The 134,742-nt window shown below is 41.1% G+C and overlaps 3 protein-coding genes across 7 annotated transcripts; 1 reads left to right on the top strand and 2 right to left on the bottom strand.

Annotated features, from left to right (window-relative positions):
- Window positions 1-1,178: 1,178 nt before the first annotated feature.
- LOC113418519 (uncharacterized) lies at window positions 1,179-9,262 on the bottom strand. 2 transcript variants are annotated; one of them, XM_026677421.2, is made up of 3 exons: window positions 8,698-9,262; window positions 3,290-6,070; window positions 1,179-2,323 (listed from the first exon to the last, which is right to left on the bottom strand). In XM_026677421.2, exons 2-3 carry the CDS (start codon window positions 6,040-6,042, stop codon window positions 2,164-2,166), a joined length of 2,913 nt encoding a protein of 970 aa, XP_026533206.1. In that variant the 5' UTR covers window positions 6,043-6,070; window positions 8,698-9,262; the 3' UTR covers window positions 1,179-2,163. The 2 variants fall into 2 exon arrangements, with proteins under 2 accessions (XP_026533206.1, XP_026533207.1); XM_026677422.2 differs by having other exon boundaries at window positions 8,789-9,253.
- A 32,582-nt stretch (window positions 9,263-41,844) lies between these two features.
- LOC113418606 (BAR/IMD domain-containing adapter protein 2-like) lies at window positions 41,845-73,662 on the top strand. 4 transcript variants are annotated; one of them, XR_015745950.1, is made up of 15 exons: window positions 41,846-41,971; window positions 46,176-46,251; window positions 46,383-46,469; window positions 52,599-52,660; window positions 52,886-52,957; window positions 54,472-54,609; window positions 58,476-58,628; window positions 61,218-61,412; window positions 61,683-61,905; window positions 62,913-63,114; window positions 64,747-64,818; window positions 65,910-66,060; window positions 66,379-66,419; window positions 68,107-68,277; window positions 72,693-73,662. XR_015745950.1 is itself a non-coding variant. In XM_026677590.2 (14 exons), exons 1-14 carry the CDS (start codon window positions 41,924-41,926, stop codon window positions 68,177-68,179), a joined length of 1,593 nt encoding a protein of 530 aa, XP_026533375.1. In that variant the 5' UTR covers window positions 41,845-41,923; the 3' UTR covers window positions 68,180-72,107. The 4 variants fall into 4 exon arrangements, 3 of the variants coding, with proteins under 3 accessions (XP_026533375.1, XP_087803300.1, XP_087803301.1); XM_026677590.2 differs by lacking the exon at window positions 72,693-73,662 and having other exon boundaries at window positions 41,845-41,971; window positions 68,107-72,107; XM_087947174.1 differs by lacking the exon at window positions 68,107-68,277.
- A 220-nt stretch (window positions 73,663-73,882) lies between these two features.
- On the bottom strand, window positions 73,883-111,122 carry LMTK3 (lemur tail kinase 3). Its single transcript, XM_087947173.1, has 15 exons — window positions 110,446-111,122; window positions 105,322-105,455; window positions 105,082-105,232; window positions 103,712-103,788; window positions 102,616-102,734; window positions 101,471-101,555; window positions 100,300-100,448; window positions 98,466-98,550; window positions 98,032-98,153; window positions 95,148-95,297; window positions 87,820-90,356; window positions 85,742-86,112; window positions 85,002-85,113; window positions 78,743-79,003; window positions 73,883-77,196 (listed from the first exon to the last, which is right to left on the bottom strand). Exons 1-15 carry the CDS (start codon window positions 110,531-110,533, stop codon window positions 77,180-77,182), a joined length of 4,458 nt encoding a protein of 1,485 aa, XP_087803299.1. The 5' UTR covers window positions 110,534-111,122; the 3' UTR covers window positions 73,883-77,179.
- Window positions 111,123-134,742: the final 23,620 nt, after the last annotated feature.

Genomic DNA, 134,742 nt, shown 5'->3' with positions numbered 1-134,742 from the left:
TAATCTTTGTTTCCACTACAAAGAAATGACTAAGCAGTATAACAGTATGAAAGAATATCTAGGAATCCAATTGCTTCTTTCTGGGACCTATGCCCAAATAAATCTCTACAGCAGAGCAGGGTAAATTAAATCATGGTAATTTGCTTTCACTGAATGTAATGTGATTCAATTGTCACTAACTTAATCTGGACTTAATCCAGATTTAACATATAAGTACCCTCTTGGGATCAATTTAATATCTAAGATTAAAAATACACCAGAAATAGGAATCATGAAGTACAATAAAAGAGTTATTCCTCTTTAAAAACTCATGCTTACCAGGCCATTCAAAGTGGAATCTTTTAATAAAATCCAACAGTAGTTCAGAATTTTGAATTTGTGACAATGATCTCATTGTATTATTATGAATATAAATTTACTTTTGAGGATATTTAATTTAGTAGCTGGTACAATAAAGCAGTGGCCCCCAACCTTTTTTGTGCCACGGCCCGGTACCGGCATCACAAAATGAACCGTGGCCCGGTACCGGCATCAGCATGCATGACAAGGCAAGGCAAGCCAAGCGACCGGCCAGCCAGCCGTCCCCCGCTTCTCCCCACCACCTTCAACTCCTCCTTTGTACCTTTTTTGTGCTTTCTTAATCTCCTCCGCCATCGGGACGGCTCTTCGTTTGAAGCCGCCCCCCCTCGATGAAACTAAGGCGTGAGGATTCCTTCAGGACCCAAACGCCGCTTTCCAACCGGAAAAGCTCACCCGGAAGCACTTTCTCGTCGAAACAAGATGGCGGCGCCCAGCAAACTGGCGGCCCAGTAGAAAATGATCCACGGACCGGTACCAGTCCGGGGCCCGGTGGTTGGGGACCCCTGCAATAAAGTGTATAATGGGCCAGAGAACATACGGTTGTAGCTGATTAGTTGAAGAGTGCTGGCTTGTGCATGAGGCAATCTACACTATGATTGGTTGCTCTGGGTGTAAAGGGGGAGTTCCCTTTTTTCCCACCTTTTTTCTTCTGTGTGTTCTGTATGCTGTTTTGATTTACCTCATGATGCTCCTGTGTTCCTGACCATCTTGTCTGCTGAAAATATAAATGTTAAATATATCTATTTATATAAAACTACAACTTCATGTCTATATCTCTGAGTTCATTTGGACACCTGCTGCTCAATTTGCTGACTAACTTTCGGTACCTAATGGCAGTCAGGCTACCTCTGGCCAGCACATGGAGGGCTGTGTGGCCCCCTAAAGAAATGCCACCCCACACCATTACTGATCCACTGCCAAACCGGTCATGCTGGAGGATGTTGCAGGCAGCAGAACGTTCTCCACGGTGTCTCCAGACCCTGTCACGTCTGTCATGTGCTCAGTGTGGACCTGCTTTCATCTGTGAAGAGCACAGGGCGCCAGTGGCGAATTTGCCAATCTTGGTGTCCTCTGGCAAATGCCAAACGTCCTGCACGGTGTTGGCTGTAAGCATAACCCCTATCTGTGGACGTCGGGCCCTCATACCACCCTCATGGAGTCTGTTTCTAACCATTTGAGCAGCCACATGCACATTTTTGGCCCGCTGGAGGTCATTTTGCAGGGCTCTGGCAGTACTCCACCTGTCCCTCCTTGCACAAAGGTGGAGGTAGCAGTCCTGATACTGGGTTGTTGCCCTCCTACGGCCTCCTCCATGTCTCCTGATGTACTGGCCTGTCTCCTGGTAGCGCCTCCATGCTCTGGACACTATGCTGACAGACACAGCAAACCTTCTTGCCACAGCTCACATTGATGTGCCATCCTGGATGAGCTGCACTACCTGAGCAACTTGTGTGGGTTGTAGACTCCATCTCATGCTAGCACTAGAGTGAAAGCACTGCCAGCATTCAAAAGTGACCAAACCATCAGCCAGAAAGCATAGGAACTGAGAAGTGGTCTGTGGTCGCCACCTGCAGAACCACTCCTTTATTGGGGATGTCTTGCTAACTGCCTATGCTTTCCACCTGTTGTCTATTCCATTTGCACAACAGCATGTGAAATTGATTGTCAATCAGTGTTGCTACCTAAGTGGACAGTTTGATTTCACAGAAGTGTGATTGACTTGGAGTTACATTGTGTTGTTTAAGTGTTCCCTTTATTTTTTTGAGCAGTGTATAATCATAGCCATGTTCTTCCTGGTTTTAGTTACTCAGTTACAGTGAACAGTGCGACATTTTCTTGTCTCTCAAAGCATAAGGCCCCACACAATTTGGTCCAAAATATATGTTCATCCTCGGGATCTTCAGGCCAAGTAAGGTAGCTCTCTTGTTTAATTAGTTTCCTTAGGCGATGATAAGGAGACAACCTAGAAAATAACCAAAGAATTGAAATTTTTTATTTCCCCCTATTTCAGACACAAGAACAGACATAAAGTAAAAGGAAAAGGAAACGACACTCTGGACCACCCCCAAGCTAACTGTGGAGGAGACTTCTAAACTTAGCAGGAAATCAACTGCTCTCTTCTATTGTTCTTCAGCAACTGATAGTGAGTGGGATGCCATCTTGAATAGATACTGTAGACCAGTATTTCTCAAACTGCAACTTTAAAACATTTGGACTTCAGCTCCCAGAATACCCCAGCCAGAATGCTGGCTAGGGTATTCTGGGAATTGAAGTCCACATTTCTTAAGTTGCAGCGTTTGAGAAACGCCACATAAACTTTTCTTCCACCGCCCCACCCCACCCCCCAAATAGACATATTTACCTCTCTTCTAAAATCATCTCCGAACTGGTTATTATCATCCTCAGATCAGGTGGCACCAAAAAAACCCTCTATAAATTAATGATCACCTGGGTACAGATTTTCGTTGTCATCCTCAATCACTTCCAATCACTGGGTGACTGCAAGTTCTAGCGTAGTCTCTCAAGTAAACACCTTTCTGTTGTACTTGGGCTGTTAACTCCCAGGATTCTTAGATACAAATCTGGAGAGTGCCAGGTGGAGAATCTGAGCTACCATGAGATAGGAGAAAATCTCTGCCTAGTTTCTCTGCAATATCCTCTTTTCATCTATAATCAGAACAATGAGGATTGACCAGAAACCATCCAGAATAATCCAACTCCCTGCCCAAGGCAGGAATCATATAGATCTCTTTTTTCATTATGGAAAAAGTTATCTCCTACTCATTCTTCCTTATTCCAACCTTCTGCATCCTGATTATATTCCTCATTTCACAAATCTTTTCTTCCCACTAAAATTTAAGTAGATGAAACTCCTGCTTTATCAATCTTTTTAAGACCGCCTTCATGAGGATCAACTGTTCCCACTCACCTGTAGTTCGGGATTTCTTCCTTAAAGACCACCACCAAAGGGTCATATCCATGATAGTAGATATTGGAACAGGCAAGTTGAATTTCTAAAGAACACCATTCATCCTCCAAGTAATTTCTGCTTACCAGACACAAGGTCTTACGGCTTCTGCTTATTCCATTCTGCACATTATCTATATAGTATTGTCCAGGGGCAAAATCTCTAGGCCCAAAACATAACCGGAAGCAAGGTTCATATTGTTTTTCCAGCTTTTCCAGGATATTATCAATCACCCATTTGTAGTCATGGCTACAGCAGGAAATGTAAGCATCATATTGGTAGTCCCGTCCTTTGGGGCATAGTTGTTTGTAGCCCCACCCTCTGAGGAGATATAAAGCATATCGGAAAGTCCAGCCGAACTTGGCATAGATCAAAGATGGAAGCAGGAACAAGAGGACGGTAACTGTGGTGGCAATAAATAAATACATTTCCCAGTTCTCAAAGCAGAAGGATAAGTCTTCATCAGCAAAAGGACGATTAGTCAATCCAGGACCAAAGCAATAATAGCTATCCAGCAAGGCCACTTGAACATTTGGCACAGATATTGACCAGTTTTGGAACCATGCATTCTCACAAGAGCATATCAGTGGATTTTCAGAAACATCCAAATACTTTAGAGAGGAAAGTCGACCAAATGTTTCTTGACTGAAGTTCTTCAAATCATTGTTGCTTAGGTCCAGCTCTTCCAAAGAGGTCAAACCAGAAAAGATTTCTTCGGGTAGATCCGGGATGGCACTATCTTCTAACCAGAGATTATGTAGGTTAGTTAATCCTTGAAAAAAATGTGAATGGAGTTCCCAATAGCCACGTTTCCCTGGCTGGATTTCAGAGAGGTCTAGGGATTTGAGATTGGTAAGATTGATAAATGAAAGGTGGGAAAGCACACTACTAGGATTTCCTTTCAAAGACAGAAACTTTAGATTCTCCAGCCCTTGAAAAAAATTATCTGAAGCGTGGATTGGTAATTTAGGTGTCTGAAAACTAATATCCAGTTTCACAAGGGAGTGGAGATCCTGAAAAGGGCTTGGAGTATCATATTTGTTGTAAGTAAAGAGATGGTTATAACTGAGATCTAATGTTATCAGCTGCTTCAGGGGTTTAAAGACTGACTTAGAAAACTTATATATGAAATTTTGATCCAAGGCAAGATATTTTAGAGAACCGAGGTTCCGAAAAGCAGAGCTCTGAACAGTCAAAATTCTGTTTCCTGAAAGCAAGAGAGTCTTCACATGCAGCAGGCGTGAAAAGGCATAATCCTTGATTCGTGTAATGCTGTTAAAACTCAAATCTAAAAACTCTATTTTATGAGCATGGGTGAAAGTATCGCGGGTTACAGCTGTGATCTGGCAGGAATGAAGAATAAGTGTCCGCAATGCTGCCATGCCAAAAAAAGATTGTGTTTGTAGATTAGTCAGGCGGTTCTTTGATAAGTCCAAATAGCTTAAATTCTTCAAAACAGCAAAAGCATATTCATCTAATTTATTAATGTCATTTCTACTAAGGATCAGGGTTTGCAATGGTAACCCCTTCCCCCAAGCATCAGAACCGAGTTTCAATATCTTGCACTTATCCATAGAAAGATATTTTAAGTTCTGAAATGTTTCAAGTGTTTTATTTTCCAGGTACCTAAACTGAGAGGTAGACAGAGTCAACCAGGTGAGGTTAGTGCAAGAACCCAACTGTCTCAACTGGTTATTTCTAAACTTGGAACGTTTGATGTCCAAAGAAATTAAGGATGGAAGACTTTGGAAGACAGAGCAAGCTACTGATACATTTGTGCTTAATGATGGATGCATACTGGATAAATGCAACATAGTCAGGTTAGGAAGGGATATGTTGATAAGCTCAGAGATCTTTAGAGAGTTCGAATCTAAAGACAGCTCTGTCAAAGCAGGTGTGGCTTGAAAGGGTCCAGCTTTCAGTTCTGACATGTTATTAATACTTAGGTCCAGTTGTTGCAAGCTAGGAAAGGAACAATTGGACAAGTCCAGACTGTGAATGACATTTCTATTCAAACTGAGATTCCTTAGGAAGGGGAAAGTGAGCAAGGAAGGACCAACACATGGGGCAGAGATGCTATTGTTACCCAGATCCAGAATGGTAAGTTGGGACAAGTTTTTTACACCTATAGCAATCTCTTGAAAACTAGAGAGTTTATTGGTGGAAAGAATAAGTTCCCGAAGAGCAAACTGGAACATGAATGAACTTGGATGCACTGCAGCAATTTTGTTATTATTCAAATGCAATACACAGAGACATTTCAAGTTGGCTAGCAAAGCAGGACCTATAACAGTCAGTTGGTTCCAACTCAAATCTAGAACTTCAAGGCCTTCCAGACTTTGAAAGGTGTTGGGTTCAATGTGTGATATGTTGTTATGATCCAGATAAAGTTTTAGTAAAGCAGGAAGATGGGAAAAAGTGGTAGAATTCAGCATTTCAACTAAGTTGTGGGAGGCATTGAGCCAATAAGTCACATTTGGCAGAGAAGCAATGGCAGAATTCAGGTTAATGATGGCATGGCCAGTACAAACAGCGAGGCCGGGTCTGTTAGGGGAAAGGACACAATTCTTGAAACCAAAACAATCCACATTCCATTGTATGCATGTGAAGAGGACTAGCAGTGTACAAAGTTTCAAGGGAATCTGGTTCAAAGCAGGCATAATGATAAAAGCATTTGGCATATGTGCTGGCTTTAGGTTTACTGTGGGCTTCATCAGTGATCATGAAACAACTTCATAGGTCCTGAAATAAGAACATAAAATACTTCTGTTAATTAAAAAGAAAGTGGAGAATAGACATGCTGGTGCATAAGCAGTGACCTGAATTCAGCCATTTTATATATAACATTTATTAGATACAGGAGTTTAACTCCTACTTACTTCCAGATGATTGTTATTCTAACTGAATAACAGAATAACAGAATTGGAAGGTAACCTTGAAGGTCTTTTATTCCACTGTTCCCTAACCTTTCTGGGTTGGTGCCGGGGGAGGGGGTGGAAGAGGGGATAATGGGGGGGGTAGGCGCAAATGCACACACACACAGAGCTTCATTTGTGTGAATGGTGGCACTTGCCACGAGTGGTAGTGGAGCTGCCAGCACTGGTGCTTGCCTCTCACACGTGGGGCTGCAGGCATGTATACACTCTAGCCCACCACTCACACAGCCTGGTTGCGAATAGCCATGGCCCAGTAGTAGGCCACGGCCTGCAGTTTGGGACCCCCAGTCTAATCCAACCCTCTATTCAGGTAGGAAACCCTATACCATTTCAGACAAATGATTGTCCAGTCTTCTTAAAAAACAGCTGGATCCATATTGAGTGGGACTTAAAACTAAGTCAAACTAATGCTAATAAAGTCAAAACTAAGTCAAAGCTAATGAAATCACAGTCAAAATCTCACTGATTTCAATGGCTGCATAGGTAGGTCTCAATCTGAGTGCAACAGTGTCCTGAAATGGCAGATATGTACCATTCATACAGACGTTATAGTCACCTGGGAAATAATGTAGAGTTTTGCTACATTTCAAAACATGTCACTTTCTGACCAAGTATTATTTGCTTAAGTGAATAGTTCCTGATGTTTGTTGTCTCGTGATTAGAGACTGTAAGGATTAGAGCTTTAACAGATGACATCCATGCCAACCTCTGAAGAAGATGACCTGATGGAAACTTGCATTGTAGAACTACCAGAATGCATACAGGAAGTGGAAAAGAGTTAGATAAAGATACAGCAAATATGATTCATTCTAGCCTAAGGGTCTAATATGAGATTTTAGAACAGATAGCTTCTTTAGAGTCTTAGCTCTTTCTATATTGTACAGGTAGAGCTCGACCTAACAAGTGTTCATTTAGTGACCGGTCAAATTACTACAGCGCTGAAAGAAGTGACCTATGACCATTTTTCATACATACTAAACAGTTTTTTACTTTGCTAAGAGATAATATAAATGGAATCAGAATTTAAGGATTAGAATTAATCAGTACCATTAATAATAATTGCACCCATAAATACATATGGCTTAAGAAGGAATAGGGATTATATAGATGCCCTTCCCCAAGCAGTATAGTTTCTGGGAAAGACAAATTTATGTAAGTTGCTTAATTTGAAAGAAAATAACTTTGTGGCTTTATTTCTTCTCTGGAGAAAGATAAATATGGAATAAAGACTTAAGGAATAAATAAATTATCATTAAAACTAGCTTAAATGGCAGTTTCATTCTCAGCCTCTGCTTAAGTGATGTATTTTTCTAATATCTCTAATAGTTACAGCCATCTGATCATCAATGCTATTATGGCTAGGTTGGTACAGGTAGTCCTCGACTTATGACCACAATTGAGCCCAAAATGTTTGTTGCTAGGCAAGGCAGATGTTAAGTGAATTGTGCTTCAGTTTATGACCTTTTTGCCATCACTGTTAAACAAATCACTGCAGTTATTAAATAAACCATGTGGTCATTAAGCGAATCCAGCTTCCCCCACTGACTTTGATTGTTGGAACTGGCTGGAAAGGTTACAAATGGTGATCATATGACCCTGGGACAGGTCATAAATACTGTCATAAATACATGCCAGTTTGCCAAGTGCCTGAATTTGAATCATACGACCATGGATATGTTACCATGGGTTGTAAGGGTAAAAACGATCATAACTTGTAACTTTGAACAGTCACTAAACAAATAGTAAGTCAAGGACAAATCAGTGAAAATCTATGTTTTAAATTTAAGATAATAATACCTACAAATAGTAGGTATTATTAGAATGACTATGGCAAAAGAAAGCAAAGATACCATCAATAATAATAGGCACCTTGGGTGAAATCCCAAATCATCTGAAGCATCACTAGCATTGTCAAAATCACTACCAACCAATTGCAAAAGGCAGCTTTACTTGGAACACTTTACATTCTGCAAATTTTAACACCCTCATATAGCATCTGCTTATCCTAGGTTCTTTGGAAAGATTTGATTGGTAGATAAAAATTCCAAATCCAGTCTAAACATCTGAATGACCATGCAACCAATCATAATAATAAAGAGCAACAACAACAAAAAATCCCCGCAACATCAACCAAAGCAAAAACCAGAAGCAGGAACCACAATGGTGAGAAGCACAATATGAAATATCATTTAGCTAAAAAAAAACCCAGAAAAAAATAAAGTTCTAAAAACATTTAAATGGGTTTCAAAATAACTGAATGCATAAACAGGGCTACTGCTTGGCTGAAAGGACCATACAATAACATAGACGGCCTGCAAGTCTCTTTGGGGACAGCAATCAATATATAACCAAATAACCATCCTTTTTAAGGGCATTAGCAACACTTCTCTGTTATACAAGGCATTGCTTTGGAGAACGTAGAACCTCCCTCACCTTAGCAGGGCAAATGTTGGTTGATGAGCATGAGTAGAACTCAACTACATTCAGGGCAATGTAGTTGAATGAATTCAGAAGAGTCACATACCAGAGACCGACATAAGTCCTGTAGTTGGTGTCTTCAGTCAACCCAGAATGGCCTGCAGATTAATAATTGGTTAATAATCCCATAGATTTCAGAAATCACAGGCTGGTAAGGATTCTCTGACAGCAATTGTCCCAGGATCCAAAAATCCTGTCTTTGTTGTGCCTTTCCAGTAGCGGCTGTACAAACTACAGTGCAGGGTTTAAAACAAAAAACAAAAAAACTTTGCTTTAGCCTCCCTTTTTCCTCCTCCTTACCAACTGAGCCTGTGTAACACCAAACTTCAGGTCTAAGCCAGGCTCTGCAAAATGATTGGCAATCTGGATCTGTCTGTCCTTAGACCCGGATCTTCTTTGGTCTTTTTACTGTAGTAGCAGTGAAACACTTTCCTCTCTCGTCTTCTGTATTCACTCTGTCATTCAGAGTGAAGTTCTCCTTTAGAAATAGTTTCAGCTGAGTGGCTTGGAAAGTGAAACTACAAACACGCACACACAAAAAAACCCCTTCTGTTGATCAGATGAGAAGGAAATGGCACATACTTTTTTTCTTATTGTTGGGAATAACCCTGAGTTGTTTTCTTTTTTCTCCTCCTTTAGTTCCTCCCAGATAATCTGAGTTACTGATTATTTGGTGATTAAAGCAAAGCTGCACATCTCACTAGAATAGCCAATAAAAAGGTTGAAGCCCTGCAAGAGAGTAAGGTGCTTATATTCAAGTGGGGAAAGGCCAATCTGTAAGCCTGGAATTTCAGATAGAAGAGAGAGAGATAGACAGGCAGACAGAGACAGGCAGAGATTGAGGCATAGAGATAAGGAGGTTTTCAACAGAACAAAGGTTGGCACTAAGAAGAAAAAAGAATAAGAAATAAATGAACAAGACAGGAAAAGATATTAAAAAGAAAGAAAAAATGTATAAAGAAGTGGCTTTTGGTCTTTCTAAGAGCAGTTATAAATGCATTTGTACTTTCTCTCTGAAATTGCATGATAATTTCCTCCTTTCCATAATCTACCCTAATAATCAAATCCATAAATCACTTGGGTTTTCCCCCCTTTGTTTAGCAAAAAGTCCAGAAGGAGTTTCCAGTCATTAATAAATTCAGAAATCAAATTTTCTCTAATTTTGCCCTCTCTCTTAGTGCTGTTATTCTCACTGACCATTTCTCTATTGTGAATATTTCAAAACCTTCCTCTTTTTGTGCATACAGTGATCTCACGGCAGAGATCATTTATAAAAAATAATCTTCCATGTCTCTTTTCTAAACTGTCTGTCCATTAATCCCAACAAGAAGAGTTCTGGTTTTATTAAAATTCTTTGTATTGTTATATGTATTTGAACCCCAAATTTCCTGGCTTTTTTTTTTTTATAAATCCTGTTAAGCATGGGGTTTCTCTCAACGTTGCCACTCAAACTCTCAAGAATATACTACATTTTTTTTTCTTTTCATGTCAAATGCTCCAATTTTTCCAACGTATGTGGCTCTTTAAGTTTTTTACAGTGTGCGCTTTAAAAAAAAAAAACCAACTGAAGCCAGGGATAATCTTATTTTTTTTTTTGAGTTCTCCATCTCCAATGGTACTTTGTTCCTATTTTTGATCTTTTAAGATTTTTTTCTCACTGTAAGCCATTCAATTTGCTGCTATTCTGTTGGGTTAAATGTGATCTTGCTAGAGTTTCTAAAAGTGAATATTCTGAGCAGATTAATGCATTAATTTTGTGTTTTTATAAATAAACTAAAAAATAGAATGGCATGGTTTATATGCAAACTATCAGACTGATCATAATGTAAGTAGCTATAAGAGAGATGAGCAGCTGTACAAATGTGATAAATGAATAAACTTTATTACATTAACGTTATGTTTGTTCGGCATCAGAGCCTACCACTTTATTTTTTTATACTGTTGGAAGATAAGAGACCAAATGATACACATACACTCAGCAAGATCATCTCTGATTCATTGACAAACTTCAAATAAAAGATACTTCTTTTAACCTCTTTCTGCTTGCCTTTGACATTCGGGCTGCAACTGATTAAATGCATCTCTCTAGGAATCAGCCAACCTCAGCAAACAAACAAACATAAAAGAGAATTCCTCTCAAGATAAGGGATCTCAAGACTGAACACTGAATTTTAAGATCCCTCTTAAAGTTCCACATCAAAGAAGAGTTTATACATCTAAGGTCACACACATCCAGGACGAGGAATGGATCTTCTTCTCCTGGACTTCACATGTCCTCAAGGGTGGTGTACACATTTAAGGTACTGCACATCAAAGTTCAATACTCCATGATCAAAGCTCTTTGTTCCTATACAGGTGAAACTCGAAAAATTAGAATATCATGCAAAAGTTCATTTATTTCAGTAATGCATCTTAAAAGGTGAAACTAATAATATATGAGATAGACTCATTACATGCAAAGCAAGATAGTTCAAGCCATGATTTGTCATAATTGTGATGATTATGGATTACAGCTCATGAAAACCCCAAATCCACAATCCCAGAAAATTAGAATATTATATGCAATCAATAAAATAAGGATTGTACATAGAACAATATTGGACCTCTGAAAAGTATAAGCATGCATATGTACTCAATACTTGGTATGGGCCCCTTTTGTAGCAATTACTGCATCGATGCAGTGTGGCATGGAAGCTATCAGCCTGTGGCACTGCTGAGGTGTTATGGAAGACCAGGATGCTTCAATAGCGGCCTTCAGCTCTTCTGCATTGTTTGGTCTCATGTCTCTCATCTTTCTCTTAGCAATGCCCCATAGATTCTCTATGGGGTTCAGGTCAGGTGAGTTTGCTGGCCAATCAAGCACAGTAATCCCACGGTCATTGAACCAGGTTTTGGTGCTTTTAGCAGTGTGGGTAGGTGCCAAGTCCTGCTGGAAAATGAAGTCAGCATCCCCATAAAGCTCATCTGTGGAAGGAAGCATGAAGTGCTCCAAAATCTCCTGGTAGATGGCTGCATTGACCCTGGATTTAATGAAGCACAGTGGACCAACACCAGCAGATGACATGGCTCCCCAAATCAACACAGACTGTGGAAACTTCACACTGGACTTCAAGGATCTTGCAATGTGTGCCTCTCCATTCTTCCTCCAGACTCTGCGTCCTTGGTTTCCAAATGAGATGCAAAAAGTTGCTCGCATCAGAAAAGAGGACTTTGGACCACTGAGCAACAGACCAGTTCTGTTTTTCTTTAGCCCAGGCAAGATGCTTCTGATATTTGTTGTTCAGGAGTGGCTAGATAAGAGGAATACGACATTTGTAGCCCATGTCCAGGCTCCGTCTGTGTGTGGTGGCTCTTGATGCACTGACTCCAGCCTCAGCCCACTCCTTGTGAAAGTCCCCAACACTTTTGAATGGCCTTTTCCTGACAATCCTCTCCAGGCTGCGGTCATCCCTGCTGCTTGTGCACCTTTTTCTTCCACACTTTTTCCTTCCACATAACTTTCTATTAATGTGCTTTGATACAGCACTTTGGGAACATCCAACTTCTTCTGCAATTACCTTTTGAGGCTTTCCCTCCTTATGGAGGGTGTCAGTGATGGTTTTCTGCACAACTGTCAGGTCAGCAGTCTTTCCCATGATTGTGATTCCTGACTGAAGCAGACTGAGAGACCATTTAAAGGCTCAGGAACCCTTTGCAGGTGTTATGGCTTAATTAGCTGATTAGAGTGGGACACTTTGAGCCTGCAATACTGAACCTTTTCTAAGATTGTGGATTTGGGATGCCCTCTGGAAGCCAGAAACAGGCCCATTTCGCAGCTTCCTGTTTTTCTGGGAGGACCGTTTTTCGCCTTCCCAAGGGTCCGGAGGCCTCCCCCAGGCCTCTGGGAGGGCGAAAACAGCTTCCCCCGGGCTCTGGAGGCCCTCCGGAAGCTAGAAAAAGGCCCATTTCTGGATGTCCGGAAGGCCCGTTTTCCCCCCTCCCACAGCCTCTGCATGGATCCTGCACTTAGCTCCATAGAAAATGGGCCACGTGGAGACTCCTGGAAGGGGTGGGCAGGGTGGGCTGGGCCAGCCTGTCAGTCGAAATACTGGTTCGGTGAACTAGATGTAACTTTAACATCCGGTTCGTCCGAACTGATCTGAACCAGTAGAATCCCACCCTTGTTAAGTTGGTAACAGAGTTTTAAGTGAATCTGGCTTCCCCATTGAGCTTGCTGGTCAGAAAGTCACAAAAGGGGGAGTTCCGGTTTGTCAGGCTTCGGCGGCGGCAGGAATTCGCAATTGTGCGCGATTCCTGCTGCGCTCGCCGCTGAAGTGCCTCCGATCCAGTTGGATTTGGAGGCTATGGTTATCCCATAGAGATAACTGAAGATAGGGGAGATCCGGGCAGGGGTCTGGGGGCATCACAACCCCCTTCCTCAGCTGGCTTAACTCCCTTTTCCTAAGGCGGTGGAGCGGCGGTCAGCAATGGCCACCACAAAGAACCTTTCAGCTGGACAAGTTTGTGCAGGAGGAAGTTGAGAAAGTGAAAGTTTTTGGCCGAACCAGGACAACAAGTAACATCTGAATACCCTGGATATTTAGCTCTCTAAATGATACATTGTTTCCCAAGAAGATCGTGAAAAGCTGCGGATGAAAGTGGAAAGGGAAAGTTTTTTTTCTTCCACTCTCCTTCCCTATGGAGATAGCAGATGGAAATCAGAAATACCCACTTTGGCAACAGAAGGTAACTAATTTTGAAAATTAAAGCCAAGGGGACATTAAAGATTTCTGAACATTGATATTTAAAAATCAAAAATCTTTTTGCTATAAGTGGGAAGGGAGAGGTAAATGATTTATACTAAGATTTTGCTGGAGGAGACTTCTTGGAGTTTATAAGATCAGAAACTAAACTGCAATAAAACTTCTAAAAAATCATTTTGGAATTGTGTAATTGAACTCTACCCCAGGAAGAGAAAGTATTAAAAGAAGAAAGTGCTAAATGAAACAGTTTGTGTTGATTTTGATTGCTGGATGACTTTGGGACTTTTGCAAACTATCTTTTGAAAGACTAAAAACATCTGGATTGTTTAAAAAAAATCTTACAATGGCATTATCTGTGGAAGAATTGAAAATGGAATTTAAAAAGCTAAAAGAAGAGGAACAAGAAGGCAAGGGCTCTTCTGGATCTGTTTTTCACTTCTTAGAAATGGCGATTTCTACTTATCAGGAAATACAGCAACAAGAAAGCTGGGATGAAGAAGAAAAAGCCATTTTTAATGGACAAATAACTTTAGTTGAGGAAGAAAAGGGAAAAAGGGGAAAGAAAATGGAGAATTCAAGATTTAAAAAAACAATCAAGAAAGGGAAAAATAACGTGAAAATTCGATATAATGTCAGAAAGCAACAGAAAAGAGGAATACAACAGAGAGGGGAGACTAAGAGGGTGGAGATTGAGAGATGGGGGGGGGGTAAAAAGGCTAGATTCGACAATAAACGAGGGGAAAAAGGGAAGAGAAGTTATAAAGGCTTAAAACAAGACGTTAAAAACAGGGTTTTTTTTAGAGACAAAGGGTAAAATACAATTTAAAAAGAGATTCTGCAAAAGTACATAAGATTATATTGTATTTGTATTTGAAATAGAGTTAGAAAATTGGAATATTTTATGTGTTAATAGAATATTGTAGGGAATGTGTAAAATGTCTAAGATTTAATAAAGAGTTTAATTAATTAATTTGTTATGGAACATTGTTTTTACTATACTATAAGCTTACTATGTTTTTTATTTTAAAATGTTACGTAGAATGTACTAAGCAGAATCAGAATGGAAATTATGTATTATTTTAAGTGTTAAATTTGGGGGAAAGATAGAAAGGCATCATACTTCAACCAGTGATTACAGGAAAAAATTTGTATTAAAGAGAAAAGATAAATAGATAATTGAAAAAGAACGGACAAAAGATACAAGTATAATGATTTAAATTGAGATGAAGTAAATAAAATAGAATTAAGAGAGTGAAAAGAGGGGAGAAGACATGTAGAAAATATAGAATGTTAAATAAGATATGAAATAGTATATAAGGTGAGCATGAATTTGATTTATGTCTGTACAAAAAGATGTAACCCGGGGATAAGCCGCTTTCTAAAAAGAAGTTTTATGTTTTCATGTTACGTGTTTTGTTTGTTTTTGTTTGTTTATTGAGAATTAAGAATGTTGGATGAGAACATATGAAATTGTAAATAAGACAGAAGAAAGTATAAGTTTAATGAATAAAATTGAACAGAAGTAAAGGGAAAAATAGTGAGAACTTGGAAAAAGAGTAATAAAATATGATGTTGAATACACAAGATGCATATCAAATTGTGTTTGTATGAATGTGATAATTTGGAACTATGCTCTATTTAAACAAGATGTTTTATTTGTTTTGTTAAAATTTAATAAGCAGTTTTTAGAAAAGATGTTTTATGTTCTTACATTTTATGCTTTGTTTGTTTGTGTATTGTCTTTGAAAATTAATAAAATTTCTTTTAAAAAAAGAGAAAGTCACAAAAGGGGATCATATGACCCCAGGACACTGCAACCATGATAAATATGAGTCAATTGTCGAGCATCTGAAATTTGATCACATGACCATGGGGATGTTACAAAAGTTGTAAGTGTGGAAAATGGTCATAAGTCATTTTTTCAGTGCCACTGTAACTTTGAACAATCACTAAATGAACTGTGGTAAGTCAAGAATTACCTGTACTACCATCCTTAGCTTCCTAATCTTGTAGTCTACCTTCCAAAACTGAATTATGTATTCATTTTTGCTGTCAAATAAATTTAACCTTATTTAAATTTAAAATAAATAAAACTTCAAGCAAGCATCCTCTGCTCATTTGCCTGGCCATGGAATAGACTGGATTTCGCCCCCCCCCTAATAATACTTTTATTTCTAGCATTGATAGGTATGCTTTGTGGAGAATTGATGGCAATCTGTTGGTTTTTTAGAATGTGCTTGGTGCATGTGTAGGAGAGATAAAAGAAAAAATGGTGTGCATAAAAATGGAGTCCAGGTCAGGGGTCTCCAACCTTGGCAACTTAAGATTTGTGGATTTCAACTCCCAGAATTCTGGGAGAGGAATTCAACAGCTGGCTGAGGAATTCTGGGAGTTGAAGTCCACAAATCTTAAAGTTGCCAAGGTTGGAGACCCCTGGTCTTGTTGCAGAAAAGGTAGTCCTTAACATACAAGCATCTGTTTAGTAACCACTTTAAGTTCGAACAGCACTGAGAAAAGTGCCCTATTGAGGGCCGCTGCCCTAACAACCATTGCAAGTATGATAGCTACCTCCCAGTTAACCAGAGATCTCAGAAGTGGTTTGGTTTTGCAAGACCATTGGATTTTTGCTCATACAAAGTCTTGCAAAATCATGACAAATTCCCTCGGTTCCTCAATTGAGAGGAAGTGTGTGCAATGGTGTCCAGATTGATTTTCCACTGGGGAAAAGCCACAGTTTGAAAATCGGCCTCAGTGTGCTAAACAAGACAATTTCTCAGTTTGAAGGAGGAATACGATCAATCTTGTTTGGCCTTTAAATTAGTACTGGAGGCAGGGAAGGGAACTGTGGGAAAGCAACAGGTAGCGCATAGAACTGGAAAGTTATTCCCTTCAGCAGATTTGATGAAACTGGTGTGTTCCATTCACACAACATGCTTAACTTGACTGAAAAGCAGTGATGGGATTAAAAAAATTTCACTACCGGTTCTGTGTTTGTGGCTTGGGGGTGTGTGGCTTGGGGGACATGGCAGGGGAAGGTTACTGCAAAATTCCCCTTCCCTCCCCACCCCACTAACTTGCTTTCCAGCTCTGTTCTCCTGTGCAGGGCAACCAAAGAAGACCCAACAACTGGGACTCATTGTGTTATATATGACCAAATATGGCCAAAGAGTGGAGTCAGCTAATAGACTTCATTCAATGGCCCAGCCGCTGGTGGGAAAAACAAAGTCCCGTCAGTGGCTGAAGCTTTGGACAGCACCGGCTATAAAAGCTGCCGCCTTTTTCGAACTGGCTTCAAATAAAGTCTGCTTCCCAGTCCTGCTGTGTCCTGCCTCTCCTTTCCCGTGCGGACCCATCTAACACTGGCGATGAAGGTGGGATCCTGAACTGAGGAGAGAACAAGGGGCACCTCGTGGGTTTCAGATGCCGCGCCACCAAGAACAATCACGACCGCCAGATGATATGGCGCAACGCACAACCAGCCTGCCCTACCGCCCGATGGCCATCCCTTATGATCCCGCAAAGGAAAAATGGTCATCCTACACAGGCCATTTCAACCTGCATCTGGAGGTCAATGGACTCCAAGCAGCCCCCAATGCACATAAAAGGGCACTCTTTCTAACATACTACGATATTGAAATCTATGAAATAGCCAATGCCCTGGTCACGGACAACCTATAGACTGTGTCCTGGGATGAACTCCAGCGTGCCCTCTGGAGTCACTACAGCCTGTCTCCGTCCTTTCTGGTCAGCCGCTATGACTTTTACACGTGGAGCCAGAGAGAGGGAGAGATGATCAACTCATTCGTGGCAGATCTACGGAGAATCGCAAAGAACTGCAGATTCCCAGACACCGAGGGGATGATCTACTCCTGGATCATCCTAGGAACTAAGGATCCCATGCTGCAAAAGAAACTCCTGGCCCATGAGGACGTCTCCTTCCAAGAAACCGTCGACGAGGCCAGAGCTGCCGAATCATCCGACAACTCAGCGGCACGGATCCGAGGGACCAGGAAAGTCCACGCAACTGGGACCAATCACCTGCCGCGGCCCAGCAAGTTTGCTTTCGAGACTGGCGATGAATGGAGATGTGCATAAGCTGAGGTCCAGTAAGCCAAGCAGGAAACCGGGAACCCGAGAGTGCGGCAACTGCGGTGGAAACCACAACTGATCAGTGTGCCATTTCAGAGACATCGTATGCTGGAGATGCGAGCGTAGAGGCCAGATCGTGGAAGTATGTTGAGCAAGCAAGGCCGACAAGCCACGTCGCCCACGAAACAACATGGCCTCCAAGGGGGGGGGGGGAAGAACCCTGGTGGGAGATTCAAAACGAGGGAAGACACCAGGAAAGAGGAAGCCCATTTCACGTTCGTGGGCTATGCACAGACCAGAGTGAGACACACCGATGCCTTCAAAGCAAACAAAATAATGGCCACGGTCGGAATCAAGGGCAAGCTTTGCTGTATGGAAGTGGACTCAGGGTCCTACATATCAATGATATTGTGGGACACCCTTAAAAAACTCCTACCCAAGCAACAGTGCGACCAGTTGGAATCACAAGCCATTATTTTGAGAGACTACCAGGGCCGCCGCATACTGGGCCTGGGAAAAAAGACTGCACGCATGGAGTGTGGCACCTTCAGCAGAAACCTACCACTCATGATAGTAGACCGGAGCCTACCCAGTCTGCTCGGCAGAGAATGGTTTCCACCACTCCAAATAAGCTTCACCGGCATCCATGCGACAGCAACCTCCCCCCCAGCCCGATGGGAGACATCGCAGAGTTGGAATGGAAGTTCAGCGACATTTTCGATGACAAACTGGGCAAGTATATATATATCATATATCATTTAATTGAGACCCCAATATTGCCCTGGTCCGTCTCAAGCCACGGCGAGTCCCGTTCGCCCTCCAACCAAAAGTCAAGGAACAACTGGACAAATTAATAGCCCAAGGGGTCCTAGAACCGGTGGACCATGCTAAATGGGAAACCCCAATTGTGATCCCAGTTAAGCCAGACGGGTCGATAAGAATCTGTGCTGACTATAAAACGACCCTGAATAAAGCTCTTCAGCAAAGCACCTACCCAGTGCCTGTAGTCCAGCACCTTCTACACTCCCTGGGCCAGAGGACTAAATTCACTAAATTGGACTTGGCCCAGGGCTATCAGCAACTGCCCGTCGACGAGGCTACTGCTGAGGCACAAACCATCGTCATGCATAGGGGGGCATTCAAGTGCAAGAGACTCCAATTCGGTGTAAGCATAGCCCCAGGCCTGTTCCAAAGTATCATGGAACAGTTGCTGCACAACATCAATGGAGTCATACCCTACTTCAACGATGTAATCGTCTCAGCCACCAGCAGGGACCAATTGATGGAGCGGCTAAGGGCAGTCCTGAGAAGATTCCAGGAGGCAGGATTGAAATTAAAGAGGAACAAATGCCACATAGCAATTCTGCAAGTAGAATTTTTGGGGTTTCTAATTGACGCCGCAGGCATCAGACCCACAAACGGGAAGCTTAAAGCCATATGGGAAGCCCCCATGCCACAAAACAAAGTGGAACTGCAAGCGTTCCTAGGGTTGCTGAACTTTTACAATGTGTTTCTGCCATAGAAAGTGACTATCGCAGAACTGCTCCACAGGCTGCTTGATAAGACGGCGAGCTGGACTTGGGAACAGTGCGAGGCTGACACATTCAAAAAACTAAAAAGCATCTTAATATCGGACAGCGTTCTCATCCAATACAGCGAGATGCTGCCACTAACACTAACATGTGATGCCTCCCCCTATGGCATCAAAGCGGTCCTCAGCCACAAACTACCCAATGGGACTGAAGCCCCCATCGCATATTTCTCAAAAACACTATCAAAAACACAAAGAAATTACAGCCAGATCGACAAGGAAGCGCTTGCCATGGTCGCAGGGGTAAAGCACTTCCACGAGTACCTGTACGGCAGGCAGTTCGACCTCATCACTGACCATAAACCCTTACTGGGCATCCTCACCGCAGACAAACCCACACCGAACATCCTGTCACCCAGGATGTTGAGATGGACAGTATTCTTGGCAGCCTACAGCTACACCTTAACCCACCAGCCAGAAATAAACATCATCCATGCCGACGCTCTCAGCCGTTGCCCCCTCCCAGACAAGCTGAAGACCCAGTGCCATCCACAACAGTTCTGCTAATAGAGAACATACAATGTGGGATGATGACGTCCTCAGAGATCGCGAAGCTCACCGCTTGTAACAAAACCATGGCGCAGATTTCAAACTGGGTGTGGAGGGGATGGCCGGAGGCAACATAGGGGGAGGAATACAAGCCATACCAAAATAGGCAAGCCGAGCTGTCAGTACTAAAGGGCTGTTTACTGTGGGGGGACCAGGTAGTTATCCCCGCCATTAAGAAATAAAATATTAGAAACACTTCACAAGAGCCACCCCGGAATGGTCCGGATGAAAGCCCTAGCCAGAAGCTATGTACGGTGGCCGGGGATGGACAAGGTGATAGAAACCTGGGTCACCACTTGCACTCCCTGCCAAGAATCTAGGCCAGCACCCCTGGCCATGAGACCCAGGAAATGGGAGACACCTACAACACCATGTGCCAGAATACATGTCGACTACCAAGGACAGACATTCCTTATAATTGTTGACGTGTACTCCAAGTGGCTGGAAGTAATTTTAATGCAATCCACCACATCGGAGGCAACAATAAAGGTACTCAAGCGCCTATTCACCACCCATGGACTACCAGACGTCCTCGTCTCAGACAACGGGCACAGTTCACCTTGAAACCGTTCGAGGCTTTCCTAGCCGGACTAGGGGTCAGACATGCTCTGTCAGCGCCTGCTCACCTGGCCATGAATGGCCAAGCAGAAATAATGGTTCAATCCACTAAGAAAATGCTCCAGCAAATGAGCCAAGGGGACTGGCAGGAGAGGATCGACAGAATGCTCCTCGCCCAGCACATTACACCCCACACGATAACACATCACAACCCAGCAGAACTGTTAATGGGTCAGAGGCTGCAGACTATACTAGACAGGGTCCATCCCAACTACAGCACAGAAACACCCCCAGACTCCATGGGGAAATGCAGACAATTCACCATAGGGGACCTGGTCTATGCACACAGTTACACTGGGGGACCAACGTGGGTGCCAATTAGGGTAATCGAAAGCACAGGGCCCCGGTCCTACAAAGTAGAGACCGAGGAAGGGAAGCTATGGGAGTGACACATCGATCAGCTACGGGGCGAGTCCCAAATGCGGACAACCAGCCAAACACCCGACACGCAATAACTGAACAACACAGATCACGAACACCAACCCCGCAGACACAAACCACCAAACAACAACAGCGGAGACACTTATCTTGCGAAGAGGGAGTCCCGCGGTATCCTTCTGAGGCCTCAGGCTTGACAGTCCCTGCCGCGCCAGCAGCAAGTTTCGAGACGGTTCCACTGGTGGGGACTGGAGCAGCGGTGGACCTGTCCACTCGGGCCACTGCCCCAGGAGCAAGTGAGGTGCACAGGTCCAGTCACACCCATCAAAGCCCCGCCTACGTATGTTATGTACAGTAGGTGAGCGCCAATTGAAGGAACACTAACTAGGAGGGGAGAGGTGTTATATATGACCAAATATGGCCAAAGAGTGGAGTCAGCTAATAGACTTCGTTCATTGGCCCAGCCGCTGGTGGGAAAAACGAAGTCCCATCAGTGGCTGAAGCTTTGGACAGCACCAGCTATAAAAGCTGGCGCCTGCTGCGGTTGAGCGACTTTTTAGAACTGGCTTCAAATAAAGTCTGCCTCCCAGTCCTGCTATGTCCTGCCTCTCCTTTCCCACGCAGACCCATCTAACACAATGGGAGGCAGAGAAGAGATGGGGGCGGGGCCAACTAGAGGTGGTATTTGCCGGTGTTCTGAACTATTCAAAATTTCCGCTACCAGTTCTCCAGAACTTGCCAAAACTGGCTGAATACCACCTCTGCTGAAAAGGATTAGGCAGTTGGGATTCAGCATACAGTGAGAACGCAGGCCAGCATGTTCATATGTACTAGTGGTTGTTTGAATGTAGCTTGTTATGGGAATATAATCATTGCAGGTTTTTTTTTAAATCTGGAAGCAGTATAAATAATGCTCAAATTACAATCATTTAGTGACCATTTGAAGTTACAACGGCACAGAAAAAAGTGACATGACTGGTCCTTTCACTTAAGACTGTCATAACATTCCCACGGACACATAATTAAAATTCAGATGCTGTCAATTGGCATGTATCCCTGGGTCATATTTGCAACCTTTCTAGTTGGCTTCCGACAAGCAAAGCCAAGGGGTGGAGATGAGGGAGCTGAATTCGCTTAACATATTCGCTTAATTGCAGTGATTAACAACCTTGTCAAAAACAATTGTAAAATCAGGCATGACTCACTTAACAACCAACACAAATTCTGCTCCCAATTTTGGTTGACTACCTGTATTGTGGGGCCACCATTTTGGCTTCTCTGTCTGTCCTTCTGACTCAGCCAGTATTTGTGGAGTCTTCTGAGCTTAGTTGTTTCTTTGCAGACATTTGATTACCTCATTAAATAACCTCATCAGTGTGAGGGAGTGTGGGATTTGTTGCTTGTTTATATAAAATAGTTTGCTCAGTTGTTTTGGTGGAGGTATGTTTTCCTTCTTGATTAGAGTACAGGTAATCCTCGAGATATGACCATAACTGAGCCCAAAATTTACATTGCTAGGTGAAACATTTGTTAAGTGAGTTTTGCTCAATTTTATGACCTTTCTTGCAGCAATTGTTAAGTGAATCATTGCAGTTCATAAGTTAGTAACACAGTTGTTAAGTGAATCTGGCTTTTCAGTGGCGTATTAACCATTAAGCAGACTAAGCACGTGCTTAGGGCACCAGGCCCAAAGGGGGCACCACAAAGTTGAGAATATGGCTTCGTTTGTACAGTATGCACAAAGGCAGGGAGGTACTTAATGCTTAGTGAGCCTTAATCCGCCACTGCTGGCTTCCCTAATGAGTTTACTTGTCAGAAGGTTTCAAAAGCTGATCACATGACCCTACGACATTGCAACCGTCATAAGTATGAACCAATTGCCAAGCCTCTGAATTTTGATCATGTGACCATGGGGATGCTGCAGTGGTCGTAAGTGTGAAAAATGATCATGTCACATTTTTAGTGCCATGGTAACTGTGAACGGTCACTAAAGGAATTGTTGTAAGTCAAGGACTACCTGTACTGTATTGCTTTCTGCCTGATTGTTTGTCTGCTGATAGCCCCTGCTTCTCTGAATATGGATTGCTGGAAGAGATGTGTCTAGTCTTTTTATTTTCTTCCTAAGTTTTTTATTACCTCTATTGAACGGTGTGTAAATGTAGTTTATCTCTTATGTGTCTATTGAGGGATGATTTATTTGAACCCCAAGCTTCCAGAAGTTCATTGGCATTTCTAATTTGGCTTTATCTAAAATGCTCGTGGTTACCTAGTTGAAATTGGGGCTAAGTCTGTCCACGTGTTGTGAAATTAAGCCATTTTTCCCATGTCTTCAGCAGGAGGTTTATTCACCCTTCCCTACAACTGCAATTGCTTGTTGCAGCCAGCAGAGGGCAGGGCAAACCTCAGCCACACACAATCGCCTCTGGCTAGATACACGCAGCTCCACTACTACAAGTTTGAAGATCAGCAGTTGAAAAGTTTGAGGCCCTGGACTGGCACGCTACAGGGGTCCTGGACTGAATCCCGTGGGAAAAAAATGAGTTGCCCAGAGCTGGCACTGCATGGCTGGGAATCACGCCAGCCCCACAAAGCAACAAAGGGAGCTACAGCCCAGCCAAACCCCCTGCTAGCAGAGCCAATGTTGTTAGTGCCCAACATCCAGTAGGGTGGCTGCTGTAGTTAAACCACGTTGGGAATCTGTCTCTGTATTAATCTCATCTGTAATTTAGCTTTGCTGACCAACAACCTCTGTTCCTTAGGTCTCTCTTTCCCAACCTCGGCAACTTTGAGATGTATGGACTTCAAGTCCCAGAATTCCCCAGACTGGCTAGAAAATTCTGGGAGTTGAAGTCCACACATCACAAAATTGCTGAGGATGGGAAACATGGCGTTGGCTCCTCCGACAATTGCATTCAAAGGCTACCTCTTCTGCAATGCCCAGGTATGTGTATATGGATGAACAAAATAAAAACTGCAGTTGTGATCACACATTGGAAGCCTTTCTACATCGATGCATTAAGAATTGGGAGCTCTGATCCTATGACCACGGCTATCAACATTTTTTGTGGGTGGTCAGTGTAACAGTTCTAGAAGTGGATTTTCACAATGGGAAACTCAGGTTTGCTATCCTCATCCCACCCGAAAAAGAAATCTGCATGTAGAACTAAGTAGGATTTATGCAGCTAGAACATTTGATTTTGGAGGAATTACTTATGTATTTGTACATTTCTCATTGTGCAAATCTAAAAGTGGTTTACAATGATGGTGAAAAGAGTGTAGCATGTAAGACTAGGAGATCCTTGTTCAAAGGCAGCTTCAACTATCAGCGCTTATCAATAACTTTGGCCAGTTGCTATCTCTTAAGTGGCCTATTTCACAAGGTTGTTAGGAGGTAAAACATTAAAGAAAAAAGTACTATATCTTCCTGGAGGAAAGGTGTACCCTCAAAGCAATAAATAATGAATAAAACGTGTTGACAAAGGACATTTTTTCACTAGGAACTGATTGCTGAGCATCTTCATAACAGCATCCTTCAGCCATCACTGAAATAATATTTACACACACACACACACACACACACACATATGTATGATTTTTTTTTAAATCCAACCTTTATAAATAACTCAAAGTGGAGTGCTCATTTCTTTTCTTGCAATATTTCCTCACAACAATGTGAGGTGAATTGAGTTGAGAGAGCAAGAGTGTAACCATTTGTTTGCTTGTTTGTTTATCTTGTCTTTATTTTTATAAGTAACTCACAGTGGTAAATGTATTTAATACTCCTTCCTATTCCTATTTTCCTCACAACAATCTAGCCTGGTGCCTGAAACATTAGATCAAATTATATACTTAGAAATACTATTTATTTATAACTATATAAAGTTGATTCTTATTACTATTCTTTTGATCCAATGATGATCGGATGGCTTTAGAAAATGGTCTTAGACATTTTCAGATTGCGAGAAGTGCTAGTTAAACTCAAACCAAGCCTCAGAATATTTGTTCAAAAGGCAAAGCGATAATAAAAGGAAAAAAAGTTGCCTAAATCTGTCATACAACCCCATCAAATTCTCAAGTTTCTGCCATCATTTCTTAAAACGTTCTTACCTTGAAAAAAAATTGTTCCAGATGTCACTGTAATTAGAAAAAGACTTGGTTAATAATTGCTAATAATTGCTAGGTGCAATGCCTGTAAATAGGCAAGCAGATTTTCTCTCTGCTGTCTTATCAGTCCTCCTTTGCTTAGAAATTGAGGTGAAGCTGGATAATTTGGGGAGCTGAAGGACACTCCCAAATGCCAGCTATTAATACCCCACCCTGATTTATGGAGCTAATTTCAAACATGTCAATATTCCTTGCAACCAACCACGTCTGGTGTTATTATCTAGGCATGGAAAATCAGAGGGGAAGTTGTGGCTTTGTAGCTTATCTACAACCACTTGAGCAAATTAGAGCTCAAGGAAAAACTAAGCTGAACTACCTTCATAGATGTTTCAGAGGGGGCGGGGTATTTTAAACCTTCCAAAAGTTTCCCACTGCAGGTAGTCCTTCACTTATAGCCACAACTGGGACTGGAAAATTTGTTCCTAAGTGATGTTGTCATTAAGTGAGCCATCACACGATCACACCCAGTTTTACAATCTTTTTTGCCAAGGTCATTGATCAGGACATCAAGGGATAATGACTTGCAACCTCCTGCATTGACTTCACTTATTGGAAGCCAGCTGAGGAGGTTTCAAATAGCGATTATGAGACCTTGGGATACTGCAATCATCATATAAATACTTGCCACTTGCCAAGCACCCAAATTGCAATCAGATGACCTCAGGGATGCTGCACTAGTCATAAGTGTGAGAAGTGGTTGTAAATCATTTTTTTCAGCATCATTGTAACTTGGAATTGTTGTTAAATAAATGGTCAAAAGTCAGAGACTATAATGCATGATATTAGGACAGGCTGCTATCAATCCACTCTAATTGATCCAGAATCCCTTTGTCTAGCCACACAGAAGTCTCCACCTTTGGAAAACCAAAACTACTTCAGCCAGTGTTAGAAAAAGAGAAAGAAAAATATTTTGGATCTTCCTGACCAACCCCAGAAATGCAGAATTTCACAAATCTTGGGCTAATCCGGAATTACAAGGTGTAACTGGGTGACCATGCTGTTTTGCACATGGGGATATGAGAAAATCCTTCTTAAGCCAAGGAAGCCAAATCTGAAAACACATGAAAAACATTTGCACGCCAAGAATTCCAATAAAATCAAGAGAATTAACCTGATCAAATTAGTTATTTATTGCTGCCTAGAAGGAAAACTTGGATTTAGGCACATCAGAGAAGATGGCTGGAGACAAATGCTTTAGAGTTTAGTTCTTCCTTCTTTGCCTTGCTGTGTTGCAGCCTTTGAGCATTTATTTTGCATGTTATAGAAAGCATATCAGAACCAAAAGATGCCCAGTGCTTTGCTCCATCAAGAAAACTAGAAAATATCTAACAGCTAAACCCACCCTCTTAACAATAATGAAATTATAAAGCAGCAATCTGTTTTTAGTCATTATCTAAATAAATTGGATTACACTGGTGGGCTCCCTTTAGGAGAACCAAGTTGAATTCTATCTATCCAGATCCTTATGGTACCATACCAAAACCAAGAGTTGGTCACAGAGTCCAAACTACACATTACATTCTACAGAGGAATTATTGAGTCTGTCATCTGCATCTCTATAACTGTCTGGTTTGGCTCTGCAACCCAACAGGACAGACACAGACTTCAGAGGATAATTAGGACTGCAGAAAAAACAATTGCTACCCACCTGCCTTCAATCGAGGACCTGTATACTGCAGGAGTCAAAAAGAGGGCTGTGAAAATATTTACAGACTCCTCACATCCCGGACATAAACTGTTTCAACTCCTTCCCTCAAAATGACTCTATAGAGCACTGCACACCAGAACAACTAGACACAAGAACAGTTTTTTCCCGAAAGCCATCACTTTGCTAAACAAATAATTCCCTCAACACTGTTCAACTATTACAAAGTCTGCGCTACTATTACTGTTAATCTCATCATTCCTTATCACCGATCCTCCCACTTGTGAATGTAGGACTGTAACTTTGTCGCTTGTATCCTTACGATTTATATTGACTGTTTCCTAGTATGATTTGATTGCTGATTGTATCCTATGACTATCATTGAGTGATGTATATTATGATTCTTGATTCTTAACGAATGTATCTTTTCTTTTATGTATACTGAGAATATTTACACCAAGACAAATTCCTTGTGTGTCCAATCACACTTGAACAATAAAGTATTCTATTCTATTCTATTCTATTCTATTCTATTCTATTCTATTCTATTCTATTCTATTCTATTCTATTCTATTCTATTCTATCCTATCCTATCCTATCCTATCCTATCCTATTACTGCAGACAATTCAGGAAAGTGGTCTCAACTGCATTTAACTAAATGTAACTTTGTGTTGGAAATTTGGGACTATAGAATTGTTTGATTGAACTGAGGTGGCAGCCAGGATCAACGCAGCGTGGGGCAAATGGAAGTCCGTCACGGGCGTCCTCTGTGACAAGAAGATGCCGATGCGCCTGAAGGCGAAAATCTATAACTCTGTGGTGCGTCCCGTGGCTACATATCGGCGCAGAGTGCTGGCCGACGACCAAAGAAGTTGAAAGCAGACTCCAGACAATGGAGATGCGAATGCTCCGATGGTCGGTAGGCCTCACCCTACTCGATCGCATCAGGAACGAAGAAGTGCGTAGACGGTTCAACGTCGTGCCCATCCCCACGGTCATGAGGCAGTCCCGGCTACGATGGTTCGGCCATGTGAGTCGCGCTAAGGAAGAATCCATCATCAAATCTGCGATGAAGGTGACTGTCGGAGGAGCGAGACCGCGTGGTAGACCTAAGCAACGCTGGATGGACACGATCAAGGCCGATCTAGAGATCGCGAAGGCAGACCCGACATACGTGGCAGACAGAGAGGCGTGGAAGCAATACTCAAGGACATTAGCGGACCTCGCCAGAGCACGAGACAAACGCTGAAGAAAAAGAAGAAGAAGAAGAAGAATTGTTTGATGGGAGAAAGAGGTTGAGAATTGGAGGTATTTGACTGCCTCACTTCCCTTGCAGGGGAAACACGTAAGTGATTATTTACAAAGATAGCACAAGTGCTTCATCCTTAGCTACACCATTCCTTGGACCAGCCCAAATTATCTTCTAACTGAGACAAAATAAAAAAATAATGACCTCTCAAAGTCATTGAGTGTAGTGCATAAGCCATTTTTTTTTCAAGAAGCTTATTAAGATTACTGTGTATACAATTTAAAATACAAATTAAAATCATTAAATTAAAATAAAAATTTTAAATAATTTAAATAATTAAATTAAAATACAAATTAAAATAACAATAATAGGAAAATGAGGAAGGGAAAGAAAGGAGAAAGAAAGGTGTTAGCGTAAAGGTGGAAAGGGTTAAAAAAGCACTGACTTCCAACATTTTTCAGCACCGCAAAATGCAATTAAAGCCTCAACCTTTTATTTTACCAATTTAACAGGTACTGGCAATTTCTGTAACAACAAACTACAGGTAGTCCTTGACTTATAGTCATTTGTTTAGTGACTGTGCAGTTACAAACAGCACTGAAAAAAATGACATATGACTGGTTTTCACACTTATGACCATTGCAAGCATCCCTACAGTCATGTGATCAAATTTCAGGCACTTGGCAACTGGCAGCTATTCACACGTCCTGGGGCCACGGGATCACCATTTGCAACCTTCCCAGCTGCTTTCCAATAAGCAAGGTCGATGTGGGAAGCCAGATTCGCTTAATATACACATGATTCGCATAACAACTACAACGATTCACTTAATAACTGTGGCAAACAAGGTTGTAAAATGGGGCAAAACTGAACTTAAAAATTGCTTTGCTTAGCAACAGAAATTTTAGGCTTCAATTTTATGTTAGCTTTAAGAATCTGTTGCATTATAACATCGACGTGAGCCCAATATTTCTTTACTAAATTCCAGGAATGATTTACCCAGTGGTGGGATTCAAATTTTTTTACTGCCAGTTCTGTGGGCGTGGCTTGGTGGCCGTGGCAGGGGAAAAAATAATGTAAAATCTCCAGTCAGAGGTGGTATTTGCGGGTTCTCCGAACTACTCAAAATTTCCGCTATCGGTTCTCCAGAACTGGTCAGAACCTGCTGAATATCCACCTCTGGATTTACCCCTTCTTAAAGGGACCCCAACTGTCTTCCACTAACCAAGAAAAATGATTAATGTTTATTACTTTGCTTTATGAAGGAGCATTTTAGACAGAGGTGGGATGTTACCAGTTCTGCCTGGCTCTATAGAACCGGTAGCTCTGAAGAGCAACAGACACCGAACCAGTTCTGTGTTTGATGCTGTTTGGCCCACCCACCCACCTGGGCTCTTACCTGTCCTTTATTTCCTGCTTTTTCAATCTCAGCTGCTTTGCGAGGCACAGCTGAGGTTGAAAAAGCAGGAAAAAAGGCATTTTTCAAGTACCGCGCACCCACGGCAGCACTTATCAGCTGTCCAGGAGGCACAGATTTTGTTGAATTACACGCGCACATGTGTGCGCAAAACATAAGTACTGAACTGGTTGAATCCCACCCCTGATTTTAGAGCAAAACTTTATAAAAATGCCTATTCTCATAATAATAATACTCCTTTCTCTTCCTATTTATCATTAGTTGTTGGTGAAAATAGGAAGACAAAGGAGTATTAGGCATGTTTGCAACCTTGAGTTATTTGTAAAAATAACAAATGTAGGATACAAAAAATAAATAAAATCTAAAATCAAAGTACATATAAAATGATCTTAAACACTCAATTCAGTATCTTCCACTAGAAAGGACCACCCACATCACTTCTACTGAGGTGTTAATGCAAGTGGGAGTTCCTTCTCCTTCATTTTTCTCTCCAATAGTCCACCCACCATGTTATATATTTGCATACTTACCTATGATAGGTTGGTCCGTGATGGCAGGAGATTTGAAGAGCTGTCATTGGCCACGAGCCGCGAGCAGCCAGCTTTAAAAAAGGCTGCCGCGGTTTCTCCGCATGCGATTACTAGAAAGAAAATAAAAAGGAAAAAAGGTCAACTGGGTCTCGATTCTCTTTTCCCACAATGCAACACTGGTGATGAAGGTGGGATAGTGAGACAAAGGAGCCCAGTTGTGCACGTGGCAACGAGGACCGAGCGAGATGAAATGGCCGGGAACAACTCGCCACCCGCATCATTCAACCCAACAACCGAAGACTGGGAATCCTACATCGACCGATTCCTCATGTTTCTAGAAGGGAGCGATCTCCAAGGAATATCCGAAAATAGGAAGAGAGCCGTCTTCCTCACCCACTGCGGTCCCACAGTATTCAAAATGGCAAAGGCATTGGCAGCACCCAACGATGTAAAGACGATGGCGTGGACGGACCTAGAGAAATTACTGCGAGCGCACTATGCACCAACCGTTTCATGCCTCATCAAAAGACACAAATTTTATCAGTGTGACCAAAAGGAAGACGAGAGCATCGGAGATTTTGTTGCAACACTAAGAGACATTGGCAGAGCACGTGAATTCCTAAATGTGGATGAGGCCACGAGGGACCACATGGTCCTCGGATTAAAGGATCTTACACTACAGGGTCGACTACTAACAAGACCTAAGATAACATTGAAGGAGGCAATAGAAGAAGCCACCACAGCAGAAGCCACACAGAAATTGACAGCCACCATGCGACAAATGAATAAATTACCAAAGGAAACCCAAAAAGACACTAGTCAAACACACAATAAGACACCAGAAGGAACAAAAAAACCCACCACCACACCACACCATGAGGATATCAAATCCCTATCAGAAGAGGAAGAGGAAGAGGTAAATCAACTCCCGTCGGAAAAATGTAGACGGGAGAGAAATGAAAGAAAGTCAGAATTCCGTTGTGCTGGGTGCCGAGGAAACCATCCACGTTCCAAATGCCGTTTCTTCGATGCTGTGAATGGCAGGGACACATAGCTAGGGCATGCCAAACTAAAAATAAATATGGCCCTAGACAAAGATGGAATACCGGCCCCCCCACCAGAGAGAGGAAAAAGCAAATAGGGAGTCGTTGGAGTCAATAAAACAGAAACAAGCGATGGAAAGAAGCAAACAGAAAAGAGGAAATACATCAAACAATAACCATTGGGCACTCAAACTCAATCAATGCAAAAAAGGTACATGTGCAAGTCACCATAGAAGGCCATGCGAGATGGAGGTGGACTCAGGCTCGTATTTATCAATGGTATCGTGGAATACCCTAAAAAGACTAATACCTGATATAAACAAAGGAGAGCTTGAAACACAAAAACTCACACTAAAGGACTACCAGGGAAACAGAATTCCTGTAGTAGGTACCGGACATTTTAAAGTTGAATTCAAAAAGCATACTAAAATCCTTCCATTAACCGTAGTCGACCGGGATCGACCCAGCCTACTGGAACTCTAATGGTTTGCACCATTAGGAATCGGAGTAATCGGAATAAACAGCATTACTGAGACAGACTGGGAAGAGAACCTGATGAAAGAATTCCAGGACATCTTCAACGGAGAACTGGGCAAGTACCAAGGGTCCCCTATCTCATTTAATTTAAATCCAAATATAGCCCCTATAAGACTAAAGGCGAGGCGAGTTTCTTTCGCGTTAAAACCAAAAATTGATGAACAATTAGATAAACTTATCACATAGGGGGTATTAGAACCAATAGACCACGCAAGGTGGGAAACCCCAATTTAATAGGGTTTCCCCTATTAAACCAGATGGGTCAGTATGTATCTGCGGGGACTACAAAGCAACCCTTAAGCACGCGCTACAGCAAAGCGCATACCCAGTTCCAGTGGTACAGCACCTATTACATTCTTTGGGGGGAGGTAAAATCTTCACGAAATTGGACCTTGCGCAAGCCTACCAACAATTACCATTTGACTCAGAAACAGCGGAAGCACAAACAATTGTGACACACAAATGCAACAGACTGCAATTCGGAGTTAGCGTGGCCCCAGGGGTATTCCAGAGTTTAATGGAATGCCTATTGCAAGGAATAAAGGACGTGGTACCATACTTTGACAATGTATTAGTATCAGCCAAGGACAAAGAACAACTGAAAGACCGCCTAAGGGAGGTCTTTAAAAAGTTTAAAGAGGCGGGACTTAAAGTAAAAAAAAGAGAAGTGCCAATTAGCCACCGACAAAGTCGAATTCCTGGGATACCTCATAGACAAAGAAGGGATCCACCCCACTGAAAACAAAATCAGAGCAATAAAGAAAGCTCCCAGACCCAAAAATAAAACAGACTTGCAAGCCTTCTTGGGACTTATTAATTTTTACAATGTATTATTGCCACAGAAAGTAACAATAGCAGAACCACTGCACAGGTTGCTTGATAAGAAAGCTACCTGGACCTGGGGGCGATGAGAAGAAACAGCATTCCAGGAAATAAAAAACTTATTTACATCAGACTGTGTGCTAATACAATACAGCGAGACCCTTCCACTAACATTAACATGCAATGCATCACCATTCGGCATAGGTGCCATACTTAGCCACGTATTACCCGATGGAAGAGAAGCACCTATCGCATTCTATTCAAAAACTCTATCTAAACTGGAGCGGAATTACAGCCAACTAGACAGAGAGGCATTGGCCGCAATAACAGGAATCAAACATTTCCACGAGTATATCTATGGCAGACCCTTTTCACTTGTCACAGACCATAAAGCTCTTCTAGGAATCCTCGCAGGAAACAAAGCTACACCTAACATACTGTCACCGCGGATGACGAGGTGGTCGGAATTCCTGGCTGCCTATAACTACAACTTGATCTACCGACCAGGAAAGAACATAACACACGCTGACACCCTGAGCCGTTCCCCCCTACCCAACTTAGAAGATGATCCTGCACCAACCACATCAACCCTTCAAATCGAGACAATGGCAAACATACCAATCACAGCAACAGACATTGCTATGGAAACCGCGAGGGACAAAAACCTGGCGCGGATTTTAAATTGGATAAGGAAAGGGTGACCAGAGACTGCAAGTGACGAGACTGTTAAACCATTTCGGAATAGACAAACGGAACTATCGATCTTAAAGGGATGTATACTATGGGGGGATAGGGTGATCATACCGGACATATTAAGGAAACGAATTATTGCATGAGGGTCACCCAGGTATTGTCAGAATGAAGTCCCTGGCTAGGAGTTATGTATGGTGGCCAGGGATGGATAAAGACATTGGGGAATGGGTAGCAATGTGCAAACAATGCCAAGAATCTAGACTTACACCCCCTTCTGCACCTATACACGAATGGGAAATACCTAGGGGACCATGGTCTAGAATACACATTGATTTTGCAGGACCAACTAAAGGACACACATTCTTTTTTTTTTTTTTTTGGGTAAATTTTATTGGTTTTTAAAGACAAACAAAAACAAACAAAACATAAAAACATCCAACTTTCTTCCATAAGTGTACAAGCAGTGTGTCGGTTGGTTTACAAATTTTTTGTGCGTCCATTTCATAGTCTAGCATCCATTTCATAATCTAGTATTTCTTAATGTTATCCATTCCTTAGCCCACATCAAGTTTGTAGCTTGATAGTACAACTCCCAATTAGGCAAACCAAATCCTCCTCTAATTCTAGCATCTTGCAAGAGTTTTAACTTTATTCTCGCTTTCTTACCTTGCCATATATATTTCAACACAATTTTATTTAAATCTTCAAAGTAGTCCTTTCCAAGCCTAATTGGTATTGTTTGAAACAAATATAAAATTCTGGGTAAAATATTCATCTTGATTGTTGAAATTCTCCCTAATTGAGAGGTCTCAAATAATAATAAAAAAAAAGCATGAAAGTGAACCAAAAGAATGGATGGAAAGACAAAAAAAATCCCAAAGAAGGAAGGAGGGGGAAAAAAAAGAAAAATTTTGAGGCTTTCCCTTTAAAATACAAAGCAAAAATGGAGATATTGCAAAAATAAGGGTTTAAGAAAAAAAAAAGAGTACAGTAAAGCTGGTAAGGAGGGGCAGCACAATTTTAAAAAATAAAATGGGCACACTGCACTTTATTTAATTATCCAAGGCTCTTATTATAACTCTCTTCTCCACAAACTTCAAAACCAAGCTTTAATTGTTGATAGAAATCCAGAAGAACACCTGCAATAACACTCTCCCATGCTCTTCCATCTATCTTATCACGTAGCAATGTCCTTGAAAGGGAGTCTCAGATCTTTTTTTCTCAGCTTTCTCAGCTTCGTCTAAAACATTTTCAAGCCTCTAGTTGGCAGTGTTACAAAGTTCTTTACACTTTACACTTCCCCCCTCCTTTCCCAGACAAAACATAATAGAAGTTTAAAAAAGAGAGAGAAAGTATATATATAAAAAAGAAAAATAACTAAAGGGAGCCTCTAACCTAAAATGTTGCAAAATCAAAAAAGAGAGGAAAAAATAGATGTAAATAGGAAAAGAACCAGTCCAGTTAGCAAATGCAAAATCGCGATAGAAGTTCAGCAATAAGAAAAACAAAAACAAAAAACAAAGCCTTACTTTGACACTTCCGATTAAAACCGCCGCTTATTCAGTTCTGTCAAAACTTTTACAGATTCTTTCTTTTCTTTAGGGTGTCCTTTTAAGTCTTAGAATAATAATAATAATAAAAAAAGTTCTCACCAAGCCGACACACTTTCTCTTTCCAGTCTCTTCTGATCAGAACTCTCCCAACTTCAGCAGCTTTAATGGCTGCCTCTCTGCCGCCGGCAAGAAGGGCTTCTCCTGGATCAACCAGGGATTTTGCGGTGTCCCTGGGATCCACAGGATGCGCCCTTCACTATCGCCGTCTCTTCGGGACGGTTTAGGTCCGTTTGGACCGTCCAGGGGCAAAGATATCGGCTGCAATCTCAGACCTCCGAGATTGCATGCCATACCGTCGCGACGCCAGCTCCGCCTCCTCCTGAAGGACACACATTCTTAATAGTGGTAGATGCTTACTCAAATTGGCTGGAGGTAAGCATCATGCACTCAACCACAACAGAAGCTGTTATTAGACAACTAAGAAAACTTTTTACAACACATGGATTGCCGGATTTAGTTGTATCTGACAACGGACCACAATTCACGGCAATAACATTTGAAAGGTTCCTAGCAGAACAAGGGATAAGGCATGCACTAACAGCGCCGGGACGTCCAGCTACAAATGGACGGGCAGAACACATGGTCCATTATACTAAGGAAACACTACACAAATTGGGACCTGGAGATATACAGGAAAAGATAAACAAACTACTAAGTATACAACACATTACACCAAACACCACAACAAATAAAAGCCCAGCAGAATTATTAATGGGAAGAAAACTAAGATCAAACCTAGATAGACTACACCCCACATATAGCCCAGAAAAGCCAGCAGACTCCTCCAGTAAGTGCCGCACATTCAAAACAGGGGACCTAGTCAATGCAAAAAACCTCACGGGGGAACCATTGTGGATACCGGCAACAATAACCCAAATAACAGGACCCCGGTCATAAAGGGTAGACACAGAGGACAGAAAGAGCTGGAGGAGATATAGACCAAATCAGATTGAGGACCACACTGAGAAACACTAACAATCAGGATGAGGAGGGGGGAGAACCTACACAAATAAAGGAATTGCCGCAAACATTAAACAAAAATAGCCAAACCAGAGAGGAGGGAGACCCCTCAAACACAAACGAAAGGGGAGGGGGAGAACCTCCACAAGTAAAAGAAGTGACAAAACAAACCCTAACAACGACACAACAACCAATACTAACATTAGTCCCAATCGGAAATTGCAAACACGTACCTGAAACTATAGAAGAAGAAAACAACTTGGGGACGCTGGAGCAGACTTCGAAGAACCATCAGGAAGCCACTCCTGGTGGGAGCGGCTGAGCCGACTCAACCAGTCAGGAAAGGCCTGGCGGGAACGGCAGAGCTGACTCTACCTTCCAGGAGACTTCACGGAAAAGAACGGGAAAAACAGCAACCCCGTTCGACCAGTCCAGAGGCGAACTCACGACTGAATTGCGCAGGTCCAGTCGGAACCATAAGAGCCCCACCTACTTACGTGACTACGTAAGATAGGTGAGGCCTGGATTGGTTAGACTATATGGGGAGGGGTGTTATATATTTGCATACTTACCTAGGATAGGTTGGTCAGTGGTGGCGGGAGATTTGAAGAGCCGTCATTGGCCACGAGCCGCAAGCAGCCGGCTATAAAAAAGGCTGCCGCAGTTTCTCCGCGATTACTAGAAAGAAAATAAAAAGGGAAAAAGGTCAACTGGGTCTCGAGTCTCTTTTCCCACAACACAACACACCACTTGGCAGGAGGGGGGGGGAGTGGCAAAACAGTAGGAGTTCATGGATTCCATTGTGGGCTTGTCTTCAAGGCCATTTGGCAGCACAGAAAATATTGTAGGTGATAAGTAACCCGCTAGGCCGAGTGTCTTTTGCCACGGCTATCCAGCTGGGCAAGGCGACTGGGTGAGGGGGTGAGGCAAGCAGGGAGGTCAATTTCCTTTGTTTGTTTTAGTCAACTAATTTAGTAATTTATACTCATTGGTGCTTTTTAATGGTGATGGCTATTTACGGCGGCCATATTTTCTGGGAAAAAGTAAAGGACAAACCTGAAAAAAGGGTTGATGAGGATAAATAAAAATGGTTAATGTTTATTACTTTACTTTATGAAGGAGCATTTTAGAACAAAACTTTATAAAAATGCCAATAATAATAATATTAATAATAATAATAATAATAATTTCTCTTCCTATTTATTGTTAGTTGTTGGTGAAAATAAGAAGACAAAGTAGTAGTAGGTATGTTTGCCACCTTAAGTGAATTGTAAAAATAATAAAGATAGGATACAAATAAATAAATAAATTTCACTACTGGAGAGAAAAATCAAACAAGTACAGGTAAAATTATTTTAAAAACACAATTCAGTGTCCATATTTTTAACATAATTGTGAAAGGCTATGCCTAACCAGGTACCATTCATATGGGAAAATTAAAGGACCAAATGAGATCCAAATAACAGATATTTGAAATAAATAATTATAATACAACACAAGTATGCATTTTATTTCTTTAACTTGGTAATCTGATATTGTTTATGGAGAACTGCAAGTCAACTCCTATGTAGTGTAGCCCAGGGGTCATCAACCTTTCGGATCTCAGGAATCTCTAAATTCATAATTTTAAATCCAATAATTTAAATCTGCCTAATCCTAAATCTGACCACTAATATGATCTGCCTAATGACTGGATGGGTGGCTAGGTGGTTATGTGACTGGGTGGGCATGGCCAACTCTGTCACTCATGTTGAGGGGTGCCTTGCCAGCCTCTACTCACCCCTCCCCTCCCAACCACTCCTTGCCTGCCTGCCTGGGCTCCTTAGGGCCCCAACAGGAAGCAGTTGTTGGAGCGAAGCAGCTACCATGAGAAAGAGTTGGCAAAACAGCTGGCTCAGTTCAAATTGGATCTGACCGAGAAGGAGGTTCAGCGGGAGCATTTCACTGAGGACTACGAGCATAGGCTTTCCAAGCAGAGGGAAAACCTGTGGAAGTGCAAGGCCAGGTACTGGCACCTGGAGGCTCAGCGGCTGAGATGGTCAGTCAGTTCCAGGCCATGATGCAGTCCCACTGGAACAAGGCCCTCCGGCTCTTCACCACCAGTGGCACTTTGGTCTAGCCTTTGCCCAAAGCCCCACCACAGGAGGCTGAAGTAGACCCCAAGTTGGAATTTCTGCTCCCCTCTGCCCTGCACAAAAAGACCCCGAAGGGGGAGACTCTCTGCGGAAACACAAGCATTCATTGCACATATCCAGCCTATGGGTCATAGTTTGAGAGCCCTTGATTTAGTGCAATATAAAAAATGCAAATAAATTTTCTGCAGACCACCAAACTTTTCTCATGGATCATCAGTGGTCCACGGACCTCCAGTTGGTGATCACTGGTCTAGCCCAGGCAGGACCCAGTCATACTAAGATGACTTCTTGTTCCTGAGGATGCTGGAGTGATTTACACACTCCTCTTTTTTAAAAAATAGTCTGTATCTGTGAAAATTCGTCTGTATAACCATTATCTTTTTGTTACCATGTAGCTAAAATATAAGATGCCATCAAAAGAGTAAAATAATTGAAATGGAAATGGGCTGATCATATAGCAAGAATGGATGACTGGTGGACTAAGGCAGTCGTAGAATAGATTCCACTTGATAAAATGCAACCACAAAAGAGACCTAAAACAAGATGGATCAATGACATCAGCAAATATTAGGGGCTCAACTGGCAAAGGAAAACTCAAGACCATATTGCTTCAAAACATGCAGAAGAGCCAGAGGTGGAATTCATCAGGTTCGGACCAGTTCTGGAGAATCGGTAGTGGAAATTTTGAGTAGTTCATAGAGCCAGCAAACACCACCCCTGACTGGAGATTTTACAGTATCCTTCCCCTGCCACAAGCCACACCCATAGAACCGGTAGTAAAAAAAAAAAAAATGAATCCCACCACTGAGAAGAGCCATTGATTCTACAGTGAATGGACAATGGCTGGTTCTGCAGTGGATAGACAATGGTTTGAATGATGGTGTTGATGAACCACATTAGCAACTTTTTGTAAGCATGGAAGTTCCCTCAGAGAAAGTGAATTTTGATCTACAGCAGCATTGCTCAACCTTGTTAGTTTGGAGGCGTCTGGACTTCAACTCCCAGAATTCCCCAGCCAGCCATATACTCCAAGTTTGCTAAGGTTGAGAACTGCTGTACTACAGACTTCCAGCATAGCCAGGAAACTTTTTATCAGATATGTATAATATGTATTGTTGTCTGTAGGATGTCTGTGTTAAGGTTCTCAGATCCGCGCTGCAAACATCTGGAGCGCCGCGAGTGGTCATCCGTATGTTTGCAGGCCAAGTCTGCAGTCCTAAACCCCTGGTCAGCGTGTCTAGCATTCACCCAAGACTAGGCACGCACGCCCCCAACTACCTCAATTCCAACTACTGCCGGCCTTAAATGCAAACTACTCAATGCAAGAAGCCTCGTGAATAAAATACCTGAATTTCTCTTCCTCCTAAATATGGCTAACTTCGACATTATATTTGTCTGTGAAACATGGCTCAATGCATCTCTCCCGACTCCATTACCACAGTAAGAGACTATCATGTTTACCGATCAGATCGTGAAAATCGTCGAAGAGGGTGGTGTTGCTATATTCTATAAAAATCTTACATCTAAAAATATCCAAGTTACCCAGGAGCTTGCCCTTCCTGAAACCATCATCTGTGAACTATCCTTAAATATCACAATTCGATTCTTACTATGTTACAGAGCACCTGATTATGACATCGAACATGTAAACAAGCTAAATACATTACTAACATGGGCTGCATCCTGCCCATACCCTTTTATCCTTCTTGGTGATTTCAATCTACCTCATATTGACTGGACCCTAAATGATTGTACAACTGAAATCATACACACAACCTTCTACAATGCTATTACAAATCTGGGACTGGAACAACTAGTAATCAACAACACTAGACTAAACAACTGCCTCGATCTCATCTTCTGCAACAGTTTGAATTTAATTTACGGAATACAAACTAAAGAACCCTTTTCCAGTAGTGACCACAATATGATTGACTTTTGTCTCAACATACGTCCACACAAAAATCACCACAATGATGTAATCCCCTATTGTAACTTCAAAAAGGCAACTATGATCTTATAGAAAACGATCTCTCATCCCTTGATTGGCAATCTCTATTCACTGGATGCAATACCGTTGAAGACCATTACAACATATTTTTACTTGAAGTCAAAAGAGTCATCAAACTATATGTTCCAACAACAACTCCCAAAACAAAACAAAAAGCAGATTACCCATATCAATAAGGAAACTTCAATCCAAAAAGAGATCACTCTGGCGGAAAAACAAATCTGGTCACGTTGCCAATTTCAAAAACCGATACAAAAATTTATGCCACCAGATAAAGACCGAATGCACCAATTATCACATTAAACAAGAGGAAAACCTTCTAAGCACCAATTCCACCCGTGCTTTTTACAATTTTGTAAACAACAAACTAAAAGACTCAAGGTCCATCCCTCCCTTGATAGGACCTGATGGTAAAGACTGCAACGACGACACCATTAAAGCCAACATCTTTAACACATTCTTCGGCTCAGTATTTGTAAACAGCAATGGATCATGCCCAGTATTTCCTAGCCATACCACAGATAACAACAATGATCTAATACATATCGATTTCACAGAAGACAATGTTGAAAAATCACTACGCAATCTAAAACCATCTCTATCTATTGGACCGGATGGAATATGTGCCTACTTCTTAAGAAAGCTATCCACTGCCATAGCCAAACCTCTAAGCATAATCTTTGAAAAATCTTCCAGGACCAGCTCCTTGCCTAACCTATGGTCACAAGCCACAGTCATCCCCATCTTCAAAAAGGGAGACCCAAGCCTAGTTGAAAATTACAGGCCAATCTCCTTATGCTGCGTCACCTGTAAAGTCATGGAATCAATTATTAACCAATCCATCATCCTCCACTTAGAGACAAACAATCTACTCTCCAATAAACAATTTGGTTTCAGAAAAAAACTATCCTGTAATCTGCAACTCTTACACTGCAAAAACATATGGACACAACTCGACCAGGGCAAAGCAATAGACGCAATCTACATAGACTTCTGTAAAGCCTTTGATTCAGTGGTACACGACAAACTACTCCTAAAAATAAAATCCTATGGTATCTCTGGACAACTGAATAACTGGATAGAAGCATTCCTGTCAAACAGACAACAAATGGTCAAAATCGGGAGCGTCCTATCAAATCCAGTACCTGTCAATAGTGGTGTCCCCCAGGGCAGTGTTCTAGGACCAACTCTCTTCATACTCTATATAAACGACCTCTGTGATCATATTAAGAGCAATTGCGTTCTCTTCGCTGATGATGTAAAGCTGTTCAATACCACAGACAATACTGCTACCCTACAAAAAGATCTTGACTATGTATCTGAATGGTCAAACAAATGGCAACTTCAAATCTCAACAAATAAATGCTCTGTCTTACATATTGGCAAAAAAAAATCAGAAAATAAAATACAAGCTGAATAGTCAAGATCTTGTTGATGACCCAAGCTCTGTAAAGGACCTTGGAATACTCACCTCTAATGATCTAAGTGCTAGAGCCCACTGCAACTACATAGCCAAAAAGGCATTAAGAGTTGTTAACCTAATCCTACGTAGCTTTTTCTCTGGTAATATCACACTACTAACCAGAGCATACAAAACATTTGCTAGACCAATACTCGAATACAGTTCATCAGTCTGGAACCCTCATTACGTATCTGATATTAGCACAATTGAGAAAGTCCAGAAATATTTCACAAGAAGAGTTCTCCACTCTCTTCTACTCGTTGTAGAATACCTTATGCCACCAGACTTGAAATTCTAGAACTAGAAAACCTTGAATTACGCCGTCTTCGGTCTGACTTAAACATGGTATATAAAATCATACATTGCAATGTCCTACCTGTCAATGAATTCTTCAACCATAACAACACAAGAGCACACAATAGATACAAACTCAAAGTAAACTGCACCAAACTTGATTGCAGGAAATACGACTTCAGTAATAGAGTGGTCAATGTCTGGAATACTCTACCCGACTCTGTAGTCTCTTCCCCAAACCCCAAAAACTTTAACCTTAGACTGTCTACTATTGACCTCACCCCTTTCCTAAGAGGCCTGTAGGGGCGTGCATAAGCGCACCAACGTGCCTACCGTCCCTGTCCTATTGTTTCTCTTATTCTTTTATTTTTCTTATATGTACCCATTTCATGTATTCACAACTATGTATACACTTATACTTATTATCTTGTAAACAATTGGCAAATCAAATAAATAAATAAATAAAATAAATAAATTGAGCACGGCGCCGCTTTTGACTTTTTGTAGGATCAGGCTGCTTCTTCCCTTCCTTTACGCCCCCCACTTTAAGACCCTCCCCTTGCTCTCCTCCCGCCCACCCACTTTTTAGCCCGCCTGCCCAGGCCCCTGTCCAGGCTCTCTCTGACCGTCCAGGCATCATGTCCCGCTCGGAGGAGGTGAACCGGCTGACCGAAAATGTCTATCGGGTAAGTCGCTTTCCATACACTTTTGCTACAGGTTCTTCTCCAAAACTTCTTTCTGTCTTCCTTTCCCTCCCGTCCCCTCTTCTTCTTCTTCTTTTTCTCCGTTTCGTTGGCTTTCCTTCCATGGTTCCCTCCGTCTTTTTCTTCTCCTGTTCATTTCACCTCCGTAAATTGGCTGGTCCATCGATCGATCCCTCCCAGCCTCACCCCCTTCACTTCTCCCCCCACACAGCCGGGAATATACCCCCTTCCTGCTCCCCAGACTCAATTCGTTATCCAAGTTTGTCTTTCCAGTTTCCACTTTCGCCTTGGTCCTGCGATGTATCATACATTTTGGCTTTCTGGTCGGACTTCGCAGCCTTTTGTTCGACTCCTAAAAATCGGAGGGTGGAGGTGGGGGGGGGTGTTTAGAAGCAACAGGAGGTGCGTGGAAAGAGGAATTGGGACATAATGTTCCAGAAGCCCCCTTCCTCCGCTGCCCCCCCATCTTTTGGATGCTGAGAAAGTGCCAGACTTTAATAGCAAGAGCTAGTAAGTTTTCCCTTTCGTTCTGTTAAAAAATCACTATCTAATTACTAAAACGGAGAAATTTGTAGTGATGGGAAGCGGGGAAAAAAAAGTTTGATGCCGCTATTAGCGGATACATTTAATGGTTTCTAGCTGTTAGGACGCCCATTGCGTCGAATGGCGATTGAAAGAAAGCCTTCTGCCTTTGCTTCGGCTTCATGTTTTGAGCCCGAACCACCGTGATTTTGCGTCTGTGGCTGGAACAATTTGGGAAAACTTCGTCAAATCGGCAGAATCTGTGGGAAAGTTTCCTTGAGGTCGCACGTGGGGAAAAAAAAGGAAGAATATAAATTCAATAAGAATAAGAAAATAAATCGATATAAGAAAGCAGGGAATTTGGCAGGTTGGGTTCTGGTGAAGATGGAAGAGTTTGGTAGTGGTATTTCCCTCCACCCAATGGAAATGATGCAATTTTCATGCCAAATTACACTCCCCCCCCCCCCACACACACACAGCTTGGCTGGGGATGAAAAAATGAAACTTAACCCATGTGTTGCTCGCCCTCCTTTGAAACATTTGGTTCCCCTTCCCTAATTATCTTGATGGAGACTTAATGGGTTATTTCCTTATCTGTAAAGGAAAGGCACTCATCAGCACAAGGTTCCTGTGCTCCCGGCTTGCTGCTGCCATAACTCAGGGAAGCCACATCTGACATGACATGGGGTGAAGCTATCCTTTTGTGGGAGGAGAAAAAGTCTTTTAAGGCCTGAAGAATTGGAATCACAAGGAAGCTGGAGCATGCTGATGCTCACCAATGTTTCCTAAATTATTGGGAATATTATATACCAGTCTCTGCTGGAAGGTCAAGACTGGATATAGGACCTACAGTAATAATACTTCTTAAATAATGGGAATATTGTATGCTAGTCTTTGGAGTAAGGCCAAGGATATGGGACTTACCACAAACATGTAGGATAGAACAGAGTGAGATGGAGACTTTATTAGACCCATTGGTTGAATGACAAATGTTTATCCTGACCTTTCTGGATTCTAACCCTGTTTCACAGTAAGTTGTGGATACATGCTTCTAAAAATAATAATTACTGTTGCAGGATCCAATCTGGGTTGCTCACTTGAGGCCAGAGGTTTAGTCTAGGAACTTTTGAATTTGTGCACATTCGGGTACAGAGAAATTCCCTGAAGATGGACTCCAGCACGAATCCAAAAACTTGAAAGACTAACCTCTGGTCCCTGATTGCATCCTGCAACATTATACTGGGACACATTATATTTTCCTCCATTTGTAATAATTACTATTTATGGTTTGGCTGTTGGTTTTGTTGACTTTGAGAAGAAGAGGGAGATGCCAAGGAAGGAAGCCAACAGTGGCATATCTTTGACCTGATGCCTCTTTTTAGTGCCAGGCAGAAACATGCCCCCTAGGTGATGACACAGGCTGGATTACACATGCAGCCACATGTGGCAGGAATGAACTGACTGACTTTTGTATTATTTCCAAGTTCAAGAGGGGATGTAGTTTCTCTGCATTAATTTTTTTAAAAGTATCTCTGCAGGGACAGATCAACATCTCTAGTCTAGAAGAACCCACAATGTCTCTGCAGGGCTGGATGTTTTTTGCATGCAGGAAATGTTCTCCCTGAAATGCATTCCAATGGTATCCAGGCATGTATGCCAGGGATTGGAACCAATGCGCTCTTATCTCATAACGATTCTTGTGACTCATCTACCAACTGTTGATGCAATTTCAAATTTATAGATGGGCAGGTCTGTTCAAGAGGAGATAAGAGTTTGGAAAAGTCAAAGTAACAGCTGGGTCCTTGTGGTGGACAGGTATAAAAAGAGGTAGGGCTGGGACTTTAGAAGGGGCTGTGCGTTCATCACATGACCCCAGTCAACATCTGGAATTTTTCACTCTCCCTGTTCACCCCACCATACATGGGAGGATTTTTGGTGGAACTACTTACTACAGAACTCCTAACAAAACTCAACCACAAGTTTTCTGTCAGATGTGCAGATAATTCATAAAGTAAACTTACAACTTTTGCAGCATCTTCACGATCACGTGATGAAAATTCAGGTGTTTGGCAACCAGTTCATATTTATAACCATTGCTGTGTCCTAACACCATGTGATCACCTTTTTGTGACCTTCTGACAAGCAAAGTCAATGGGGAAGCCAGATTCACTTAACAACTGGGTTGTTAACTTATCAGCTGCAGGGATTCACTTAACAACTGTGGCAAGGAAAGGTCGTAAAATGGGGCAAAAACAAATGTCTCACTTAACGGCATAAATGTTGGGCTCAATTGTGGTTGTAAGTAATACTGCAGCATAGTACGGTACAGAGTACTGCTATCTGTACGGTACTGTAGTATACTACCATAATACATAGCCCAATATTTTATTAGCTCTGCAATAGTTCTGCTTAGGACCCAGTTAGAAAGCTGAGACACGTTGCTGTGCCTGAATATCCCTGGAAACTCACTATACTATAAAGGGGTAATATGCCAACCTAGAACTGCTGTAGCCTCTTATTCAAATCTTTGTCTGTTTTTGAAGTTTGCTAGGTGAAATGGGCTCACACATATACATACATAGACCCACACAAAATCATATTCTTCTCACTTCTCGATCTTCTCCGTACTTCTGATCAATATACCTCTCCCCATATAACCCATATTTCCTTCTCTTTCACATATATTACAGTGGCCTTAAGCCTGTATTATAAAGGAGAATTCTTAAAACTCACCTTTGTCCTTTATTTGGATTATTTAACTTTTATCATACAAATAATGACAATTAAGTCTTTCATATTCATGTGAAAAATAGAGAAACTGAACTGCATTTATAAAATAATGCATGTATAGTTTGATTTCAGATACTAGAATATGTGCTTTTTGTAAAGCTTTCTTGATTTTGCTCTTAAATTTTCATTTGTAAAGCAAAAGTTATAAACCAGGGCTCCTCAAACTTGGCAACTTAGTCTTGTGGACTATGCTGGCTGAGGAATTCTGGGAGTTGAAGTCCACAGTCTTAAAGTTGCCAAGTTTGGAGACCTCTGTTATAAACAATTACATTTTTGTCGTTATGAACCTCTTTAAGATGTGCCACTCTTTCAGGTTTATCATTTATTGTTTCAAGGAAACTATGTTTGTTGTACATATGTTGGATCTTTTTTCCAAAATGCTTCATCCACTTTCAAGCTCAAAGGTTGCTAAAAGTGATCTTGCCAGAGATCTTTTATGTACTTTTAAATTCCTATTAGATTATACTGGGGAAAAACACATTTAGATCTATAGAGATTCTCAGTCATCCAGGTCATGGTTGTCCAAAAGATGCTTTTTCAAAAGGCAACTGGACTTCCTTTGTTTTTCCTTGAAGATGTTTTGCTCCAAGAAGCTTCTTCAGTTCTAACTGAATGGTGGAGAATGGAAGGATTTATATTTATATTCCTTGCAGTCAAGGAATGTAAACCCTTCTATTCTCCACCATTTGATCAGAACTAAAGGAGCTTCTTGGTTCAGAAGTGAAACGTCTTTAAGGAAAAACAAAGGAAGTCCGGTTGCCTTTTGAAAAAGCACCTTTTGGGACAATACACTTTCTCTAGAGATTGTGGAGGTGTTTAATTTTGTATCAGGCCAGAATAGTTTATGTTTTGTTTCCTTCTCTATTCTGACAAGGTGATTCTGGACCAGTTCAATCCAAGTTTAAGGAATTTTGTTACCATGGGGAAAAGTTATCAAAAAGCCCTCTCAGGTAAGGGAATACCCCATTCCAACTCTCTGACTTTAAATCAGGTCAGCATTGGTCCTTTGAAGGAGAAACATCAGCATTCAGATTTCATTATTTGATGTCTGTTCTATCCCACTCCCTGTCCACTTTTACAGGAGTTACGGTTGCTGCCAAAGGCTACTTTGATACCTTGGTGAAACTTGGTGAGTTGGCCAGTGACAGCCAAGGATCCAAAGAGTTGGGTAAGTTTTTTCATTGATCTGTTTTGTCTCTTCCAAAACAACAAACCATGTTTCCTCTTGTGACACACTTCTTTTGGAAAACACTTTATGGCTTCGCCAATGTTCTAATAAGAGACAGACAGGGCATGGCTTGGTGGGCGGGGCAGGGGAAGGATACTGCAAAATCTCCAGTCAGAGGTGGTATTTGCGGGTTCTCTGAACTACTCAAAATTTCTGCTACTGGTTCTCCAGAACTGGTCAGAACCTGCTGAATACCACCTCTGGTTGGGACAGAGTTGATCAGGCTACATATCTAGGCTACAAAATTGCAAGCAGACAGTAAATGGTAAGAAATACAGACAATCATCAACTTGCATCCATTGGCTTAGTGACCATTTAAACTTACAATGTCACTGAAAAGTGACTTATGGCCATCTTTCATACTTACGACCGTTGCAGCATCCCCAGGGTCACATGATCAGAATTCAGTCTCTTGACAACTGGCATGTGTTTATGGCTGTTGCACTGTCCCCGGGGTCTTCTAATCACCATTTGTAACCTTCCCAGCCATCTTCCAAAAAGCAAATCAGTGGGGGAAGCCAGATTTGTTTAGTAACCACATGATTCACTTAACAACTGCAGTGATTCACTTAACTGTGGCAAAAAAGGTTGTAAAATGAGGCACAATTCATTTAACAACTGCCTTGATTAACAGTGAAACTTTTGGGCTCCCTTGTAAGTTGACAATTATATATAGTGTTTTCTGCATAGCTGTGTGGCCATCTAACCCCTGTCTGGATTTTTGCAGCTCAGATATGGTGGCCTGACTATTGTTGGCTGGGGAATTTTGGGAGTTGAAGTCCACATGTCCTTAAAGTTGCCAAAATTGAGAAAGATTGGTTTACATTATGAACATTGGCATTGTGACTTGTTCATTTTCCCAAAAGAGAAATCAAAATTCCACACACACCCCTGCACCCATCAGTCCACCACCTGGTCCAAGCAATTCTTTATCCCAACTGAAGACATCCTCCCAGTCCCTCCTCTCCAAGAGCAGGGCATCCTGTCCTTGACACTCTGAGAAAGAATGTTGTTGTGTCTACTCTTCCATCCCACTCTGCTATTCCCCACTCCCGATTTCTGGGCACTAAATGTGGCAGCATCGAAGCTTCCAAGGAAATGGCTTCCAAGGCTGACAGCTGTTCTACATCCATAGATTTTTGCTTGTCTCTTAAGTTACTCCTAACTACTTGTATTTTTTTTAACATGGGGATATGCCTGTCTACGTTCAGGATTTACAGGTGGTCCTCGACTTAACAGTGACCATTTGAAGTTACAGTGGCACTGAAAAAAGGGAGTTATGGCAGTTTTCATACTCACTACCATAGCGGCATCCCCATAATCATATGATCAAAATTTAGACATGTGGCAACTGGTTCAGACTTATGACCGTTGCTGTGTCCCGGGGTCACGTGATCTCCTTTTGCGACCTTCTGACAAGCAAGGTGAATGGGGGAAGCCAGATTCACTTAACAACCAGGTTACTAACTTAACAACTGTCATAATTCACGTAAAAAGGTGGTGAGAAAGGTCATAAAATGGGGCAAAGCTCACTTAACAAATGTCTCATTTAGCAACAGAAATATTGGGCTCTCTTGTGGTTGCATAATGTATATTATGTGATTGGTACCTTTATAATTTGGCAACGACATTATACTGGTGGCATCATGGAAACAAACCCCAGAGAGAAGCAACTCCATGCATTTAAGGTAAACTGAAATGAAAAACTTAGTTATGTGTTCAGCAGAATCAGCTGGGAAATTTTGCTTCTGCTGTACAGTTTTGTACTGAGGAAGAATGATCAAACATGCCATTTACACCTGAGAGAAAAATAGGGATTTTTTTTTTTCATATTTTATTGTCAGAACAACCCCCCTCCCCCAAATATCAGTAAGTATGTCTATGGATATTCTCAGTCATCCAGGTCATGGTTGTCTCAAAGGTGCTTTTTCAAGAAGCAAATGGACTTTCTGTTTTTTCTTTGAAGACATTTTGTTTCTCATCCAATATTCAGTACAATGCAGTGAGACATGTGCAGTTCCATACATTGGGGAAACAAAACAACTATTTCATAAACGCAAAGCACAATATAGGAGAACAAACTCATCAGGACATGATTCAGCATTTGAAAGGACAAAGGCCATTTTTTTTTTGAAGACAGCAAAGTCCACATTTTGGACAGAGAGGACCGCTAGTTTGAAAGAGGGGTCAAAGTGGCCATCTGTGTCCAAATGGGATGGTCTTGTCTCAACAGAGGGGGAAGGATAGGACATCATCTATCTCCAATCTACCACACAGTTCCTTCAGCAGTTCCAAGAAGGCCACACCAATTTGCACCACTTAGGTGACCCTGAAGACACAGACAAACCTCCAGGTGGCCTCAAGGACTCTCTAAAATAATGCAAGGGACCAGCTGTCTGCAAGGAATATAAATATAAATCCTTCCATTCCCCACCCTCCAGTCAGAACTGAAGAATTTTCTTGGGTGAGAAGCAAAATGTCATCAAAGAAACACAAGAAAGTCCAGTTGCCTCTTGAAAAAACACCTTTGGGACATCAATAAGTATGGTACAGCCCAAGAACAGGCTTATTGCTGGTGCACTTAATTATATAACTATCCATAAGCTACTTTAAGTTATTTTGGGGGCTTTGGGATTTTTAGCATTTTATTTTCTATGAATGCCTCCAGAGTTTTCTTGAGGGCCACAGGAGTTGTTGAAATGAAGATTATGTTTGTAGCAAACGTTTTGTTACAAAGCAGGGGACATTATCATTCATGGGTTTAATTAAAACTTATTTTATAAATGAAATTAAGTGTAGGCAGGCTGAGGGACCTTGTCCAGTAAATGACAAGGACAACATTAGACCTAAGGCTCTGGCCGTGGATGATGGGGCTTGTAAATATCTAGCACGTTTAGAGGGGACTAGTTGCAAAAGGCTGTTGTCAGCGTTCCAATCAAACTCTCCATTTCCGTTCATCACTCAGAAACAAAGTTCCCCCAAGTAAGAATTTATTTAGAGAAGTCATATTGGCAGATGTGGGAAAACCTGAATCTGGGAGTTCTGGGTTTTCCCCTCCCAAAAGAGAAATCAAAATTACACACACACCCCTGCACCCATCGGTCCACCACCTGGTCCAAGCAATTCTTTATCCCAACTGAAGACATCCTCCCAGTCCCTCCTCTCCAAGAGCAGGGCATCCTGTCCTTGACACTCTGAGAAAGAATGTTGTTGTGTCTACTCTTCCATCCCACTCTGCTATTCCCCACTCCCGATTTCCGGGCACTAAATGTGGTAGCATCGAAGCTTCCAAGGAAATGGCTTCCAAGGCTGACAGCTGTTCTACATCCATAGATTTTTGCTTGTCTCTTAAGTTACTCCTAACTACTTGTATTTTTTTTAACATGGGGATATGCCTGTCTACGTTCAGGATTTACAGGTGGTCCTCGACTTAACAGTGACCATTTGAAGTTACAGTGGCACTGAAAAAAGGGAGTTATGGCAGTTTTCATACTCACTACCATAGCGGCATCCCCATATTCATAAGATCAAAATTTAGACATGTGGCAACTGGTTCAGACTTATGACCGTTGCTGTGTCCCGGGGTCATGTGATCTCCTTTTGCGACCTTCTGACAAGCAAGATGAATGGGGGAAGCCAGATTCACTTAACAACCAGGTTACTAACTTAACAACTGTCGTAATTCACGTAAAAAGGTGGTGAGAAAGGTCATAAAATGGGGCAAAAAACAAATGTCTCACTTAAGCAACAGAAATGTTGGGCTCTATTGTGGTTATAAATCGAAGGCTGCCGAAACATTTAATCCTCAATTTACGACCACAATTGGGACTGGAAAATTTGATGCGAAGTGGTATGGTTGTTAAGTGAGGTATCACATGACTGCACCTGATTTTTTTTACCTTTTCGTCACGGTTATTGAGCAAGGCAACACATGACACGATCCTGTCATTTTCCCCATTGACTTTGCTTGTCAGCAGGGAAGATCTCAAATAGCAAAATAGCAACCCTGTGACTCTGGGATTTTTCAAATATAAATGTGAGATGGTTGCCAAGGGTCCAGATTGCAATCGAGTGACCACAAGTAAGCTGCGATGATCATAAGTGTGAAGACGGGTCCTAAGTCACTTTTTTCAGCACCATCACAACTTTGAACAGTTATTAAACAAATGGTTGTAAGTTGAGGATTACCTGTATATTACCAGGTAGAGCTGTGGTGGGACAGTGCTTAGAGTGCAGTATTGCAGGCTGTTTCTGCTGCCTGCAGGCTGCCTGCAAAATGGCAGTTCAATTCTCAAGGTTGACTTGGCCTTCCCTCCTTGCGAGGTGGGTAAAATGAGGACCCAGATTGTTTGGGAGCAATAGGCTGACTCTGTAAACTGCTCAGAGAGGGCTGTAAAGCACTATAAAGCGGTATATAAGTCTAAGTGCTATTGCTATATTACGTCAGCGGTCCCCAATCTTTCCAGCTTGGCAGCCCAGCTTGGTGCAGTGTAAAGGGGTGTGTGTGAATGGCAGGCACACACTTGCACAGCTACATTTGTGCATGCACACCCTCCTCTTGAACGAATGGAGCTTTCCGTGTGAGTGGAGGGCGGTTGCATTCTTGGGCACAAGCAGCAGGCACATACACTCGTGTATGAAGCTCCAGTCACATGAGAAGAGGGCACTTGTGCTCATGTGCAAAGTTTCATTTATGCGACCGGAGGGCACTCACACAAATGAAGCTCTGCGCATTAGTGCAAATGCTCTCCACTCGCGCAACTGGAGCTTCACATGCACACGCTGGGCCATTTCTCCCGTGGCCCAGGTTTTGAACAGGCTGTGGCTCAGTACTGTGCAGCAGCCCCAGGGGTCGGGTACCCCTGTATTATATTTAATCTGTAGTGTGTACCATAATTAAAGTATGTAGATCACAGGTTGCTGACTCAAGACTAAATGTACACAGCTGTCTCCAAAGCTCTCTAGAGTAGTGGTCTGCAGCCCACTGGTGGTCTGTGAGAAAATTTTGGTGGTCTGCAGAGAAATGTCATCCCCAGAGCACCCCCCCAAAGCAATTAATCCAGGCTGTGCAGAAACACAAATCTGCCCCGCCCACATTGCCCATGGGAACTGTCCCTGCCCACTCACTCCTTACCTGGCAAACTTGCCTGCTAAGTTGCTATTTTTCCTTTTTTTCCCCGACCACCAGCTGTTCTGCTGTGCCAGGAGATTTAGATTAGCTAGAAAGCAGGAAATCGTTGGATGTGAGTTAATTTTGTGAGTTTGCTTGCTAGCAAATTTTATGAGTTTGCTTACAAGCAAATTTTACGTGACAGACTCAGGTAGCCAATGGCAGAAAGATAGATCTCTGAATCTGTGATTCTGTGAGCAACTCAAGCAGCCTGCCTGCTTTGCCTGATTTTGTGTAAAAGTTGCTCTTTTTTAATAAAAAATACATTTTTTTTATATATTTATAATATTTACATACAAGCCATGCCCGGCCAGTCACATGACCACCAAGCCACACCCATAAATTAGGCCACACCCAAGAATTAGTTAAGAAATTTGAATCCCACCCCTGCCTCTCTCTCTCTCTCTCTCTCTCTCTCTCTCTCTCTGTGTGTGTGTGTGTGTGTGAGGGTGGGGGAGAGAGGGGTTAGATCAGATCTATTTCTCTCTCTCTCTCTTTCCCACCAACGTCAGCAAGCCACCATCAGTCAAAATTCATATTAGTGGTCCCCGGGATTTAAAATTATGTGTTTGGTAGTCCCTGAGGTCCAAAAGGTTGCCGACCCCTGCTCTAGAGCAGGGTTTCTCAACCGTGGCAACTTAAAGCTATATGGACTTCAACTCCCACAATTCCCTAGCCAGCATTAAAGTTGCTGAACTTGAGAAACCCTGTTCTAGAGCATGAAATGCCTTGTTTTGCTAGTTCCAGTTGAAAGCTGTTCTTCGGATAACATCAGGGAATTGAATTAATTGCAAAGGAGATTACCCTGGGACAGAGAAATCAAGTAGGGTACAAAAAGATCTTTAAATGTGGAGGGACTACCTTGGGTGCATTAACCCTTCAGTTGTCTTGGCCTTCAGGTGATACCTTGTTCCAGATGGCTGAAGTCCACAGGCAGATGCAAGTACAGTTGGAGGAGACGGTGAGTATCTGTATGTGATATTAGCACAGCACCAGGCCTGTTCAGTTAGATTAATAGCCTGCTTATTCTGGCACCACGTTCTAGATTAGACCTGCAGCCAATACCATGTCAATGTCTCACAGCCATTTCTGGGACTCAGAAGAGAGGGAATGGAGGGAGAAGCACTGGTCTCACTTTGCCCAATTGTCACCTGCCCTTCTTTGCTTTCCCATCCCATGCTCTTAGCTGAAGTTTTTCCACTCTGATATGCTATCCCAGCTGGAACACAAACTGGAACTGGATATCAAATATCTGGTGGTAAGTGAAAAGATTCATCTATTTCTCTCTGCTCCACAATTTCAAATTTATCTCTCTGTGGCTGACCATCACCTCTTCCTCATTATTATATATTTTATCCAATCTATACTAGCTGGATTCAGATAGCATGCTTTCATTAACCATGTTGACATAATGTGGTAAGCCAAAACTAAACATGGCTTAAAGAGAGCCCAGCTTTAAGTTTGGAATTTTTTAATTAGTATAGCGAAGAGCAGACAGAGTTGGAGGGTGGAGTTAAGCATATCATCAGCTTAGAGTTGTTGCATTCCCATAAACACTCCCAAGTCCAACCTCTCTTGAATTCCATTGACCCTTATCAGGCACCAATTTTGTGTTGACCTTTAGTTGACCAGATTCTTGTCTATAGGCTTGAATAAATCTATGCTGCAACCTTATAAAGGGTCCTGATTCTTTGTGCCTGACAGGTCAGCCAGCATTCCTCAGGGAACCCAGTTTTCCAAATCGAATGACCAATACTTGTATTGGATTTCAATTCCAAGAATCTTCCTGTCAATTAAAAGTCTGATCCATCTGGAGAATACCAAGTTGTGAAATCTAGTATCTCGGTTTGACATGGATTTTGACTCTTCATCAAGTTAGAAGCAACTTTTCTTGTCAACATTCAAATAGTCCTCACTTAATGACTACAATTGGGACTGGCAAAATATCACTTAGGAGTTTACCTTCTCATTCTCTATGAACTCTTTTTGTCACAAATGAGAATCATGTGATTGCAGGATGCTGCATGTCATAAATGTGAGGATTGCTCACAAAGCTTTCCCCCCTCCACCATTGTAACTTTGAAGAGTCACTAAACAAAGCAGGGAGTAGGTGAGGACTATCTGTATGGCCCTCTGTTTTTGGTTGAAAAGGATTCAGAACTTGACAGCAATTCCAGAAATATCTGTACTTTGATATGAAAACCATATGTCAGCCTTCAAGATTTTCTTCCTTTGCTTTGCATCTTTCGGCTGTCATAAGTAACTGGGGAGGAGGGAGGACATGGTTATGGGAAGCGGGCTGGAAGTTTTACAAAACAGAACTGTATAAGTTGGGGGGAAAAGTTTCTTGTTTAGGCTTCTATCCTATGTGCAGCTGTAGCTCTTTATCAAAATATGTCAAGGTCAACGGACAGAGGCCTCATCACCACCTGGAGATGCCCACATGATGTTATACACAACTTTTTATTAGATGAACAAATTGAACTGTTGTGGGTGGGAACGTTGCCATCACTTTGTATATGTGATTTATGCACTCATTTTCTCAGATTCAGAATTCCTTTGATGCTACCATTTGATTTCCAGTAAAAGATATCTTTTCTCTAATTAATGGAGTCTAAGTATTTCTTTCTTGGATTTTGAATGGAGCACCATCTGACATTATTCTGAATCTGAGAAAATGAGCGCGTAAATCACATATGATGGCAACATTCCTATAACTTCAAAGCTGATCTGGCCATGGTCCTTTGTTTAATCCCGTTTCCCAACTTTTAGGCGACCCTGAAGAAATACCAAGCAGAATATCGTGCCAAAGCTGAATCAATTGAAAAGTCTCAGACTGAGCTGAAGAAACTGCGCAAGAAATGTCAGCATAGCAAAAACCCAATGAAGTATGGGGATCGTGAAGTGCAGGTAGGTTTTTGATGGAGAAGGGAAGGGAGAAGGACATTGCAAAAAGAAATCTTAAGAAAACAATTAGAACATTCAGAACTTCTGGAGGAGATAAAGTTCATATCCTGTCAGAAATGGATGTGTGGGATTCAGGCCACTAATAAATCAGCCAGACTTCACCAGTTCAATGGACATGTTTATATATAAGATGTACATTAAAAATTACAGGCCAATGGACATGTTTATATATAAGATGTACATAAAAAATTACAGGCCAAACTCCCTTCTGCTGAGTTCAATAAATGATCTATCCAACCAGGCAGTTTTATCAACTTTGCACAGAATTGACTCTTCAAACTAATTTAATGGGATTTTTCTCTTTACAAACGCTTCTGTATTAATATTTCCCTTTTTCTTTAACAAAGTTTGTTACTGGATTTGTTTTGTTTTGTGTTTTGTAAACAGAATTCCTTTCTGGCCTGGTTCTGAATAGCTCAGGGCCTGGTAGTGAGCTGCAGCCCAGAAACTGGGTTGGCTAGCTGGGGAGTTCTGGGAATTGAAGTCCACATGTCTTGAGTGGCTGAGGTTGAGAAACACTAATTTAGTCACAAATGGCTGCATTAATAGAAAGCACTTGACCAAACCCAACCCAAACACATTTATGGTTCAGTGAGGTTTGTGTGAATCAAGCCAACTAAAAATACTATTTTTTATTCATAATTGTTAGTGTGGCAGCCTGATTTTATTTATTCCATACCATTTTCCCTTATGCACCATGCTCACATATTTCCCTGCACAGCACAAGAGCAGCCATTAATATGGATCAGCAGTGAGGAAATGCATGACATAAAGCTACACCTTCTTCAACCTGTCAATCACAACATATATTTCTTTCAATCCTCATAACCATTATCCAATAAGGCCATGCTGCTTAACAACTACAGGATGGGTCCAGCACACTGATAGGATTCAAATTTTTTCATTACCAGTTCTGTGAGCGTGGCAGGGTAAGGATACTGTAAAATCTCCAGTCAGAGGTAGTATTTTCTGGTTCTTTGAACTACTCAAAATTTCCGCTACCAGTTCTCCAGAACTGGTCAGAACATGATGAATACCACCTCTGGTCCAACACATCTGGAGAGCACTAACACATCTGGATTGCAATATGGTAAGCAATTCTACAATGGCATATATATAGAAGGCGGTGGTTTCCAGTGGCCATTGCAGTTCTACCTATATGAATAGCTTCAGTGTACATGATTACCGCTAACTGAACTTACAAAAGGAAGTGGGTTGACCGTGAAAATAAATTGGCAGAGTTGAATAACCACAGATGCTAAATAGATGCTATTAGATGTTAAAACCCAGACAACACAAACGCACATTTCCTCCAAAAATATTAATAATATTAATAATATTTAATAATTCAGCTAATACAAAGAATGTTGGATATGCTGAATTTTTAAAATCTGACAAAATTTGAGGCCTATGTTGTTTTATGGCACTAAGTATGCAAATTAATGCAATCTGGATGCAAAAAAAGGTATAAGGTGGAAAATGCTTGAAAGATTGACTTTCTGCAGTCTTTCAAAATGGCCTCTTACTTTCAGCTGTGCATTAAGAGTTGCTGTCTTCTACAGTGCAAAAATGAAACCTGACAGCTGTTGCTCCCTCCCCTTCCCATCTGTGTCTGGGTCACTGCCTTCTCCTTGGGCTGCTGTCTAGTGCTAAGATTGGGGTCACTAAGAAGGTGAGGTCTTGAAAGGGTTTAATATTCTGTGGCCATTTGGAGCTTAGAAAGATAAGCTCTGTGGAGGGGCTACCTGTGGAGGAAAAAAATCACCCTGATGCACAGATTGTTTTACACACCTGCCCACAAATGCACACCCAGTTTTGCCACATGATGTCCATTAACAGTTCTTGTGCAAAACACCTGCAGGCCCTGTTCTCATGCAAAACATTTACAAACCCTGTCCTTATGCAGAACACTTATAGGCCCCATTGTGCAAAACATATATAGAACCTTATTTCTACATGTATTTGCCTTGCCGGAGTCCTGTATCTGTAGTGCTCCTTTTGCATCACTTTTTCTCATGCACAGTAACTCCTCAACTGTTCTCCTGAGCCTCAAAGGGGATGGATGCAGCCCTAAAAATAAAAAAGCAAGCCAGAAATCTAATTTTACAGTATTGCACCAGAAAGTAGGCCACTCACCAGTGTGGTCTTGCATCTGCCGGGTGTGCCAGGCTGGCAAGCTGACACAACTCATCCTGCATTCATACTACTTCCTCCTAGCTCCCTGACTCACTCTGGGCTAGTGCCCTGCACCCCCTATTTATCTTCCCTCCTCCCCTCCCCATCCTGGGAATCCCCACAGCAAGCTTTGGGCTCCTTTTGTCAACCTTGTTGCCACAGTAACCATTACTTCAGGATCAAGGCCTGCTGCAGCTTGGGGGGGTGCAGTAAGGAAGGGGCACAAAATAACCCTTTATTGCCCGTATCTTCTGAGATTGCCCACTGCCTGCCAACCTAAGGTGCCGATAATAGAAAATCCAGCGCTTAACACAAATCTGAGCATTTTCTTCCTTTTTGTGTATGTGCGTGTGATTACGATGATACAAGCAGGACAAAGGTATTGAAGTTCCATGAAATTTTTTAGAGTGTTTCTCCTAGGAATCCTTTAAAAAAAAAAAAAATTAAGGATGGTAAGGAGAATATTAAGGAGAATATTTGTAGCTGAGGGTTGAAATGAAGAGTCCTTGGTGCTCTCTGAGCTTGGTTGGTATTTTGCAGACATTTCATTACCCAAACCAGGTAATATTATTGTGCTCTTGATGCTCCAGAGTGCACTGATGATGTTACCTAGTTTGGGTAATAAATGTTTGCAAGAAAGAAAGCTCAGAGAGCACAGAGCACTCTTCATTTAAGGAGGGTGTCAGATACCAGAGGAGTCTTGCACCCTTCTGGGGTTTTGGGCCACAGCTACCACACATCATCTGTGCACAAAGCAGCCGTAGATTGTGGGAAAATCTAATGTATCTGGGAAACGATAGACTGCTGTTCCTTTAAACATATGCTAGCGATAATAATATGTGTAAGTCATGCAATATGCTTAGGATCTAGTAGAGGCTTAAGCAGAAAAATAGGGCGAAATTATATCTGGTAAATGTTAAAACTTGAATACAAAATAGAATGTTTCAGTTTTGTTTTTTAGGACAAATTGAAGGAGTTGAAATAACTAACCAATCAACAAAATGTTGCAGATAGGAGGGTTGGGATATGGGAAAGGCTGTAATAGGACATCAAAATTGGGTATGAAATAATAACATGATAACAGCAACAATAATAAGTACATTCTACTGCACTTATACTGGGCACATTTTAACCTGCTGCTTTTTTAAGAGCCAAGGGCTGGGGATTCTAGGAGCTGTAGTCTCCAAACTGATGGAAGGCTCCTGATTGGAGAAGGTTGATGTTTGGGGTACCTGGATCCTGTATAATGGGGGTACTTTCAAAATATGGTCAACCAATCCTGGATATTGGATTAAAATGATTAGTCCAAGGTCCAACCCACTTTAAAAATAGGGGGAGTTTTGATTGCACCATTGTGGACAGCATGTAGACCAGTGTTTCCCAACGGTAGCCATTTTAAGATGTCTGGACTTCAACTCCCAGAATATCCATGCTGGCTGGGGTATTCTGGGAATTGAAGTCCAGACATCTTAAAATGGCTACCCGTTGGGAAGCACTGATTAAGATTTTCATGACCATACCCTGAGGACGCTACTTGCCATGAAGCATTGTTCTTGATTAAACGATGGCCATTGTCCTATCTCTGGATCAATTGGGAGTTGTCTGCTTTCTCTCTCTCTCTCTTTCTCTCTTAGTATGTGGAAATCCTGAGCACCAAGCAGAGCGAGCTGGATCGGTTTGTGGCGGAAGGCTACAAAGCAGCCCTGACAGAGGAACGGCGCCGTTATTCATTCCTGGTGGATCGCCAGTGTGCTGTTTCCAAGTACTTCAACAATTATCACAGCAAGGTGAGCTGCTTCTTTTGCGCTTCCTCTCCTCCCCTGTCCTGGCATTCACTTTGAGTTCAAATTCACCCTAGATATCGTCCACAAAACTTGGAAACAAGGATTCCTGTGTGCGTTGTCATTCTATATTTGCAAGAGAGATGTCAGAAAAACTTTAGTTATGGCCATTATCCTGCATTTTTTTGATAGTGTCGCTGTGGCTACTATTTTTTTTGCAATGTGGAAGTATAGCATTCCCCATGTTTAACCACAGATGGTCCTCGACTTCCAGCCATTCGTTTAGTGACTGTTCAGTGTTACAGTGGCTTTGAAAAGAACTGACTTATGACTGGTCCTCGCACTTGTGACCATTGCAGCTTTCCCATGGTCACCATGATAAAATTTGAACTTGGCAACCTGCACATATTTATAATGGTTGCAATATCCCAGGGTCATGTCATGACCATTTGTGACCTTCCCTTGCTTCTGGCAAGCGAAGTCAATGGGAGAAGCTGGATTCACTTAATGCCTGTTTCACGTAACAACGGCAGTGATTCATTTAACAATCATAAAATAGGTTGTTAAAATAGATTCTAAAATGGGGCATAATTCACTTAATAACTGCCTTGCTTAACAACAAAATTTTTTGACTGCAATTGTGGTTATAAGCAAGGATTACTTGTAAAATCAAATAATGGGAAGGCAACATGAATCCCCAGATGGAAAATCAAAGATACATATTCCTGTTTGAACTTAGGGGGAACAATGGGAAATAAAAGGTTAGGGTAAAGTAAAGAGGAATTTGGAAGTGGTGTTAAGGATTTCTGTTTATTCAACGTGAATATCACGTTGCCAGGAGTGGCGATATTTACTGAGACTGCATCAAATTTATTTTTTCCTGCTTTTTAAAATTCTAAATAAATTCCTCCCTTGGAGCTCCTTTTGCATGAAAGATTTATTAGCTCAAAGGAAGGATTCCTTCTCCAAACATATACTAGCTTCAAAGGAGAGTATTCCTCAGGAGCCTAGCAAACCTATTTAATCAATAAATTAAAATTCCCTTTTCATACTTGTCTCAGACATACACACAAGGGTCTCTTTTAGCTGAATGTTAAATGAAGGGATATATTAACTCCTTGTTTAAGTTTCTAGTTCTTATAATTGTGTAACGAAGCTTCCTGTCCATGCTTGGAATCAAAGGCAAGCAGGGTGCCAAGACAATATTTTCCTTCCTCAAACTAGGAAGCAATTGTTTGTTAACACAGCTCAGTGGATTTTCTACTGTTGGCAAGTCCCCATCTATTCTCTGCCTTTCGAGTCCCAGCTGGTCGGCTGGCTCTTCTTTTGTTGCCCTGCAATGGAGCTGGAAAGCAGGTTAGTGGGGTGGGGAGGGATTTTGCAGTAACCTTCCCCCAGGAGTTGGGAGTGAATGGGGATTTTATAGTATCCTTCCCCTGCCACGCCCACCAAGCCACGCCCACAGAACCAGTAGGAAAAATTTTGAATCCCACCACTGCTTAACAACCTTGTTACTAACTTAAAAACTACAGCGATTCACTTAATTGTGGCACGAAAGTTCATAAAATGGGGCAAAACTCACTTAATAACTGCCTTGCTTAGCAACAGAAATTTTGGGTTCAAAGTGTGGTTGTAAGTAGGACTACTTGTACTGGCAAGTTTTAGAGAGAAAGGGTATAGATAAAGAGAATGTTTGTAATTCAGGGTTGAAATGAGGGGTCCTTGGTGCTCTCTGAGCTTGGTTGTTTTCTTGCAGACATTTCATTACCCAAGCTAGGTTACATCATCAATGCAAGTAGGAAGTGGGGTTTGTTCTCTTAATAAAAAAAGTGGCTTGCTCTGTTGGTGAAAGTGGTCTTGGTGGGTTTTTGGTTGGGTTGTTTACTATTGGCTTGTTTGGCAATTCTTTGATTGGGGTATTGTGCACTTCTTGATTGTTGTCTGATTATTATCTGCAGCAAAACAACCAGTCGCAATAGCACTTAGACTTATATACAGGTCCAAATGCTTTACATCCCTCTGTCAACTCTGAAATGGATCAAGGCCACAACAGCCATCTTCAGTTTTTCAAGCTGCCACATAGCTCAGGGAGGGTGGTGGAGGGGGAGAAGAATGGAATGCGATCCAGCCAAAACAATCTACTATCCGTGGGAACCAAGGTCACTCCCAACAGATGCCAGCCAGAGTCTGAGACTGGTAGGTTGTTTTGGCTGGATCACATTCCATTCCTCTCCCCCCTCCCCGAGCTCTGTGGTAACTTAGAAACGGAAGATGGTTGCCATGTGTTTGATCTATTTCAGAGTTGATACCCTCTCTAAGCAGTTTACAGAGTCAGCATATTGCCCCCAACTATCTGGGTCCTCATTTTACCAACTTTGGAAGGATGGAAGGCTGAGTCAACCTTGAGCCGGGGAGACTTGAAGTGCCAAGCTGCTGGCAGCCAGCAATCAGCAGAAGTAGCCTGCAGTACTGCTTTCTAACCACTGTGCCACCATGACACTAACCAAGCTTAAAGAGCACCAGAAACTCTTCAGAAAGGGTATAACTTGGCTAGCTAAAAGGGTGATCAGACAACCGTTATCTCATTTGCAACAGGTGCAGGAGCTTTTGTCAGCCAAACTGCCCATTTGGCAAACATCGTGCATCCAACCTACTCGTTTACCTGAGCGGGCATTGGCCCTGGTCAAGCTCACCGCCAACAACACCACAGCTGGCATTTCTGCCCCAGGCATGGATCCTCTCCTTGTCTCCAAGACCTTGGAAGAGCCTTTAGAATTGGGACAAAATCGCGTGAGTGTTTGTGGGTCAGGGCTGATAAACGGGATATTAGCTTTTCCCTTTGCCTTCTTCACTGTTTGGGTTTGAGTTTCCAAAAACCATCAAGGTCTCCAAATGGCACCTTCTGGTATGGCCTGGAGCAGGAATGGGGTAGGCTTTCCTGGCCTTTAGCTCATGAAAGAAGATGCATTTCTTCTACAGGAGAAAAAAAAAGGAAGAAAGGATCTGTATGAGATCTCATCAGTGCCCTGCATTTATTCATGCCTAACTTATCTCCCACAGAGGACTTCGATCCAGGAAGGAACAGTACTGCTAAATGGGGATTTGCACCGTGGGCGGGGATCCCGTGACTTCAATCACCTGTCAATCAGCGTGCCCCTCACTGCTACCACTTCAGGTCTGATCCCCACCCAGACCTCTTCACAAATCAAGGTTGCTGACAGCTATTCTTGCACTCTGCCAATACCACACAAAATGTCAAAGGAAACTCGCCTGGCCACAGTAGGTGAGTATTCTGCATCCATTCTAATTTGCATCCCATTCTGAGTCCATCTTCCTTCAGCCACTATATCTTTCGGCAATATAAGTAGTCCTCGACTTAACAACCACAACTTGAGCCCCCAAATTATGTTGCTATGTGAGACATTTGTTAAGTGAGCTTTGGCCCATTTTATGACCTTCCTTACCACAATTGTGAAGCAAATCATTGCAGTTGTTGAGTTAGTAGCACGGTTGTTAAATGAATCTGGCTTCCCCATTCGTTTTGCTTGTCCGAAGTTTGCAAAAGCTGATCACATGATCCCAGGACATAGTAAATATGTCAAATATAAATATGAACCAAAGTTGATATTGGTTCAACCAATGTTGATATTGGTTCAACCAATGTTGATATTGGTTCAACAAGTATCCGAATGTTGATCACATGACCATGTATTGGTCATAAGTGTGAAAAACGGTCATGTCACTTTTTTCAGTGCCATTGTAACTTTGAATGATCACTAAAAGAACTGTTGTAAATCGAGGACTAGCTGTAGTTCCAGGATTTTGACATTTGATCCTTCCTGTTCTCTCTAAATTCTGATCTAGAGTGTTGGAAGAATGTAAATTACCATATTCTTTGCAAGAAGATGAATAAAATCCATTTTTTCATTATTGTGCCATTTTTGGAACTGAGGACACTGGTTGAAAAGGTGCAAAAATATCAAGAGAAGTCCAGCATTTTCTGTGAGGGAAAGACAAGACCCCTTATGGAGTTACTCTTACATGGAATTGCAACCTGGTGTCCCTTCCCTAATACAGATATCTCTAACTTGTAAACGTCAACTCCTAGAATTCCTCTGCCAGCTATGCTAGCTAGGGAATTCTGGGAGTTGAAGTCCACTCATCTTCAAGTTATGAAAGCTGAGAAATATTGCTCAAGGGTTTACTTTGCCTAAGCAGAAAACAGCAGGGGAGAAACATAATCCAGGAATGCCATTAATTTCCACCTATCCTCCCTACCCTTTCTCGCAGCAGAGAACAAGACTCTGCCCCGCATTAATCCTCTTTCAATCCTGACTCCACGTTCCGATCGTCCAAGAGTCCAGGCAATCTTCTCCCATTCGGCAGGAGGGAACAGCACCCTTCTCAACTTCCAAGAGGGAGATATCATCCTTTTATTGGTTTCTGAGGCGAAGGATGGATGGCATTATGGGGAAAATGAGACAACCGGAATGTGAGTGAAAACCCCTCTATTCTTTTTGCCCTAAAAAAGCTAGATTACTACAGGTAGTCCTCAATTTATGACTGGTCACTTAGCAACTGACTAAAATTATGACAGACTCAAAAAAAAAAAAAGAAAAAAGAGGGACTTACGGCCTGGATCCTAAGTTCCAAGGGTCAGCTCCATTCCCAGGTGGTCACATGACTGCATTTTCGGTGTTCAACAGCACAACTGCTTTTATGGCCATTTGCAGTGTCCCGTCCCGTCCCACATTTTATAATCGTTTTGCTGAAATCTGGTGTGGTAGTTAGAAAACCACACCCATAGCAAACAATTGGTTTAAGTAACAATCACTGTAATTCACTTAATGACCATGGTAATTTGCTTAACAATCACTGCAAAATAAGCCAGAAAATTGTTTTCTTTTTTACAGTCATTATGATTTATGACCATAACGGGCAAGATCCATTACAGTTGTAACTGGAACACTACTTATATTCTCTTTCCCATTTGTAGGCTAGATCCCTCCTGTCAGTTTGTTTCTGTTTACAGGAATGCAGTGGACAAAACTCAAATATGAGGTTCATGACATTTAAATAAAAGGCTTCCCTATTAAAAGAAAGGGTCCCAGTCAAATTGGAGGAGAGGCATAGGGCTCTAGCTAAGGGATTCCAGATAGCTACCAGGGATAAGAAAGAGCATCAACCCACAGTGGGAAAAGCCCCTGACTAAAACAAATCAAAAGATCATATTTATTTAGAGAATGTATATGGCTCTCCACTCCCTTTCAGTGACTCTAGGGAGCTTACAAAAAATAAAAATCCAATATAAACATGTAAAAACAACACCCACCCCACCCACCCACCCTGGTGACAACAAGCAATCAAACAAGCCACTTGATGGGCTCCATGCCACTCTGAGTTCCCCAGACCCATTGGCAAAATCAGGTCTCCAGGGCCTTGAGAAAGAATGTTAAAAGTGGGGGGGGGGAGAGGCTACTCTCCATGGGGTGGTGTTTTTCAAAGGGAGGGGGCCACCATGGAAAAGGCCCTCATTCTAGATCCAGCCAGATGTACCTCCTCAGGAGAGAAGGCCCACAACATTCCCGGCCTCCCCGGTGGGCCAAATAGATGTAAGTGACCGCAAACTGACATTGCTCTAAGCCAGAATGTGCTTTGGTTTTGGCTGAGCCAGCTGAGGCTGAGCCAGCCTGTTGTAGTTTCTAAATCAGGGATTGTGACTTGACATTAACCTATCCATAAATCCAATCATCCTAAACCCATTTATTTTTGATAACTTCCTCTGAGATAGTTTGGGTTGAAAAATAGCAATTGGTCCCAAAGTGTTCTATGAAGTCTGTGGTGGAGCAGGAATTCGAATCTAGTTCTCTTTGTTCCTAATCCAAGATTCAAACTACTATACTTGATTCCCCTCCATAAAAATTCAGGCAGAGTGGGAGTGAGAGTTTACAAAGACCGCTTGAACTCTGGCTTTCCTCTTTGCATTACTTTATTCTGTCTTTTTTTTTTTAAACCCTAGCAATGGGTCCAATTTGATGCCTCCCCTCCTTCAGATGGGGAGAAAACAAAAAAGAGGTTTTGTGCTCTTCTTTCTCTCTTAACTATTTATGCCTCACACTTTCAGGAAAGGTTGGTTTCCGTTTTCCTACACTCGACCCTTTCCTTCAGCTGAAGGAGCTAACAAACCATTCAACAAGTAAGTCCTGGCACCTCAGTCTTGCAATTTAGAAAGAAAATGAATTGTTGTCCTTGACTTAGACCTGATTACTTAGCAACAGACCAAAGTTCCAACAGACCTGCCTGAGGTTACTTACCTTGTGACCATATTGGATGATCAGAAACTGGACCATGTTTATTGCCATTTGCAGTGTCCCACAGTCACATCACTGCGTTTTGGTTTCCTGTTTCTAACAAAACCTCACCCATGGTAAACCATGGGTTCACTTAAGGATCATGGATTTGTTTGACAACCGAAGTAATTCGCTTAGCAACTGCCACAGAAAAGGTCTTACAATCAGATCATTCACACGATCAACCTGTTTTAGGACCATCGTGAGTTGATGACAGTGATGGGGAGGCTGCATAATGGTTGAAACTCAAGGACTTAACTTGTAGTCTTCAGAGACAATATATCACAAGGACACAGGATACCTCCATCCCTTTTCTTCCGCAATCCACATGGCTCTCCCATCAGCTACACGATCAATCAGTATGTGCTGTATAGATTGATCCAGAAGATGCAAAAGCTCCTTTTCCTTTCCATATTAACAGAATAACAGAGTTGGAAGAGACCTTGGACGTCTTCTAGTCTAATTCCCCTGCTTAGGCGGGAAACCCTATACCATTTCAGACAAATGGTTATCCAGTCTCTTCTTAAAAACTTCCAGTGTTGGAACACCCACAATTTCAGAGGTTGGAGGCAAGAAGCTCCATTGATTAATTATTCTGCCAGGAAATTTCTCCTTAGTTCTAGGTTGCTTCTTTCCTTGATTGGTTTCCATCCATTGCTTCTTGTCCTGCCTTCAGGTGATTTGGAAAATAGGTTGACACCCCCCACCTCTTTTTTGTGGCAGCCCCCCCCTTAAGTTAAAAGAGGTACATGCCTTGACATTCAGGTTCCCCTGACAAAAAATTTTGGATTAATGGAATATATCTTGAAGGCTTGGAGCTAGTCTTTAGACTCCTTCAGGAAGCAGTGTGTTGTCTCAAATGGGCAGGCATTGGGTAGAAATCCTCACCAGAAATCTTCACCTGACTTTTGTCTGTCACTGGTGGCTTCCCTCTTAGCAAGATGAACAGTAGCAGCACAGGAAATTTGGATCGAGCTGAATCTCCTCCTGCTGGACCTGATGGGGAAGATGATTTAAAGTTTGGCCCTTCAGTCCGTATCTGTGCATCTCGACGACCTTACAGCATGTTAAATCCTGATCTGTCACAGGTGAGTTTCATGGAGGGAGGGAGGGAGGAAGGGAGGGAGGAAGGAAGGAGGGAGGGAGGGAAGGAAGGGAGGGAGGGAGGGAGGGAGGAAGGAAAGGAAGGAAGGAAAGAGTGGGAAAGGAAGATGAGAATGGAAAGAAGGAAAGGGAAATGGAAAGGAGAAATATGAGAAAAGAAAGGAGGAGGAAGAAAGGAAGGACCTGTATTTGCCCATTGCCATATGTAGGTGGTGTCCATTGTGCAAGGCCCTGGCTTTTGGCCATGAACAGAGAGGATCCCTTAACTTCTGAATGCATTTTTCTTTTATTTTTCTTTCCAGTTGACAAATGAGTTTGGAAGTCCAACTGCCTCTCCTTCAAGGTGAGAAACTCTCTTGTTTTCATACTATGGAATCTCTTATGTGTCCTGTTTTTGGCGTCATCTTGCGGATCTGTGCTTTTCGAACATAGAATTCACCTTATATGGTTGGGTTCTAGCTCTATAATTCTGATTTTATTGGTCACCACTGAAGTGTGTTTCATAGGCAAAGAAATGAATGTGAAACTTCTAGATAATAAACCAGCACTACAGATCTAAGACCAGCTTAAAACCTTTAAACCTGATCTTACACTGTAGCTGCCAGTTGTTTTTTAGTAGTTTTTATTATAATTGGTTAACTAATAAAGCACTGAGAGGTTTTATAATGAGAGAAAATTATGCTTGTGCAAAGGTACCCAGAATATACATTTTTTATAATACAGGTAGCCCTTGTCATATGATCACAAGTGGAGCCTTACTTTCCATTGTTAAGCAAGGCAGTTATTAAGTGAGTCGCTTCCAATTTTACAACCTTTTTTGCCATGGTTGTTAAGCAATTTGTTACACTGATTTCATGAATCAAGTAGTCATTCACGTAATGGTCATTAAGCGAATTTGGCTTCCCCCATTGACATTGATTGTTGGAAACGGGCCACAAGGTCACAAATGGCAGTCAAATGGCAGTCACGTGATGCTAATATGCTGCAACCATCGTGAATACATACAGGTTGCCTAGTGTCAAAATTTAGATCGTGTGACTGTAGAGATGCTGCAGTGGTCATATGTACAAGTACCGGTTGTAAGTTGCTTTTTTAAAATCTTGATGTAACTTTGAACAGTCGTTAAACAAATGATTGTAAGTTGAGGACTACCAGTATCGGTTCCACTTTGGTAGTCAGTTCAAAGTGTTCATTTTTTTTAGCCTATAAAGCAGGAACTGGGAACGTTGGCCCTTTTATGACTTGTGAACTTGTACGGCCCAGTTCTGAATAGGCCCTGGCCCGGTAGTGGGCCACAGCCCAGGGATTGAGGGCAACAAGTTTAGACATTAAACAGAGGCCTTATGATTCCTCTAAGCCAGTTGTTCTTAACTTTTTCTTCACCACGGACTCCCTTTAAATAACTTTTGTGGCCACAAAGCAGGACCCCTGAGTCTCTTAAATCAAGATTTAAACCATAACATTTCTTCAAGCTTTTGTGGGACCCCCTGTGATAACATCATGGCCCTTCCCTCAGGGGTCCGCAGATCACAGGTTGAGAACCACTGCTGTAGGCCATTTTAAACCAGTTTTACTTGTCTTTTCACCACCAAGCTATTTAATGTTTTATATTTAAAACGTTCATTTAAAAAAAAAAAATGCTGTGCAACAATTCTACTGCTGGTGAATTGAAGGGAAAGGATGTAAAGCCAAATAAATGAACAAATAAAATGTGGGTAGCTTTGCAGAAATCCATTGCATTGTCTGATGCGATACAGGCTATTCTGCCCCATTGGCTTTGTTGCTTTAATCTCCGTCTGCAGCAGCCTTTCCAAGATACATTGTCAGTTCCCAACACCTGCTGATTAAGAATGATGGTCTGTGTGTGTGTGTGTGTGTGTGTGTGTGTGTGTGTAATTTAATCAGTCCGGTAACCACTAGGTTGGGGAAGGTTGACCTTAAGGATAACAATTTTCTCTTTGCAGCTTCAGAAAGCTTCCTAAAACCTGAGCCTACACATCTCACACTGCCTTTCTCCTTTCCCCTTGCAGGATCAATCCCTTTGCTCATGTTAAGCTGAAACGTACGGTGACCAATGACCGTTCGGCCCCACTCATCCAGTGAAACGTGCAATGTTAAGTGGAGATAGACCACTGCCCTGCTTTCCCCTCTTTCCCTCACTGTGTGGCCTTTCCCAATTAATACGCCGCTTCTGGCTCACAGTAGGTTTCGGGTCCAGGGGTATCTCCCTCCCTAATGGCACAGGAAAGTTCACAAACTCGATGCACAGCAAAAAGGCTATGGAGTTTCATTGGTGGTGGCAGTTCCAGGATGGGAAGGCAAGCTAACGGCAGCATGAGAAGAGACAGAGTTTGGATGCAAGTGATTGAGGCAGAGGTTTAACAGTTGGATAAAAAAGCAGGAGAAAGGTGAAGGATGTGGGCACAGATGGAAAGAGGTCAGATGAAAGGAAAAGGAGATCAGAAGAGAGTTATGGATGGCATGTTACAGAACATTCAAATGAAGAGAAATTCAGCAAATGTAGGTCTCTCAATATGATTCATGTTTCTTACAGCTCAAAGTTTCCACTCATCAGAATCTTGTTTGTGTTTTCTTATCCACTTTGACTAAAATGCCACTCATTTGGTGGTATGTGCTCAGAAAGAAGATTACAGGTAGTCCTCGACTTACCACCAACAATTGAGCCCAAATTTTTTTGTTGCTGAGACATTTGTTAAGTCAGTTTTGCCCCATTTTACAACTTTTTGTGCTGTGGTGGTTAAGTGAATCACTGCAGTTCTTAAGCTAGTAGTAACAGGGTTGTTAAATGAATTGCAATAAGATCAGAAAAGGTGATCCCATGACCCCGGAATACTGCAACCATCTTAAATGTGAGTCAGTGGCCAAACATCCAAATTTTGATCACATGGCCATGGGGATGCTACTGTGGTCAAAAGTGGGGAAAAAATGGTCCTAAGTCATTTTTTTCAGTGCCAGTATAATTTTGAATGGTCATTAAACGAACTATAGTAAATCGAGGACTACCTGTATTTTGAAACCAAATGAAGGTGTGTTTAAAGTGGCAACCTAGGGTTTTGTTCTGTTTTTTTAATTCAGCAGGTCTTAAATGTATTTCTCTTTAGAGTCAGTTCTGCTGTTGAATAATTGAGTGATTGCAATTTCCCAGGGGTGGGATTCTACCGGTTCTGTCCACTTCTATAGAACCGGTTGCTCCAAAGAGCAGCAGACATAGAACCAGTTCTATGTCTGCTGCTGTTGTGGCCCACCCGCCTGCCCGGGCTCTTACCTAACCTTTATTTCCTGCTTTTTCCACCGCAGCTGCTTTCAACACAGCTGCGGTGGAAAAAGCAGGAAAAAAGGGCTTTTCCAACCGCTGTGCAATTGTACGTAGCACTGCTCAGCTGTCCGGGCAGCTCAGCAGAATTGTAAATTGCACTTGCGTGACACTAATAGACAGAACCGGTAGTTATACCAATCGGATCCCATCCCTGACATATCCTACATCACCTGGGTCACGTGAACTTTCCATTCCGCAATAAACTTCTACGCTTATCATTACATAAGTCATAAATAAACATATTGCAAGTGGACTTCCAATAGAAAGTCTACACTAATCTTTTCAATTGTGTAGCAGTAAGATATGTTGATTTGAGAATAGAAAGGACAGGAAAAACTGGTTTAGGAGAGTAAGAGAGATGTGTGGGAGGAAGGGTTAAATCTAGGAAAATAAAATTCAAAGCCGATTCATACTTATAAGATATATTGATATTTCATCATTGATTTATTTAGTTACAGACCCAGTTTACTTAGAAAATCACTTGGGAATGGTTGTGAATTGGTTGTATTTGAATAAGTCAGATTTGAATAAGTATGAACGGTGTTACTGTGATGTTAGTTCTGTACTGGCCTCTTGGAAATCACCCATTTGTTATCATCTGATAAACATACAAATGTGAAATAGCTCTGGGAAGGTGATTGTGTGAACAGTTCCATTGAAGAAGTAAAACAGTGTTTCTCTTAGCAACTCTTAAGATGTGGGGACTTCAATTCCCAGAATTCTCTAGCCAGGAAGGCTGGCAGGGGAATTCTGGAAGTTGAAGTCCACATGTCTTAAGAGTTGCTAAGGTTGAGAAACACTGAGGTAGAAAGTTGTAAGTTTTACCAAAAAACACTATTGATAATTGATGTGCTGTATTTACATTCATTGCACATTGTAGGCCTATCTTAAATGTCTTAACAAGGCATGGGTTGTGGATTGAAAAGGAGCCAGAATTTATGATTACTGGGTTCTCTCAATCGGGTCTGCAGTCCATGAAGTGATCCATGCTGCTAGTAGGTTTTGAGTCTGCTTCAAACAATTGTTGAGATATTTTCATGGGGAAAAAGCGTATTGGTATTATGAAAAGGTTACCATTAAACATAGACCACATGTTTTGTATATTGTTTTCTGTAGGTTTACCAGAGGTTTTTCTTACTACGATATGAGATAGTCTTAAAAAATGTAGAGGTTTTCCCCTGTTCCCCCCAGGAAACATGGGAAGAGAAATGCCAGAAATCAGGGCTTCTGTGTGTGGAAGGAGGAAGTAGATTAAAGCAAGGCAGTTGTTTATTTAATTTCAGTTGCCAGAATGTATAATAAAGACAGTTATTCAGTAGTATTCTTGTCCTGGCAGACCAAACTGCAGGCATTTTGGTCAAAGCCAAAATAGAGTAATTCAGCTATATTTCTGAAGAAAGAAACATTTTTCCCAGTGAGGAAAGGAAATGCCATTTTGCTTTTCTTTTGCTCCTCACATTCTTCTCTTACTGACAAAGAACCCAGTCATTTAAAATCCAAGTATGCCCCCTTGCAGGCTTAGGTGTGCTATTACACAATCCTGGACAGATTTTAGTAACATGCTTATTGATCCTGATTTAATCTTGAATGCAGTTGCATAAATAAGCAACAACGCAGCCCTCTTGGGATAAATTAAATAAATGCACAAGATATCCGCCTTTGATGAAACTCACAACTATATAGTGAAACTGTGGCTTTGAAACAACTGCCAAGGCTGAAAATATATCAGAATGCCTTCGTTATTGGAAAGAAAACAAGATTGATATTTTACCAATGAAAGTATATTTAAAGGTGCTTTTTAAAAGGCAACTGGATTTACTTTGTTTTGTTTTTGAGGAAAAAGAAGATGTTTTCTTGGAGAGAAAGCAAAATGTTTTCTTCTTTTTCCTCAAAGAAAAAACAGTCTAGTTGTCTTTAAAAAAAACACCTTAGAGACAACTATGACCTGGATGAGAATTTCCACAGACACAATGAAAGAATAATTTCAGGTTTTGGAGGTGCAAGGTTTATAGAGTTTTATATAGCTACCTCCCAGTTGTAGTTCACCTGTGTTTCATTATTTTTTCTAATTTGTAAAAAAATAAATAAAACCAAGACAGCAAGACAGATTAGCTAGATGACATGTTTTGAATCTGATTTTCCCATTTACTTTGCTTGTGAAAATGTGATCACATGACCTTGGGACACAGCAGTAAGTATAAACTAGTTTCTAAGCATCTAAATTTTGATCACATGATTATGGGAATGCAACAAAGGTTGTAACTCTGAAAATGGTCATAAATCACTTTTTTCATGCCATTGTAACTGAACAGTCACTAAATGGACTGTTGTGCGTCGTGGACTACCTATATTTATATATATCTGATCTTTCATATCAGAACTGTTGTTCCCCCTTTTCCAGATAGCAGTAGTTGACAGTGTTCAAACCTAATGATATTAGAATTGAGAGTCATATTAAAATAACAAGATCAGCTCAATGATTGGTGCCTTGAATCCCTACTCTGTATTTCCAAAATCCAACATTTATTATAAGTTGCAAAAGGTATGGACATTGCATATATTTGTTGACATTTCAATATAAGGTGGCCATAAAGAAAAGGATTTTACTTAATGCCTCCATTTATGTTTACAGTATAATGTCTATAACTGGAAATCACTTATTTCCTCTGCTCAAAATGTATGTGTTCAAGAGGCTTTAAAAACAGGCTTGTATTTATGGACAGGGTATATACACTGGTTCCCATTTTACATGCTGTTTCAAAAGCATGAAATACAGATCTATTTTTGCCTGTTTTTATTACCCATCACCTCAAACTATTTTCTAAAGTAGTTTTATTATTGAATTCTGGAGAGCCAAATATGAAATGTCAAGAAGGGGAAATGTTAAAAATGAAAGATCAGTTTAGAAGGAGATTTGCAGATTAAGCACAGTAGCACAGAATTCCCTGAATACAATATGGTTGCCAAATTGTGTGTGTGTGTTTTTTTCTTTATTCAGATACACACAAGCACATATCCTGGATCTCTGAAACTGGGAACCTTGTGTATTAACTGCTCATTTTATCTTACATAGGGCTAAAATGTATTCATTTATCTTTGCATTTCCTTTCCTGCTTTTTGTTAGAAATAACTGCAGTCATCTAATGATTGTTGCTTGTGTGTGTGTGTGTGTGTGTGTGTGTGAGAGAGAGAGAGAGAGAGAGAGAGAGAGAGAGAGAGAGAGAGAGATTCAGCTGAAATAATACATCTGGAAAATTTTGATTCTCTTTCACTTAAAAGCCTGAAGAATGAATTCAAGTTACAGGATGTTCATATCTAAGACCAGAGTTTACAGATCCTGCAATTGATATATGAAAATTGGAATGATGGAAAATTTTGACACTGAGACACTCTGCTTTGAGAATATAGAGGAGATGAGGAACATACCAAAACAAAATAAAAATGGCTTTCACATAAAAAGAGACAGCTTGTATGGGATTCATTCAAAACAACAAAACAACAAAAATGCAGGATAGCATTTACCATATGTGAAGTTGCCATACTATGTTTTTGACAGCGCTGTAAGCTGATTGTAAAGAAATGTTATCATCCTGCACCATATTAGAAGTTGGAAAATAATGGAATAACCATATTTAATCTTTTCAGTTGGGCCATGTAAAATAACTGGTTTATCAAGTGATTGCATGTATGCCATGGTTTCTTACCCACTGGTAAATAATTTTTTGTTTTACTAAAAAAAAGCCTGTGCAACTCTACCTTTTAGATGTTTGGTGTAGCTTGGACATAATATATAAAGAACAATGAGATTCCATTTGATATCAGTCTCTGTGTGCACATAAATGAAAGAGAGGGGATGGGGGAATGTATTATTGTATTGAGACAAACATTACCAGCTGTGCAGATATTGAAGTCTCATTAGCTATGTCCTAATTTTCAAATTAATAAAATTTAATATAAACGTGTGCCTTTCTATGTTTTCTTGGTACCTTGAAGCAAAATTATGCCAGAGCTTTAGTTTTGGAATGAAAGTGCTCTTGGAGAAATCTTTACAGACTTCACCAGTTTTCTTGCCTTCATAAAGTTTTCCCTACAAATTACAACTTTGTCTGATGTTTTCAAATTGGTTCAAAAGCTCCCTTTGCCACTCATCTACTAGATTGTATCTGCACTTGCATTCTCATTTATACAGAGAACCCTGGCTTTTATGTGTAACAAAATATGATGCTATTAAAATTCTGGTATTTAAATATTTCTCTATCCCTATTTATTCTTGGAATGAATGTTCCCACTAATGAAATGCCACTCTGCAAATCATATATACATCTATTTCTGCAACACAGATTCTCCAGAGTTCACCCTTTTGTACTTTAGTAAATCATCCATTTCTTAAATATTCAGATTATTATTTCACTTCTCAACCCACCATAATTCAGTATCAATCCCCAGTGGAATCATGGATATACAAGACAAATGGTCATAGGTGTATTTATTCTTCCATTCCTCCCACCAGTCTTTAAAGAATGCCACTTTCTTTATAAACAAAACACCCACCCACCCACCCAAAAGAAGAAGACTCTTCCATTTTAACAGAGCATTTGATAAATATGGTCATCCCTTTCTTTCTTTATTCTGTGCTACAAATGGCAACAGGAATGGGGGTTATTGATATCATACCCAAACTTCTGTTTCCCTCAGAATCTATAAAAATGGAATATATGGTACCGAGGTGGAAGCCATGATCATAGAGAGAATGTTTCTATCATGGCAAGAATGGAAGCTGGATAATCAAAATGTTCATTCACACTGCCCACGACCAAGAGGCAGAATGTGGAGGCCTGCTGCCATGCAAAACCAGCCAGTTTCCAGTCTTGATGTTCTTGAGATAATACAGATGCTGCTCAAGCATTTGACAGGCACTTAAAGAACACTTGTGGACGAAGTGTGGAAAGATCTTGCCACCTGCTGGATACACCCCTGCCACACCCTGGGGCAGGCTCAGGGTTTTAATTTTGTAATGAAGTTGTTATTAGAAAACCCGCTACTTTTGAAAAGGGCACGGCAGTGAAACACAACCAAATCCAGTAAGCCGACTCTTCCTTCCAATTTGCAAGTTAAGTGGAGCAAGCATCTGCATAACACATTGTAAGCTGCTGTGTAACCCTACAATACCCTTCCTACTTTATGCCCACAGCTTCTAAAAATTCCAAAAGCAATTGAATCTGGGTGTCTTCAGATATGCAGAAGGAGAAAAACCTTCCTTGACTTCATCCCCTAATTGGGACTACTACGAGATGTAACGGAGCTGCAGTTCCCAGAATTTCCAGGCTGTGCTGGCTAAGAGTTGTACATCTAACACATCTGGAAAGCATTAAGTCAGGCAAAACTGCCTTAAATTTCTCATAAAGGATATCATCTGATGGAGGTATAGATAGTGTCCATAAAACTTAAGAGACTAGTAAATAGAATGGGGACTTGAAAAACTTGTAGTTTACTTAGCATTGCCAGTGCTGGAAGTCGCCGTTTGGGAGCTAGATGCTATAAATAGATTGCTCCCAAACTCTTATCTATCTGTTCAGTGTTTTCCAACCATGGGAATTTCCAAAAATGTAGACTTCAACCCCCAGAATTCTCATTAATGGTCATATTGGCTCTGAAATACTGAGAGTTGAAGTCCATACTCCTGGAAATTCTCAAGGTTGGGAAAGCTTGATTTTGTTGATAGTCCTGGACTTCCTTAGTAAAATATATAGATCACAGAACACCATAAAGTATGGTGAAATGTTCTGTAGATAGCTAGCCTATTTTACATCTGATGCAAAATACCCAGAGTTCAGGGTTAAAGATTTTGGGGATTCCACTAAAAGAATTTGTTCTTGTCAACACTTCAGCTTGCCAAAGTAACCAGCTAATAGTTGTTTTCTTCTAAGTTTTTAGAACAAGAACACTATCGCAACTATTATTTCAACACAAATCAGTAAAGACGTCAGCAATTGCCAACTCCATAAATCAAGCCATGCTCAGATTGCAGATAATGTCTCTCCCACTTCTTGGTTTTTGTTGCATTTTCCCCTAGCCATTTGTCAACTCCCCTCTTTCATCACCCTTTTCCCAGCTAATCATGGCTAAAACTAAGGAGAGCAATTATGAAAACTCACACTTCCCTGTTATAAACTAAATCAAAAGTGAAACTATTGCCTGAAGGTTAATTAAGGTTTAGAGTCACTAAGGGCTCATTCAACTTGGTCCATCTTGGCTGCTTCTAACAGAGGCTGAAAACCAACCTATAATATGCCATTTTCAGGCTGAAGAATTGTCAAAACCATCTTTCCCACCAAGAACCACTCCAGATATGTTAGGATGACAACATCCCTTATTCTTGGCCAACACAGGCATTAGTTTTAAGACTGATGTCTTCCAGGTGTATTGAACACACACGTGAAAGACACCCAGTTAAATCAGCCAGTAGAATTGGGTGCTTAAGTCTAATCTTCCATTCCTCCTCTTTCTTCACCAGGGTTAAACACTCTTCATTGCTGCTTATAATCCCCCAATTGGCCACAATGGTCTGCAGATAAAGAGAGAGGTGTTTCCCCTCAAAATGCCCACATAGTAGGTATCTCCATAGAATTGCTTGAGCTTTTTCAGTCCAACCCATTTCCTCCCCACACTGTGGTTTTTGGCACAAGAGATGACTTTTCCATTCTTTGAAAGTCCTTGTCATTTTAACTGTATTTCAACAGGTCCCAAAAGACATTTATTAACCTCTAAAACAAACCAGTGGGGGACTGAGAAAGTCAGAACCTGCCACTCTCAATAAAAGTCAACCATCTCCAACACAAAGTATGAATTAGGAATGATTTTCCCAGTCCAATGCATGCACTGACCTGTCAAGACAATATGGAGGGAGTTCCCACAATGAATCAATGGCTATCCATTACTTGGCCACTACAAATGAGTGATGTGACCAATTTACTGTTTTTCTTTATCGCTTCAGGAATAATTGAAATGGTGAACAAGGGATACCCACCCATCCAACTCTCACTACCCAAGGTTCCTGTGACTTTACAGCATTTGATTACTCTGTCTTGCCATTATGATTCTGTCTGAGGTTCAACAGAATGGTCTGTTATATATATATATATATATAATGCTGGTTAAATGGAGATGGTCACCAGCCCTATTCAGTTCCATTTGGCACAAAAGGACTTTTAAATTGGTAGCCATGTTCCATATTACAAGACTGCAGGTGATGAAATGCAGAAGGGCTCATGAGCAGTTGTAGGCAACTTCCTGAATATTGGTTCCTCCCCTCCCACCCCCAACCCTCTCAATTTGGCACAGAGGGTCCTTAGAAGGGACATATCAGAGAGTGGAAGGGAGGCTGGAAGAGGAGAGGGGTTATACATTCAAAAGCCAGTGCGGAGCAGGGGCCTCAAGCTTTGAGGAGATATCTTCCTCATCATATGGAGGCCTGAGACTGTTTGTACAAAAAGTTCTGCTTCTCTACCTCCCCAGGCAGGGATGTGTCAGTGAGCAGAAGGAGAGCAGAAGTCCACATATGTTAGGTTCTAGTTAGCAATAATGGCCCCATGCTGTGCACCCAGATACACACGTGCACACATACATACACACACACATCTGTCAGTCTATCCACTGCAGAAAACGGATGTGTGGTAGCTTGGTATCAGCAGATCAACTGGATGACTGGGTGCTGCCCCTGAATGTTGAGATGACAGGTGGTGGGGTTGTCCAATTTCCATTAATTCTCAGTTCTCAATTGCATCTAGAAGGTGGAGAGAAAAAAGAAACTTCTAGTTAAGGAGGAGGAGGAGGAGGAGGAGGAGGAGGAGGAGGAGGAGGAGGAGGAGGAGGAGGAGGAGGAGGAGGAGGAGGAGAAGAAGAAGAAGAAGAAGAAGAAGAAGAAGAAGAAGAAGAAGAAGAAGAAGAAGAAGAAGAAGAAGAAGAAGAAGAAGAAGAAGAAGAAGAAGAAGAAGAAGAAGAAATAATAGTAGTATTTTGGGGCTGAGAGTCGCATGTGGCCTTTGAATGTCATTTTTGGAGGGTGCATTCTAGAATGACACAAGCACATCAGGTTATGCTTCTCTGATCTACAACAATAATTTTAAAAGACTGCTAAATGGAACAATTCTGTTTTCCAGCCAAACATACATAATTCCAATTGGGTAAGGAATTGGGGTTGGTTTTTATCCTCCTGGTCCCTAGAGGATAATGTTACTTCCTGCACTTCCTCTATTAACAAAATGACCAAGAAGCTTTGGAAATGTCTGCCTTTTATTGTGAAGATAGCTTTCTAAAACTCCACAATTCTCCAGACTTCCTCCATCTCAATTTAATACAAGAAAGGAAGACAAGTTTTTTTCAAGATCAAAGAGTGGGGGCTGATGGGACAGATTTTATTGTGCAATTGTGATGCCTTGGCCAAGGACTGATGTGGAGAATCAAGATTTTATCTTAGCTTTCTAAAGTAATCTTACTCTTTTTCTCCAGTCAATCTTTTTTGTTTTTACCTCTCCTCCCTCAATTCATTCAGGAGAAGAAGACAGAATAGCTATTTGATACTTTTTAAAAATCAGTAGTGGTAGGGAATTAAAGATAGCAATAGCACATAGACTTATATACCTTTTTATAGTGCTTTACAGTCCTCTCTAAGCAGTTTACAGAGTCAGCATATTGCCCCCAACAATTTGGGTCCCCATTTTACCCAGCTGGGAAGAATGGAAGGCTGAATCAACCTTGAGCCTGGTGAGATTCGATCTGCCAAATTGCAGGCAGCTGGCAGTCGGCAGAAATAGCTTGCAGTACTGCACTCTAACCACTGCGCCACCAAGGCTCTTAGATGCCCACATAATCTTCACCAATCGTCTATTCAATCACACAGAGATCTATCATTCATTGGGCAAGCTTTGCCAATTACAGTAATTTTATGGGCCTAGGAAGCTCAAGCTACTCTTCTATGTATGGTTACTGCGAAACTCCATTACTCTATGAAAGGCCATGGCTTCCATACAATCAAAAGGCTTCGTTAGCTTAAAGTAGTTTTCCTCCGTTTATGTTCTTCTGAAATATTGGACAACTCTCTGGCTGGAAATTATGGGAGTGAAAATTCAACATCATAGGAAGATGAAATTTGGGGAGGTTCATTCAGATATGAAGAACCATTCCTCTATCATCCACTCCTGCCTGTAACTGGGCCTGGAACCAAAATGCCACAAAGCCCCACCTGGAATTTTCCTTCCTCACTATGTCCCATACTAAACCTCCCCTAGATATGATAATGGAAAAGAATGTTATGCCTCTATGCCCCTTACCAGCTGTGGGTTCCAATTCAGAATCACAGGATGGAGGCCGATGTGGCTCTAGGGCAGGAGAAACGGTAAAGCGAGAGAATCTCAGAGTGTCCACAAGGCTGGACTCAGACCGCTTGGCTGATGGCAGCAAGGCAGGCGTCATGGGCACCGGTGAAGAAAGGGCTGGGTGTGGCTGTGCTGTGCTGGGGTCTGACACCATGGAGACGTAGGAAGGGTTCTGAGCCATGAGGGGGAAATCATCGTCCCACTCAAAACTGCCACCTGAATTGAGAAGGAAGAAGCGGGAAGATAGGACGGAGGTTAGATTTGGCCAACCCCAGAGTAAAGAAGAAGATAAAAAATATAATCAGTAGTTCTGACATGATGTCATGCTTAAATCTTAATCTGGCTAGGTTTACACAACATGCTAAAGTAGAGTAAAAGAATATGTTGCATGACCAGGCCATCATATTAGATTGGTGGTTCTCCACCTGTTGTCCAGGGATCCCTGGGAAGGAGGCATGATAAGGTGTCTATGAAGGCTGGAAGAAATGTTATGATATAAATCTTGGGACCTTGGTCAGTGGCCACAAAATATATTTAAGGGGGGAAGGGGGTCATGGTGAATAAAATGTTGAGAACCACTGTATTAGATCATTATCTGGGTGATTTGTTTGGGCATAGCATGTTGGTTTTTAGGAACAAAGCAGTTATGTTTTGTTATGAGGGAAGTAAGCAGTGGGGTGCCACAAGGTTCCGTCATAGGCCCAGTACTCTTCAATATCTTCATTAACGACTTAGATGAGGGAATAGAAGGGGAACTTACCAAATTTGCAGATGATATTAAGCTGGCAAGAATAGCTAACACCCAAGAAGATAGGCTCAAGATCCAGATGGATCTTGACAGACTAGAACACTGGGCCGTATCTAACAAAATGAAATTCAATGTGGAGAAAAGTAAAGTCCTACACTTAGGCAAGAAAAACCAAAAGTACGCATACAGACTGGGTGAAACCAGGCTCAATAGCAGTAACTGTGAGAGGATCTTGGAGTCTTAGTGGACAACCAGCTAAATATGAGCAAGCAGTGTGCAGCAGCCACCAAAAAAGCTAATGCAATCCTAAGTTGTATTAACAGAGGGATACAATCAAGATCAAGGGAGGTACTAATACTACTCTATAAAGCCTTAGTAAGACCACACCTAGAGTACTGCATCCAGTTTTGTTCACCACATTATAAAAAAGATGTTGAGACTCTAGAAAAAGTATGGTTACAGGAACTGGGCTTGGCTAGTCTAGTGAAGAGAAGGACCAGGGGAGACATGATAGCGGTTTTCCAATATCTGAGGGGCTGCCACAGGGAGGAGTGGGGTCAAGCTATTTTCTAAAGCATCTGTAGGCAGACAAGGAATAATGGATGGAAACTGAACAAGGAGAGATTTAACCTGGAAATAAGGAGAAACTTTCTGACAGTGAGAACAATCAACCAATGGAACATCTTGCTCTCAGAAGTTGTGGGAGCACCATCACTTGAGACTTTCAAGAAGAGATTGGACTACCATCTGTCAAAAATGGTGTAGGGTCTTCTGCTTGGGCGAGGGGTTGGACTAGATGATCTACAAGGTCCCTTCCATTCTGATTATCTGTTATCTGTTCTATTTACCCAGGTTTCAGTTCCATATGTCATATGAGCCCAGTCTTTGGGTCACTGTTGAGTACAAGAATTAGCTGCAGAAAAATTTATTTTATAGTGCTTAGATGCATAAATAGGAAAAATATAGCAATGAGTATAAATTTTCTCGATGTCATTATTTCCTAATTCCTCCCATTTGCTCAACTCCACCTCATGTCCCTCTGCTCTGCAGCTCCCATTTGACAAGCTAATTTCGGTATGGAAGCATAATCACTTTAAGTTCTTTCAGTCAACTTGTTTTTTCACAGACATACATGCATTTCACAAACACCTGGCTAATGATCTATGCTCACACGCATCCTGATAGAACATGTAATTTCATCATGAGAAAATTATTTCTGCAATTAAACTTTATTGACCTGCTTTGTACAACAACTGTTTTTTTTTAAAAAAGTCTTCCTATCATTCTGCGAGTTCTCACTTCTCTTTCTTCCACTATGCTAGAAGAAAATTTGAGGACCTGTAATGGAAAATCCTGACAGTTCCTTCCCTCTCAGTCCATTGATCTGCTATACAGACTCTGTCAAAATGAACAGGAGGTCCAGATCCTCGTATTTGATCTTATAGGCCAAAGGAGGTCACCTCAGGGCTATTTAGGCTTCCTAAATCATATCTTAAACTAAGCAGGATTAAAGCATGGCTGCCCGAAAACAACTTGTCAGACGGTGAAGACAGATGCCAACGTGTATTCTGAATATAGGAATCTCCATAAATCCTTTGCCTCTGTCTGTGTCATTGAATAAAAACACTTCTGAGTGCTTGGAAAGATACTATTAAGTCATGCAGAGCACTAGAAGGGGGCCAATTCCATATAAGGAACTTAGCACAATTTATGACCCTATTATTTATTTATTTGTATCCCACCTTTATTATTTTTACAGAGTAATTCAAGGTGATGAACCTATGCAACATACCTTTCAGAATGGCTGCCTAATTTAATTTAGCAGATCTCCAAGAACAGCGATAACAATAACAGAAGGATAAAATGTGCTGAGGTCAGTGTGTTATGCTGCAACTACTGCATCACTGAAGGATACTTGGTGCTCTTTGAGCTTGGTGGTTTTCTTATAAAAGCTTCATTACCAAAATAGATAACATCATCAGTAGCATCTAGTTTGGTAAGGAAATATCTTCAAAAAAATCACCAAGCTCAGAAAGCACCAAGGAATGCACAGCTCAATCCTGAGCTACAAATATTCTATTTTACTGGTATTTCTAAAGGACCCAGATTGTTGGGGGCAATATGCTGACTCTGTAAAAACCACTTAGAGTGGGTTGTAAAGCATTATAAAGCGGTATATACATTTAAAGTTAACCACTATGCTGTGTTTTACATGGGACTTCTTTTGAATTATGTTTGGAAATTCCAGAAGGGAATCCAGAGTGGTCCAATACATATTCTGATGACCTCCAATTTGTTTTCTGATAAATCAATTCGTACCTTAGTCAAGGTACAAATAACCAGGTTCCATTATCCTACTTCAGACACATTATGTGAAGACTTAGCTCTCTGATGGTGTACAAAGTGAAAGAAATGAAAGAGGAGGGCAACCAATAGAAAGTGGATATACTCACTTATAATGTTGATGAGTGCACTCTACTGGAAGACGTGAAAGATCAGGTTAGGGACAGATTGCCAAGGAGAAAATAATCTGCATTGATGATGCCAATCAATCAATTAATCAATGAAATGTCCCTAAACATCAGAAATCTGATCAGAATAACTATTTCTTCTCATGTTCATCAGTTGACAGTTAAACTTCAGCACTTGCTCTTTGTGTTCTACCAAGTTTTGTTGATATGCTTGACAACTACAGAAGATGGGCTTCTAAATATCATATCCAAACACTGGGTATGTCTTCTCCAAAGAACCTTGGTAAGCCACCTCTCTGTTTTGGAAAGCAGAAAGTAATATATATTCTGTGCCTTCGATCTATTTTTCAGCTCTTATGACATTATTTTTCCAACAGAAACTATTAATTTACATTCTTCTTGGCTGCTGTTTTAGTAATCTATTGTCCTTTTAATTGCTTTTGTTTTGTTTTTAAGTTTATTGTATCTTGAGGCCTTTAGGGGGAATTACACTTCCTTACATAGGAAATAGTTTTTAAAATTGGATATACCTCCATCATCAGGCCTGGCCATAGCACAAAGCAGATTAGTTTCTGAATAAGGAAGAATGTGTAACACCATCTGCCTTAATATGATGATTTTAGATTCTGAGCCTTCATGGAGGCAATAAAAATTATATACTAAAAATAAACTATGTGGAGATTATTTTTTTAAAAGGATCAGCCAGCGTCAGCATAATTATTATGCAATGTCTCCTAAATTTCTACTAACTGAAGCACATATTCATTTTAAGAAGTTTATTTCCACTCACACCTGAAATGGATTTAAATTGAAGAATGCTAAAGAACAATGTTTATCTTCAGATAGATTCACTTTGCAGGAGTCTCCACAGAAAAAGACGAACCAAGGCAGAAATAAAAGTGAAGCTCACCTGGGGACTTGCAGTTCTGTTCTGTCTTTGCATTGGAGACAATCAAATGATCCCAATCATCATACCCAGGAAAGATACAGAAAAAATTTATCCATCCAAGCAAAAACTGGGAGGAAAATGTTATTTGTACGAATGCACTTAAATCTAGACAAAATCTTGCTGGCTGGACTTAACATTTTTGCAGATTTACTAGGCCACACCAGGAATTTTTGCATGTTTTCCTAGTTTTCCTTATTTAAAAAAACTTCCTTATTTGAAGGTTTACATTAGCACTTTCATATATACTTCAACAAATGCTGAGAAACTCTGCCCCAGTTTTAGCCACTGCAGGGAGAACTTTTTGCAAAAAAAGAAACGAGAGGCCACACAGGTTGTCCAGCCCTTCTTTAAATTGTGTTGAAATCCATTTCTATTTCTGATATTGTAAAAATGTAAAAATTAAAATATTGTTAGTGGGTCACAAACACATAAGTATCTTAGTGTCTTTCCTCAGTTCTTACTATTTTACAGCAGCAAAACAAAGTGCCCTAACAAACCGATTTTGAAAACCACTGCCTGACAGGGATGGTCGTCCAATTTCCACTTGATCACATCCAAGAGGAAATCGTATCTCTGGTTTCTTTCTAATATTCATCCAATCTCAATCTTTCTGTACCTCAATGCTATTATTCCCAGTTTTGCATTCTGGAATTGTAGATAATCTTTCATCCTTTTCTACATCCTTTTCTATTCTCTTTCAAATATTGCATGTTCTCTTACTTTATCTCTACCACAATCATCTGCCTTTTATTTTCTCTTCTTAGAGCTTTCTGCTTCCTTAGATTCTTTTCAGCTTAGTTTCTTGTCCTTCAGTCTTCTTCATTGTCCTTCTATGAATAATTTTCTTCAAGTGTGGTGCCCAGAATTGTAAACAACAATAGAGATAGGATCTGACCAATAGGAAATAAAATGGAACTATATCTCACCTGGCATTTTATACCTGGAAATCTGATTCCATTTTCAAGGGTAAATTCACCAATGCCATTTTTCCACCTCAAGTGAAACATCCAAATGATTTACAGCTTTAAAAATACACACAGAGAGATGGTGGAACCATCAATGAACAAACTGAACATTTAGAGATGAAGATGGGAGGTAGAATAGTAGCAATTATTCTAAATCAGTGTTTCTCAACCTTAGCAATTTTAAGATATTCCCCCAAATTGCTGCCTGCAATTTGGCAGTTCAAATCTCACCAGGCTCAAGGTTGACTCAGCCTTCCATTCTTCCAAGGTCGGTAAAATGAGGCTCCAGATTGTTGGGGACAATCTGTAAACTGTTTAAAGAGGGCTATAAAACACTGTGAAGGGGTATATAAGTCTAAGTGCTATTGCTATTCTCATTCTCTAAATAACCCATTCCACAAAGAAACTAACAAACCAACGCAGTCTTGTCCTTTCAGTAATACCACAGCATCACTGAGCAGTCTCTTCCAGCCTTATAAAAGGTACCTCATACATTGCCCATTCCTGTCCTAAAATTAGCATTCAAGTTTATTGTTTTGTTGAAGCAAACAATCATAAGTGTGAAAATTCTACTAGGACTCTTGTTCATCAGTTTTGACTGATACCCAAGATGATCACTCTGCTAGACTAACTCTGTTTCTAAATGCCTGAATGTAATACAAATTGTGGCAGGAGATGGATGGATGGATGGATGGATGGGGAACTTTCTGATTCCAATCTGCATTTGTTTTATTCTGAACTTAGTTTGCTTCTTCTTGAAATTGTCCTCATGCCAAGCTGATTTTTGTAGCTATCTTTGATCCCTTTCAGCATTCTTCCTTCAAAATCAAACTTAATCTCTTTTGGACTTAATTCAGTCTTCATCAGTCTATTTTTCTATATCTGACAATCAGTTTGACCACAAACCTTCCTGAAACTTGACTCTTTCCTCCAACTTATTTCACATACCACTTTCTTATCAAAAGCACCTGGATAGCTCAGCCTTAGTCCATTCTGACTCTGTAGCTAGATGGCCCATCTCCTATTTGACATTTAAGGCTGCTAGAGAGGGTAGATATTTCTGACTTGTTCCAGTACTCACTGAAGCCATCAGCTGGTGGGAAAGTATCAAGTCCCGGTTCGGCTGCTGAGCCAGGCGAAGGGGCATCACCATCAGGGGCTCCCTGTGAACTCAGTTCATTGGTTGGTGTCTCCTATATATAAACATGGACAGGAATTAAAATGAATTATCCATCTAAAGTCCCTCTGGACTGAGGTATAGTTCAATCAAATAAGTAAGAAAGGAAAATCATTTATCAGAATGCAAAAGTTTAGCAATCGACTGTTTAAAATCATGGGGCGGGAAGAGAGATAAGACTAGCAGGATGCGAACTGGAAGAAACCCTGAGGTTTTCAGGACCTTCGACCATTGATGTAAACCACAAGGGAGAAAAGAGCTTTCATATTGCATGTCATCATTATTGTAAATATGCTTGAATCCTTTCAGCTATTGGAATAGATCCAAGGCAGCCAACTGCTAGGAGGAAAACCTATTATCCACAGATCATTGGCTGTTTCTAAAAGGAGGCATGAAAGGACAGCATGGCTGGGATTAAGCCAGACCCCAAAGGAAATATGTGTTGTGTGCATTGACAGAGAATTTAAAGAGTGGACAATTGGGTGGGAAGAAATAAACTCAGAGTTGCAGAAGATAAGAGAAAGACAAGGTCCAGGATCCCTAAAAGAAGAGACACTGCCTGGAAATGGGACTATTGAAGTCCTTCTTCATGCTGTTGTGAATCAACTTTAATCCTCTCCATCCTTCACCTCCTCATTACTCACCTGATCAAAGAGGTAGACGGTGACATCATCAAAGAAGGAGACCATTTTCCGCTTGCGGTCCAACTCAGCTGCTGCCTCTTCCGCTGAGCGGGGTGACTTGAGAAGGCCACGCAAATTGCGGGCATCATCGCTTTCACTCACCACAATGGGCACGCCCCTCCCTCCGCTTCCAGCCAAGCCTCCTTCCTCATCTTCTTCAGCATCCTCTTCCTCTTCCTCTTCTCCTCCTAGGGAAGCCTCTCTCCCTCCCAGAACTGGACCCTCCCCCAAAGCGGTTCCTTCCCAAAATGGTCCTTTCCTTGCTCCGCCAGACGGGGGAAATGTCTGCAAAGCCAGTGGCGGCAGTGACAGAGACAAACGGGATAGCTTGACTGAAGGCAAAGGTTAGAGGTCAAAGGCCAGGATTGCCAGGAGAAAGGAAAGTGATGGAAGAGCCAATGGTCCAAGGTCAAGAAGGACAATTAACATGGAAACCAGTCAAGAATAAAAGAGTTGGGATGTAAGAGAGTGAGAGAGACAGAGACAGAGACAGAGAGAGGGGGGAGAGAGAGAGAGAGAGAGAGGGAGGAAGAGAGAGAATGTATTATTTCACCACAAGTACTTTTTTTTTTTTGCTCACATATCACCTGGTATGAGCTGCCACATGTATTAATTCAAAATGAATGGTTTACTCTAATTTGATTACCAAAACTACCTTGGTCTGTAGACAACTAGTATGCATGGAAAAATTGACAGCATAATACATTTGTGATCATTTCTGCAACTAATTACCTTTTTCCATCTAACACTATGGATTGAACTGTGTTGCTCACGGTTGGATTAATAAAGCAGCTAAAAGATTTTTATTTTTTTTACTGTTTGTGACATTGCCTATAAATCCACCCTGTTCAAAATTATATTTTTTAAAAAATATATACATTGATTAGCAGAACACTCCTACACACACACAAAAATTGTTTGTCAAGTCTGTGGGTGGTGTTTATGTAGTCTATAGCGGAAGAAAGCTTTATAGCAAAAGAAAAAAGAAAGAAAGAAAAGAAAAGAAAAGAAAAGAAAAGAAAAGAAAAGAAAAGAAAGAAGTAAAATTTAAAAAATGGACTGTTGGATCAAATTGTAAGTTGCCCAGAGTCACTTGGTTGGGTTAGGCAACTATAGAAATTGAATAAATAAAGTTAATAAAATAAAATAAAATAAAATAACAAATCTTATTCAGTGTCTCCAGGATACCTATGAGTTGGAGGAACTCTTCTTTCTTCATTTAAGATTTTATTTTGAAACTTAGGAGAGGGCCTCATGGGACACTCATTCTGCTCCAGAGAACCACAGCCAGGGATATGGATGGGAAGAAGTAAAGTAATAATGGGGGTTGCAATGGTGCCATCAAAGCTCTGTCCCTTTTAATATGAACTGCATATTAAAGTGTTGGGGATTTAATAATGTGACTTAAACAGGGGTGGGATTCAAAAATCCCAGCAACTGGTTTGCTGCCCAGTTGCTGGGTGGGTGTGGCCATGGTGGGCGTGGCCTACTGGAACAGCCCTGGGAGGGCTGTTTTTCACCTTTCCTAGGGTCCGGAGGCTTCCCTCAGGCCTCTGGGAGGGTGAAAATGGCCTCCCTCAGGCTCTGGAGGTCCTTCAGAAGCTAGAAACCGGCCTGTTTTGCGACTTCCGGTACTTCCAGTAGGGCCATTTTCCCCCTCCCAGACCCTGCACTTCCCGTGCAGACCCTGCACTTATCTGCATCGAAAATGCGCCATGTGGAGACTCCTGGGAGGGGAGGGGTGGGCAGAGCCAGCCAGTCGGTTCAAATACCAGTTCAGCGAACCAGATGCAAATTTAACATCCGGTTCGCCCAAACCGGTCCAAACCAGTAGAATACCACACCTGGACTTGAACCACCATCTTGAATTCTCCCTACCACTTCCTCCACCACCACATGCTTGGCCGCTGCCACTTTCCCATTAAATCAGTGATTCTCAACCTCTGTAATTTTAAGCCAAGTGGATGTTTTTCCATCCTGTTTGTTACACGAACTTCTTCCTGTTACTGCCACCCTGAATTATAGATTGTAGAATTTACCTTTGATATCTTCACTGGCTTGATTCACAGGGACCCCAAGCTCTTGCTCCTTTTTAAACTGGTCAGTTGCTACATAAGTGTCTTCCTGAGGATCTTGTGATTGTTCCAAGTTAGTCATGGGTTCACTTTGGATCTCAGTAAGGATAGCTTTCTCTGTTTCCTTCCTTTCTTCTTCTTTCCATTCCAGTTGCTTCTCTTCAGATTCTCCAGTTCCTTCCTTCTTCTGCTGCTGCTTTTCTTCTTCCTCCTCTTCCTCTTCTTCTTCTTCTTCTTCTTCTTCTTCTGCTTTATCTGCCACACTTTCTGACCACTGGAAATGCACTGTTTCCTCAAGGTGGCTTTTTTCCTCATTCCCTTCTTCCTCTTTTTCTTCTCTTTCCTCTCCTCCTTCTTTTTCTTTTCCTCCTCTTTCTTTTTCCTTCTCTTCCTCTTCCCCAGTTTTCTGTGTCTCTTCTGGCTCCAGGCTCCAAAGCTTGACAATGGCCTGATCTTTTAAGGAGGCAAGTTGTGAAGAGCCCAATTTTGGCACCTTCTGGCTGCAAAGTAGATTCCGTGTGACATTTTCTTGCAGTGTGACCAACAACTGTTCTTTGCATACCTGAACCACAAAACCTGCCTCTACTATTGCCTTCTCTGAAGGCTTTTCTTCCTCAGTTCTGGTTACAACTGGTGCCTCAGAGGATTCGGCCTCCCCATCAGAGAAGTAAGCAGAATCACGGTGAGGGGTTGAAAGCCCCAAGCTCCTGCCGACCTCTTCTTCAAATTCAGTCCCTTCTTCACTCACTGAGAGCGTCAGATCACTAGTAGACTGAGAGATGGGCGTTGCTGGGACTTTGACAGGATCGTTTTCTGCTTCTATTTCTTCCTCTTCTCCAGAAGGTGAGGGAGGTGATTCCTCTTTAAATATAAACTCAGGTGAAAAAGTGCTCTCTGTTTCATAACCACTATCCCCAAATTTTTGTCCTGGGGAGGAGTAGTGGGAGGCTGGGCTGCAGACATCTGAGGAACTCGTATTAGAAGGGATGTCCAAGGAATCTACAGAATCTAGGGTTCCTCTTTGCCGGTCAGGTGCTGCTGGGGAGAGGCTCAAAGTTGCAGGGCCAGCTGAAAATCCATCCACAGCTTCTGGGAGAATTGCAATTGTCTCCTCATCGTTAGTCTCAGCTAGAGTAGACAATGGTGGTATCTCTACAGGGACGATCACATTGCAGCACGCAGATGACATCGTTGGAAAGGGTGACCCAGGCGGGCGGATGTTTCCCCCGCCTCTTTGCTTTGGGTAATCTTGAAGTTCATAGGTCTTCACAGCTGTGCCCATGAGTGGGTCATAAAATTCACTCTGCTCCCCAGTATCTCCATCACAGTCTCTAGGGGGTATGATAGAACAGTCAGATAGGGAGCCTCGCTCCACTTTGAGGGAGGAGTCATCCTCGGTGCCATAGCTATCACGGTGAGGACGCCTCAAAGGTGGGCCATGATTGCTCCAACTGCTTACCACATCCCCTCGAGGGATGGCACAGGTGCAACAGGCCCGAGTGCACAGAGGGCAGGGCAGAAGTTTGCGCCGCCCTCCTCCAATGCTGCTTCCACCATCATCCGTGCTGCTGCCAGAACTGCGGTCCTCCATCAGAGAAGGCTCCTGCTCCCAGGAAGGTGACCCTTGGAACTCTGAGGGGTCCCCAGCAAGCGTCTCCCCTGCCCCTCGTTCTTCCATCATCTCCGCATCCCAGCTACGCTGCTGATCCTCCAATTCACGATACACAGTAAGTAGGGATTCTGCAAGGAAAGCTTCACTTTCTGTGGCTGGCGTCTCTGTCAGCGACGTCTCTTGGATCTCACCATCGACACGGAAAGGATTGCTTTCACCACTGCCCCCAGACAAGAAAGGGTTAGTATTGGACTGCTCGGGTGGCCGAAGAGGAGCATTGTGGCAATCCCAATCAGAGGGAAAGAGGGGCTGTGGTGCTGAACCAGGGCTGGGGGCACACACTGGCCCTTCGCCACTACCGTGATCCTCCAGGCGAATGTAATATTCACTGCTGACGGAAGGGCTGCGGGCGCTGATTACAGGCACAACGCTGGGCGTCTCCAGACTGTGCCCACGGTGTATTGCCTGTTCATAGAATGGGTTGCTGCCAGGCACTGCTAGCCCACCGTTGCTGGAAGAGTATTCGGGTGGTGCTGAGGCAGGGCCCTTCCATCGCCCAAGTCGGGCCTTCTCCCACATATACTCAAAGTTCAGCCCTCCACTGCTTTCAGTCACGGTCAGGATGTCATCCATGTCTCCACCATGGAATCCATCCAGGAGTGGGTAGGCTGAAATCTCATCTGATGAGCAGTGATGGCGTGCTGTAGAAGAGGAAGCCGGTGGTGGGGAAGAGGAACGCATGGGTTTCAGGGCACTCCAGCGCCACTCAAAACTCTCCTCTGCCTGAGCATTGGAGCGCTCATTCAACAGGTAGCTCACCTGCAAGTGCAGCTCTTCCATAGTTGGGCGATGAAAACCTGGTAGCCAGCATGATTGCATCACCTCATACCTGCAGTGGGGCAGGGTTGGAGGGAGGATAGAGGAACAGTCGGAAAAACAGGCAGAAATAGGGTGGAAAAAACACAGTTGTGGGAAGACAGCCTGAAAGGACAGCTAAGGGGCGGGCAGCAGGGATTGGGAACATTTAAAATGAAGCAAAAAAAAGTGTTGCAAAAGAACAGTTGGAAAAAGAGGAAGAATTGGACACCCTACAGAGTTGCAAAAGGAAAAGCAAAGGTAGAAACAGATATGCAAAATTAGAAAGAGCTTGACAACTACAGCAAGAGAGAGTAGGGAGAAAGAGTCAACCAGTAAAAAAAGTGAAGTAGAGCATATAAAAATACCATTCTGAAGTCATTCACGAAGTACAAAAAAATGGGAAAAGTCAGTCCCAAGAATGGAAGGAGAATGGCTGTGACATCAGGAGAGCAAAATGGGTGAGAAGTAGAGCAGCTGGAGATGCAAACCATTTATAGATCTTGGAGAATTGTTCTAACATAGAAGAGCTACAATATGGCATTAAATCATTGGCCCATCTAATCTTATTAAGAGGAGCATGCCCCAGCCTAAAGAGAGAACAGATGGGTACCTGGTAGAGATGCAGAAGTCAATAGCAACCATTGAGGGTGGGTCGGGGGGGGGGGAAGGGCAGGAAGATCAAAGTGAGGTAAGCATCGTTGCTGCATCTCAGCACATTCTATGGACAACCCTAACCCTTTGCCAACCCCAAAGAAACTTTCGCTTGCAAACAACACTAGCTTTTATAAGTGAATTCCCACACCAGACAGGTGGTTTGACTAGATCTTCAATTTCTCTTTCCCCTCTTGCACTCAATGGTTCTAGAATTCAAACTGGTATCCACTACCTACCTATCATCTATCTATCTCTCTGTCTGTCTGTCTGTCTGTCTGTCTATCTGTCTATCTATCTATCTATCTATCTATCTATCTATCTATCTATCTATCTATCTATCTATCTATCTATCTATCAAATTTAGGCACTGCCCTGCTCACTATTTAAAGGATGCTGGGCAGTTGACAAGTAAAAATCATAAAACTGTATAAAAAAATAACAATGAAAATAGAATTAAAACAGTATGAGAAACAACTAAAAACAAAGATAAAAGATAAGTTAAAAGGTAGAAGGAGTGCTCTCGAGGCACCAACCACCATCAAGGTTGCATGATGCTCTTGAACCCCATGTGTCGGGTTCAAGGAACTGGAAATGCTCCAAGGATGGATCAATGATCACCAGTTTAAAAGAAATTCGCCAGACTGGAAATGTTAGAAATATTGACTTCAAATGTTTCCTCCTTCAATGAGCTCTAAGCTGGAACATCTTTTAACCTACCCCCACTCCAATCAAGGCCTCCTTTTCATCAGCTGGTGATTCCATCACATCATGTGAGTTGCCAGTGCCAAGACTTCACACTCATTTGAAATGCCAGAAAAAATGGAGATCAGCCTCACTTTTGGGAGGAGGATATTCTGGGAGGGGCAACAGCAGAGAAGTCTTCCTTCCTAGACTCCGTTAGTCAGAGATCTTTAATCGATGGGATCCATAACATAACCTCCATGCCTGACTGGGTGGGACAGGACAATGTGAGTGAGACAAAATTATTTCTTATGGTCCCATGCTATGAAGGGCTTTAAAGGTAATAACCAACACCTTGAATTGGACTCGGAAGAAGTAAACTGGCACACAATACAGTTCACACAACTGTAGAGGTGTGACAGTCCTCGGGGCACCCAGAATTGCCCTTGCAGCTTTATTCTGCACCAGATAGTCTTCAAGGGCAGTTTTATGTGGAGTGCACTAAATCATAAATCTACTGAAAAGGCACTGAATCATAAACCATCTAAATGGGCAGTGTTCACATATGCTAAGCCCTTAAATTAAAAAGAACCTAGACAAAGTATTTGTAATGAAGCTTAGTATGTTGCATAAACATTGTCCTATCTTTTATTGACCTAGTTAAACCTGTTGTGAAGTCTGACAGCATCTCTTCAGGGTTTCTCCTTACAGATGGCAGAGCCTAAACTTCCTAATGGAAAGCAAAGGCTCACTCATTCATCCAGATGGATCCCTTTTAGGATAGCAGCATCAGCAGTGTCCACAGCAAACTCTGAGAACCCCAAATGGTAACATGTGCATGCTGACACCATCAGGAAAACGGTGCCCTTACAGGCTTGCTTCTACAATACTTGATGCCAGGATGTAAAATGGCGCCATGTGTATGATGATGTCACCAGGCCCTGCCCTCTGAACTCCCTCCCCACCAGAAAAAAAACATAAGGATAGAACATATTCCATAGCAATCTTAAAGGTGGAGATCAAATTGATCCTTTGAGAGAAGATGATCCATAAAAAGGTGCACTCCACTGGCTTTGAAGATTGCTTTGAAGATTATTTTGGGGTTACTGTTGATTGCTTTTTTTTAATATAGCAAACAAATGCTAGGTCAATTGGATTGATAGATAAATAGATTTACACATCAGGGACAACTCTTTTTTGTATATAGTTTTTATATCAGGTACAACTTTTTTTGCAACTTATGTAGTATTTTTATTTAATAAAGATAGGAAAGTTTATAATTATGTATTGACCTATATTATAACCAGACTTTTTATATTTAAAGTCAGTGTGGATGATAAAAAAAAAAAAAATTGCAACAGAAAGAATGCCTTTTTTAAAAAAAAAATCCTCTTTTTATACTGTTTCACTGCATTCTTTCTTTCTTGATTTTTTTTTATAGGATTTCACAATATGTTATGATGAGATATTAAAAATACTACTACTACTACTAGAAAAAATATTTAAAATATCTGAAAGGAAATCCTCAGCCCAAATTAGCATCTTAGATAATTACTGACAGAAATAGAAATTGACTGCTTTGATTAAAGAAATGAACATAAGTACTTTTGCTTCCACTTGGAGACCGCTTTTGAATTTGGTGCTTGAAGTGGAAAAGAATGAAACTTTGATTTTGGGTTTCACCAAGTAGATTGATAGATTTTTACAGAAATGCATTGTTCATATTATTATGAAAAAGCAAAAAGTTGTGATTTGATGTTAATGCCTTATTTTACTGCAACAGAGAGTCGGAAGTTAATCTTCTTTTTCTTTTCTTATCCTTCCTCACTTCTCTTCCCCCTTTTCCTCCCTACTGCTTTTCTATTTACTTTTCTATTTTATATTTTATAATATTTTATATATCACTCAATAAAAATATTAAACTGGAAAGCATCTTAGACAATTACTGACATAAATAGAAAGCTGCAGACAGTCAGTTAGCTCAGAGGTCCCCAACCTTTTGGGCACATGGGACCAGTTCCACAGAAAAAGGTTTTTCCAACGACAGGAGAGGGCATGGTTTCATGTGCTGCTTGCATGCCATGGATGGGACTTCACTTGTTTGCGTGGCCCAGTTTCTGGCAGGCCACAGCCTGGTGTCGGTCCACAGACCAGGGTTGGGGACCCCTGAATTAGCTAACACGAGCCAGGAAGAATAGGAAAAGGAAAAAAAATGGAAAGAGAGTTCATAGCTAAAGAAAGCCTGGCCAGATTGACAGTGCAGAGAAAGAAATGGGTGGATAGAGGAAGAGTCAGAGGAATACAGAGAGAGGGGAGAATAGAAGAACATTAGGAGAAACAAGAATGCTAAGGCAAGCATCACAAAGTTTAGGGATAACATCCCAGATCACAAACTGTCCATGAAACCTCAATAGATGTCTGTCAAGGATGAAGGGAACAGGGACATCTGCAGGGGGGGGGGGGAAGATGGGGTGGGGTGGGGGGCAAATGAAGCCGTATCTATCAAGGTGTTGTGATACAACTGATGCAAATTATGTATACAGATAGTCTTTGATGTCTATGGAAATTCTCAGTTATCCAGGTCATGGTTGTCCCAAAGAGGCTTTTTCAAAAAGCAACTGGAGTTTGTTTTTCCTGGAAGACATTTCATTTCTCATCCAAGAAGCTTCTTCAGTTCTCAATTCTTAGAATTGTCTTCAAGGAAAACAAAGTCCAATTGCCTTTTGAAAAAGCCCCTTTGGGGATATGTAATCTTTGAATTACAGCCCTAATGGATCCTGCCCATTACAGTCATAAGTCATGACTCATAAAATGAGTCACCAAGTGACTGGTCCATTTTTATGACCTTTTCTTCAGGCAGTCATTAAGTGGATCTGTGGTTGTTGAGCAAGTGTTGCGGTCATTAAGCAAACCTATTGATCTCTATGGGGCGTTTTTGCTGGAAACCAGAAGCAAACACCAATTTTTGGCAAGAAGCATTGTAAATCATTGTCATCTTACCAAAGGACACTACAAACAGCTGTGAAAATGGGCCGATTGCTGAGCACTCAAAATGTGGGGAAAGGCCTGACTGTTAGAACTTTGGAACTGGGTTCAAAGTACCTTTTGGTGAGGTCTATCGCAATGGTGGGATTCAATTTTTTTTTACTACCGGTTCTGTGGGCGTGGCCTGGTGAACATGGCAGGGGAAGGATACTGTAAAATCTCCAGCCAGAGGTGGCATTTGCCGGTTCTCTGAACTACTCAAAATTTCCACTACCGGTTTTCCAGAACTGGTCAGAACTTGCTGAATACCACCTCTGGTCCATCGTAACTTCAAACAGTTCCAACTGAAGCACTACCTGTTCGCGCATCATTTGCACAATGGGGCTTAATGGCTCTTGTGACGTCATTGTGGCTTCTACTGGATTTCTCTGGAAGGGGCCTGGGCTGATGGCATCCTGGTTGGTGGGTGATGGATTTGTTGGCCTAAGGAAGAAGAACTCACCAATAGTCTGAGTAAGGAAGCTTAAGGCGAGGTTTGGCCAGTTTCATCTGCTGCTCCTTGACCACAAACGTCAGCACCTCCTCGTTGGAAAGATGGCGGTAAGGCTGGGAGCCAAATTCAAACAGTTCCCAGATGGTCACCCCCATTGACCTGTGAAGAACACAGGGAGGTCAAGAGAGAGGGGAAAATCCTCTTTGCTATGTGAATGATAATAATAATGCTGTCAATAATGAGTCAGGGGATGGGATTACCCCAGCTCCTATTGGCTGTTTGAGGCTATTGTGGGCATGCCCTCATTGTAATATACTTTTTTTGAATTGTAAGTCACCCAGAGTCATTGACTGAGATGGGCAGTTATAGAAATTAAATAAATAAATAAGCATGTCTCCCTGAACACCTCAAATATCATTTGGGACATGCTGAGACTCTCATTTCCATGGACTACCAATCTTCGGGAAGAACAGTACATCTCTTTTTCAAATAGATGTTTAACAGCCTTGGGGAAAAACTGCAGGTCCCTCTTTTAAGAAGTACAGGAACAATCCAATCAATTTAATCTGGGAGAAAGAATCAAATCCTGCCAGCAGTTTAGGCCTGAAGGGAGAGCAAGATAGACGTTCAGCTTCTTTTGCGATCAAGTATTTTTGCGTGACCGCACTTTTCGCCATTTTGATTAATTTGGAAGGGGCAGCTATTTTGTGCACTATTTTGTAGACAATTTCTGGGTGTTTTGAGTCATGCCAGCTTGTACTAGCACTGTATTGACCATACAGTATTTGCAAGTAGTCCTCAAAATATGATAATTGGGACCAGAATTTCCATTGTTAAGCAAGGCAGTTGTTAAATGAGTCACACTCAATGTTCTGACATTTTCTGCTATAGTTAAGTGAATCATCTCCATTATTGAATCCCATTGTCATTAAACAAACCCAGCTTGCCTCATTGACTTTGCTTGTTGAAGCTTTCTGGGGAGATCACAAATGGTGACCCCATAACCATGGGGCACCGCAACCCTTGTAAATACATGCCTGCTTTTTTATTATGTGACCATGGGGATCCTGTAAAGGTTATAACTGTGAGGACTGGTCATAAGTCACTTTTTTCAGTGCCGTTGTAACTTCGGATGGTCGGTTGTAAGTCAAGGACTACAAGTTCAGGTATAAATGTGAGTTTGGAGTATATGTTTTTGTATATATTAGGAATATCTAACATCCTTGTGGAAAACAAGCTTTTTCTACATCCAAGCTAAGCCATCATTAACAGACATTTGCAGAGTCCCATCCTCTTCCAGCCACACATTATGAACTCAGTTGGTGGTTGATTTTCACACTGCCAGGTGAAAAGGAAGGGAAATCTACCCATCACTGCCTTGAAATTCTTCTGCTCTATATTTATAAGAACAGCACCACTCCCCAGCCTTGTTGCTGAGGCACATTTAAGCTGTGGGAGTAACATAACTGACAACAGCATATTTTTCTAGTGTCTGGTAAAGGACAACAGGAATGTGTAATGAGGAAGAACCCTAAAATAAATCTCATATGCACCAGGCCTTAGAACTGCTGGTACCTCAGGGCATCAGTATGTCCACACACACATATTTGGCAAGATTTCTCTCCCGGGTGGTTACATTAAAGTAACAGCTTTAATTAAAAAATAGAAAATTGGCATGCTGCAAAGCAAAGCGCCAGCCTCCAATATCATCTTCATTTCCAGGGCTCTCTCTGGACTCCCAAAGGGCCCCATAATCTTGATTAGCAACGCTAGGCAGTCCTTTGTTTTGGACAAATGCCATCTCCTCAGAAAAAGGACCGTTGTGATTATGGACAGTCCAGAGTTTGAAGGTTGGGACTGAGAAGATTGGCAGGTAAGTCAGCCATTTGGTAAATAGATAACCGCTCTCTCCCAGCCGTTTCTGGGGAGCAGCCATAATATAATATTAAATGTCTATTTGGCCAGAAACGTGGGAAGGGTCTTCTTTAGAGTAAAGGAACATGGCAGTCAAACTGCCAAACTCTGTTTTGTTTCTGTTTATGATGCAACAGGAAGAAAGAAAGGAGAAAGTGAAAAACAATTTGCTTAAATAAAAGAACATTCATCACTAAAAGGATTGTGATGGGTGGCTCAGAATAACTAGTTCAGTGCATGGATTTCTGGAGGGGGAGGCAAATGGTAAATGGTAAAACCTGTATAATGATACAAATGCTATCACTTACATATTTGCATTAGTATACAGATAGTCCTTGACTTACAACCACAATCGGGACTTTCAGAATTTCCATTGCTAAGCATGGCAGTTGCTAAGTGAGTCATGACCATTTTGCAATCTTTTTTTGCCACAGCTGCTAAGCAAATCGCTGCAGTTGTTCAATAAATTATGTGATTCTCAAGCTTCGCCCATTGACTTTGCTTGTTGGAAGGTGCCTTGGGAAGGTCACAAATAGAGATCCCAGGGATGCTGCAACCGTTATAAATACAGGCCAGTTGCCAAGCACCCAAACTTTGATCATTTAACTGTGGGGTTGCTGCGAGGATAAGATTGTTAAGTCACATTTTCAGTGCCATTGCAACTTTGAATCGTTGCTAAATGAATGGCTGTAAGTCAAGATTTGTCTGTTCAAGATTTGCGTTATCGTTCATCGATTCATTCTATTTGTACTCTAATGAATCAACTCCAAATTGACATCAATGCGCCATGTGTGACCATTGTGGCATCACTGTGTTTTACTGAGGATGCCTGCACTGGATGAATGCTTGCAAACATTGAGGAGCATTTCCTTGTGGACTTGGAAATGTTTGTTTCAGCTTTATCCCAGATGGATTGTGTATTCTTTCTTAAGAATACAAATGAAATTTCCTCAGTCCAAGACACGCTCTTAGGACTCACCAAACATTGCTCTCCTTGGTCTGATCCACAACAATGAGATTTCCATGCATCTCATTCAACAATTCTGGGGCAACCCAACGCAAAGGGATCCAGAGTCGGTCCGGAGTAATGTAATAATCTTCCTATGAAATGAGAAATGGTACAGAATAGAAACTGCGTTGTAGATATCTCAACATCCCAACATCTCATAGGTCCTGGATACTCTGCTTTTGAACTAATGCCCATTACAGAGTTCCCTCTAAGGCCCATGCAATATTATGTAGTAGTTTGCTTTAAATTAAACTGTTCATAATAATTTCCTTTAAAAAAGAACAGGAGATTTAATCTCATAATGGATCAGAAGCATTCTGCAAATAATAAATTGGTGCATCTACTCGTTGCCTAAGACTCCCTTGAGACCCACCTTAGATTCTTTGTGGTACTTTCATCCATACCTTGTAGTTGTTGTGTGACAGGCCATAATCCCCAACCCTCACTGTGAGATCTGAGGTCAGCAAGCAGTTCCGAAGTGCCAGGTCGCTGAGGAGGACAAGAGGACTTTGAGTCAAGTGAGAAGAGAAACTCTCATTTTCCACGTTTTCTTATATTAAGCTTTCCCAATATACATAATGAGGATAAAATATTTTGGGGGGTTATGAGGAGGGTTTTTTGAGGGGAGAACCCAAGCTGCCTTCAAAAACTCAGAGGACATCTTTTTATCCTCACAATAACTTACAAGGATTAAAAAGTTTGGGATTGCCTAAAATGGTAAAGCAGAATTCTGCGGAATCTTGCTATGTGATCTGTTTATTTTCTTAATTCTTCCTAGGACTTTGGCTGATTGATCAGAATTTATTTACTTGTTTTGGTGCCTTTAAGTCAGTACTGACATCTGGATTAGTCCATCCAAATTTTTTGGCAAAACTGCAGTGGTGGTTTGCCATTGCCCTTTTCCTAACGTGGAGAGAGAATGACAGGCCCAAAGCCACCCAACTAGTATTATGTCCAAGACAGAATTAGAACTCACCGTCCTCAAGTTCCTACACTGATGTCTTAGCCACTACATCAAACTAGTTCTCTAACCAGAACCTTGGCCCTACTTATATATTGTTAAAATAGAGGTCCCAGTTAACTAAGCCATCATGTGGTGATGGATGTTGGGAGATATTCTTTTCAATAATACCGGAAATCTTCAGATTCCCAAGCCCTGGACTAAATAAGGCAAGGGTGTTTTGTTGAAGGGGTCACCCAAACCAGACTTCTTTGCTTGATGTATTCATTACATTACAGACAAACTTTGTAAATGAAAACCTGTTTTTGGTACACAAATTCTGGCTTGCAAAATGAACAAGGCAGAATACTGGATTCGAGCAATATATTAAAAAGCCTGAGTTGTAAAGCTGATCGTGCATTAGAACAATGTTTCTCAATCTTGACAACTCTAAGAACTGTGGACTTTCACACCATGGTGAGTGGGGGATTCTGGGATTTGAAGCCCATGTATTTTAGAGTTGCCAAGGTTAAGAAACATTGGAGGGGGGTGGAGAGGAGGAAATGGAGGAAGAGGAGGAGGAGGAAGTGGTGGTGGTGGTGACGGAGTGCCATGGCATAGCAGCCTATTTACTCTTGGTCAAAAATTTCCAGTTTAGCAGTTAGTGGCTATCCAAGCAAGCTTTTTGCTTAATGATGGATACTCACATACAGACACATGATTTTTCTTAGCTGGAACTCTGTATAGAAAATTCCACAATATTTTTAATGATATTTGTGATATATCTTACATCACAAGAAGGTCCTCTCCCCTCCCCCAGCCAGGCAGGCACCTCAATATATTCTTTGTACTTTGGAGGCAGTAGCCATACACAGGCAAACACATACGGTATTTAAACTAGAGAATACTTTTACTACAATATTTGGCTGCTCATTTTTTTGGTCCTGATTTCTTGATCAATGTTTTAATTACCCTAATCCCTACCCCATCCCTTTTCTGTTATATTTTTTAGACAAACCCAAAATGACAAAACATGATAATGTCTCAGTAGGTTTCTACCTATAGGAAAATTCACATCTTTATTCATCCTTTCCCAAGATCAGGCCATCATCTAGTGCAGTTGCCCTTGGAAATCGCCCGATCTTTTAACCTCCATTTTAACCCATCACAGTAACTTCAATTAGGGAGATTGAAGTTGAAATTCTAAATCTTACACCCGCCTCACTTTCTTTTTGCACCCTGGTTCACACTTTCTTTCCCAAAGCTGCAAAATTCAGATTTCCAGCCGTCATCCCTACCTGTGGATGTAATTGTTTTTATGCAAGTGTAGCACTCCCAGTGTGATTTCATATGCCATGCGCTGCAATGTGCTGAGGTCACGTGTCAGTAAATCAGGAGTCATTCCATCCGCTTTGCGTTGAGCTCGCAAGTAACGTTTCAGATCTCCCTGGGGGGAGGGGGGGGAATACCACCAAGAGAGAAGTAAAAAGTGACCAAGTTTGCAAATTTAATAATCTTATCTAGGATCCAGGAAAATTATCCAGGCATTTTTGAAGAATCCAAGATATCCTTATTCTCATTCACATTATCCATATTATATATCTTTCCCTCATTCTAAACTGACTTAACAAAAATGCAAGGTAGATTTGAACTATGTTATAACATCACAAAGCCTATTTGGAAGTTAAGTAACAAGCACTGGCCTCATTCAGACCTACATTATTCAAACTAATAAAGCCACACAAGGTATTTGATTGGATGTGATTTTCTCACAGTTATTGAAGGCTCTCACTGTTTTTAAGATGTAATTAAAGAAAAATATGAGGTTAATATTCTACACAACTGCCTCCTACCAGAAAAGCCAGGCTCCCTACTTATATCTGCTTGGGCAAAGCAATTTTGAATGAATGGCTATGGAAATTAATGTTGTCATTAGAGCCACATTGACAAGGGGAAAGACATTATTCTAGAGCAGGGATGTCAAACTCGATTTCATTGAGGGCCCCATCAGGGTTGTGTTTGATCTCAGGGGCTGGGGTGGGCGTGGCCAGCTTGATGTCACTTGTGTTGTGGGGCACCTGTGGTGACCCAAATGCTCTGCCAGTGAAAACGGGCTCCTGAGCTCTTCTTTTCAGCCATGACAGCCTCCTGCAGCCCTCTGTCAGCGAAAACAGAGCTCGGGTGGGCCACGCGTTCCTCCCCCCGGGCCTCATTTTTGCTGGCAGAAGCACTGCAAGGCGGACCTTCACTGTTTCCAGGGAGGGTCCATGGGCCAGATCTAAGCACCCCATGGGGCGGATCTAGTCCCTGGGCCTTGAGTTTGACATCACTGTTCTAGAGTTACTACCAATATTTTGGTTACTCCAGATTTAGAGTATTGGTGCCCTGGGCATTCCAGTTTCGTGACAATAGGATTTGGACTTTAGTAATTCTGAAATCTGATTTTCAGTTACACTCCAGTTGACTTACCAGTTGGCAGAATTCCATGATCAGGAGGAAGGGTATAGTTTCTGTGCATAAGCCGAGGCACTGTAGTATGTTTGGGTGCTGGAGGCTTCTTGGAGGTAAGGGAGAGGCATAGAAAAAGCAGGAGAAAGCAGGACACATGGGGAGAGACACAGAAAAAGCAGGAGGAAAAAAAATAAGTATTTCTGGATGACCGGGCAAGAATCTCAGTGAATCATAACATGCATAGGGAAAACCCTACTTCTATTTTTGGACAGTTCCTCCGTGTTCTCTGTTATAACCTACAATTTGGTAGCAGTTCATTGGAGCATCCCCAAACTCCAACACCTCTGTAATAACCAAAAAGGAGATTTCTGAGCTGTGACAGAGCTCTGCTTAGAGAAGTAGGAACGTTTATGGATGTATCCCTGCGCATAATTTTTCTAGATCACCATCCATTCTTCCATTATAGGTATTTGTAAGCCTGCCCACCTTTGTGCATGTAAAACTCTTGTTACAGTTATCCTGTATAAAAATGGGTTTTCCTCATCTGAGAATACCTGGCCCAGCAGCATGACATGGCTCAATCTCCATAGTGTTACAATAAAAAGAAAGATAATTGAGAAAAATGCAGTAGAGATTTTTGTTAAAAAATCATTTTTTTATCATTGGGGCCTACCCTTGGCACAGTTATAGCATCACTGACATAGACTAATACAGGTAGTCCTTGACTTACAACAGTTCATTTAATGACTGTTGGAAGTTACAGTAGCACTGAAAAAAGGGACTTGCAGCTGTCTTTCATACTTACGACCATTGTAGAATCCCCATAGTGATGTAATCAAAAGTCAAATACTTGGCAACTGACTCATATTTATGTCAATTGCAATGTCCCTGGGTCATGTGATCACCTTTTATGGCCTTCTGAGAAGCAATGGGGAAGCCAGATTCACTTAACAACCATGTTAGTAACTTAACAACTGCAGTGACTAACTTACCAACTGTGGCTAGAAAGGTTGTAAAATGGAGAAAAACTCACTTAACCAATGTCTCACTTAGCAACATAAATTTAGGACTCGATTGTGGTCGTAGGTCGAGGACTGCCTATATTATATTTGGAGATTTCTTACCCCATTTTCACCCTCTTATCAGTTTCTTCTGGTTCTTACCGATAAGGCTGGGCCTCCGACAAGAACTTCCTCTGCTCCAGTGGTCCAGCACTTACACACAGCTCCTTCACCACCACCTGTGCAGGGGTGAAATCTGAGAATATTTCACCTAGAATAACCTATGAATAAGAAAAGAAAAAAGAAATCACCATGAAATACTGGCACCTGGTTAATAACTTGAACTGGCTATGTAGATCATATCTCATTAGTCATTAAAATCATTAATGAACTCACTGATGGCCACTTGATTTCCAGGTACAATTTAATTATCTATACAACCTAAACAGCTTGGTTCCTGGGTGGCTGAAAAATTATTTTTATCACAAGGGATGCAATAAAGAAAGACACAAGAAGGCAAAGGAGAAATAGCTCAAGAGTGCTTGAAAGTATTCAGGCCCAACATGTTTTTGAATGGGTATTTTTTTCTTTTTCCTGAGCAATATGAATGTTTTCACTTTTTTAAAAATTGTGGTTTGAATTGTTTTCATACTTTTGGAATTCAGAGCCTTCAGAGCCATTGATTGAGATGGGTGGCTATAGAAATAAACTAAATAAAACAACAATTTGGGAAAGCAGTTTTTTTTCTAGTTCTTAGACAGTAAAATGGCTTTAGATCAAAGTTGATGGGTGATAGTTTTAATAAGCTGGGAACCATGATGTTTTATTTCCCTTCTCTTCTTCGACTGTTCAAATCTGGCAACAACTGCATGATCAACTTTGGAAGGCCCAATCTTCCATCCCAAAATCTCCATTTATATTCCAATCCGCTATTAATGATTTTTTGTTGATTTGCTTATTTGGCTGCTGGTTTTTAACATCGTTAGAATGTTACTCCACAAATATGTAAAAGGCCCTTGCATCTTGCTCTTTTGTTGAAATCTATATCCTTTTTATCCTTTTATACAGGATATATTTACAAAGTTGTTTAGAGGTAATCATAATAAATGAATGGTTTGAATCATATAGTCAATGATTTTCCCATTGCTATTCCATTTATAGGATTCAAGCCAACTCTTGCTGGAAAGCATGAAAGCAATTGCCTGAATTTCATTCTTAAATCATATCCACAAAAAACCTGATTTTTTTTCTTACTTACTTTTCCAAACCAGCCATTTCCAATCTCCTGCAGATAACTGAGGTGCTGTCTACTGAGACCCAAGTGTTTCACTATATCTGAAAGAGGAATATGGTGTTCAAAATAATGGGAGTCAAGGAAGCTGCCCAGAGGACACAGGCTAAAAGTTGGCTCCAGTTTGACTCTCCCCATGCCACAAAGCTATTAGACCAAAAAAAAAAAAAAAAAAATAGTGTTGTGAGAAGCTAGAACTGTCTTGCATACTGTGATGTCCTTCAGACAGTCTGTTTATGAGAAGCCATTGGAGCCAGACTACAGATAGTCCTTGACATACAACCATTTCTTTAGTGACTGTTTGAAGTTACAACAGCACTAAAAAAGTGACTTTCTTCATACTTCAATGACCTTTGCATCAGCCCCATGGTCATGTGACCACAATTTTGATGCTTGGTAACTGGCTCATATTTATGATGATTGCAATGTCCCAGGGTCATGTGATCACCCTTTTGCAATCTTCTAACAAGCAAAATCCACAGCAAAGCCAGATCCAACAACCGTGTTACTCACTTAACAACTGTAGCAAGAAAGGCTGTAAAATAGGCAAAACTCTCTTAACAACTATCTCGGTTAGCAACAAAAATGTTGGGCTCTATTGTGGTTGTAATTTGAAGACATGTGGAAATGTCTTGGAAAAGGGTTAATGAGATTAAAAAGAGTAAGACGATCTCAATTAAAGGAAAAGTAAAGTGGGACAGAATTTCTGGAGCTTCCAAAAATGAAAGTGAGTTGAAGTTGAAGGAGATATAGAAATCAGGATGCATCACTGCATAAGTCAGTGGGTCATGAAAGTGAACAATGTACATGTAGATGAGATCAGAAAGACAGGAGAGAAGGATGACAGACACAACACAAAGGAGATTACACAGAAGGAACAGCAGGTGCCACAACAGGAAGAAAATGCAAAAGTAACAGGGAATGTCCAAAATAGAAAGGTAAGGTAAAATCTAATCAATTAGAATCCTAGATTAGGACATAGCAAATGCTCAACTGATAAATCAGTAGAGATATTTCCATTCTATAGGAAAACAAACCTTGGATTTCTACTTTTCTGCTATTTTATGCAAAGTTCATATAATTTTCAGGTGCCAAGATCTATAGCAACCTTCCCCAACTTGGTGCTCCCATCATTTCAAGGTTCAGATAGTGGAAACGCATCTAATGGGCATCAGGTCAGAGATGGCTGGCATAGAATTGCACTAGTATATTTTTTTTCAAGGAACTGTAGCAAGTGCAGCCAATATTCTAACCTTTTGTGTTCTCTAAACAGCAATATGAAAGCTATCACAAATGAAGAGGACAATAATATGACCCCGTTCCCTCAGGAAATATACCTGTTTTGGGCATCGGTTGATTGGAAGATGGGAGTGAAACCTCAGAAAGAGGCAGAATGTAGACATCTGGGATAGACTGGGAGGAGGATGTCTCCTCTGCAGGTGGCGTATACTCTCCAGAATATTCTTCTCCATCAGGGTTCTCAAATTCCTATCAGGTAGACAAAGGCATTTTTAAAAAAACAATATTTGTTTTGAAAACGTATCATGCCCACCTGCTGGCCCCACCATCTAGCTCACCTTGAAACCCACATCACCTCTCTTGCAGCACAGGCAGGTGAGGAGGAGGAAGATAAAGGCTAACAAGCCTGAGCAGGAGATCAGAACGACAGCATAGGGAGGGGCCAGGGGAGCCCGGCCCTGAGATAATCCATCTAAAGAGAATATACAAAGAGGAAAATAGGACACGTATCTTAAAACAGCATTTAGAGGTAGCTGTGCTTGCCTGGCGAGAAAGGAAAGGTACTTTGAGGACCATCTAAAACAGAGGTCTCATTCTCGCGGCCCGTGGGCCAATTGCGGCCTGCAGGACGATATCCTGTGGCCCCCACCGTGATATGAAAGTATAATATCCTTTATGTGGCCCAGCCTCACCCAGACTCTCATAATATCCCTTATGCGGCCCAGCCTCACCCTGACTCTGCCTCCAGCGGCCCCCAGGTAAATTGAGTTTGAGACCCCTGATCTAAAATGTTCTGAACTAGTAAGTGAACTTTCATGTTTTCAGAATTAGAAGCTGATATACAAATTGATGAAAGGATGGAAGGCAAATGCTAAGGAAGAGCAGAGTTATTTTTTTGTTCTATGAATTATCTTTTAGTGATTATGCCAGTAGAGATTCTTAGTCATCCAGGTCATGGTTGTCTCAAAGGTGCTTTTTCAGGAGGAAACTGGACTTTCTGTTTTTTTCTTTTGAAGACATTTCGCTTCTCATCCAAGAAGCTTTTTCAGCTCTGACAGGATGGTAGAGAATAGAAGGATTTCAATGATTATAATTCCATGTTTTTATTATGTTGCAGAAAGGCAGAAAAGCAAGATATACAGGTAGTCCTCAACTTACAACAGTTTGTTTAGTGACCGTTTGAAATTACAACAGCACTGGGGAAAAAAGAGACTGATGACCACATTTCACATTTATGAACATTGTAGCATCCCCACATTCACGTAATTTACATCAGGACCCTTGACAGCTGGTTCATATTTATGACGGTTGCGGGGCTCCAGGGCCATGTGATTATCTTTGGCAGCCATCTGACAAGCAAAGTGAATGGGGAAGCAAGATTCACTTAACCACCATGTTACTAATTTAGGAACCGCAGTGATTAACTTAACAAATGTGGCAAGGGAGGTTGTAAAATGGGACAAAACTTAACAAATTTCTCGCTTGGCAATGTAATTCTGGGCTCGATTGTGGTTGTAAGTCAAGGACTACCTGCATATAAAAATGATAATGACGATGACACAATTTTGTCCTAACTTCATACTTCCATGAGTTGACACAAATGTTTCTTTCCTTCCTTTTCTCAAAGTGCTAGTATCTATATTCTGACCAACATGTTCTTCTTTTTCTGTTTTAGCCACAGTGTCCTTCCACCCCAGGAAGTTAGACAATGTGAGAAAATTGCCTCAGGCAGGAAAAGCCGGGAGGGCACCTATTATCAGAAGACAGAGACATGGAGACTTAAATTTCTAGTTCTGCTTTCCTTAAGTTATTAGGCTATAGGCAGTCATCACAGAAGATGGTGATCATTGCCATTATAGACATTACCCATTCCCATTACCCAAACATTACCTACTGCTGTGATGACCTTCCATAGCCCCAAAACCTGGGAGAGAAGCAGTACTTCTTAGTAGGGCTGTGAAATAACTTGCCCCCATATTTATGGCCTGCTGCTTCCCTGATAAGCTTTTGTAAAAAAAATGAAACCTGTCTCTGAGAGCATTGGAGAGGGGATATTACATTTAGTGCCTGCCTCTGTTGGAATACAACATTATGGTTTACGTTATGTTTTCTGTTTGTTCTGTTCTTTTTCATCTGTTTCTGTTGTGTGCCATTCAGAATCACTTGGAGTGGAGTAATTGAGATAAATAAACAGTTGAATGCGGGGTGTTATTTTATCCTTCATTATAGGAAACAAGATGTCTTGGGCTAAGCCTACTGTATATTGCCTTATATTCTTCCAGCTGCCAATATAAGATGAACACTAAGTTTTAGGGACCTTGGATGTGCTATTCTCTACCTCACCAACGAAAGTTGGTGATAGCTGACGCAAGTATAGGTAGTCCTCGATTTACGACCACAGTTGAGACCAACATTTCTATTGCTAAATGAGACATTTGTTAAGTAAGCGTTGTTCCATTTTATGACCTTTTTTTGCCACAGTTGTTAAATGAATCACTGCAGTGGTTAAGTTAGTAACACGGTTCTTAAAGTGAATTTGGCTTCCCCATTGACTTTGCTTGTCAAGTCACGAGTGGTGATCACATGACACACACACACCCCCAGACACAGCAACCACCAGTTGTCTTTTGAATTTTGTCAGTTGAATTTTGATCATGTGGCCATGGGGATGCTGCAATGGTGGTGTGAAAAATGGTCATAGGTCCTTTTTTTTCAGTGCTGTTGTAACTTTGAATGATCACTTAAAGAAACTGTTGTAATTCGAGGATTACCTGTATTTCACTCATTGCTTTGCTCCTGAGTGCCAAGCTGAATGCTTCAGCTTTGTCCCTACTTCTTCGTGGAAATGTAGCAAGCAGCCCATGATACAGAGCAGAAGTAGATTCTTAGAGTAGCACAGAAGCTTTGAGCTCGGTAGCTTAGAACCCACCAACATCTTTATTTTCCCAAAAGTTCAAATCCACATTTGGAGACATTCTGAAATAATAAAGGTGGTAGTTCCTGCGCTACACAGACACTTCTTCTTATATCACAATGAGATGTCTCTTTTAAAATCCAGAATCATTGTTTAAAGGTTGAATCTTATAACCAGGTAGATGACAAATTTTGTCATCATTGTACAGACCGCTTTCTCACCAGGCAGTTTTGGTTTCTCTCTGTATTCTTTTATCTCTTCCACCCTTTGTCCTATCCATCCTGTTCTAACCACTCACCGTCCCTCTGTCCAATGACGCAAACAGAAAGCACCAACTTCAAGTTACGTACATGAGATTTTCAAATTTTGCTACAGCATTACGAAAACATTAGAAATATGTCATTAGAAACTGTTTCATTATCCTGCCTTCGCCCTGAAGGAATCTATAGAATTTTATTTTTTTTCTCGGGAAATGTCACCCTCTCTTTCCCAGGAAGCTGAGATATATTTGGAAACAGAAACGACAATTTAATCAGATGGTACTAAAATTAGGCACACATTTACATTTCTAGAGACCATCTTCCATGCCATGATTTGGTCCTAAAGCATATTACTTATTTTTTATTGACTATATTAAAATTAGTATGCTAATACTATTACCAGAGGCGTCTGTCTGCTTACACTAGATATTCCATTAGGCATGGGTACAATTATTCCAGAAAGGAGAATTCACCTTGTTCCTGTAGGACAATATAACAGGCTACAGGTCTCCTGTTCTTGCTTATGTGAAGGCTTGGCAATTTGCTAGTAAAGAAGAGCTGTCATCTATCCCACTGTGCCATTCATGGGATAGACACATGGGCTTCAACTCTCAAAGGGTCTGCTGGCTGGAAATTGGGGAAAATAGAAGGTATCAGATTGGGGAAGGCTCATATAGCCTCAGTTTCTTCTAAGTGACTGTAATTTGCTAAGATTTGAAAAGCACACTTTTCACGTCCTGAGGGAATGATCAGCCTTTGCTTCTTGAAGACAACATCAGAGGCACAACCTACTATGCTGTCCTTAATTCTTGGTCCACAAGAGCCTGCCCTTTCTGAACATCAGAGCAAGTAAGTCATTGGCAACTAGTGTGACATTTTGTGGATTTCCAGCCTGCATTATGACAGCAGATGTAAAGAAAGAAAGGCAAGATAGAGGTGGGGAAATAGAAGAGCAATACATCAGAGTAGACTAAACTCCCACAAGGAAAGGGAGTGGAGATAGCTTTGATTATAAATTATAGGCGGGGGGAGAAACACCTTTCCAGCTTGTTGCAACAGTAAGCATGCTGCAATCTCTTAGAATGAAGCAACTGGCAATGTCACAATCCTTTAATAATCCAATCATACCTCAACATTCTGGACTTTTTGAGGCATGATTAGATTACCAATATTTGGTAATGATTAGAGTACCAATATTTGAAAACTACTGTTCCTAGGTATTAATATTTGAGTGTGTGCATGTGTGTGTGTGTGTGCACATACACCACCACCACCACCAACCTTATCCAGACAGTCTTCATTGCACCTCTTTTACACAGTCTGAGAATGTGATGATACCACAAAAGTATTATCCAAGTTCATGGTGGATCTGTGGGTTCCTGCCAAAGCCTCATTGAACACCATGTGCAGTGAACTCATGGTTTCCCCTTCCACCTGCCCATAGCTAACAATTTATCTCTGCACTTAATCTCTTATTTGATCCTTCTTCAAAATAGTCTTTATGCATTTCTTCATCTCTTCTTCCAGCCATGAAGTCTTTCACCATCTTCTCCGTCTCAGCCATACTCCATCCTTACACAAAGCCTTCAGTGAGCCCCACAAAATATCTTTTCACCAATGTCAAGAATGCATCCCAACTGAGTCTCCCATTTTCCACCGATGACTGTCAGACCAAACACAGATGGCATTTCTGGATGTCACTGACCTGTCAGGCATAAATCTCACACCCACCTCTCAGACATTCCTCCCTCCATCACGTTGTTTTCTTTGCAAGCAAATATTTATCCTAGGTCTCCTTTACCATGTAATGATACTGAACCCCTCTTCAGGGATCATGTAGTAAAATATCTCTCTTTTTCCAGATAACTTCTGCCTTCTCTTGATTGCCTTAAGGGGTGGCTTCAATTTTCTCCAGTGCCGATTATCATTAAGAACAGGGGAGGGTCAGGAGAAGATGATAAGGAACACCACTGCTGCTTTAAGGCATTTGGCAAAATCCCAGGGCTGATGTATTTGCTCTGTATAGGAATCCCAGCTGTCTCTGCATTTATAACCCAGTGCCCCCACCCCATCTGGTCTGGAAAGAACCCCCTGACCCAAGTGTTGTCCCCACTTGGGCACCCTGAAGGAGGTGGGGATCAGGTCCACCAGGCAGCTTCCTAGCTGCACAAACAGGTGGCCACAGATGGCTGGCTGGGCGAGAGGCAACAGCAAGTGAGAGCAAATCGGGTGAGGGGATGGCTGCTGGCCATGATGCCCAGGGAACTCTTGCCCCTGCCCAAACTCACCATTTTCTGAAGGCGCTGCCAAAGCTTTCTCCGGGTTGAAATACGACATGGACGCAGCCAGGAGAAGGAAAGGGCCTTGCCTTAGCATCTTAGGGGTAGACTGGAATCATGGATCAGGAAGGAGGGGAAGGGAGGCGGGGAGGGGTCTCAAGACGCAGGTGCAGGGGGACGGGGAGAGAAATTAGCTGCCCCGGCAAAGCAGGGGGAGGACAGGCACGATGGGCTTCAGACATCAGAACTGATGGAATGGAGCAGGAAGCAGCAGGAACAATGGTCGCAGCACCCAAAAGGCTGTGTTGCCCGCATCCTTAAGTTGATCTGTTACCGCTTGACTCGCCGCTACCTGCCTTTCATTCTCATGGATTTTCTTCCTTCGTTGCCCCCGCAGAGAAAAAGGAGGGGTGGAAAACAAATGGGGAGGGTGGCAAAGGATATCAAAGGTGAAACGAATGAGAGGAATTTTTTTTGGGCGGGGGAAGAGGAATTGTAACAATAGGTGATCTCACATGGAGAGCAGGAGGGGAAGCAAATGTGTGGGGAAGAGGGGTGGGTGGGGAGGAGGCAAAGAAGGAAACCTAAAAAAGACAACTGAAAGGATAAAGGGAGGAAAGAGGGAAAAAAAGGGGGAAGAGAGAAACGAGGGGGAATACAGCTGGGTGTTTTCCTCCCCCCTCCCCTCAGATCCAGCTCTCTGGGTTGCACTAGCAGAGAAATTGATGGAGAAAAAAGCCCTCCCAACCAGCTGAGGTGGTTGATTGGACGGCAGGCGTGTCACTTATACGCTAAAGGGAGGAGGATGCAGGAATGGAGGGAGGGGGGTATTGTCACCATGGAGATCTGTTCCTGGGTAGCAGCAGCCACACTGGGCAGTGCAGGAGTGAGAAAGTGATGAAAAAGGGTCTCAGGGCAATAATCAGCAGAGACAGTATGGGTGCTTTGTACAGACTGGGATATATCTTCCACATCACGAATCCATAAGCACCAATGCATGAGGCAAATATTTCCTCTCACACACATACCCTCATGCACCCATTTAGAATAGGTCATGCACAATACTTCATGCCTGTAGAAATAGTCTCTCACACTTATTTATTTACAGCGCATGATGATCACTTTTAAAATTAATGCTAGATGCTAGTTAAAACAACAATTCATTTAAAACCAACACCATGAAAAAGGAAAACAGCCAATGCGATAATGCCATGACTCCAAAATGAGATAGTAATACTTTTCAGAAGTAGTCCAATGTGATAAAACAAGCTTCTCTAGATGGGAGAGAAAAAGTGTGGGGGAGACCAAAGAAAGGGCAGGTGGAAACTATGCAGTTGAGAGGCCACCACTAAAAAGGACCAGCAAGTGGCCAGAGGCAATATGAATTTGGTTTCAGAAAAAAATTATCCTGTAATCTGCAACTCTTACACTGCAAAAACATATGGACTATACCACTCGATCAGGGCAAAACAATAGATGCAATCTACATAGACGTCTGTAAAGCCTTTGATTCAGTGGTACACGACAAACTACTTCTAAAACTAAAATCTTATGGTATCTCTGGACACCTGCATAACTGGATAGAAACATTCCTGTCAAACAGACAACAAATGGTCAAAATTGGGAGCGTCCTATCAAATTCTGTACCTGTCAATAGTGGTCTCCCCCAAGGCAGTGTTCTAGGACCAACTCTCTTCATACTCTACACAAATGACCTCTGTGATCATAACAAGAGCAACTGCATTCTCTTCGCTGAGGATTTAAAGCTATTCAACACCACAGACAATACTGCTACCCTTCAAAAAGACCTTGACTATGTATCAGAATGGTCAAACAAATGGCAACTTCAAATCTCAACAAATGCTCTATCTTACATATTGGCAAAAAAAATCAGAAAATAAAATACAAGCTGAATAGTCAAGACCTTGTTGATGATACAAGCTCTGTAAAGGACCTTGGAATACTCATCTCTAATGATCTAAGTGCTAGAGCCCACTGTAACTATATAGCCAAAAAGGCATCAAGAGTTGTTAACCTAATCCTACATAGCTTTTTCTCTGGTAATATCACACTACTAACTAGAGCATACAAAACATTTGGTAAACCAATCATCAGTCTGGAACCCACATTAACATATGTGATATTAATACAGTTGAGAAAGTGCAGAAATATTTTACAAGAAGAGTTCTCCACTCCTCTACTCGTTGTAGAATACCTTATGCCACTAGACTTGAAATTCTAGACCTAGAAAATCTAGAACTACGCCGCCTTCCGTCTGATCTAAGTATAGTATATAAAATCATACATTGCAATGTCCTACCAGCCAATGAATACTTCAGCTTCAACCATAACAACACAAGAGCAAACAATAAATACAAACTCAAGGTTAATCGCACTAAACTTGATTGCAAGAAATACGACTTCAGCAACAGAGTGGTCAATATCTGGAATATTCTACCTGACTCTGTAGTTTCTTCCCCAAACCCCAAAAACTTTAATCTTAGACTGTCTACTGTTAACCTCACCTCTTTCCTAAGAGGTCTGTAGGGGGCGTGCATAAGCACACCCATATGCCTACCATCCCTGTCCTATTGTTTCTTTTATTTTTCTTATATGTACCCATTTCATGTATTCATAACTATGTATATACTTATACCTATTATCTTGTAAGTGATTGACAAATCAAAATAAATAAAAATAAAAATAAATAATTTGACTCTTCTGGTGGCACAGAGCCAATGCTGCCTATTTACGTCAGATTGATAATAATGGTTGGATTCAAATAATCTTTATCCTCACTGTAATGTGAATCCAGTTATTTTCCCATTGAAAGGGCTTCACACATGACAGAGTGCTAGTTTTGGATGAGAAATTTAAAAGGTACCAATTGGTGAATTGGGGGGTATTTCATGTTCCCTCTAGAATCTCATTCTATGGGATAACTGTGAAAGGGAAAGGAATGGATCCTGTCATATTAACACCAAATACCTAAATAACATTTTTTTTAAAAAAAAAAAATCATACCGTACATCTTCATCCAGATCAGGGAAATTACAGAGTTAATTTCCATTGTGTATTTCTTGAATAATTAGGGTGTCTGCAGTGAAAGGGCCAAAACAGCTTAGTTCAGAGGTGATATTCAGCAAGTTCTGACCAGTTCTGGAGAACCCGTAGTGGAAATTTTGAGTAGTTCGGAGAACCGGCAAATGCCACCTCTGACTGGAGATTTTATAGTATTCTTCCCCTGCCACGCCCACCAGGCCACGCCCACGGAACCGGTAGTAAACAAATTTGACTCCCACCACTGGCTTAGTTGGTAGACATATTTATACAATTGAGGCATTATCCTATTTTTGTGTAGTCCTAATCTAATACTCTCCCAAGTGTAAATAAAACAGATTATATCAAAAAAGGAAGAGGACAATCACAGAGTTTAAATACATCTTCAGCATAAGCCCCGCCTTTCCACTCCATACTATAGAGTCCCTTTCATACAGTACAGGTACTCCTCGATTTAGGGCCACAATTAAGCCTAAAATTTATGTTGCTAAGTGAGATAGTTGTTAAGTGAGATTTGCCACATTTTGTGATCTTTCTTGCACAGTTGTTAAGTGAATAACTGGAGTTGTTAAGTTAGTAACACAGTTGTTAAGTGACTCTGGCTTCTCCATTGACTTTGCTTTTCAGAAGATTGCAAAAGATGATCACATGACCCTGGGACACTGCAGCCGTCATAAATATGAACCAACCAAACATCGGGAGTCTGAATTTTGATCATGTGACCATGGGAATGCTGCAGCTGTCATAATTGTGAAAAACTGTCTTGTCACTTTATTCAATGCCACTGTAATTTTGAACAGTTGAGGACAACCTGTATTGTTAAAAATGTAACATATCATACCAAATACCCAACCCTAATCTGCATGGGACTTTACTAACACAAAATGTTAGGTATAGCTACCCAGAAAAGCTGAGTTAGACACGTCAATGCCATCAATGTGGATTTCTGGATACCAGATGCTGAGTCAAGTTGCTGCCTTCATCCCTTTGTGAGTGCCTCAGAAATTTTCTGTTAAGGCAGCGTTTCTCAAGTTTGGCAACTTTTAAGATGTGTGGACTTAAACTACCAGAATTCTTTACCTGTATACTGACTGGGGAATTCTGGAAGTTGAATTTCATGCAACTTAAAAGTTGTCAAGTTTGAGAAACACTGTTTTAAGGAAATTAGCCTTTGGTTTAAACCAGGGGTGGGATTCAAATTTTTTAACAACCGGTTCTGTGGGCATGGCTTAGGTGGTGGGTGTGGCTTGGTGGTCATGTGACTGGGTGGACATGGTTTGGTGGTCATGTTATTGGCTGGGTGGCCAACTTGATCACTCACATCGAGGCACGCATCTCCTCGCCTGGTCTCTCATGACTGTGGGGATGCTGCAACAGTCGTAAGTGTGAAAAATGGTCATTAGTCACTTTTTTCAGTGCCATTGTAACTTTAAATGGTCACTCCATACAAGTAAAGTACCAGCAAAGAAGGGGAAAAAAACTCCAGAGAAGTTCCTTAGATAGGAAGTCTAGTCCTGCCAAGAATGTAATAAGGGTTAACAGAGAGGCAGTTTCTGTAAGCAACACCAGAATGTTTCCTTCTTGCCTTCCTTACAGGATTAGGCCAGTAATTTCTTCTAACAACCGGTTCTCTGAACTGCTTAGAATGTTAACAACCGGTTCTCGCAAATAGGTGTGAACCTGTAGAATCCCACCCCTGGTTTAAACCAACAATCGTTTAAACAATTTGAGTTTATGGATTGTTTGCTTGATGGTCTAGGTTATGGAACTAAGCCTGCAGTAATGTTTTTTCAACAAATATACAAGAAATGATCTTTTCCCAGAATCAGATTTTATTGTTTATTTTATTCTACTTGTGACTTTACTTCTGAAGATTCTGAATTACTCCTGAAAAGGAGAACATTAAAACCAAAAATCAGTTAATGCAATAAAAACCAACCACTCTATGAATCACTGTTTACAAGATCTTACTTGTAAACTTTAACCTTAGACTGTCTACTATTGACCTCACCCCTTTCCTAAGAGGTCTGTAGGGGGCGTGCATAAGCGCACCATCGTGCCTACCGTCCCTGTCCTATTGTTTCTCTTATTCTTTTATTTTTCTTATATGTACCCATTTCATGTATTCACAACTATGTATACACTTATACTTATTATCTTGTAAACAATTGGCAAATCAAATAAATAAAATAAATAAAAAAATAAATTCCCTTCTTAAGAGTCATTGTCAAGTGCAGGAAATCAGAATTCCTGGAAATTCAAGTGAATGCATATAGGTTTAATATATACTAAAGCCAGGGGTGGGCAAACTACGGCCCGCGGGCCACATCCGGCCCGTTGGTCTGTCCAATCCGGCCCACCCCTGAAAAAAAATAGCTGGGCTATTACCCTGCGCCGCGTGGCCCCCAAAGCTGCAAAACAGTGCAGAGCGCTCTCAGGGTAGGAAAGAAAAGAAGAACTTTGCAAAGGCCTCGGCTGGGAGTTCAAAATCACCTTCGAAAGCGACCTCTCCGAAGGTGAGTCCCCGCCAATCCCCTTTTTTTCCAGGGCTTCCAGGCTTAAACTTTGCAAAGGCAAAGTTGTGCAAAGTTTAAGCCTCGAAGCCCTGGAAACCCGAGCAACTTCCCAACAACTTTCGGCTTCCTTTATCTCGCGGCGCTCGCGCCTGGCTCCGAGCCACGCGGCGGAGGGAAGCCCGGTGGGCGGGCAGGCTGCTTGGAGGAGGCGACCCAGCAGTGCTCCGGCAGCAGCAACAGGCAGTTCCGCCCGGCTCCGCTCAGGTGTCCGGCTGGGGCTGTCAGGAGTTGCTACGCCGGGCGCAGCTCCACGCGGCTCCAGTCCCGCGTTGCCTTGGGAAGGAAAAGGCAAAACCAGGAGCCGCTGAGCCTGAGCCTCCGGTGCCGCTGCTGCCGTTGCAAAGCACCGCCGTGGCTCTTTGCCTTTCCCTTCCCGAGGCAACGCGGGACTGGAGCTGCGCGGGAGCCGCGCCGGCGCTAGCAACTCCTGACTCAGGGGCCTCCGAGGGGAGGGGAAGGAGGAGAAGAGGGGGGAAAGGGTGGGGGGCGATTCCCAAAAAATCTTGTGCTGACCCGGCCCGTTTGTCAAATTTTAAAAGTCAATGCGGCCCCCGAGCCAAAAAGTTTGCCCACCCCTGACTAAAGCTCTCTGCAAAAATCTGAACTACTAACAGTCAAAGCAAGTTGGTGGGTTGGCAAAAGTTAATGGAATTCAAGGTCAGCTGGACTTAGGTTTTTTGTAGGCAAGAAGGGGCTCAAGACTGATGACGCATTTGACCCCTCCCTCAGGCTCAGCCTGGTCATCTCCTACATCCATGTTTTTATTCCAAAAATGTAATTAATGTGTGAGTGATCTGGAAATCCTAGGGTAAGCTGTTCTCAAGATGGGGTCGTCATTGAAAATGGTAATGTCCAGGATTTCTGAAGATGGCATACCCTTGATGGAGAAACCCTTAACAATTCCTGGAACATGAGAATGATCTTGAGATGACACCTAGGAAACCATTAGACAAGAGAGAGAGGAACCCCAAGTGGCTTAAGGTCAGAGAAAGAAAGTTATGTCATGAACACATACCACATACCAAAATAATGGAGTTATTACAAATAAAAGTAATACTTTATGCATTAGCATCAGGTATGAATCCAGCCAAAATGCTTGAGCACGTAATAGCAAATCTAAGTCTTTTGCACTATAATTTATGGAACATTCTTAGATCTGGAACTAGAAAATAAAAATAAAAAGGCAGACACCTTCTAGCTGAACTCAGCTTCTGATAACTGTATAAATATTGTCAACTCTTGGCAGCAGAAATTGAAGAGTTCTGTCAATGCTTTCTTCCAAGATGTTATTCAGCTTCCTGGTCTAACAAATAGCCATGAATCTTCTTTCCAAATATTAAACTGATCCAACCCAGGTAATGGCTACATGCGCTACAGGTAGTCTTTGACTTACAACCATTCATTGAGCAACCATTCGAAATTACAACAGCACTAAAAAAGTGACTTATAAGCAGTCTTTGCACTTATGACCACTGCAGCACTGCCATGGTTACATGATCAAAATTCAGGCATTTGGCAGCCATTTACAACAGATACAACATCCTGGAGTCATGCGATCACCATTCCCAATCTTCCCAATTGGCTTCTGGCAAGCAAAATGAGGGATTCACTTAACAACTATAGTGATTCACTTAACAACCATGGCAAAAAGGTAGCAGAATTGCATATGACTCACTTAACAGCAGCCTTGCTTAACAACATAAATTCTGGTCCCAATTGTGATCGTAAGAGAATTACCTGTACGTTCAAATCATTTTGTATATGCACCATTTATATTGCTCCATCTTATGAACAATTCACTCCTACAGGTGCATGCTGGCCTTCCTCATTTATCAACAGGAAGACTCAAATCCAGTGCCACTGGCACTTACACAACATCTGCCCAACAAATTTAACATCAATTCCCAATGGAAAGCCAAACAGATCACTGGACACCCAGTTATAGGAAGATCCCACAAAAAAGGTGCCAGGCTTTTTTCTTTTTTTAAAATAAATTTTATTGGTTTTTAAAAACAAACAAAGACAAACAAAACATAAAAACATCAAGATTCTTCCATAGGTGTACATACAGTGTGCCGCTTGGTTTGCAAATTGTTTTGTGCTTCCATTTCGTAGTCTTCAATTACAATTACATTACATATAATCTCTTATTGTCAATCAAAAACTAAATACCTTAGTATCATTATTAATCAATCATTTGACTATACTTTTATTCATTCATGTTTTACGAGATAACCATAATTTACTTAATTTATTGTATAACAGTTCATATTATCACCCCAAATCTATCCTAAAATCATTTTGTAGTTATAATAAGAAAAAAGTATATCTTTATATATTTATCATTTTCTAGAAATCTACATATTTCATTACTATACTTTATTATCTAACCATTGATAAAAAAGATCCCAAATTTTATAAAATTGTTTATCCTCCTGTTCTCTAATTTCGAATGTCAATCTACTCATTTCAGCACATTCCAATGATTTCCTCCTGTGATGGTATCTTCTCATTTTTCCAGTTTTTGGCAAATACAATCCTAGCCGCTGTTAATACATTTACAATCAGGTATTTCAAGTCTTTACTATATATTTCAGGTAAAATTCCCAATAAAAATATCTCTGGTTTCAAGTCTATATGTTTTTTCGTCATTTTCTCCAACCACATGTGGATTTTAGTCCAGTATTTTTTGGCATCCGCACAAATCCACCACATATGGTAAAATGAGTCAGGTGTCTGATGACATTTCCAACATTTTTCGGATTTATTCTTGAACATTCTTGCTATTCTTGTCGGGGGGAAATGCCACCTGTAAAACATCTTATACAAATTTTCTTTATATGCTGTTGACATTGTCATTTTATAATTTTGAGACCACAATTTTTGCCATTTCTCTAAATCAATCCCATATCCAAAGTTCTTCCCCCAAGCAATCATAGTTTCTTTAACTTGTTCTTCTTCTAGTTTAATTTCTAATAAATATCCATACAACTTTTTAATCACCTTTTCATCAGTACCTGTCAAAATCTTATCTAAGTCAGTCAATTTATCATAGAAACCTTCTGTTTTAGAATCTTTATCATACCTTGAATGTATTCGCGCATATGAAAACCAATTCATCTTCATACCTTGTTCCTCTAATTTTTGCATAGATTTAAGTTCACCCTTTTCATTCAGTATTTCACTATATCTAACTGTTTGTTCCTTTTTGTATATTATAGGATACGAAAATGCTTCAATAGTCGATAACCAGACTGGAATTTTCAAATAACATTGTCTTTTAACATTGTCTTCTCCCAGTTTAACCACAGAGATTCCCATATATAATGTCTTCTAAAATACCCCTGTGTTTTAGTTCCTTTGTACCATAAAAAAGCATGCCACCCCAACAACAGATCATGTCCTTCTAATGTCAACAATCTAGCATTTCTTAGTGTTATCCATTCCTTAACCCACATCAGGCTTGTAGCTTGGTAGTACAATTCCCAATTAGGCAAACCAGATCCTCCTCTAATTCTAGCATCTTGCAAAAGTTTTAACTCTATTCTCGCTTTCTTACCTTGCCATATATATTTCAACACAATTGTATTTAAATCTTCAAAATAATCTTTTCCAAGCCTAATTGGAATTCTTTGAAACAGATATAAAATTCTGGGTAATATATTCATCTTGATTGTTGAGATTCCCCCTATTAGTGAAAGTTGTAAGTTTTCTCATTTCGCCAAATCAAGCGCTATCTGCTGTTTAAGTTTAATATAATTATTCTCTTTTAATGTGCTACATCTTGCTGTCAAATATATCCCCAGATACTTGAACTTATTGGTGACTTGAATTTTCAATAGGTCTGCCAGTTCATCCTTTCGTCTTAATAACATATTCTTTGTCAAAACCAGCCACCTTTCCATATGTGTCTATCTTTTCTATCAATTTTGATGCTGTTTCTAAAGGATCTTCTAGGATGAAAACCAGATCATCCACAAATGCTTGCAGCTTAAATTCTTCCTTTTTTATTTTTATTCCTTTTATATTCTTTTCATCTCTAATATTTCTGTTTAACACTTCCAAGGTTAACACAAACAACAAAGGTGATAGTGGGCACCCTTGTCTTGTTCCTTTTCTTATATTAATAGAGTCTATCAGCTCTCCCTCTATCATTACCTTTGTCGTTTGCTTATAGTATATAGCTTCTATTGCTTGGATGAATTTTCTAGCAAAACCCATCTGTTCCAACAGTAATAACATGAATCGCCAATTCACGTTGTCAAATGCCTTCTGTGCATCTAGAAATATCAGAGCCATTTGTTTTTCAGGATGTGCCTCGTAGTATTCCAAGGTGTCCAAAATTACTCTCATATTGTCTTTAATTTGTCTCTTTGGCAGCATTGGATTGTGATCTGCCCAAGTACTTGTTTCAATATTTATTTCTTGATGTTAGGTATTAATTCTGTTGACATCCATATCATATCTATTCTGGACCATGATAAATGTCTATTTGAATAGAAAGTATATTGTTTAGTTTTAGCATTTCTTTCTCTCCATGTATCTTTTAAGTTTATTTCATCTACCAATTTAAAAAAAGATTTAGGGAGAGTCTTTCTGTTTTGCTTTGTTGTTTTCTGTGCTATATAATCCAATTTGTTGTCTACAATTCCATTAAAATCTCCCATCATAACTATATTAGCATAGTCCAATTTAATTATTTTCATATGTAGTTTTTTGTAGAATTCTTCTTGTTTATCATTCGGAGCATATATTGCAATCAGGAGTGTTTTCATATTATTGTCCATTATTTCCACCATTAGTATTCTTCCATCATCGTCAGTATGAATCAATTTTTCTGGGGTGGTCTCTTTGTTATATAAAACCACTCCTCTTTTCTTGCATTGGGTCAAGGAAGTAAATATTTTCCCTAATTTTGGCTGTACCAATTGTTCATATTGTTTTTTAATATGTACTTCTTGTAGACAAATTATATCAAATTTTAATTTCTCCAATTTATGAAAGGTTTTCCTTCTTTTAATGGCTGAGTTGAGTCCATTTATATTAATTGTAATCATTTTTTTCTCTTCCGTTATATTTTATAATTAGGTTTGGCAGCTCTCATAGATCTTAATTCACGTTGTTCTTTGGCTTTCTCCTTTCCACCTACTGCACCTTCTTCTTTTTCAGTCGCCATTTGACAGTCCTCTTGGAATTCAATTAATGAGATCTCTTTTTCTGCATCTTCCTCTTTCCTTCCAAAAAATTCTGCATAAAATAATTCTGCTTTCTCAATTGAGTCAATTCTGTGTCTCTGTTCTTGCCATGTGAACATTAAACCTTCTGGGATCAGCCATCTATAATTCACCTCTTTTTTGAGTAACATTTTAGTCAGGAATCGGTATTCTCTTCTCATCTCTCCCACTCTTCCGGGTATTTGTTTCAAGACCACAATCTCCTTGTCTTTGTATTTCAATGTTTTCTCTTTTGCCACTTGCAATATTTGCGTCTTAATGGCTTTCTTTGTAAATCTAATGTGAACTTATCTTGGAAGGTTATTTCTCATCGCATATCTTGTGAAAACTCGATAAACCTCATCTATTCCATCCATCATCTTCTCTTGAGTTATTTCCAAGGCTTCAGCCAGTATTTCTATCATTATCTCAGCTAGATTTTATCCTTTTTCTTCCTCTATGTTTTGAAATCTAAGATAGAATTCTGATCTATCCATCGCCCATCTCAACATACCACTTTGATCTTGTTCAACCACCATTAATCTATTAGCAATATCTCCAATCTTCTTGTCTCTTTGTTTATCTTCTTCTTCAATTGTTTGGAATCTCTCATCATACTTCAACATCATTTGTTGGATGTTCTCCACTTTTTCATCGGTTTTCCCTATTCTTTGTTCAATGCTCTCAGTTCTTTGTTCGATGTTTGTGGGAATAACTCTGACTCCAGTATTGAGTAGTGATTAATCTAAGACCTTATACATACATGTCTGCCTAAAGGTCACCTAGATAAAACAAGGAAATTAAAAGTAAACACCAGAAACAATCAAGCAGCTCAGACAATTGTAAATAATTCTGTGTATTATGTTTAATTATTGTAATCCACAATGTGAATGCTTACTATGTGTAAAATTCTCAATAAAAGGGAGCACTAGAAATTGCTCTGGACTCCCATCCCGAGTTCACTCGCTTGTGTCTCATCCTTTCCATGGGAGTCCACCACAAGTGGTGACCCCGACGTGATCCACTGCAGGTGGTACGTGTCCGGACCTCCGTGTTTCCTCGCCTGGAATAGGTAAAGTACGTACTTAACTATTGCTGGACAATAGGATTTTTTTCAGGGAGCATGGGGGAAAACTCTCTCAGCCACAGGAACGGCATGTTAGTGAGCTGCTGAGGTTAGTCAGGACAAACTTCTTTATCTTTAAACCCTCTGGGGGGAGCAAATAGTTCTTTCAAAAGGTAATGTGAAAGAGCTGCTGCAAGAGATCTGGCGGCAGTGTCCTTGGTATCCAGAGAAGGGATCTTTAAAGTTAGACACATGGAGGAGAATTGGAACTATCCTTCATGAAGAGCCACGGGCAACAGCTGAAATTTTGATATATTGAAGGTTCTTATGACTGCTTTAGAGACACAGCAGCAACCTCTTTTAAAAACTTTAGTTGAACCTCCTCCTATGAAGGAGTTGTGTTGCACCCCCAATTTCTAAATTGGAATATGCCTTCAACCCAACAGCGCTTACGCCTGTAGAGGAGAAAATCCAATCACAAACGGGAAAGTTCAAGCAATGATGCATCAGGCTTTCAATGAAGGGAAATTAGAGCCTGACGAGATTACCCAGATGAATTTGTTTCCAGTTAATAGGCAAATAAATGCTCAAGGTAATATGCAAACTGAATGGATTCCGATTCCTTTAGCTGTTCTTAGGGAAATTAAAAAGCAGTTAAAGATTATGGTATTCAAAGTCCTTTTACAAAGGGGCTTCTGACAAGTTTGGCTATCTCACGCATGATTCCTAATGACTGGAAAGATTTAATGAGAATGATATTGAGTTCTACTCAGTATGTGGTCTTTGACTCAGAATACCAAAGAGAAGCTATCACTAGGGGAAGGAATTCAGGGGGCTGTATACGCCAGACCAAATCTATGGGGCAGGCTTGTTTGAATCCACTGCTGATCAAGCTGCTAATTTGCCTGATCACGTATTTCCAGTGGTTATGGCAGCTGTCCTTGGGGCATTGTCCCGCATCCAGGATGTGGGAACCCCAGCACTGTCTTTTTCTCAAATTAAGCAAACAGCATCTGAGTCTTATAATGATTTTGTGGAAAGGCTGCAATTGGCTATTACCAGACAAATATCTAATGAAGAAGCAGCAAAGGAACTTTTGCTGAAATTGGCAGTTGAAAATGCAAACGCTGACTGCAAGCGTATTTTACAGCCTTTGGTGGCTAGAGGTGAGGTTACTCTGGCTGATCTGTTAAAGGCATGTGCAGTAGTAGGTTCTCAGGCTTACAACATGGAGACTTTGGCTATGGCATTACAAAAAGGGATGAAACTTACAGGGAATTGTTTTAATTGTGGGAAGCCTGGCCATTTTAAAGCCCAGTGCAGATCCCGTGGGGGGGGATGGCGTTTAACAAAAACAAAATTAAGGACATTCGCCCGAAGTCGGTCTGTCCAAAATGCAAAAAAGGGTTTCATTGGGCAAATCAATGTCGCCTGATCAGAACCAAAATCCGGGAAACTAAATTTGGGGCGTGCAGCTAGCCCCGCTCCCAAGGTTGTCACAAAAGCATCGCCTGCAATTACTGGGAGTGCAGGTTTGAGTTTAAAAATGTTGAACTCAATTGATGTGACTTTTCCTAATCAAGTGTACATTGGGGACACTCATTTGCATGGGCCACTGCCAGAAAAACAGTGGGATTGGTACTTCCCAGGTCTTCTGCATCAGAAAAAGGGTTTTTTGTTATTCCAGGAGTTATTGATCAAGATTATAAAGGGGTTATTAAAGTACAATTATACACTGATACTCCTACATCATTAATGGCCGGTGACTCTATTGCTCAGTTATTATTGATTCCATACATTCCTATGAATCCTTTAATTGGGATCCCACGAACTGGAGGTTTTGGGTCCACTGAAATGACCAGTTCTCCAGTTGCTGCAGAATTGCTAGCGCTGACAAAAAATTTGACTACAGACCAACCAAAAATGACAATTGAAATTCAAGAAAAATCATTTTCTGGCCTTATAGATTCCGGAGCAGATGTCTCTGTGATACGCCAAAAGGAATGGCCAAATGAATGGGCGCTTGAGGACTCTCCGGCTGTTCGTGGAGTGGGTGGTATGCAGTTTGCTAGAAGTAGTGTACATTGGTTGAAGGCATTGCATAGAGAAACTGGTGAGACCGCAAGGATTCAACCTCTTGTGTTGCCCTTGCATATAAACTTATGGGGTAGAGATTTGCTATCACAATTTCGCACAAAAATTGTTATTGGATAATGGAACAATTGCAATTGTTAACCTCTCAGCCAGTTTGGATTGACCAATGGCCACTTCCAAAGGACACTCCTTCACATAAAAACAAAAACGGGGGAAGTGGATGGATATGGCTTGCCTTACATACAAAACATTCTTAATATTACCTTGTACACTTTAATTTTTTTAAACATGACAGCTGCTACGACAGCCAGTAGGCATTTTGCTTCCTCCCCTTCTGCAGGTACGCCAAGACCGAAAGTTCGGTATAGGAGACTACCAGATCCAACGTGGAGAGGACCTGTCCCGCTGATAACTTGGGGCAGAGGATACGCTGCTGTTGAAGATGAGGGGACAGTTGTTTGGGTTCCTGATTGTTTGGGTTCCTGTGTTCGTCCTTATCATCAGCCAAAGGGGCAAGGGGATGGATTTGGGGGAATGGAAAAGAAACACGTTGATCCAGGACATGGGGAAGCTAGCAAACCTTCATAATAAAACTGATTGTTGGATATGTATGCACATGCCAACTCACAAAACATCAGGGCTTCCAATGGTTGCAGTACCTCTGGCCGAAGGTGACTGGTATAAGGGACAATGCTATGGTTGTTCAGGGATGTGGTCTAACAGTTGGACTATAAGTAACATAAATACCTTGCACCTTAGAAGCCGAATCCAAGAGGTGGCGGGTATCTGTTGGACCCACAATGAGACAGTAGAGAATATGACTTACTTGGGAACATATCCATTTTGCAACAAAACAATTGTTATTAGCAATGGAAGTCGGTTTTATTCTAATGATATGAAAACTAAAAATCTCACTTACTTTGTACATAACATTTCTCGATATGATATCACATCTTTGATCAATGAAAATAGGTGTCCATATATTCCTGCCACATGTTGTCCCACCACGAGAGAAAACCAGTTGTACAAATGTGCGAATGGGAAATACGCACCATCATCCACTTATTTGGCTATGTTAATGGAATCCTTTGCACAACTAATCTATGCTGAACCAAATACAGTTGGTCATCTCCTGGGAGCAAATCTATGGTTACTGTGTGGACGGATGGCCTATGATCGCATGCCAGCACGATGGAAAGGAGCCTGCACCTTTGGGAAAGTAATCCCATCTCATTTCATTCAAAAATCATTGGGGACTGCTCATATCCGCAATGCGCTGCCCAGAACGGAAGTAAACTCTGTTTTGACTCATGACTACTGGACACAGATATCGAGGGGAGTTATTCCTCCTTTAGGAGTCATGATGAACTATAGAGATTTACATCGTTTAAACAATTGGACAATTACTATGTTTAAAGAAACCATTAAAACTCTAAAGCTGCTTGAAGAAGAGCAAGGAAAAATCCTTGACTTTGTCCTGCAAACCAGATATGCAGTGGACACTATTTTGGCAGCGCAAGGGGGAGTTTGCGCTGTGATTCATACGCATTGTTGCATGTATATTTCTGATTATTCTCCAAACATTACAGCTACATATGGAACAATAGCATATGGAACAAACCCTGAATGAGAATCCATTACGATCGGAAGACGAGGGACTGGACGTGTGGTCTGCACTTTGGTCCTGGTTGCCAGATGGTTCATGGATTCATCATTTAATTGTTGGAGTGATATTGCTTTTTATACTTTCTCTTTGTGTATGCTGTTGTATCCAATGTCTCCCTGGACTTTTAGGAATGTGTCGGGTGAAGCCTACGGAAGGAGAGCTGTTGTTGCAGATGGCGAAAAGCTACCGAGGCATCCACGATCATCAAAAAACTAAAACAGGGGAGATGTGGGAATAACTCTGACTCCAGTATTGAGTAGTGATTAATCTAAGACCTTATACATACATGTCTGCCTAAAGGTCACCTAGATAAAACAAGGAAATTAAAAGTAAACACCAGAAACAATCAAGCAGCTCAGACAATTGTAAATAATTCTGTGTATTATGTTTAATTATTGTAATCCACAATGTGAATGCTTACTATGTGTAAAATTCTCAATAAAAAGGGAGCACTAGAAATTGCTCTGGACTCCCATCCCGAGTTCACTCGCTTGTGTCTCATCCTTTCCATGGGAGTCCACCACAGATGTTTTCAATTCTCTTTTCAATATTCTCTGACCTTGCTTGAATATTTTGAATTCCTTGCATAATCATCTGCAGAGTCACTTTTTCTTGTTCTTTTTCTTGCTTTAACATTGTCTGTATTGAACGTTGTCCTCCAGATGGTGGAGAGGAAGAAGTAGAAGTTGAGGAACCAGGAGCTGTAAATTTCCTACTCATTTTAGGCAATTCAAAATCTTCAGGTTCTTCTAAACCTTAATCCAATTGTGAAATAAAAATAGTAAAAAAAAGAAGGCCAGTAATAATAATAAAAAAGGAAAAAAGAAGAGAAAAAAAGAGAGGACAAAATTTCTTCAAGTTCTTGTATATCTTGATCCAATCAAAAATAAGGTAAAGAAAAAAAGAGAAAAAAGAAAAAGGGAAAATTCTTCAGGTTCTTCAACACCTTAATCCAATTGAAAGGTCTCAAATAGAGAAAAATGCATAAAAATAAACCAAAAAAGTAGATGAAAAAGCAAAAATACCAGGAAAGAGAAAAAAAAGGCTTTTAAGGCTTTCCCTTTAAAATAAAAAGCAAACGTAGAGGTTGGACTTTCAAAAAAAAGAGAGAGAGAGAAACAGAGGCAAGCTCCAACAAAGCCAGAAACCCAAACAATTATTACAAAGAAGGAGATAAAAAAAAGATGCAATAAAGCTGGTGTGGAGGGAAAGCACAACTTAGGAAAAATAAAAAGGACACACTGCACTTTATTTAATTATCCAAAGCTCTTGTTATAGCTCTCTTCTCCAAAAACTTATCACCTTTTTTCCCCCTACATTTCAGCACCAGACTCCAGCTGTTGATAAAAACCCAGAAGAGCACCTGCAATAATATTCTCTCCTGCTCTTCCCTCTATCTTATCAAATAGCAATGTCCTTGAGAAAGAGTCTCAGTTCTTTCCTTGTCAGCTTTGTCTGGTCACAGGGAAAAGAATATTTTCAAGCCTCTAGTTGGCAATGTTACAAATGTTCTTTGCTCTCACTTTCCCCCTCCTTTTCGGAGCAGAATATAATAAAAGTTGATAAAAAGAAAGAAAAAAAGATATTTTTTAAAAAAATGAGTTAACTAAAGGGAGCCTCTATCCTAAAATATTACAAAGTCAAAAAGGAGGAGAAGAAGAAAGACAAATAGATATGAACGAAAAAACCAGTCCAGTTTCAAAATACAAGATCATAAAAAAATATCCAGCAATGAGAAAAAAAACACAAAACATTACTTTGACAGTCCTGTTTAAAATCGCTGCTTAATCACTTCTGTCAAAACTTTTACAGATTCTTTCTTTCCCTTAGGGTGTCCTTTCCGATCCCAACTTCAGCAGCTTTAATGGCTGCCTCTTTGCCGCAGGCAAGAAGAGCTTCTCCTGGATCTACCAGGGACTTTGCGGTATCCCTGGGATTGACGGGATGCACTCCTCACTTTCACCATCTCTTCGGGATGGTTTAGGTCCAATTGGATTGCCCAGGAGCAAAGATATCCGAGACCTCAGACCTCCGAGATCGCATGCCGTATCGTTGTGACACCAGCTCCGCCCTCGCCAGTCTTTGAACTACCAAATCAGTAACGAACAATCCTGAATAGGATTCACACCTCACATGGTGTCTGCCGGAACTTTCTTTAAAAATGGGGCAATCTTCCTCTCAGTGGGGCTGTTTGTCTCATGTCAAACTGTAGATCACCACATGATAAGCTAAAGGCATTTTTTTTTTAAATTTAAACAATGCTGTGCTTCAGTGGTTAGATGGCCTAGACATTAATATTTAAATATAGATTTTTAAATTTATTTTTATTGGGTTCTACTAATCTAGCTGAAGTGTTAATTTATATTGCTAGTCCATGTATAGTGTGCCATACACTAAACCAATAAATAAATTGTTCCAAAAATTGTATGAATAAAATACTGGACAGCAATCCTATCAAGACAGCTATGTGAATTCCACATGACATTCCAAGGAATTTCATAGAAGAGAATATTTATTTATTTATTTGATTTGTCAATCGCTTACAAGATAATAGGTATAAGTATAAACATAGTTATGAATACATGAAATAGATACATATAAGAAAAATATAAAGAAACAATAGGACAGGGATGGTAGGGACGTTGGTGCACTTATGCACACACCCCTACAGACCTCCTAGGAAAGGGGTGAGGTCAATAGTAAACAGTCTAAGGTTACAGTTTTTGGGGTTTGGGGAAGAAACCACAGAGTCAGGTAGAGTATTCCAGACATTGACCACTCTGTTGCTGAAGTCGTATTTCCTGCAATCAAGATTGGTGTGGTTAATCTTGAGTTTGTATCTATTGTGTGCTCTTGTATTGTTATGGTTGAAGCTGAAGTATTCATTGACAGATAGGACATTGCAATGTATGATTTTATATACCATGCTTAAGTCAGACCAAAGACGGCGTAATTCAAGGTTTTCAAGTTCTAGAATTTCAAGTCTGGTGGCATAAGGTATTCTGCAATGAGTAGAGGAGTGGAGAACTCTTCTTGTGAAATATTTCTGGACTTTCTCAACTGTGTTAATATCAGATACGTAATGTGGGTTCCAGACTGATGAGCTGTATTCGAGTATTGGTCTAGCAAATGTTTTGTATGCTCTGGTTAGTAGTATGATATTACCAGAGAAAAAGCTATGTGGGATTAGGTTAACAACTCTTAATGCCTTTTTGGCTATGTAGTTACAGTGGGCTCTAGCACTTAGATCATTAGAGATGAGTATTCCAAGGTCCTTGACAGAATTTGTATCATCAACATCTTGGCTATTCAGCTTGTATTTTATTTTCTGATTTTTTTTTTGCCAATATGTAAGACAGAGTATTTATTTGTTGAGATTTGAAATTGCCATTTGTTTCACCATTCTGATATATAGTTGAGGTATTTTTGAAGGGTAGTATTGTTGATGGTGTTGAATAGCTAACTTTACATCATCAGCGAAGAGAACACAGTTGCTCTTAATATGAGGTCATTTATCTAGAGTATGAAGAGAGTTGGTCCTAGAACACTGCCTTGGGGGACACCATATGTTGCTCAGTTATGAACTAAAAGTTACCTAGTCAGCTAATGAAACATCTGCTAGAAAACTACCAACTTCAAAGAGAACTAAGGACTTCCAAAGGTATTTCATCTCAGAGGATAATGAGTAAATCATGGTCTAAATTTCACCTTTACTCGAGATACACAACATCAGAAATTTGGGCATTGGGGACTAAAAAAATCCAGCATGATTTAAGGATCATTTAAATAAATACAATTATTTTGAGGGCATAGAATATTGTGGCCTTATAAATGATTTATGTATAACAGCATATCTTATTGTATAAAACTAAGAAATATGCTTGGTCCAATAATACAGTATACATTTATTGATTGAATCTAATGTATATTTTTGTTGCAATGGCAGTACCGTATGAGTTATTGAATGCTAAGGCATGTGGCATCATTTTCGTTTCTTTGAAAGAAGCTGACAGGCAAAATTCTACAGTGAAAAATTATTTTTGTAAGTAAAACTAAAAAAAATGTCATTTTTAATTCTGGTCTATGTCCTCTACTGGGGCAAATTGCAAAAAGCACCCATTTTCAGAAGTTAAAAAAAACTCAGAAAAGGAGAAAAACAAGAGTCGAAATATTCATTTTTGCCCCATAAAATTTCTCTATTCAGTCTCATTTTATGAATTTGAAGAACTACTATAATCACCAGTTTATACTTCTTTGAAGTACTGAGACATATTTTTTCATGCTTTCACATGTTAATTTATTCTTGATTGGATGTTTTTCCAAATATAGAATATGTCTACCATTTTATGTATAATTTAAAACAGAAAATATTAGTAAATATAGCATTTCCTATTTTTTTTCTAGTTTTTCTATATAAAGAACACACAGAATGTGGCTAGAATACATCATTTTAAAGCAGTCATTAAACCCACATAAAATTCCAACATTCTAAACTTTCTATGTAATGTGGAAAAATGTTGAATTTATTTACATTAGCAAGTTGAATTTTTACACATTACAATTCAGTGGTAGTTTATGGTTGAAAGTCTGTATTAAATAACATATCTCCTGACAAGATCGCAATATTCTCTTCCTATTGCTCATAAGACACTAAAATTTTGGATTTCTCTGAGCAATAATCTGTTTCTAGAGGGTGGTGAAAAAGCTGATAGGAAAACTGTATGACTAACATATATCACAATTGACTATCATAAACGTAACTTCATTGGCTGGAATAGGGGAAAATAAGGGTCCTTTCTCACCCCACGATTGGACACTCTAGGACCCATATATTTGATCTGTTACATTTGGGTCTACGAGGGCTTGTGACCTTATTAAAAAATGGAAGAACATGTATGATTTTTTAAAATGAAGACATGGGACTTGTAGCCTGGTAGACTAAGGGTTCATGAAGTCATCCAAAATGTGTATTAGTGCTGTTGATTTTTCTGGAGAAATGGACAGGGGTCTCTGGGGACTATGAAAGAGAAGGTTGGTGGCTTCTGCAGGAAAGAATCGAAAAATAAAAATATACAAGATGGTTTTCTTTTAAAATTAGTCTTCTATATCCAAACGATTTGCATAATAAAATGTATATATCTGTATAGCTGTATTGCTCTGCTACGTGCAATAGCATAAAAATATTTATCCAGGAATTCTTCCTTTTAGTAGCACACATTGCATCATTAGGCTATCCTTTTGCTAGTTAGGTTTTGATTAGACCCTTGCTGATCTTTATATAATTAAGAGGATTTTAAAGGGAAAAAAATGATCAAACAGGGTATAAACAAATTGAAATTCGTGATACTCTAGTCCAGGATGATTGTAGGATTTTTACAAATATAACATAAATAAGGTGTTTTTTTCCTGAGCTACATTGAGGGCTTTTTTAGAATATTATTTTTCTCCCAACTAAGGCAGCCATGAGACCAAATTTAAGATTGTCACCAGCTGCATCTTTTTTTAATTGCACACATAAAGGTCTCCAGCTATTTTTAGAAAGGATCCAGCAAGGAACCATTCAGCCAATGACCAGTGGTGAGGCTTCCCTAAAAATATGTCTGGTACAACTCTTTTTAAAAATCCCTTTTAAAACTGCAAACTGAACAATTAATAGCAAGAACAGTTGGATATTATACCACCTCCCAGCTGCGTCAGGGGCATCCTCTGTAAACTTACAAGAAAGGTACTGTTAAAATTCAGATGACTACTAGATGGCAGCAATGAGTTACAGAAAAGTCTTACTCCTCGCTGCCACCTTGTGCTGATCTGGATGTTGACAGTCAACATCCAGATGACAGTCAACATCCAGATGACATGTATATTTAGTCCTTGTTGAAACCGGAACCAGCAATTTGTTTGTTAAGTGAAACAATTGCTAAATAAAGGCATAATTGTGCTTATGATCTTGAGTTTTCTATTGCTTTAGAGGCCTGTGAAGGTTCTGAATGTGGGGATTGGCTGTAAAATGTTTATCACCATTGTAATTGCAGATGGTCACTGTACGACGGAATCACTAAATAAGGACTTCCCTGAAATCGTCCTCTTGAATATTCAGACTTTTAACTGGGAGATCCCACCCTCTATCCCCTCTATATCTTCTGAACCATTTTTCAATCTTCCAGACACTCTGGAAACTATGACTGTGAAAGCAAATTCCCTGGGCAGAGGCATGATTGAGCAACGATCTTTCAAATAAATAAAATTTCACATTAAAGCTCATTAAATGTGTAAAATTTCACATTAAAAGTTTAAGGCACCTAAAAGCACAGACATCTGTGTGGGACATCAAAAAAAAAAAAGGCAATCTGGGGTATATGATTCCCAGATTAAAATTCTGCCCCCCTTTTTTACATGCCTGTTACACCAATGTGCCATAGCTACCAGCCTGCAACATTCCTCACCCAGGTATATGCCTTTGCAGGCTAAAAGAGAATGTAATTCACTTTAAAAAAAATGCAGCTTCTAATGACAGAAAAGTTGCTTATTCCTGATATGCAATAATTAACCTATGCAATGCTGGCTAGTAGGTGTTTCATGTATCAGCTGTAGTAGCAACAAGCTAGTTTCTCCAGGGTTCAGTGCAGAAAACTCTATGAGCATTTATAAACCATTTAATTTATTTGTCACTTAAATAACAGAATAAGAGTTGGAGGGGACCTTGGAGGTCCTCTAGTCTGTTCTCAAGCAAGAAACCCTATCATTTCAGACAAATAGTTGTCCAATCTCCTAAAATATCCCAAGGAGTTCAAGTAGATATTCTCTTCATATATGGCTTGCCCTTCCATGTTGCTATTGCTTTTGGAGTAAGCAACATTGAATATGCCCTTTGAAAGGAATGGGAAATAGTTAGCCAAATACAGATACAGCTATAATAGAACCTGCCCATTATAGTTGCATGTTGCAACTGCTATTAAGTGAAGCACCTCACTTTTGACACCTTCCATCCCTGCTATCTAGAATGCAGTTGTTAAACAAACTTGCAGGTTGTTAAATGGAGCATGAGGATACCTCAGGGTTAGCGGAAGGACTTGGAAACATAGCAAAGGTTTAAGTCCATCTGCCCCAGCCCTCCAAAGGCCTCTCCCACCCACCTCCGTACTCCACTTCCTAATCCTTGTGTCCCCACAGGCCCTTTCCCACCCATACCTGGTTCCCCGGGTTTTAAGCCTGATTCCTACCCCACCAGGCCAAATACATTCCTCCTCACTTACCCCTTGAAGACTCCTGAGGCCTTTCAGACCACTGGAACTGATTACTGGGATGGATTGGGCCTCAAAGATTTCTGAAAGGCTGTGCAGACTGCATTAGTGAAGCAGAATGGGTCACTTTGTCCCTTGGTGAAATTCTGGAAGTGGCTGTCATATTTCCAGCAGCAGAATTGCATTCTGGTATCACAGCCGCTTCTGGAATGCGCCATGCGGTCAAGGGACAAACCGGTCCGTTTTGCTGTCTTATTGCAATCTGCACAGCACTGCAGAAGCTTTCTGCAGCTTTCAAAATCCTTCTGCAAAATTGAGCAACCTCGTCAAAGCAACAAAATAGAAAGTTTGTCCCATGGCCATCATTTGGTCCTGCTCTCCCCTCCCCAATAGATAGCACAAAATGGCACTTGTTTCTGGGTTGCTGCTATGTGGCCCAGGAACAAACCACTCCATTTTGCTGCCTTAACAAAATCTGCACAACACTAGAGAAAGAGACAGCTTTCTAGACACTAGAGACAGCTGCAGAAAGCTTCTGTAGCACTGTGCAGACTGCATTAAGGCAACCAAACAGAGCAGTTTGCCCTGCGCCTTCCATTTTGTTCCTCCCTCCAACCCCGCCCCCCAAGTAGGCAGGACAAAATGGCAGCTGCTTCTGGGTTGCTGCCATGCCTTTCTTTTGCAACAGGAAATTTGGAGATCTTCAGAAGGTGTGGTATCAGTGATGGGCATATGGGGAACAAGCATTTGCAGGGTCCCAGAAGGGCGGAATGGGAGGGGAGAGATCAGGGCAATGCAGCATTCGTGTGGTCGGTTATAAGGGCAAATGACTTTGAAATGAAGACATATATGGCTTCATTAACTGACTGGTCCTATCTTGAAGACTACCTGCATATTAAGGCATCAGATGACAAAAGTAAATATAATTAAATTTATTTTACACTAGGACTATTCACTATACCTCTCCATACCTTTCCATTCTTGCAAATCAGCCTTGCTCTCACCATGCTCATACACTGCTCCATACATTGCCTTTTGCTGTCTGACCTTTTAAGGATCTCACCAACTTCATCCTGTTAAATATGCATGACGCTATGTTTACATGAGTTCACGTCATATGCAAAGTGGAGTCTGATATCAGACTCCACTTATTGATTCAGCCGCTGGCGGGAAGATTGGGTCCCCATCAGTGGCTGAAGTGTTGGACAGCACCGGCTATAAAAAAGCCAGCGCTGGCCGCGTTTGTTTGCTTTTTGATTCCGGTTTTAAATAAAGAGTTCCTCGCATTCCTGAGTCCTGCTCCTTCCTCATCCACGCCCATTTATTACTGGCAACGAAGGTGGGATGCTGAGGAAGACAAAGGACCTCGTGGGGCACTGCGGCCATTTTC

Source organism: Notechis scutatus, chromosome Z, assembly GCF_049901735.1.
Source record: "Notechis scutatus isolate UNSWTSFEM ecotype Mainland chromosome Z, rNotScu1.2, whole genome shotgun sequence".
Taxonomy (NCBI): domain Eukaryota; kingdom Metazoa; phylum Chordata; class Lepidosauria; order Squamata; family Elapidae; genus Notechis; species Notechis scutatus.
This window is presented reverse-complemented; position numbering and strand designations above follow the sequence as displayed.

Excerpts from the sequence above, each read along its gene's own strand:
- LOC113418519 (XM_026677421.2), bottom strand. The coding sequence starts at position 6,042 with ATGAAGCCCACAGTAAACCTAAAGCCAGCACATATGCCAAATGCTTTT. Across the intron at positions 2,324-3,289 it reads GAAGAAATCCCGAACTACAG|GTTGTCTCCTTATCATCGCC; the intron begins GTGAGTGGGAAC and ends GTTATTTTCTAG.
- LOC113418606 (XM_026677590.2), top strand. The coding sequence starts at position 41,924 with ATGTCCCGCTCGGAGGAGGTGAACCGGCTGACCGAAAATGTCTATCGG. Across the intron at positions 46,470-52,598 it reads CCAAGGATCCAAAGAGTTGG|GTGATACCTTGTTCCAGATG; the intron begins GTAAGTTTTTTC and ends CTTGGCCTTCAG. Across the intron at positions 52,661-52,885 it reads AAGTACAGTTGGAGGAGACG|CTGAAGTTTTTCCACTCTGA; the intron begins GTGAGTATCTGT and ends CCATGCTCTTAG.
- LMTK3 (XM_087947173.1), bottom strand. The coding sequence starts at position 110,533 with ATGCTAAGGCAAGGCCCTTTCCTTCTCCTGGCTGCGTCCATGTCGTAT. Across the intron at positions 102,735-103,711 it reads GAAATGGCTGGTTTGGAAAA|GTTATTCTAGGTGAAATATT; the intron begins GTAAGTAAGAAA and ends TCTTATTCATAG. Across the intron at positions 79,004-85,001 it reads CCCACCAGCTGATGGCTTCA|GTGGCAGTTTTGAGTGGGAC; the intron begins GTGAGTACTGGA and ends TTCTCAATTCAG.